This window comes from Fistularia commersonii, chromosome 23 (genome assembly GCF_037954325.1).
Source record: "Fistularia commersonii isolate RoL2024-O1a breed Wild chromosome 23, RoL_Fcom_v1.0, whole genome shotgun sequence".
Lineage (NCBI taxonomy): Eukaryota > Metazoa > Chordata > Actinopteri > Syngnathiformes > Fistulariidae > Fistularia > Fistularia commersonii.
The window spans coordinates 6,177,621-6,294,437 of NC_141306.1; the positions used below are offsets into that span (position 1 = coordinate 6,177,621).

The 116,817-nt window shown below is 43.1% G+C and overlaps 1 protein-coding gene across 1 annotated transcript; it reads right to left on the reverse strand.

The window, feature by feature from the left end:
* Positions 1-353: 353 nt before the first annotated feature.
* grin2ba (glutamate receptor, ionotropic, N-methyl D-aspartate 2B, genome duplicate a) lies at positions 354-114,882 on the reverse strand. Its single transcript, XM_086170805.1, has 17 exons — positions 114,453-114,882; positions 105,255-105,406; positions 104,522-104,624; positions 77,901-78,527; positions 41,629-41,772; positions 41,271-41,541; positions 33,696-33,888; positions 25,706-25,820; positions 22,087-22,295; positions 21,728-21,899; positions 18,457-18,610; positions 17,777-17,902; positions 14,978-15,207; positions 14,715-14,875; positions 13,491-13,678; positions 8,635-8,873; positions 354-4,246 (listed from the first exon to the last, which is right to left on the reverse strand). Exons 3-17 carry the CDS (start codon positions 104,546-104,548, stop codon positions 1,922-1,924), a joined length of 5,181 nt encoding a protein of 1,726 aa, XP_086026931.1. The 5' UTR covers positions 104,549-104,624; positions 105,255-105,406; positions 114,453-114,882; the 3' UTR covers positions 354-1,921.
* Positions 114,883-116,817: the final 1,935 nt, after the last annotated feature.

Consider the following 116,817-nt stretch of genomic DNA (forward strand, 5'->3'; position numbering starts at 1 on the left):
ATCGGTCGCACACGTGTCCAAACCAGGCTCTCCGTTCGCCTCGTTTTTCGATTATTTGTTTTTTTTCGAGCAATGCCGTCTGTGTGATACCAACGAGAGGCCAAAAAGTAGATGCCTGGTGACTGTTCCCATGTAACCTGAATTAAAGTTGAGTAAAGGCTGCCGTGCTGTGAAGTGAGTCACATCAGTCACTCTGTGACACTCGGATGTCCTGAATAAAACAGCGTCAGGTTCATAAAGCGCTGCCCACACTTGACTCCTCATATCATTGTACGAAGTTATAAAACGTCTCCAACGACAACAACGTCTTGTATCGAAACGGTCACCAGCAGCATTCGTAGCCAGTTGTAACTTCTTTTTTTTTTTTTTTTGTTGTTTTTTTGTTTGTTCATTTTTTTTTTTTAAACTCCAGTTTTGGCACATAAACATGAAGAAAACATAAAAACAGCCAGAAAGCGCGCCGGTCCGTCCTGGTGCCGCTGCATGAGGACCGCGTGTGAACTGGAGGACACATCCACCGGAGACCGTTAAGGCACGTCCGTCCTCTCAGTATCTTCAGTTCTCAGCTTCTGACTGAAACGCGTCGTTCACAGTAGCACAAGATCGTATGGACAGACAGCATGTGGTTATTTTCAAGTGTGTGTGTGTGTGTGTGTGTGTGTGTGTGTGTGTGTGTGTGTGTTTGTGTATTTCTGTACTGTCTCCAAAACATTAAACAAGGGTCTGTCAACTCTTAATATGTTAGTAAAATCCCTTCGGAAGTCATTTTCCACCGGGAGGAAATAAATAAAAAGATATGAGCATGGAGTAAACCATTCTTCGTGAAAACCGGCATTTTTGAAAAAAAAAAAAAAAAAAAAAAAAGCAAAAAGGACTCAGTCTTTCTGGCTTCTGGTTGAACTAAGAACAACCTTCCTAATGCCGGTAGGGGCGGTTGGGGATGTGGGGGGGCGGCAGAAGAAGACGAGTTTACCGAACAGCTGTGAAATTTACAGACAGAAAATAAACCCAAAAAAAAAAAAAAAATCAAGAAGCAGTGATATAATCAGCAATAAAATGATTATTCACAATATTATTATTGTTATTATTGTTGTTCCTATACCCTGTTTTTTTTTCTATAAGAATAACTTATTATATCATTCATGATTGTATTTCTCATAGCAAACGAGATCGGCTCTTTTGGCGTCGGGGATGGAGGTGGCCGGGGCGGGACGGGGGGGGGGGGGGGGGGGGAGGTGCAGATAAACGAGGAGAGAGGGGAAAACAACTGAGGACGGAGGGATTCACAGGCCAGGCTGTCTCCTTCCAGGGAGAGATGGAAGGAACGGCACTGGTCGTAACCTGCGCCGTCACTTAAAGGTGACTATGTCTTCTTTCTCCGGTGGCACGGTGAGGGGGGGGCGACGGGGGTCAGTTGGTTCCTCTCTAAGGTTTTCGTTCCCTCGCCGGCACTCGGCGGGGTGTGGGGGCCGTAGGATCTCACCGGGTTCACGCGTTCCCGTATCCAACATAGACGGGGGGGGGGTGTCGCCTCGATGTGATGACGGCCGGCGGCAGGCGTGGAGTTGAGTGCGTCCGTGAGGCTGAAGGCGGGGGAAATGCTGATTGGACGGAAAGGGAGAGTAGCTTTGGCCATTTCTGAGGGAGGGTTAAAATCTCGTGCCTCCCCGGGGTGTCCTGAATTTCTAAGCGAAATTTTCTCGCAAAATAAAGATTTCTCTTTCCGCGTCTCTTAATTTTGCAGTCCGGCTCGGCGTCTTCCTCCTCCGGCTCCCTCGTCCCGGCTCATTATGGGATAGGGTTGCAGTGTGTGGACAGTGTCTTAAAATCATCCCTGATCTCCTAACACTACATACCTCTATTCCCCTCCTCCTTCACCTTTACGCTTCACCCCAACCTCCACCTCCGCTCTCTCTCTCTCTCACACATCAGACTCAATGCTGGAGAGTTTTTCGTATACATGGCCATTGCTTCCATTGAAAGGACGTGGGGGGCCGACCCCAAGCATGGAGCCGTGATGGTTCATTCCACCCAGGCTTAGCTCTTTTGGGAACCGGGGCGCCACATTGGACATCACCCCAGCTGTGGCAGATGCTGGCAGGTATGATGTCGAACTGATCTGGGCCCTGAAGTCACTTCGGCTGTTTTTGGCGACCTGCTGCTGCTGCTGCTGCTGCTGCTGCTGCTGCTGCTGCTGCTTCTTCATGTAATACTGCTTCGCTCCGTGCATCAGACACTGGTCATCGCCGAATGTGGGTATAAAGGGGTTTTGGTTTATCCGGTCTGGGTAAAGAGATTTGGATAAAGAAAATGCTGCGCCGCCTCCTCCTTCCATCAACGACCTGTCCCTGTCCCTCACATCTCTCTCCCCGACGGAGCGGCGATGGAGGCCGTCTCCTCCTCTGAACAGCCCGAAAGGCGATCGGCCTTCGCCCCCGTAAAACAGCGGGTCCCTGTCCCTCTCCCTCTCCCTCTCCGAGCCCCCGTGACGCTCAAATATGTGTGCAAAGGGGCTGGTGCCCTCCATGTAGCGCTCCTTCTCCTTCAAGCTAACACTTCTGGGCGGAGGCAGCATTCCTCCCATACCTCCGCCGCTCATCCCTCCGGCGCCCCCTAAGCCGCCCAACAAGCTTCCCATGCTGCCCAACTCTTCTTTTTGAAGGTCAACAAAGGCATCGTACGAGTGCTGCCGCCTGAGTGGCTTGCCGAATCCTCCGCTCTTCCTCCTCTGCTGGGCCTGAGATTGAGACTGCGGGACTGCGCCCATACCTCCTCCTCCTCCTCCGCCTCCGCCTCCACCTTTCCCTCCCCCCATTTGTTCCAAGAGGTGGTTGTTGTCCTCACTTATATCATAGAGGTTTCCTGTCTTTTTACAGCCTTCGCAGCGCATGCAGGTGGCGGAGCTGGGGCGGCTGCCTCCTCCGCCGCCGGAGGACCCGCAACTTATACCGCCGCCGTACCCTCCGCCCCCTCCGCCGTGTATGGACATCTGCTTGCCTCCTCCTCCTCCTCCCCCGCTGGCCCGACAGTTCCTGCATTCCCAGTCTCCCCCGGCCAGCCCCGATCCGCCGCCGCTCTTTGAATCGGACTTCTTGGGTTTGTTCTTCAGGAAATCGTCCACTGGAACCAGAGAGGTGCAAGTGGGCACTCCTCCATCTCTACTCCCGGGACCTTCTGTCAGGTCCACATGTTCCCACTGGGGGACGCCCTCTTTCGGCCGGAACTGGTCCAAATAAAAATCCCTCACGCTTTCCTTTTCTCTGAAGATATAGGAGTTGCCCTCATTGTTTGCTCCTCCGCTCCCTCCGCGCTTGCGCTCAGAGGGCAAAAGTGGCGGGGAGGCCGCGTGGTGTCCGTGGTAGTGGTGGTGGCTGATGTGGTAGGGTTTCCTCTTATAGCCCAGCTCAATCTCGTCCAGCTCCCGTCTGGATTTAGCGGAAGCCGGCCTCTTTTTCAGACTATCGCGGTACTGTTTGCGCTTCTTGGCATTGCCCTCCAGGTTCCCGTACGTCACCGTGTGCGTGGAGATGTCCGAGACGTCGGAACGTATATTCCCATCCTCGTCTCCTCTGCCTCCACAGTAACCGTGCCCGGGGATGTAGGTGGAACTCGAAGCCCCGCCCTTAAAAGAAAACTTTCCGTACAGATCGGGGAGGCCTCCCTGAAAGCCCTGGCCCGAGGGGGGAGTCTGTCCGGAGAGCAGGTCAAATTTACTCATGTTCCTGTGGGTCAGGGCGGAGCAGGGCTGGGTGGTGAAAATTGGAGCCACGCCTCCACCCAGGCTGTCGCAATCGAACATGCCGCCCTCCAAGGAACTAGCGCTGCCCAAACTATGCGGCCTGTTGGGAGGGGGCCCGCTGAGCCCCAGCGTGGAGCCATGATGGTGCAGGTAGTGGTCCTGGTAAAGATTGCTGTCCTTCATGTGGATGTTGCCGAACGTCCTCTCTACCTCGCTGATGTAGTCGCTGAACATGTTGTCTTCCGGTAAATACGGTGGCTTGCAGTCCGAGTGGCCCGCCAAGCTACGCCGGTGTTCGGAGATGTCGTAAACGGACGACTCGCGGCGGATGAAGTCCAGGGCGCTGTGCGGCGAGCCGTTCACCCCTGACAGAGAGGCCATGTTTTTGGCGGTGCGTAGGAGACGCATGATATTGGAATGGGTGTTGTTCATGGTCGCCGAGGGAGAGTTCAATGCCGAGCTGCTTTTCTCTTCAATTTGGACCCCGTGAATGCAGCTGTAGATGCCCTGTGAGGGAGACACGCAGGCAGAAGTAGAATTAGAGATAGAATTTGCAGATTTAATTCACTCTATCCTATGCAATAGGCAAAAGGGCAGTTTTTCCCTTGCCGCTGTCGTCCGTGGCTTCCTCACGGGGGAATGTTGGGTCTCTATAAAACATTTTAAAACATGTGGTCAGACCTACTTTTTATGTGTCATGAGATTAGTGCACCTTGTGATTTGGTGCAAAATAATATAAAATTCGATCCAACCTGACTAATGTGTCACATCATCAGTCATGTTTTCATGTTACGTGAACAATTTGTTGAGGAGATAAAATAATGAAAAACACCTAACATGTAAAACCATTCATGGATTTAGTTTTTATTGCAAACCTGAAGATTACTCAATAAACAAATTTCTACACTGAGTTTGCAGACTGTTCACTCACTCACCTCACAGCGGACAGATTTCAACCAGCATCTTCATCATTATTTGTTGATATTATTTACAGATTTGATAAAAAAAAAACATATGCGTCTTATTGAACTATCAGATTCTATATAAGATCAATTTGTTTGTGAAAAGGAATACAGATGGTCAGAGGTTACTGCACGGAGATTGACGCTATAAAATAATGTTCCCTTTTGTTTGGTGTTGTTTATTTATTGAACAGTCATCTTTTAGTAATGGTGAATGAACGCAGGTCTGTGAATGATGGGAAATAAGATGATAAATGTGACTTCTGGGGAAATAAAAAAAATACATTATGGTGCTGATTTGAAAAAAGAGAGACATATTTTGTTTTATGCCGCATCTCAAATCGGCCTAAGGTCAAGTGAGCGGATGGTTCTGCTGACGCTGTCGATACCTCAGTGAAGGAATACAGTATATACTGGGTAAAAAGTGATGTACAAAACAACATAACTCACAGTTGGTAGCATGTGCTACATTAGCAGGGGGAAGATGGAGTAAGACAGGGCGAGGGAGTGTGAAGATTCAGGGGACGCTGCGGCTGCAGAGTGGGTGATTGATACCGGCGAGGAGGTTGTTAAACCCCTGAGTCCTACTGGTCAATATCTTTCATCAATGTGATTAGAATTTGGCCGAACAATATCCCCTGGCAGTTATGAAATAGCCCGGTTCAAAACAATACCCGGCAAAGAAAAAAGGCCAGGGCGAGCGGACCGCGGTGTTGCATTATGGTGTCAGAAAGACGAAGTGCTCTATTTGCATCCTGTGATGTACAATACAATATTCAGATAGATGAAGGAGAGCCAATCAGGCATGACGGATGGCGCGGTGGAGGATCGGATCGATTTTCAGCAATGATTTTATTCAGTTTTCTCTGATGTCTGTAAATAAAAGGGCTCCGCGGCCAATGTTCAACGATCACCTGACCCCGACCCTGCTCGCCATAGCTGAGGTCGTCGGGGTCGAAAGGTCAGACGGCTGTCGAAAGCTCCGTCTTTTCCACTGTTGACCTATAAATCCTTCCCACCTCCACCTTTTATTCTCAAATATGACTCATTGACCCTCACTTCTCCTTCCACTCACCGCTCCTTTCCGCTGGTTAATTTGCAAAACGGCTGCAATGCAGCAAGGAGCCATTCATCCCTAAGTCTGGTATTGCAGGTAACGTTCGCTTTTATTTTTACAGAAAAACAAAAGAGGCCCAAAAAGTATTAGAAAACCAGATGTCGATTGTTATTTTGGAGTTGAGACAAACATCGACCTGCCAGGGTTTTCATTGTTAGTTGTTTGTTTGGAGACGTTCTGGAGTGTTTTTCTGATCCCTTTCTGTCATATTTTTCCCTTCCATTAGTCTGCTCGCAGCGATTCCATCACTTCACCTCCATTTTTAATCTCTCGTTGTCGTGGCTGCATTTGAATCCGTCAGCTGTTCCCACTTGCCGCATCTTTTGCACCGTCTCATCCGAGACGGGAGGACACAACTACATCCTGAATATCTTTTACGGTAAGGCGCTGACCTTTTACGTGACTTTTAAGTTCTTTCACAAACACACACCGCTCGTGAGTGCGTGTATGTGCGCTCGCGCTCGGGTCACCACACACACACACAGGAGGCGCATCAAAATCGCAGACCTAACCGAGTGATTGCTGCTTTGTACTCGGCAGCAGATTTGATCTAGTCTACATGTCGGCGTAATTTGATGGTTGGCAAATCGCTGCTGGCTCACAGTAACGCTGGGTGATTATTTGGGCAGGATTTGTGAATAGTAATATCTGCAGCCCGAGGGGTCCCTAAGAATTTTCAATACACCAGGGGATCACGGTAAAATCTATAAGTGATTACAGCGGTGCACGGAGGCAGGAAATCAACGAATAACTAACAAATAGCTGCTCGCTATGTGAAACCGCGAGCGGTGAGGCTACACGCGCCATATCGAAATTTAATACAGCCCCTGTGTGGTGTGAGCACTCAGTGCAAATGAACTCAGCTATGATGTGATGTGAGAGCTGTGGAAAGAGGGGTGATTACACCTCTAATACATTTATTGTTCTAAAGTCATCAGAGGCCTTTTTAATCGATATAATTAATTTGTTTCAGTGTCGCAGGTGGAACCTGGAGGGGCAGGTGGCGGCGGGGGTGGCGGGGCGCTCACAAAGGGACTGAGTCAATCTAAGGAAGTGGAAGCTAACCAACCATGAAGCCATGTGACTCACGCTAACCGTGACAGATGATTCATTTTGTACACTCCCCGAGCTTAAACGTTAATTGCACCAATGACAATAAACTTTATTGGATTACGCTGTGAAATTAAAAAACGTGGAATCAATCTGAGTGGCGGAGGAAAGGGGAGGGGAGAAAAAGGGAAGAATTGACCGAGGCTGGAGAGAATGAGAAGGAGACAATGCGATGCGGAGGATTGTGGAAAGATAATCAACTGTAATTTTCACTGTATCTCTTTCACAATGACTTGGCGCGGCTGATAAAAATGACTGCTCTCTATGAATAGTTCTGCCACATATTTCAGCACACTGGATTGTCTCGCTGTGTGTGTGTGTGTGTGTGTGTGTGTGTGTGTGTCCACGCCGAACATTTATTTGTGTTGTCCCATTACAATCATGACAGAGGTCAATCCCTTTTTTTTTTTTTTTTTAGCCAAGATCGATGGCTGAATGTCTGTCATCACACACACACACGCATACACACACACACACACAGATACACACACACATTAAAACGACATGATGATCAAAAACAACATCAAGCAGCTGGTCTTTGGAAATGAAGAGTCTCTTGACATTTTTGCAGCTGATTTTGCATACACGCACACGCTTGGGTTCTCCATGAGGACGCGAAACTAATGAATGCGATAAGTGACAAAGAAAAACGTGTCCGGGGCCGGCGCGGAAGCGCCCGCGTTGCCGTAACAACATATCAAATTGAGGGAGAGGGAGCCGTTAATTAGCAAAGCGTCCCGGCCCGCAGCCGCTCACCTTTTCAGACAGACAGTGAATTACATCGGAGCTGTGTCAAAACAATTGGAATACAAATCAAATACCTCGGGGTGACTTTGGCTCCCCCAGGATCGAGTAATCTACCCTCTAACCGCTCTGCGGCTGATTTTTGCTGAGTGAAATATTGATTTTGGCTGAACACTTTGTAAATATATACCTCGTGGACACAGGAAAGGTCTGAGCATCAAACGGTCACAGGAAAAGGCTTTTATATCTGCAGGTTGAGCTCTTATTAAATGTGACCAATAAAGATCTCCAAGTCGTGCTAATGGGGTTCTTTGATATTACATAAATACCACTGGATAATATTAGCATAAAGGATAACAGGACGGATCGTCTGACTGACAAACTCAAAGGACTAAGTCCAAAAAGCATGGCAAAAGTTACTCCAGTCTAATCAAGTGAGTTTAAAAATGAGTATTAAACCTCAGCCAAAGAGACAAATGACAATGACTACGGTCTCTGACTGGCAGACGGCTCTCAAATCTTTACAAGTTCAATCAAAAATCCCCTGGACGGCTGAGGGGATTTTAAAAAAAATACAATGATGTCAATGACATATGTCGTGTTCGTCGCGCGAAGTCTTTGCCCTGCTTTGAGATAGCGATCTGCTCGACCGCTCCGTCATCAGATAACACACCTGCAATTAAACAACTTGTCGGTAGCATTGGCCGTCATCTGTTATGACTTTTCTCCGCTATCCTGCCTGGTGTTTCTGCACACCAGGAATTTCGATTCAGCCGCAACTGTTAGCGGACACATCATATCATTTACATAAACTATCACCTCGCGTGACGATTTCGATTTTGACAGTTTTGAACCGCACCGGATGGACGGCCTTTTCTCATGGACAACACAAGAGTTGATATCCTGATTCGGAAAATATGCCGGGGTGTGTTTCCTCCCGACCCCCCCCCGCACAGCCTCACCCTGCTGATAGAGAAGACGAAGCCGGGCCGGCCCGAGCAGACCCCCATGAAGCAGAAGCGCAGCTGCCAGTAGAACCAGTGCTCGCAGATGAAGGTGATCAATGACAGCGCCATGGCGGCGCCGAGCATGTAGAAGACCCCGGCCATATTGTCCACGTCGAGCTGGCTGGACATCACCTCGTTCTTCTCGTGGTGACAGATCCCGGTCAACCACAGGGACTCCAACTCCTCCATCTCACCTGGACGGACAAGAGATGATCACGCGTAAAGAGGATGGAGGTGCAGATATGAAATAGCTCAATATAATAATTGAGTAATAAATGGGGTTTCGAAAAAACGACGACGATCAGTTTTCCTCTCCAAATGAGTAAAAAAAAAAGTGAGTTGATCCTTCGGTAATAACCGAAATGAAACAAAATTTAAAACAATAATACCGTAACACAACATCAAAGATTATCCCTGAACTTGAAAACTACACCACACTGCAGAAGATCTAATTACAAAGTCCATTCCACTTCCTTTATTCAATTTTTATATGCTACTTTTGGTCAGCATCATTACGGCACTTGCAATTTGTTTCCCATGGAAAGTACATTGAATACTGTGGCGACAGGAAGCGCCGCAACTTCTGATGGAGATAAATCTGAGGTGATGATGCAAAGAAGACTCAAAGTCTGCGCTCTCCTCAATTGTTTATCTTCGTAAAGAAAAAAATCAGGAGGAAACATAAGATTTATCCTGGTCGATAATAAAACTGGCCATCTTCTCTGAAAATATCACCGTCATTAGAGACTTGGTGTCGGAGCGGGATCCTGCTCGGAAATTTAAAAGCTAGCTTGAACCGCCAACAGGACGGATTAATGATCTCGTCTGTTCAAGAGAGCAAATAAAAACATCGACAGTTCTCGGCTCATTCTAAGGAATTTAAAGTCTTCACATTAGCGAGACACCATCGTCCTTCCTAACATTTGTGAACCCTACTTTTATTGTTTTGGCCGCTTTCTGACACCTGTCATATATTTCCCGCTTGGTCCGGCACCAGACGACCCAGGGTCCAGCCCACTTGGCTCCCCACATGAGTCTGATTACTTTCTAGGCCAACGGGAGGCGAGCGGAGGGTGAGGCACGCGAAAGTGACATTCAAAAGCTCGGCCAGCAAAGACAGCAGGGTTGAATGGTGTGGCAGTGGAACTGGATGATGTTCCATGCGTACGTACAGATCTACGTACAAATATACATACATATGTTTAAGCGGCGAGTAAAAAGTGAAAGACACAAAAAAGAACACAGAACTCTCTTATCTCAAAGATGTGCGCGCACACAGACACACACACACACACTTCTTGCTTACACACATAGCTACTCTCATTTTCAGAGGGCTGACCCATATTCATATGGACACACTCACACTCACACTCACACACACACACAAACACAGACACACACACACAGTGAAGAAATACACCAGGAGCTATACTGGCACCCCTAACTGGGACGCAGTATATTGGGCCCTGGAGGGCCATTGGTTCAGGATGCTCACAACATGCTGGCCTCTGCCCAAATAGACTAGCTACAACACACACACACACACACACACACACACACACACACACACACACACACACACACACACACACACACACACACAGACACACACACACACATATGTATGAATTTCTTCTGTATGGACAAGAACATGTTCCAGCTTTTGGAGTCCAAATCAAATATCATCAGACATTTCTACATCCAGAATGAATATATTCAACATGTCTTTTTTTTTTTATATATATCCATATATTTGATACACTATCTTATTTGGAAGAGGAGTTACTTGTAAATACTGTGAAGAATGCAGGCGAAACTCATTTTAGGCAGCAAGTCATCTCTGTGTTGTCATGAGGAGCGATGATCTGATGTGATGGATGGAGTATGTTGGGACGTTGACTTGAAAAAAACACAACTTCCTGAAAAATCATAATCTGCCTCTTTTGGTGTGACGGTTCGGCCCACTCAAATGTGTGAACAAAAGGCACATAATTAGCTTTCTGGGAAGATAGTTGGAGCTCTCTTTTTGAAAGTTTGCCCTTCACCATGGTTCGCTCAGGCTGGAGCAAAGACGGACGTGCCTCGGCGGTGAATTAGCTGCCCTGCCTAACCCCGGGACTCATAAACACTTGAGAAAACCGACCGATATATGACATGGCGTTAGCGCGAGTTCGGCGTGAACTACGTCTCCACATCAAGGATCAGCTGCAAGAAAGTATCATTACAATCAACAACTGGGTCTTCCCTTTATGCTAATAGCAGAAACAGTGGATCGTTAATGCAATGAGGGCCTGTGCCTACTAAGGTGCAAAACACAGAGCAAAGAATGTCCAAAGGATAAATCGGAAGGATAAATCTTCACCTAGGAATGTCGGCACAGAGCGTTTGACCAGGACAGTAGACTGAACCATGGAGGAAACATCTCCACGTGCTATTTGGGTCTTGAGGTCAAGAAATATCAGACAGCATGAATTGGACAGAAGTCTACAGAATCACTGAACTCCCACAGTATGATGTTTGAATATGATATTGTGAGAGCAGGGAGCAGGTGGATGAAATCTAGAGAGGTGTAGGTGTGCTCTGGAAAGGAGAGGAGTGAAGGTTAGCAACAGAGAAAGACAAAATGTGAGTAACCAAAGTGGAACCGCAAATTTACAGGGAGTGGAGATAAAGAAGATGGAGGATTTCAAGTGCATACGATGCAACAGCACTGAGAAAAAGACAAGAAGCAGAGCTGGAAGTAGGAGAGATAAAGATGTTGAGGTTCTCTTGGGAAGCGAGCAGGACGGACAGGGGGACAGCACGCGTTTGATGCTCTAGAGATAAAGTAAGACAGAGATTATTTGTACGTGTACAGTGGAGGGAGAGTGAAGATCAGGCTTGAGGAACGCTGAGGTCAGAAGGCAGGAGGCCTAGAGGAAGACCAGAGAGAAGATTTATGAATAGCGTGAAAGGGGATGTGAAGTTAGTTTGTTTTAGAGAAAAGGATACGGAGAGTAGGATTAAAATGTGGAAGATGATTTGCTGTGGTGACCCCCGAAGGGAGCGACCGAGATGAAAAGATGAAGAATTCGAACAAAGTTCGGAGCCAAAAGAAAGAGCGAGAGAGACAAATAAAGAAAAGGTAAAAACGACAACAAAAAAGCAAGAAAGCTGGTCAGAGTCTCCACAAAGTTGTTAAAGCTCTGTGCAAAACCTGGAACCTTTTCAAATCTGAATCTGAGGGCCAAAGAAGAAAAAAAAAAGACCCGCTCTAAACCGGCAGGGACAGCTTGTTGTCGGACTCGCAAAATGTGGGATGTGGCACTTGGTCTTTGTTCCGCGCCTCCTCCGCTGTTGTTGCATGGCTGGCAAAAAAAAAAAAAAAAAAAAGTGAAAACGAGAGCAGCGTTCAACCCAAAGAACATTTCTGAAATGTCAGCAACGAGAAAAGAATTCTCAACGCCTCATTACGTTGGAGTTTTTTAATAAAGAATTCAGTACACCCACTACAAACAATTAAGAAAACAATATGCTCGCCTCAGGAAGAACTGCTGGATCCAGCCTCCAAAGGTCTGGTTCGGTTTAAGAACAAAACCACTTTAGAACAAAACCACCAGGAAAAAAAAAAACAGCGGTTAAAGTTTCAATATCTAGTTTTGTGAAAATAGAAGTCGAACAGGACTTGCCAGATGCAAAGTTCCTTCATGATCAGGAATTTGAATCAACATTTGTCACATGATCGGGATTATGACAAACCCAAGCCTGGAGTTTGATGCAGACAGAAAAGTCTTCCTCCTCGGCTTTTCAATAACCAGAGGGCGTTTGTTCAAACTGTATCAAGTATCAACGTGACGTCTCAATTAAAACATTGTTACGAGGTCTGGGGCAGATTCGGTGAAATGGCGCCGCAACCTTACTGCTGTATTTTTCCGTGAAAGATGCAGATCTCGATGTGTATTGATGTTTATATGCTAGATATAATGGTTGAGGTGATCCTGAGATCATTATCCTGATCATTTGGTGAAGCAGAACAACACTATTTTCATTTGTTTTTTTTTTATTTGTGGCAAAGTGAACCCATTACATTTCCAGCTTTTGAACTTCTACCAAAGCAAATGTGCTTGTTGGTTAAAATGTAAATGTGCTTTTAAGAAGGTACATTTCTATATAAATAAAAAGCAAAATGACATTCTCAGAAAATATTCAGTAAGGCCCATAAGATTATTATCCAAAATCAGTCCGCCCGGAGCAAACTGTGACTGTTGTCTCTCATTACGTTGCCCTCACCTCGCATGTCACTGCAGTTTGTCATGTCTCCCGTTGCAAACATGGCGTACCTTGGCCTCGGACGACCGAGCGCACAAACTGACTCGGGGTTTTTCTCAATCGTGGCTCCTCCTCGTAACTCAGCCGTGGATGTACTGGATTTAGACTTCGTTTTGGCTTCAAGCAAAGATGTTCTCATCCCTGACAGATGGTATGCCGCCGAGACTACCATTAAAGATGCAAATGGCTGCCGGATAAAAGGTAACAATACTTTTTGTGTATCCCGACAAAAGTTTGGGCCAAGAAGTTTATTTCGGGATGAAGTCAGCCACGTCGCCGCACATGGTTCCGTTTTGTATCAATAAAAAGTTTTTGCATAAAATATCAAAAAAATCAAACAAGACCACAGATAAAGAAAAGTTAACCATTATTGGGCAAAGACCGTTGATTTGACTGTCTTCTGTGTTTCCCAGAAGAGATGTCTGAGCAACCCAATACAGGACATCACCGAGCTTACTAGCTTCTTTCAACGAGACAAAGAAGGAAAATGCATTTTGTCGTACCGTCTCCGAAGAGCTGCAGGATGGCCAGGTCCACATGCCTCTTCCAGAGCGACTCCTTCTGGATGGCGATGCCGTATCCTGTAGTGGCAAAGATGTAGCCGCTGCCAATGGTCACCAGTTTGCAACCCTCGTCTCTGCCAGCCATGTAGTTAAGTACGGCAGCGTCGTAAATAAAAGCATCCAGTTTGCTAATGAGAAAAGGGGGAAGAGACAAAGAATAGTCAGAATAAATGTGCACTTAGGAGTGAAATGTGAGACACGGCATTCCAATTCGTCCGGTAAACGGCATTAATCTACTGCTAAGTGATGTAAATGTCACTCCACAGGCTGGAGTTGACATCAGGAATGGGGCAAATACACAGCTGTGAAACAGAAAAGGTAGAGTATAATTAAAGTGGAGTTTTGAATTGCCCAAATTAAAAATCCGCCCCATATTTTCAGTGACATAAGTCGGTGGCATAAAGCTCCAGTATTGTTTGTTTGCATTTTTGATTTTCTGATCTCTATCTCAATTTACTCTCACTATTTGTCCCGAGTCATAATTTCCCTTTTAGTAATACTCATGTTCAGTCATCCTGCATCGAGTGTACTTCCCGCAGCTGGATTGTTTCGATCGTTTCATTCCCTTGGTCTCATCAGATTAGGGCTGTTTGTTTATTCATTTACTTTTTATGATTAAGTGATGCTCGGGCTCCTGCTTTTCTTTGGTGGGAAAATGACATCCAAAGTGTTGGAGCGTACAGAACAAGGCACGGATAATGTGACACACCTTATGAATTGGCTTCTTATATTTCAACAGAATGCTTGCCAAACTCTACTGCACTCATTTTTTTTGTGAGTAAAAAGTGTTCCTTTCCTCCTTGTTGTTGAATTAAGTGGAAAAAGTTCCCCGGGTTTCTCCAACTTGCGGCCATTTTTCCAACTCAAATTCAGTTAGAGACCGAATTAATTCATCTAGCCTTCGTTGATGAAGCTACAGACAGAATTAGAGCACTTTAAAAACATTTCCAAAAGATCTTTTCATTTGCCATAATTCATTTAATTACTTTTTGTAGTAATACTGCATGTGAATTTAGTTATTACAACAGCAAATTCATAAAATTCTGACACATGTTTGAGTTTTCTGTAGTTCTTCTTTTCTTCTTTTATTTGTTTAAGTGGACTAAAATATGTTTTTGCATACTCTGTAATATTTTTATTTTTGACAAAAAAGCAGCTCCTCACCCAGCCTTCAGGCTCTGCAGAGCCTCATTGACGTTTCTCTGGTGGAACTTCGTCATGTACGAGTGCATCTCCGGGTAGTTGTTCCTTATATTTCTCTCTGTGCTCCCGTTTGGGACGGTGCCGAAACGAAACGGAGGCGAGAAGTCGTTCGGACTCTGGAACTAAACGGGGGAAACGAAAAAAAAAAAAAAACAAATCGAGGGAGTGAGCGATTTTTCCTTAAAGCCGATCAGAAAATGAAGACAGCAAAGTAAAACTCTTACCTTTTTGTCCGACAAGCCGGACACCTGGTCCACGTATTCCTCTTGGATCATGAACGCAGCCAGGTTGGCGGTGTAGGAGGCCAGGAAGATGACGGCGAAAAAGGCCCACACCGACACCATGATCTTACTGGTGGTACCTTTGGGGTTCTGCACCGGGACGGAGTTGTTGAAGACCAAACCCCACAACAGCCAGATAGCCTTACCGATGGTGAAGGATGGACCGTGAGGCTCTGGATCAGAGAGACAAAATTAAGGATTGTATTTTTGATTTGTTCGAAGAATAAACTAGATGAATATTTGCTCTGCTCTCTCGCTACAAGCCCATTGTGCCTTTTTAATGAGGCCTCTTGTTGCATCGTCAAGAGCAGTGTGAGCAGGAAAACACTGCCGCGACTTTTTAACTGAAAGTTGCACCTCTCTACTCTATTAACCAGCTGTCTGCACGAAGTTTGGTGATGAGTTAACATTTCCTACATCACAATGAATCGTGAACTTGTGCCATTCCTGGTTTGTGTTAAGCTAAAGAAACTACGACCATACCAAGCTATTGTCATACGGGGACTCCAAAAGTGTAGCAGATAGTCCAAGATGTTTTTTTTTTTTTGCCTTTTGTATCGGCTGTACCGTGACCCGTACTGTGGACCTGCAGGTTACACATCAGAATGAAATGAAAAGAGCAGATTTTATTATTCATACTAAACAGTTCTTTCCTGGACAGACATTGGATCCTTCCAGCCAAGATGGAACGGTAAGCAGATGGACTGTAACATTTTGTGTGGGTTTGTGCGTGTGTGTGTGTGTGTGAGTGTCCATGTAAGACAAAGAGAGAGTGTGTGGGTCTGCCGCTTTGTTGTTTGACTTTATTTTTTTTTCCTTTTTTTGTTTTCCACGGACAAACTGACTGTATTGTGTCAAGTATCTATCTCAAGTGTTGAAGTTTGCCAGAGAGTTGTTTAAATGAATCAAGAGGAGGGGTTGTTACAAATCCATCGATTCGTTACGGTGTCGAATCTTCTGAGTCCAAAGTTCGATCTGCACTTTTCGCAGGACCAAAGTCCCTCGGCTACAGGCAGATAAAACAAGGAGGCGCGCAGAGAACATCACTTTGGAGAGAGCAGGCAACATCTCCTCCACAACATGATAAAGGATGAGAGAAACTGAAAGATAGAAAAATCATCTATATATAGCTACATCAGAAATGGAGCTTTGGGAAAACATTGATTTTTATTATTTCTTTTTTCTCTGGCTGTTGAGATCCAGCCCCCCCTCCAGCTGTCAGAGCTGACTGGATCTTGTGGCGTGTCACATTCGAATGATTTGTCCGGTGCAGAAGAAAAAGCCCCGGAGCTGTGTCGAGATGCGGAGACGCACCTGGAAATTATCAAAAAAAAAAAAAAAAAAGAGTAGCATGTAGACGTAGGGGAGGTGTGTCGGTGACTCAGCGAGGCGAAAAAAACGTTTCTGTGTTTCTGTCAGTCTTTTTGGAAAGAAATACTCAGTCCATACAGAACGATACACAGAGACATCCCAAGATCACAAAGAGTGTGTACCCCGACCCAAGGGTGCCTTCATTCTGGGTTGGATCATCTTTCATAGAACGTTCACTTTACTGGGCATCGCGCTCTTTAACTACTTTGGATCCACATATGCGGAGCTGGAGACCCTTAACAGCGCAGATGAAAGTATTTCCATGTTTTCGTTCCTCTTTAAAAATTAATCCCAACTTTGAGGGCCGGCTGATTTTAAATCTGTTGGCTGGATTTCGATACAAACCTCCGTCATGATAATTTAACGAACTATTATACAGCTTTCGTATTCTGACGGCAGATCCGCCACCGGTACGTTACACCGTAAAACATCCTGAATTATCGATGCGATTCAGAAATTTCAACTCGCATCTCCCGAAACCTTTATCTCCGGCAGCTCACCGACGTAACTTGCGCGATTCCAGACACGTCTTTTGTGTCTGTGCGCTTGTGTTCCCTTAATTACAATGGGAGTATTATTCAGCTTTTTTTTTCCCTAAAATGTTCTTTTTAACGATCTATTGTGAGATAGGATGAGTTAGACCTTTTTATCCTCCTACCCCTGCGGAGAGAGGCTGCAGAGCTGTGATGCAAAGTATTTGCGTATACCAGTTTGTGTGAGCATGAAAGGGGGAAAAAAAGAGATCCCCTCCTTCATTATCATTCATTCTTATTCTTTAACTAACAAATGTTTTAATTGCTCTAATGCTTGCATCCACCTAGAGTTATCCTGTAAGGAAATAACACTAAGCAACTTTTAAACTGTATGCAAGCTTCAAAGATTATTTTTAAATATTTTTTTTAAACTATTCCTTCTTGGTATTGAGCTGCAAAAAACAGGTAAAAATGAAAAGTTTAACCGCTTCCATCTGTAATTGCTGCAGTTCCAAGCAACATCTTGACCTTTTTCGAGCTGTGAGTTGGCTTGCGTAGTGTTTGCAGCCCCAGGTTTCACTCTCCTTCTGCCTTGCAGCTGCTGATTATTAGTATGTGATTTCTTTTTAAGAAACCTTTGCAATTTTGAAAAATATGAGTGTGTATTAGATAGAAAAAACAAAGTTTAATTTCATTCCCGAAATAAACAACCACCTCCAGCAAAGACCTTTCAGTTGGACACGATAAACTTGCTTGTGCATTTGCTCTTGATTCCATCTGTTGTTCCGAGCAGAGGAGTGATGGAGATTAAACTGGGGATGGTTGGCACCGTGTGTCTGCATGTGTGTGTGTGTGTGTGTGTGTGCGCGCGCGCATGCGCCAAACTGAAGTCTCTCACCTTTCCCATCAGCCAGACAGCGGTTGTAGCCCACAGGGCTAAAGTATTCGAATATAAACACAGCAACTGCTGACACCAGCAGCAGCATCACGAACATCATCACCCACACATCCGCGCTGAAGGGCTCTGGAGGGCGAGCGAGGGAAGAGGGAAGCGAGATGAAGGGAGATGAGGGATTGAGGAAGGGAGCGTGGACGAACGGAGATAAGGGAGAGACAAGGGAGGGAAAAGGGGGTTGTGAGAAGGCAGAAAATGGGTAAGAAGCGAGGGACGTCGGGAGAGGAAGGGGAGATGAGGGGCGGGAAAAAAAAGCGAGGGTGGCGGAGAGAAAGTGAGGCGTCGAGCAAGAGAGAGGGAGAGAGCAAGAGCGATATGCAAATGTGGTGCGCCAGATTGAGAAGAGGAAAGAATAAGAGCAATGAAGTAGGAGTGGGAAACAGAGGGCAAAGAGACAGTTAGCCATTTTCATTCCGATGTACTGCCTCATAAAAACTGCATTTAAATTCGCCGTGGCCAGTAAATTACTTAATTAAACTTTGCAAATTGGAAAGGTTAACATCCATCTGTAATGACCTGACAAAGATTCATCGACTGCCATTTGCCTCTGCTGGTGTTTTTACAACATTCCAAACATGTCAGACCCTCGGCGGCGCGTCTGCCTCCGACACGCCGCTGCTCACCTAAAAAGGCCGAGGGGGAGACGGTGCCATTGCTGCGGGAGACCATGACGCTGATGCCCGTCTCAATGAAGGGCACGGAGAAGTCGATGACCTCTGACCTCTCCTCGTTTATCGTCAGGGAGCCGACGGCCATGTGGGCGTTTTTCAACACCACCTACGCAGGAGGTGGAGACAAAGAGAACGTACATTATCCATCCTCATTCAGCGTTAAAGGGAACATCTGTCCTAAAACTCCTGCCTTTTCCTGAGGAGGGGTGCCTTATTTGCTTTAGCAGCAACAAAAATATCAGAAAACAAATTCAGTCAACTTAAGTCAGAATGTTTTGAATGTTTGTTTCTACTAGGCATTCAACACAAGCATAAAAATAATTCCTCATCGGCTGTCTTTTAAATATGAATGTAACGAGATCCTTGATACGAGTTGGTACTTCCTGGTTAGAACAACAGCTGTAGAGACGCAGGCGGACATTTTTTTTGGTTTTCCTCTCATTCAAACGGAAAGATGGCTGTTCTGTTATCGTTCCTCCTGACTATATAAATGGTCAACAGTCTCCACTCGTAGAGCGCTTTCACATCTTGCAGGCTGGATACAGGATTGCAGCAGTCAACCATTCACACACACACACACACACACACATACACACACGCCCCAACGGCCGGGGCTCTGGCGTTAGCAAAGGCGCTAACCGGGCCATCAAGAGCAACGCAGGTTTCAGATTATTGCAACAATTCCAGCAATTGGAAGGTTAAAACTTCTCTCGCGAAATATCCCTTTACGTTAAGGAGGTCGAAAACACTGTAATCCACTGACGACGAGTCCCACGACAACGTGGAAACCTCAAACAAAGCCTCTCCGCTGACATGAACACAACTATCTTCCTCCTTGTTTGCTTTCCTCAAAACATAACGTGATGATAAGAGACTTTTAGTTTCACACGGAAACATTATGGAAAGAGGGGGTGGGAGTTAAAGCTCGGCGGGAGGGGGAACCCAAAGCACAGGGCATGTAGAAGAGGAGGGACCGGACACCCGGGATGCTCGCCAGGAGAGAAAGGGGAAAGATGCAGGAAAGTGGGTTATCGCAGTGGGTCACGGCTGCTTGAAATAGCCGCCCCAATGCCTCCACTTCCTCCACCTGCCATCCTTCCGTTACTATCTTTGCACAGGTTTTACAGGTGGTGCATTTAGTTCCGAGATTCAGAGTCCTACAGCGACTGGGGGAAGTGGGACAATACCGTCCTTCTGAGTTACCGAGGCGCGTGTGACTGCGAGAGGGAAAAGTTCGTGTGTCTGTGCGTGTGCACACGAGTGAGTCATAAAAAGGAAGCGACATTGAAGGAGACGGAAGCACAGTGTTCCCTTCCTGCAAAGTGGACATTTATCGGTGGAGACAATACGACACATCACCCAATTCTCCGCAAGCGTGTGTGGAATCTCAGTTTGTGACCGATTCAAAAGCGCGTATCTGGCCGCTTTTGTCAGGCTCTGCGCCTGTGTGTGTGTGTGTGTGTGTGTGCATGCTGGTGGCTGAATGTGTGAATTTCTTCCCTAGGGAGGGTGTGCATCCATCTAGCGGTGTACTCGCTTCCTTTCCCTCTCTCTCTCTCGCTGCCTCGCTCTCCATTCGCTCCATCTCCCTCCTACGACTTGTTCTCTCTCTGTTATGAAATTGACCCATGTGGGCGTTATTGAGAATGAGTGAGTGAGAATCTGTGTTTGTGTATGCATGTGTCTGCGCCTGTGTGTGTGTGTGTGCCTGTATCTTTAGGCGACTCCGCTAGCAAGGCCCGACTTATGCAATCGAGCATGTTGAGTCTCATATTTTAGATGTGGAGCATCAAAGGGCACAAAGTAGTCAGCGTGTCACGTGACCTGAAATCATGATCTGACATTGAAGTCCAGAACAAGCCGAACGATGAGGTCTTGAAACCTTAAAAACACAGGAAGTCTACCTGTTTAAATGCCACAGGGATTTCAGGGTGTACTCAGGAGTGAGCAGAGGCACGTCTGATATGCGTGCGTGCGTGAGTGTGTGAGTGTGTGTGTGTGTGTGTGCGTGTGTGTCGAGTGCCAGCATCGCAGCAGATATGGGTCCATTGAGAGTGCGCGATATACTGTAGTTTGGGCTGTTTTCCAACTGGAAAGGGAAGAGGCTTGATTTTATAAGAGAGGGGCTCATACAGCAGAACTACTGCAAAATGTGTGTGTGTGTGTGTGTGTGTGTAAGAGTGAGTGGGCAGGCTGGACATTAAGTCTGGCCGTGTCTTACTTTTGTGCATTCAATCATCTTTAAAATCTAGGTGTTTTGTGCATGCGTATGTGTGTGAGCTTGTGTGTGTGTGTGTGTGTGTGTGTGTTTGTGTGTGTGTGAAACAGATGCGTATGAAAATGACCGTTCATCTGTGAAGGTGAAAAGGAGGCAGCACGTTACAGTGCTTTTAGGCAGGTTTCACACAGGCTGACCAAATTGGTGACTTAAATGGTTTTGCATAATGGATTAAATGGGTCAGTTTTAATGTAAACCGAATGGGAAAACTAGCATGGCATCGTCCCGCCTACGTACTTCCTCAAGGTTATTCACACGAAATCCGACGTTGTTTTTTTTTGTCGTTGTGGCAGACGCTGACCGCAAGTCGACCTCGCGAACAAAGAGAATGGAGGAATTGAAACCCCGCCCCAAAGCGAACGGTCGCACCTGACGGTCACGTTCGCACCCTCGGGTGAGAGCGGATCGACTCGTCTGACATAAATCTTGGAACTCTTGGAAAGGAGGAATATCCCAAAAATATAAGTTCATAATTCTAGGTGGGAAAATCTACTTCAAAGTGGAAATGTTCCCTTCAGCTAGCTCCTATGGAAGCTAATTATAGCGCAGCTCATATGGCCTGCGGGGGGGCGGGGGTTGTGTCCATCTCCCTTTTGATGTTTTCTTCACCTTCACCTGTCACACAACGTGCTTCCAGGTCTTCTGGGATGAACTTTATTCGCACCAGTCGCAGAAGCCCTAAATATTATATAACCCCGAAGCCTGTTCCGCCGTCCAACTTTCAGTTCATGTCAATTTATTTTCCTTGCCTGACGTCGGGCCCGGTCTATCTCCCCGCCGCGCAAGGTAGGTGATCTATTATCGCCACTCTCGACATGTGACCGGATGCCGACGCAAAATGTGACACAATCTTTGAATTATTGCACAAGCGTCACAGTCGTTTTCTATTTGAGGGATCAAGACAGGCGAATGTGCGTATTTGTGTGCGACAAAGTTACTCCTCACCTCTCCCACCATGCCATTCCACGTTCCATTGATCTTCTTGCCGTGTTTGCCGTTCGTAACCAGGTACAGGTCGTAAGTGAATTTGACGGACTTGGCGATCTTCTTAAGGATGTCGATGCAGAAACCCTTACAGCAACGCTTGATGTAGATTCCCGTCTCCTTTGTTTGATTACTGTGATTACAGATGGATGGATGGATGGATGGATAGATAGAAACATCATCTAACAGGAGTTTGGAGTTTCAGCAAAAAAATTCCATGTCTCATCGGATAGTATTTCTATATTCATCTACATTATGGTTCATTTACCTTGTTTGTCAAAGTCACTCTCACTGAAACACACAAAGGACGGGAGTCTCACATTGATTTGATCTGTTTCCTGCAGGGGACGGTGTTCCTCATGCACGTCCCGCTGAGAGGATCCACGTCTTCCACGATGACGAACGGAGCCTCCTCCAGTGTCACGATGGACAAGTGGTCGTCCTCCCGGGTCGCCGCTCCGCCATACAGTTCGTAGCGAGGCCACACATGGTACTTCATGGAGAGCGAGCCGTTCTCCCATTTACCCACCTGGGAGACATGCGGTCAGCAGAACACACTCAGCCTGGCCTGAACGGGCCGGAGTTGAGCGGTGAACAGCTGAGTCGTCATCCGTGGGACTGGGAGTTCATACTTCCAATGGTCAATTAAAGACAAGGTATCACACAAATAGGACATAACAATAATAATAATGATACTTATAATACAAGGGTACAAAAGAGGACGTAAATGAAAAAAAAAATCACGCATTCATCACACAAATAGGACATAACAATAATAATAATGATAATTATTTAATGGTATCATTATTTAATGATAATTCATTATTTTAAACACAACCTCAAGACCCACCTCTTCCAAACCACCTACAACACCTACAGCTCTTCCCATTAACTATGTGTATGTTCTATGTTTTCTGTCATCAACTTGTAAAGCGTCTTTGTGTACCTTGAAAAGCGCTATACAAATCGTATGTATTATTATTATTATTACTATTATTATTATTAATTATAATACAAGGGTACAAAAGAGGACATAAATGAAAAAAAAATCACGCATTCATCACACAAATAGGATATAACAATAATAATAATAATGATAATTATAATACAACGGTACAAAAGAGGACGTGAATGAAAAAAAAAAAAAAAATCACACATTCATTCATTCCTCCTATCCAAACACCCTAATACAGACTTGGGAATTTTGCAGCCCAAGGGCCACATCTGACCAGTTTTGCTTTTTTATCCGGCCCGCCAAATAATTTTCGTTGAAAATTTAAATGAGTATTTTCAATCAATATTGAATTTAGAAACTCCTTTTTTTTTTTTTTTGCGCTTTTGTTTAATTTTGTTTGGAGGATTTCATACAAAATAATGTCAATACATTTATATGATCATTCATGATTTTAAAGTTGAAATGAAATGCCAAAAAATGTAAATATTTAAATTGCAATTTTCATTTTGTTCAATTTACATGATACCAAGTTGGCCTGTGCATTAAAAATGAAATAAGAAATGTGGCCCACCAGCTAAAATAATTGCCCACCCCTGCACTAATACATCTGCTCCTAACCGCTCTCCTTCCGATCGCCACTTTCCCAGGATTTACTTCCTCCTTAACATTTTGAATGGGTTGCCTGACTGAATCTACTGTTGTTTTATTCCTGCTTTAGAAATCACTTTCAGACTTTTTGCGATGGTTGGTAATAAATATTGGTGTGTTCAAGCCTTTTCAGCTCAATTGTGTTTCAATTTGGTGATGTTTGTTATTTTTTCTGATTCTGTTCCCTTCTTGTTTGAGCTTATTTTGGGGGGAAATTACTACTTGTATATGTTTCTTCAGGACATTATATACCTAAAAACTCTTGCAGGGACCAATACATTTTTAATTTGCACTGACAAATACCTAAACTTTTCCCATCTGCCTCAAAAGGCTCACCTTCTTTTATCGCAGCAATTGTTTGTGAGGGTAAACGTGGCAGAGCAAAATCCTAGAGGACGGGAATGTGACCCAGTGAACAGAATGAGAGCAAGGATAACCAGAAGGACAAAACTGAGACAGAGAGCAGGATTCAGATCAGGAAGAGAGAGAACAGAGAGAGGAAGAGGAGAGTAGGGAAAGGAAATAAGAACGACTGACCAGCTTAAAGGAATAGGGAGGGAAAGTGGTGTTACCGGGGCGTGAACAGACACGTGGACAAATGCACTGTAAGGTGTGGCAGAAATGAACTTTAATGGAAGAAAACTACATTTAAATGGCGACAGGAAAGCGTGACTGGGATAGGGGGAGGAAGAAGAGGACGGGGGCTCGTTCAGATGCAAAACGCCGGTTTTTCTGCACACAAGTGTCCTACTGTGCATCCGCAAGCCTGAGAGCACTTGTCGAATGAGTCTGCTGAATAAGAGCAATCAATTAGGCCAGTCCTTCCACGCTGGTCATATGATAACCACGTCTAGATCCTCTCCCATTTCCTTCAGAAGTGCCTGCTTTTATTCGGGGAAAGAGTTGGGCGGAAACAGATCAACAGGACGGGGAGCCGCGGCTCGGTTTACACATGGAAATAAATCTACTTGAAGTCACATGGTCTCCTCCAGGTAACACAAACCCGGTCGGACTGGACAAACACAGGCCTTGTGCTCCCGGACCACCTTAATGGACAAAAATAAACAGAAAGGGGGAAGTTCTAGGTTCAAATCTGCCTTGCGGGGAAGAAAACACGGGACCAGACAGTCTTTACACCAGTCCGAATGTGCCAGGAACGAATTGTAGTAAGAGACGGAACTCATTAAGAGACGCGAAAATGTGTTGGGCTGAAAGTCAAGCACAGAATTAAACATGAGCGCGCAAGCAGGAGCATTAGGCAGAGAATGAGACGGGATTGACGAAGGCTGCACAGGGAGAGAGGGATGAAGAGGGGGAGTGATTCACCTTGTTCTCTAATCAGAGGACAGACTATAGATTAGAGAGGCCGAGGAAGGGAAAAAAAAAAAAATAGGAAAAAAAAAAAAAAAAGATAGAAGCCGAGAAATCACAGAACACATGATTGCTGAAGGACAAGGCTCAGCAAATACGCTGAGGTTGTAAAACATGTTTCAGATTTACTTAGGACAGGAAATCAGTAACTACAGACGATTGTTGCCGATCAGTAGAGAGCACATGTCCAATTCAAGGCCGGGACCCCGAGTGAGGGCCCGGCGCCGTATGACGTGTGGCCCCACAGAGCCTGCAAAACATCTAGTTCTTACTATATAATTCAATAGTAAACCCGTGATTATCATGATTATTATTATAATTCTATATTATGATTAATGAAAGGACAATGCATTACATTGTTTTTGCATCCTCTCACTTTTCATACTGAAGATTCCTCAGGACACAATAGTATTTTTTTTAAATGCGAAGAACACAGTTTTTAAAGATATGCCTTTCTCCATGTGACAGAAATCTGCCACAGAGTCAAGGTAGGCTGATGGTTTGTTTGCTTAATATATGCAGGCTACACAAAAAGGGTTGCAAGATCGAATAAAAAGGTTAAAATTAACGACTGCGACAAAGGTTTCACCAGCAACCCTGTGTTGCGGAGAACTGCTCAAAGGCACCTTCGCCTCAGCTGATGGTATCTGAGAAGCTTAAGGCTTAAAAATGCTTAAAAAGTGAAAATCAGAAGACGGCGGAGGAGAAAAGCAGATAAAAAAAAAAAAGACATCATTGAATGGATCAGATATTTTAATTGCTAGACTGACTTGTGAACGTGTGAACAACCACGCTTTAAATTCCCCCAAATCTTACCCAATACGTTACCAATGAAGCCAGAAAATAAGGAAAATTGACACCAAATGAAGGAAACGACAACTTGGTTTTGCATAGTCTCTCTCAATCTCATAAACACACACACACAAACACACAGACAAACACACACACGTCTCCATCGTACTCACCCTGTCCCATTGCCGATCCTTGTTGAGCAGAATGATGACAAGCTTGGGGTGCATCTGATATCCATCCTCGCTGAAGGACAGATTACGACCCTCAAACGTCACATTCATCAGGTACCTGTGCAGGGGAAAACACAGACAGAGACAGTGATGGACTCGTGAATCACTTCCCTTAAAATAAGCCAACAGCTGCTCACAAATTCTGAAACACTGACATCCTTCTTCCATAGATGTCTGAATTTCACAAACACTTCATAGTCAGTTTGGTTTCTTTTTCCCCCCAGGAAACAATCTGTTTTGTCCTGTCTTGATATTTGTTCATCTTCAGGGTGCCGTCCTGCAACGGATGAACAAACGAACTCTAGCCCTGACTAAGTTGTCCTCCAAAAAGGTCCCATGTAGTTTTTACACTTTCAAAGCACACAACACAAAGTCCTCAACGGTCAGGAAAAAGTGATTGGCATTCCGCAAAATGCTTGGCTTGCATCACTTGCAGAATCATGTCAGAGCAAAAAACAGCAGCAGTCCAAGGATTGAGTTCCAGGACATCATTTCCCAGCATGCTCTCCTTACAATCACTTACTAAACATTTGGGATTGATGAGAGATATTGCAGAAAACTTCCCAATATATTTAGTATCAACAATGGCCAACAGTGGTTCTGTTTTCATTATGCTATACTATTCACTCTACTTTTTTCTCCAGACACCATAGAAAAAAGGGTAGAGCAAACCATCAATAATGTGCAATATGTTTACATGATTAGACAGCAATACACAGGTATATTGAATTGTCTGGCAAACATTCATTGTCTACATTTTCACTGGAGCATTGTGCCAACTACTGCCCTGCTCGCCGCGAAACACCCGCTCAGACTTCCTAGCGCAGAAATAATTTCTGCTGAGCAATATGACATATAAGGCTAAAGCTCAGAGACTACTTGAACGCTGATCGAGTAGGAGATGCTAAGCTATTGCTTACGAGTGCTGTGCTTTTTTTGTCCTTAAGAAGACAATCCACCACCTTTTATATCAACCCAGAACCATCAGAACTGTACACGTGATAAAAAAAAAACATCACTGTGCTTAAACCCAAGTATTCTTCCACCAAAAAAAGCCTTATGAAGGTGTGGACTGTCGAAATGTCCTCGCCTCCAGTCAGTGTCCTCACTCGGGAGGTCTTCAACAACAATTTGTTCTCAGACGCAGATGGGAACAAATCAAATCCGCATACAGGACTCCTTCACTCAGTCACCTTTACTCTCTTGCGTTTCTCTCTGATACTGTTTCCATGGAAACAATCTGCCTTAAAACTGCGGATAACATATGTATGTAGAAACGACCTACGAACGAGCGTGTCGTTCACTCAGTCGGCGTGTGAAGGAGCGACTGTGGGACGACGGGTCCGGCAAACATAAACGTGAAACGTCATTTTCATTCCATCCGTCTCTCCATCACTTCATCTATCATTATAATAATTCAGCATCAACTGCGCTGCTGGCTCCCTTGTTCTATTTTCTGTATTAAATATTGATATTCCTAATGGGCGCCGATGAACAGGATCCACCGGCAGCAGAGTGTCTCATGCATCCCACGTGTGTCCAGCCAGCGGCCCCGTCCTGTAGAGCCTTGGCGCCAATACAAAGTGCACAGAATCTTCTGCATAAATCATAAGCCATTTACAAAATGACTTGATGCTGTGTCCCCTTTAATCTTTGCTGAGCAGAGCTATTGTTATGTGCTACAATGTGGAGCTGGTGTGTGTGGCGGGCCTGTGTGTATGTGTGTGTGTGCGCGCGCGCGCACGCGTGCGCAAATGTGCGAGTGCATCCTACGCACCAACAGCAGTGGCGGAGCGAAAAGCAAGCATATGTGTGTTGCCATGGCACCCGCAACCACTGTGACTTCCAAGCCAATCTGCTGCATCACTATGGTAACATTAATCTCTCAGAGGGTGGGAGTGAGACAGACAGCGAGAGAGTGGTGGGATTCATGGAGGAAGAGGAACGGGACAGGATCATACGACTAGTCTGCAAAGCTCTTCTTTCTGTAACTCTAGTGTTTACAGGAAGAACTTGATATGCTCTCTGTCAGATCCTTTGAACTTCCTGTATATGATAATCAGTGAAGTTGGGCACACACACATTTTACCTCACACACTCAGAGAGGGTTTACTCAGCATTCGGAGCCATATTTGTGCAGGGATCTATGAGCTACTTGGTCAAGTTGTTAAGGTCTTAATTCAAAACTGGATGACAAAGGAGGCCTCGCGACTTTCACTGCCATCCTTTTTATGCCAGATACACAAATAAAGCCATAAACACAAAGCTTTATTAGCCCCCGGGTTCTTGACATGAGTGGAATTTTTATGAGAAATTCCATAAAGTGCCCCGGAGTGCACCTCTGTTTGTATATCCTTCTGAGCCGGTCAAACGCGCAGAGAGAACCTAACCACTGTTCAGCTGTTGAATTAAGATTCAAACAGCAGCCGTGTCCACCTGGCGAACAGAAGAAAAGGACACTGACCGCAATCGGGTCACGTCTACAGTAACGGCATCCCGTGTCAGAGGAGTCGTAGTCGGCTTTTCCTCTCCTCCGCTTTAAGCGCGGGGCTCGGAAACAACGCGGCAAACAGAATCACACCCGTCCGTTTTTTGTTGTATCAACCCCGTGGCCTGACACAGATATGTTTCAGAGCATGTTTCTGGTCTGAATAATAGAACAGATGCGTGAAATATTGATAAGTCAGTTTAAATAAATTAACCCGGACATGAATTTATCATGATTACGCTTCTCGGATATGACTCCGGTGTAACCTACGCATCGGATTAGTAGATGAGGAATCTGAACGGCCATCAGAATACGTAACGCAGGGGTCGCGGGAGACACTCATAGCATCGCTGCATGCAGTCATACGGCGTGAAGGAGGAAAAGGCGTGAAGACGCGGGCGTGTGTGTGTGTGTGTGTTTACGCATTTATTTGATGGTCTCCATGTGTTTACCATGACACGAGGGCTGCATGTGTAAACAGCCCTTAGAATTGTACTGATGGGAAGCGAGAGAGAGAGAGAGGCGGAGACAGCTCTGAATACCTGGTTAAAGGGCGAACGGATTTTTGTTGAAGCGACGCTCAAATAAAACTAACAACAAAATGGTTTTTCAGCCAAATATCTTGAAAGAATGACGCAGAATTCGACTGTAGAGAAGTGGTTTTAAAAATATTTAGGGGAAAAGTTGGAGGCACAGAAACAAATGACAGTTTTTTCCGGCAAAAAGGAGGCAGGGATGACAAGGAAGGTGTAATCCTGAGGCTCCTGAGGAAAACATCATGACCCAGTTCCAATCAAGAGCAATCACAAAGAGAAGCCTTTCTAACACCTCCCACCGGCCCAGCCGGTAAACACTCACACACGCACGCCGTGTCTTTATAGACTGTGTCTGACAAACATACAAACACCCAAGTGGACACATTGTCCAGAGAGCTGGCACACACTCATTCATCAACTCAATAGGGTCATCCTGCTGGTTCAGTATTCTGAACACACAGGAAACTGTACAGAAGTACACACACACACATACACACACACTATACATAAACACTCAATTGAAAGCTGCACTGAGGCCACAGAAGTCCACAGAGCTTAAATGCGCTTGACACCTTTCCAAGTTCAGGCTCATTTGGAACCGGCCCACGGCTGCCAAGGTCAGGGCCACTGTTGTCAAACTCATGATTCTTGCTCTGCTGTGAGTTTCTCACCAGTGGTCATTCTTTCTTTCACTCTTTCTTCCTTTCCTTCTTTCTTTCTTTCTCTCCCACACACTTCCTTTGGCTCTTTTGCCTTACTCTCTTCTTCCCCCTCTTCTGCTATCTTCATTTGTCAGGGTATGGCTGTAGACTGTCACAGTTCTGGCTACACTGGACTTAATTTACTTAGTGCTGTGATGTGTCCTTCTCCGGTGGTGTTATATGAGAGGCTACAGGCTGGACAAGGTAACACTTAAATGGGATCAGGGGTAAGTGTGGCTTATCAAGTGAGAAAGGTGACCATGGCCAGCATGGAATTTTTTCATCTTTCATCAATACTTTTAACCTGTAAAGCGGATAAATTACAAACTTTGGCATGGGCTGGAAAAAAAAGCATAGGCAGTTCAGTCTTTGCGATCCGTTGAGGCACCAAAGAAGTCTGGTTCGTTATTAAGACCGATGCAAAAATATAATGGGTTTTAAGTACACAAAAATACATTTTAAAATAGCAAACCAACTTAAAACCGAATCACATTAAAAATAGAAGAACCGGTGAAACAAAATAAGGAGTCAAAAAAAAGTTTGGATGAGAATAAATCATGACAAAAAAAAAAAAAAACAGCAATTTGAATCTCCTACCCCTGGTTGTGCTGGGTTCCAACGTTCACCCCACAGAGAGGTAGAACTTGTTAAGAAGGTGTACACAAAAGTTCTCTTTGTACCAGTAAAAACCATGATAGCGTTGTTGCTACTCAAGTGTTACAGGTCATAATAACGCTGGCTTTGGCTTAAGCCAAGGATTCATCTGTCAACCAAATGTAGCATGCGCAAATACCCATTAAGGGTCTGCAGAAGGATACTAGAGAAGGGGAAAAGAACATCACCACATGACCCATGTTATTACAATGACTTCCTCCCACAGTTCACAACATGCAGGAGCATAATTGAAGACGTAGAAGTAAATGAGAAAATGAATGGTAATATGTCTATATTTGGCCCTGTGATTGACCCGCCCACTGTCAGCAGGGATCAGCCCAAACATCCCCACAACCCTGTTTTGCAGGATAAGCGGTGTAGACAGGGATGGATTTCCAAAAGAAATGTGTCTCCGAAAGAGGCAGACTCATGAAAGTGGTGAATCTTAGCTCTATCTATAACTACAGATTAATAACTTATGAGTTAGGTGGTGTTAGAGAGGCAGGGAGAAAAGCCTGAACAAATTTCTTGCAGCAAAAACTGATCACAAGACATTACAAAATAAATTACGACTCTTGGCTGTTTTCTGGCCGAGGGCGAGAGGCCAGAGAGGAGGCGTGGGACGTGTCGCATGTTTGATCCCTGCAAGATGCTTCCTGGTTTGATACTTTTTTAAACGAAGCACTCAGTCAGAGCCTGACATTACATATGAATGAAAGTCCTGAAAGTACGTCATGTGAGTATTTTCAACACCTGCAGAGTGAAGATGGTGCTTGGAGAATGTTTTTATATATTTATCTTTGGTTGAGGGAGGTGTCAGCAACTGATGTCCTGTTTTGCTTTTTTAATTCTGCATTAGAATGCCGTAAAATGTGCGTAATTATTGGCTAGTTTGTATTTGGGATGATAATCAGAGGTAAAAATGTTCAATTAAATGTTCTTTTAAGAGTGTTTATGCCAAAGTATTGTACAAATACTGCTTTATTTTTTTATATATTGCTTTATTAATATCATTTCTGCTTTTAGTGTTGATAGGGGGCAGGGAGATGTGGGAAATGATCCCTCTGGTTTTATTTGTCTTTTTTATCTTATTTATTGCGCACGCTTCAAAACACCAGGATTAATGAATGAACACTGTACGGCGGCGTTTGGAAATGTTTTGAGTTAATCAAAGAATGACACTGACACTTCTCCTGCCAGATAAGAAAAAAAAAAAAGTCTTCTGATTGATTCGCCTCCCTGCCCATCCATCCTTCAGCCATCAGTGGTTCCACTGAGCCACGGAGAGAGCGAGACACCGGTCCATCCATCCAGCGTACTGAAAGCAGGCGAACCAGGCGGCCAACCATCCATTCAACTTTCAGGATATAGACTGCACGGCTATTGATAATGCCTTGATTGAACACTTGAAGAAAAAAAATTATCACCAAACAAATTTAGTTAAGGCAGCCGGTGGAGGCGAGGGGTCTCGGAAGTGATTGCAACTGATCTAATCAACGACACAGCTAAGCTGATTACGAAGCGGCAGGTCTGGAGTGAAGACAATGACTGGGGAGGAGCGGAGCGCCGGAGTGCGGAGGAAGGAAAAGCTCCGGTGCAGAAGAAAGAAGAGAGAGGAACGGGCGGGACGGCAGGGTCGGAGAAGACCTCGTCGGAGTCAGTGGAGCTGTGGAACACAGCGGCTCAAAGCTCAAAGCGAGGAGATGCGGGAACGGAGGACATTTGCTCAGGGAGCAGTTTTCTCCCAATCAGCGAGCGCTGGCGAAACAACAGAAAGCGGCAAACTCGTCTCTGAGGACTGAAGTTGTGTATAAACGGATGCCGGAAGAGACAACAAAGTCCCGTCCCCTCCCCCGCCTCTGTGGAAGGTACCATCTATTCTGAAGAGTAAGCAGAACCTCGACAGAAGGGACTGCCGCTTTCACCTGCTGGTGTTTCTGTTCGAGTGTGATGCCACTGTGAAATAGTGCTTCTGGTCGGACGTGTTCTTCTATCAGCAGAAAAGTCGACTTCCTGTGAGTCCTTCGGTTTGTCCGCCAGAGCCCGAGAAGTGCATTTCTGTTCTAATTGATTCAAGTGCGGGATATGGCCCAAGATCACTGAGCGCGCCAAGGACACTGGAAAACAAAAGATATCACACCAGCACGCGCATCTTAATTTGACAGCATTTCCAGTGAAATTCATTCGATGATATTTTCATTTCTGAAAATGAAACTCTTCCCTAAAAAGGGTTGCGGGACAAAAAAACCCAACTTATACCGATGTTATTAAGCATTTTTTGCTTAAAAATGAATCCAGGACACCATATCCAAAAATGGTTTGAAGACCATCCTCATTCTGCGGGTGTTCTGAATGACAGGGTCACTAAAAGGCCGACCTGTGTCCTCCGGATCTGTCCCATCACGACTTCTTCAGAGAGAGACGATCCCTGCGGCCGATTCGATTTGACTCTTATGGCTGTAAATACTCAACAACACAAGAAAATCAGTCCAAGGGTTCGGGACACGAGGAGAGACAACAGATAGGTGGCGTGTCGCACAACCAGTTATGGTTGGATGACCGTGTTGGTCCTGCTTCCAAATTCTTAATTCAAACTGGAGTTCCTAAACAGAGAATCCTTGGTTCCTACCGCCCTGGACCAGATTTGACTGGAGTGACGTGCGCAGCGCAGTCATTTACCACATATGGCCTTTATAAAGCATCTGTACATCCGCAAGGTTCACATCTCCGCAACTCTGAACTCCTTCGCCGCTGCAGAGAGAGAAAAGGTCAAGATTTTTTGAGCTTGTTGTCAATCAATAATCCCATTCCGTCTATGAAGGACGTGAACCGCATGACGAAATTCAATCAGCCTTCCGTCCCACTCTGTTTAAAGGGAAACATTTAGCAGCAGTTTCTCACCATCTCCACCTGCTGCCGCAGTCCCGGTAGTCATTTTTGTTTAAATTGTATATATTTTACTGAATGTTGTCATATGATGAGGTTCTTGTACCACGAGCACAAGAAACGCCTGATGTCGCCTTTCTCCAGACAGGCAGTTGAAGAGGACGGTCCTGTTAAAGGGGCAGATGATGAGGGGACGCGTATGCACAGGGTATTATCATGATCATAGCGCGTAGGAGATAAAAGGGCATTGAGTGTGAGTGTGTTTGTGTGTGTGTGTGTGTGTGTATGTGCATGCATGCTTTCATGTGGGCTTGTAATGATGTGACAAGACCTGAACCAGAGTGATTTCTAATCTCGCTGTGATTATTTCACCGTCCATAAATCATTCCCATATTAATTTGGGTACATTAGTGTAATTATAAAGTAATGACTCCAAACAAATGAGACCACTGCTGAGCTCTGTGGCCTCGGCTGTACTACGTCCGCAGTACATGCAGAAGTGCCACCAGTGCCTTACTCTGCTGGACTAGACTCTTGGCTACTCGAGGTAAAGTTTACCACTGCACTCACTACGAGGCGTGACCTTTTTGGATCATTACTTCATTTCACAAAGGTTTATTCTGACCGTCATATTTAGGATCCCTGCTCCCACTTCCCTCTGATCGCACCTGAGCACTTCATTAGGGTTGCCTGAGATGGGGGTCTTCTTGTCAGGAGCTCCGTGACACTCGGACTTGAGCAGGGTATGAGGTCCTCTGTCCATCATCATGGTGGAGGTTGCCATGGTGATAATCGCCACACCGTCCCGAACACGGGCCTCGAGGCCGTAGTCCCACTCGTCATAGGACACCGATAACAAACCTGCACGGATGAAGCGAACGAGAGAGAGAAACAACACTGGGCGTGAGCAAAGTTGCTGCGAAGAAACTCTGGGAAATATGCAGAAATGAGAAGGCCGTACAATGAGAGGTAGAGTAAGTCCCGTGGGGAAAGTGTGGAGACAACAGACAGACAGACAGATGGAGAAAATCATGGCAGGCAGAGACAGCGATAATTCTGTTAGGATACACAGACTACATGTTTTGGAGACAGTCCAAGAGATGGCATACACACTGATGAGTGCATCAATACCTTGCTCTGTTTGTCCATCTGTCGGCCCGAAACGCTGTCTGTTTCCGTTAGACTTTGCATTGTATATAAGCCTGTTTATCTGTCCTTCAGTCCGATCGGATCATGTTCTCTCCGGAAAATCTGTCTGTTTGTGACCTTTCTCTCCGTCTCCGTGCCCACTTTTCCTCCAGTAACCTCCCAACCTTGTTCATCCGCTTTCTACCGCCTGCCAAGATGCCAAGATTTAACCCTCATGAATCTACCGAAGTACATTTGCGCAAATGTTGTGCACAAGGACACCTGTTTTTTTTTCCCCCGTCTATTGAATTCAAATCATGGCGGCACGATGATGCAGTGGTTTGTGCCTCTGTCTCACGACACAAAGGACCCTGGTTCAATTCCGGCCTTTCTGTGTGGAGCCACACATGTTCTTGCATGTTCTCCCTGTGTTTGCATGGGTTTTCCTCTGGGCTCTCAGGTTTCCTCCCACAGTCCAAAACCATGCAGGTTAAGTGGAAAAAATCGGGAAAATTGCCCTGAATGAGTGGGTGAGTGGTTGTTTGTCTATGTATGCGGCCCTGTGATTGACTGGCGACCAGTCCAGGGTATACTCCACCTCCCACCCGATTAGGGCTGACCCCAGCCTGAGTACAGGATAAGCAGAAGAAGATGGATGGATGGATGGATGGATGGATGGATGGATGGATGGATGGATGGATGGATGGATGGATGGATGGGGGAATTCACATTATTAAATGCTTCCACTGTCATTGGTTATGACCACTGTGGCTCTTATTGCCGCAGAAGTGCATGTTAGACCACCACTCAGATGTACTAATTCTTTGAAATAGCCAACATGTTTCACTTCTGCCATGACTTTTATCAGCCAGGAGACAAGCAACACCCCAATGTTCATTATAATAAACAACATTTTTTAGGGGTCATGAATATAATTATCAGGAAGATGAGCCAACAGCTACTCGAGCATCTGTCTAATATCACAGGTGGTAGTTACATGTATTTTCACATTGGGCTTTTCCCATTCAAGACATTTGAACAATGTTCAAGCATAGCATCAACGTGACTCCGAACTGTTAAATGTATGAATGTAATTCTTCTCTCCACTGCAGCACTTCACTTCTCCCCGATGGGAGGCGAATGTCTTGGCTGAAGCAGTCGTCTGCATCCAGCTGCGGGCGGAGAACAGCCTGCTACAAAACATGGATCTGTTGTCATTGCTCTCCCACTTCATGTAAGTGGTTCGTTTGGAGATGCAGAAGAAACGCGAAAAAAAGAAGAAAAAAAATCCAGTGACTGGTCGGGAATGGTTGGTGCCAAATGGCCACTTTAACTTGTCTTCCTGTTCAATTGGTCTTGTCAGCTACAAGTGTCCTCCAGGCTTCTTAAAATGGCCAGTAACTGATCTCTTTGTTTGAGCCCCCATTGGACACATTAGAGTTCAGGGTCACACACTCCGATATGAGCACCCTGCCTTCAAAACGATTTATCTCGCTCTCTCTGTCTGCCGTCTAATCTGTCCCCATCTCCCTCCGTCCATTGGTCGGTCCTACGCTATCTGACAGTGTATGACCACATGTCAGCCACCGTCGCCATGTCAGTGGTCAGAAATAGACAGGCAGCCTGGCAACCTGCTGTCCTCGTGGGGCCTGAGCGCTGACAGCTCCGGCCCTCCAGGACCGCGTCTAATGTCATGGATTTCTCTCAAAGCTGGCCGGCTCGCTCACTCGGCTATACTATTATCTACATTTGAAAGGAAAACCTTCATCTGACCGTATGGCTTTGGCTAATCATGTGTCGTGCGCTGTATTTTGGTGTCTGTGTCTTTCCTGTATCCTCAGGACTGAGAGCTGTGTGTGTGTGTGTGTGTGTGTGTGTGTGTCTGCAGTCCCATGCCTCTCAGGACATGTTTAAATGTCACAACACAGACATGTCAAGTGGCAGTGTTGTAGCTGAGCAGCACGGTGGCAGCTGGAGTGCTTTTTCTTTCTTCTTCTCTGGTCTATAGACTGGCCTCTGCCTCCGTTCAAGAGAGAAAGGTTGTTTTCCTTGTCACAAACACGCACATTCCCACATGTCTAAGAGAGTGCAGACACATACGTAACAGCAGAACTTCTCTTTCACGGGATATTTTTGGAAATAGCTTTTTATTATCAATGATGTCAGACAGGGCCGTTGCATTGACACAGTCTGTGCAGGCATTGAATTTATCTCTAATTGGAGAGGATAAAGACAGAAAGGCCGTCACTGAGACAGATGGAGGGGAGCAGGGGAGGCAGAGAGCTGAGCAGAAGAAATGGAGAGAGAGTGAAAGTCAAACATCAGCAGAGACAAAAAAGAGAAGGACAGAGGCGAGGGGACTGAAGGAAACTGATGGCAGCAGAGGCCGGCAAAAGTCAAGGAGGGGAAAGCATACCGAGGAGCGAGGAAACTACCGAGGGGGGAAAGGGAACGAGGGAGGAGGAGGCGGCTCCCCAGAGCGCCACTTAAAGGAGGGCACCGGTGGAATTACCCGTGAGAATTAGGGGCTCTTCATCACATGTGGTGCAAATTATTAAGTGTGCCTGGTGAGCAAATTCACCCTGCGGGTTAGTTTGCACCTTCTGGTGAACCCAGAGCACCTGGATTAACCTGCAGCACCGCGGCGTCAGGCGCACCCCGCTCACTCCGTACTCCTGGAGACGGCGGTCGTCCACCTTGTCAAGGCTCCCTCCCCTGCGGAGCCTGCAGGGGGGCTGATATTCAGAGCCAGCTTAATTCAAATAAATGAAAAGGGAATGTCTGCAAAAATAACATTTTCCTGTGTCTTCATTCTGTCTCGTCTAGATAAATATAAATCAAGGGATTTCTCTCCAACGAACAATGAATTTTTCCCGTTGAAATTAATGTAAATCCCATTGATCTGTTACTCCAAACAAACAATAACTTTTCTACTTCTAAGACTTGGGAATTTGTTAACATAGTCACTCCTTCAGCCACATCAGCCGCCTTTAGTGCATCTTTGTTTTTTTAGTAAAACACAGATGGTTCACTTAGCCATGTCATAGTGCTCGGTGAGATCAGTTACACGACGAACATCACTCTCGCGTTTTGCTATTATTTCCGTCTTCAGATGTGCTGTAGGCTGTAGACGTATTAAAAATTAAAAGCGTATTAAATTGAGAACCCAACAATGGATGATGTAAACGCTGAGTACTATGCACTACTGGTGCTATGCTACAACAACACGCAGTAGAAAGCCCGCGAGTTAGTTTGTGTGTTCGTGCACCAAGGGGTTGTTCACCGGTCGATTCAAAATTTGTATTTAAATTCTGTTCGTGGGCCGATTTGTTCATGATCAGGGGCAAAGGTTCCACTGTACGTGTATCATTAATAATGATAACAGGTTTTTAGAGTATTGTGATTACAATGTTGAAGCTTTATCCCATTGATAAATAAGCAAAAGAAATGCTTTTAAAAGAATGAAATATGAGATTTATGTGATTAGGACTTTTGTTTCAGGACATCACTGTTAGATCATTTGTACTCCGTAACTTTCAGTATTAGGAACAGAACGGAGCCCATTTAGTCCAATAAAAGATGCTCCACAGTGAACGCAGCCAAAAACCTTTGAACTTGGAATCATAAATACGCCGGGATCTTCTGCCGGCGTTCGGCTCGTAAAACGGCTGCATGCAAGCCAGCCAATGAGCAGAGTTTTCGAACACGCTGCCCAGTTCATATGAACGGGGATTAAGTAAAGTAAACGCTCCAAGACCTTTGTAAATGCTATCATACCAAAATACAACACTTTTTCTCAGGTGTTTGTGGAGTCAAAACAAGTTCCACTATTTTATTCCCATTTTTTCCACATGACAAGTCCATGCAGAAGTCTTAACAGGCTGCCTATTTATATATAATAACAAAGCCCATCCTCTATGTCTTTTTTTGGGGTGCTTACGTCACTCTCAAACAGTTTTAAGTTGTCCCCACCTGATTTTGTTTTCCTTTAGATATACATCCATAACTTATCAAAGTGTGATGTCATCAATAATAACTTGGAGGTAAGGTCAGAGGCCACAGAAAGATGGTTTGGACACTGACAGAGGAGGGACGGTAAATATATTGGTAGACGGATACTGATGTTGGAAGTGCGAGGCAAGAGGGCCGAGAGGAAGACCAGGAGAAGATTTATGGATGGAGCGAAAGAGGACGAGGAATCAGTCGGTGTGCGAGACGGGGATGCAGAGAACAGGGTTGGATGGAGGAAGATGATTTGCTGTGGCCGCCCCTGAAGGGAGAGGGCGAAAGATGAAGAAGAAGATGTTGTTTCTTATAATGTAAAATGATGACAATCTATATTGTGTAAGGTGTCACATCATTCACGTGGGATTATAATCCCGCCCTGGAACTCACACGTCACACGTTTCAATGTAATTTTGTCCCATGTGACTCCTTCCATGATAATTTAATGTTAAGCGAGAGGTGTGTGTGTGTGTGTGTGTGTGTGAGTGTTCATCAGAACAGCCACTCTGTGCCAGTGCCACTTTGTAATCATCCAGGCATACATAAGCTAGTCACGATTATCTCCGTGGCAACGTAAATCAGGAGCAAAGTTGTGTGATTTACATAACTGATACAGAGATATGTCAAACTTTATAGAGTGGAAACCTAATTTGGAGCAGACAAAGTGAAAGAAACTGTCTCTCACCCCCCCTCTCTCTCACACACGTCTAATCACATGCACACTCAACCACAATAGCAGGTACACACACGCACACACAGACACACACACACAGCAATAGCTTGTTTACCATGGTGCTCTCCACATGAGAGGTACTCAATATAGAGATAGACACACAGTCCAGTTGATTACACTTACCCATTATTTTATCATGCAAATTAAAATGCAAACCAATCACACGTTTCACCCACGCGCACGACTCAACACAAAAGCAGACTCATGGCTTCACACATACACACACACACACACACACAAACGCGCACACACACACACGTTAATCATCCTCTGCTGCCAATAAGCGAGGCGAGCTGGACAGTTTGAGTTACGACGCCTGAGTGGCTGCAATGATCTCCAGTTCACTGCGGTGACCATTTTCACAGAAAGTGCAGAGGACAGGCGGCAGCATCGCATCCGCTCTTCGTTGTAAATTAACAGTCTGAACACTTGCAAATAATCAAGGTCATATGTCCGGTGTAAAATATAACCTGCTTTAAAAACAAACCGGAGCATTGTGAAGTTCCATTAGTCTTCACGGTGGCCAAAGCGCTAACAGTAGAAGCGTCGGGTCCCCTGGGAGATGGTATTTCTAAAAGTGAGCGACCACCCCCCAAGAGCTGGAACTCACGTTGAGGTACTCTGACAGATTGCGTGAGCAGGGTGAGCGGTTAATGCATCCCAACCTGAATGGCGCTTTGGTTCTGTATTTCATATCTAAAGGTTAGAATGACCTCCAGTGGAGCCAGCCAAAGGTATTTCGAATCGTGGAAATGTCAGCACAAAACTTTGGCGGGTCTGAACCACGGCAGCACGTTCCCGGCGTCGGTGCGTGGGGACGCAGCCGTTATGTCAACGTTCTTTAACAGAACAGTTGTAACTGCCACGGACTGACAGGAGAGGGCTTTTAAAATTCAACAGAGATGGAGACTGTGTGAGACTAACGCCGCCTGACCGTTGGAAGATGAAAGAGCGCCCTTTTCCCGCTTACAGATAAAATGATGCGTTGACAAGCATTAAAACAGACCTCTCCATTCGGTCCACTAATGAGCTTCGCCTTTTCTCTCATTTGGTCTGGTGTGACTGTGAGCTTAAAGTAGCTAATCTGGGTTTACCTTATCTTCCGCTGTCTCCACTTTCCAGCGTTGGTCTCCTGGGGCCACAGTGGTTAAGCCAGTGGTCCTTAAACGGTCAGTAGTGAAGTTAAAACTAATTCAGGGAGCTATGTCTCCGGTTTCTTTTTTTTTTTTTAGGGCAGACAGCGATTCTTTTCAAACCATTAGATATTTCAGTCATCCTGACGTGCCGGATCAATCTGACGAACCAGTGAGTGTTTTGGGTTCTTGTGTATTTGTCATGGCGCAAACACTGCAAGGTGACACATGAGTGGATCAGGAGATACAGAGGCAACAAAGTTTGGTCAAGGAGTTGCACCGAACACACACTCATCTGATAACTTCGCCTCACCTGATCATTTCTGACACCGACGGCACCATTTTAACTTTTAATATATCTGCTGCTCCATTAGTAGCATTAATATTTTATAACAAAGGGAGATGTGCTTAAATGGATGTGGATGGATGTCAAAATCTGTCTTGTTTTATATTTGCACTCTTCAACTTTTACTTTTTGACAAGTGTAGACTGCCACCAGCTGCAGGTGGTTGAGTTATCTCCATGTGTTGACCCTATAGTATAAGGTCCATCCATCCTGAAAAGGATGGATATTGGGCCTAAACCCATCCATTTCAGGGTACCTTCTCGCCCGTACGAGATTAATCTTTGCGTTGTAGGTCGGCAAATGATCCAGCAAATGAAGGGACTGCCGAAAAAGATTTCATCTGATTGTCGGGTTCTGTCTGGACACAATGAAAAAAACTCGAGTGGTTTCCCGGAGGTGTCCTAGAAAAGGGATTCTTTGCTCCATAAAAACAAAAGAAGCCACATCAACGCACACAAAGGATTGCATGAGTCCAACTCATGCATCAGCGCAGACCGTGATCACGTGACGACACATTGGTCCCACGCTAGCCTTTCTAGCTTTTTCAAAAAGGGCGACCCGTTTATCCTTTGGGAAAAACGGTGAACTGTTTCCACCATGTTGACAGTAAGGACAGCGCAACGACAGACAAAAGACAAATGAAGCAGCCTATTACTGGATGAAGTATTTAGATGAGGATACATACTTTACATATTTACGAGTTATAAACATTCAAGTCACCCTTGACACCTTTTGCATAAACCTAAATAAGACACTCAGTGTTGTCTAATTGTTGTCAATTTAAACAGGTTTGGTATTTGAGCTAAAGCCTCGAGCTCCCACACCGAGATTATGTGAGATAAAATTGGATCAGATCAAAATCCCTTATTCTGTCTCTGGTGTTGAAATGGAAAAATACCTGTGGGGAACTCCGCGGGTACGACGACCGTGTCGCCGGCCACTAGCGAGGGCACGATCCAGGTGTAGCCGTAGCCGGTAATGCCGACAGAATGGGCCACCTCGAAGATGGTGTTGGCCTCCTCTTTTGTGCAGTAAAGAAGGATGACGGGACTCTGGAGCTTCTTCAGCTGGTTCTGGATCTTTGAGTCTCCGTCGTCCACAGACATGTCCAGCAGTAACACCTCCTCCAGCTCCCAACCCACAAAGCTGTTCTCAATGGTGCTTCGGATCTGAATAGAACGGAAAGAGAGGAAATCACCGCTGGGTATTTTGATAAAGGATATTCGAAGATGTCATGCCACCAAATGTGTGGTTACCTTGGTGACAAAGTCCTGGTAGCCCGGGTAGTATGTGGTGACGATGGAGAAGATGTACCAGTCGTATTCCTCCATGATGTTCAGTATGACGGAAGCCTGCTGCTCGATGGAGGGCCCGAACTGAAAGAACATTGAGTTGTCGTCCTGAAAATGAAAATGATACACGTAAATGGTTGTGTAACAATACATATGATAATATCAGCTTCATATAAACACTCACATAGCGATATTATTCTTTCACACACAGGGGTAAGTGTTATAGGCCACTGAAAGCTTGTGAATAAGCCAGACATGAAATTCATTAACCGTCTTAATGACTTAGCAGGGCGAATGTATAGACACTGAAATAAATCCATGAGATGACTTCTACACAGCGATTGGTGTTTACAAGACTGGAACTCACAGGCACACTATTGTGCACACTGTCTAACCCCGAAGAGTACTTTGTCACTGCAGTTCATTATTATTGTTATTGTTTTTACTGCATCCTAGGTCCCGCACTCAGAGTCCTGCATGAACGCATCGGTTATTTCATTTTTCGTGTTTCATAAGTTTCACATCGAAGTTCGAAGTTTGATTCAAATTCCAGCGAAGCTGTTTCTCCGTCTTTGCGAATCTTATGTGAAAAACACATACACACACGTTGAACCGTGATTCTACAAGGAGTGTATTGCAGGGACTCCCAATGAACCTGTGTAAGTAGGATAACCTGGACACCAGGTTGATTAATCAATTTTTTAGGATGAATTTTCATTTTTATGCTATTTCCTTTAACTCCTCTGTCAGCTCCAACTACACCCGGGATGGGAGACGGAGTTATGCATCACGAGATACTGTATCATATGCATGTTCTCTTTAGTTAGAAAAAATTGTTTACACTGTTTCTATTTCAGGTTGCACATCCCTTGAGTTTGGATGAGCAGAACTCACTCTTGGAACTCAAAACTGATAGTTCTTAATGTTATCAGTAATGTTTTAGCAATATTTATCCTAAACACATATATTGAAACTATGATGCATAACTTCAGTGTCGCCCACATGGCACCGAATATAATCTGCTAACAGACAAAACCCGCTGTTTACCACGTGAGCGTCTCGATGTGGGAGAACGCACGCCAGCCGCGTGTTATCGTTTTATTAATCAAAAACTAATGTCCATTAGCTTGGCAATGGAATAGCAGTCTGGACAGCAGTAGAGGAGGAGGAGGCGTGAATCATCAGTCTAGACGAGCCACGGGAGCGTGTTGCCGTCCACGCGGCAACAGCGGTGTGTTCACGTTCTCGGTTGTTTGTTTTCCATGAGGTCGATACGGATGGCCGAGCCTCGTCCTGCATTTGAGGGCAGAATCTGCGAGGGTAAAATCGTCCGTGGTCACAGGCCGCTGAAATCTCCCTGCCGCCGTCTCAGGACTCTCTCTCTGCTCCATTCAACATGAAAGGCTAACCCTCCCTCCCCGGGGGACACGCATGGTTTGATCCGTTATCCTGATACTGCATTAATAATATCAGGCCTGTGCCACTTAGGTGTAACGCTGGGAGGCACACACTGTCACACGCACACACACACACACACTCGCTCACTCACACACCCAACGAGTGTAACGTGCTGCATCCTTGAGCCAGGGGAAGGTGTTGTTATCTGTTGCTGTTTGAAATATAGAGCACGTGCGGCCGACTCTCTGTTCGACGCGTCGGCGCGGGGAAATAATGATGCACAAACAAGGATTGTGTTCATGTTTCCAGAGCCAACTTCGGATTCATTTATTCCTCAACTTTCTATCGTCTCCGTGGCCCTTTTCTTGCTCGCGCCTCATCCATCTTTCTCCATCTCGCTTCTCTCCCGTCCCCATTTATACCAATGGAATTACTTCCAGGGCACAGTTATAATTGAATTTCCAGACTCCTGCTCCACACTTTATCTGCATTCTGTACATAACATCCCACCACTCCGTCTCCCCCGTTTCCTCTCATTTCCTCTCGTCCTCTCTATCTCCATCTCTCCCTCTCTCTCTCCCTCCGTCAATGTTTTTTGGTATTAAGCGGTATTAATACGGCATTCAACTCGTTCAATCGGAGCCAAAAGGTCTAACAAACTTCCATTAGCGTCAGAGAACAAAACAAGTAGGAACAAACAAAATAATTAAAGAAAGAGAGCAGAATCGGGGAAGGCAGGGGGTGAAATAAACTGCGGGAAAAAAAAATGAAGTTGCCGATGGGAGAGGGGGGGGAATGATGAGAAACCTTGAGGCAAATGAAGCTCTGCAAAACACCTCCCTTTACAGCAATAGTAATTAGGATCTGGCCACATTAACACCTCTTGTTGGCACAATGTGATCGATTAGTACGTATTAAAATTCCCAGGGGGGGCAAAGCAGGGCCTGCGAGCCAGTCAGTCAGACGCAAGAGGCCTGCCAACGAGGGTTTTGCGCACACTTCTGAGCCGGCCGCCGTCTCCTCTGCGGACTGGCAGCTGACGTCAGCACAGGCTACTATGCGGAGACAACAATGCATGAGAAAACACACCGCGGGGATAAATGGACAGCGGAGACGGGGAGGGAGGGAGAGATGAAAGAATACGAACAGAGGAAACGGATTAGAGAAAAGAGAGAACTGGGAACTATTGAGGTGAACTAAAGGGAAATGAGGGAATTAAACAAATGAGAATGAAAGATATAGATGTCCGAAATGCAGCGTGTAGCTGAGAGCCTCCGGAGGGACAGACACTGGGGATGAGGAAGTGTATACAGCACGAATAGTGAGGAAGAGGACAGGCTGGCAGCCGACTGTGGTACTGACAGGACAGGAAGCCAGGTGTCAGGCAAACGGAGGGGCGCTCGTGTGTGTGTGTGTGTGTGTGTGTGTGTGTGTGTGTGCATGTCGGGCAGCCAGCCAGCCATTCAGGAAAGAGGAGGCTAAAGCTGGATTGTTCAACCAAAGACGACTGCTGCTGTCAGAGTGTCAGAGTGAGGAAGGAAGAAGAAGAGAGACACATGGGTGTCCTTAGTGGTCACTGATGTGTGTGTGTGTGTGTGTGTGTGTGCGCACGCCTCCCTTGTGTGTAGGTGTGTTACTTTGCTGTAGGGAGCTAGATGATGCATATAGATTTCAATCAGAGTGTTAGTGTTTCAGTGCGTGTGTCTGTTCTTTACATTTATGAGATTTGAAACTCAGGGTCCTGCACCTGTCGCCAAAAATGAGCTCCTGAGACAGAATTCTGGACCCCGCAGCTCCAAAAGCTATTAAAGAATAAGCCATGATGTGTATTTTCAAGGAACTTGGAGATGCACAACAATGGAGGAATTGCTGGTCCAAACAAAATTATGACATAAATTGGCTATCTGCGTGTGTCTGTGCATCTGCGTGTGTGTTTATGTGTGTCCATGCTCGACAAGCCTGCCACAGTTGGCTGCTCTGCCTGGAGTCTCTGCACTAGTTCGCTCACAAACACACACACGCACACACAAACACACTCCTAGAACAGTTTTTATGTTGTTTTTTTTGACCGGAGGGGAGACAGTCTCTATCTCAGGTACTTCAATTACACACGCAGGGACACATCAGTGCTCACCAAAGAGCCAGAAACCACTTTTCAAACTTGCCTCGCACACAAACACACACAGTCAACGATAGTATCACACATGTGCAAGTGCACAAATCTCTGAGTGAGAAATTTGTCATCAGTGTTCTAGCGATGAGAACCATGAGCTTCCAAACAAAACTTCAGTTGACATATCTCACCAAGCCTTTTCAGTTCAAGTAGGAGACATCAGTGTGTGTGTGTGTTTGTGTGTGCGCACACGTGTGTGTGCAGCAGTTGGAGTAAGAGTTTAATATCCCTGAATATGTGCTTTTACCAAAAATCAGGTTGAGTCCCGAGCTCCGCTCCTTGTTCAATATTCCTTCCCTGCATTTATTCCCAGTTCCACTTGAGGGGATTCCATCTCACCTTCTTACTGCCGCTCAAATTCCAGTGGATCACAAACCACCTGAGATGCAAACTGTCGGCTGCCAAGAGTGTGAAATAACAGTTACACATCGTTGTCAAATCTTGTAGCGGCAATTGGACATAGTTTCTGTCCTTGAAATGCTTGTATATTTTTCCACATCATGGGTTTGGGAGGGGTCAGGCTCCCTGCTGTCCTCAGCCCGATGCTACATTAAACAGGCCAAATATTATAAAATGACTAACTTGCAAATTTTCATCTCTGCGGCAACATTTGGAGAAAAACAGGGATTTCAGGGGCTCTTGGTTCAGTTCGGTGTTATGTGAGGATCCTTTTATTTATTTATTTATTTATTTATTTATTTATTTATTTATTTATTTTCAAAAAACACATATTTTTGATGTTTAAAAAAAAACAAACAAGTTTGAAGATATTCAGGTGATTTTTGTATATTTTATCTGTCATCATGTTTGTTTTCTCCGATATTTTTCTTTCTTTTAGAAAACCACTAAATACACGACGTGAGAACACAGGAGGATTTGACAGAGGTGATGTGTTATTACTGTGTAACACACTCTGCATGCTGCAGACAGGAATGATGGTGTCTGTTGCTAGGAGTTTTTTTTTTTGGCAAAACGTATTTCTATCCTCCTGTAACGGCTCCTTTGAACTCAAATGTGTGTTTATATATATCTATGTGTGTGTGTGTGTGTTTATGGAGCGAGATGCTGTGTCTGAGGTAAGGCGAAGCCAGCGAGAAACAGAGTGGGAGAGGAGAAACAAAGAGAGAGGCGATGGAGGGATCAAACCGGTGAGCTGGAGTGGGCGGTGAGGCCGGAGAACGGGAGGAACATCTGGCCTTTGTAGGAATGTAGTGAAAATAAAAGACAGGAGGTGGGACGTACAACCTGTCTCTCACACACACACACACACACACACACGCACTCACACACACAGTTTAGAAAGCGGGCAAGGATCCGCTGCATCGAAATGATGTATTGATGACGAGCCCTCCTCGCTGTCCCCCTTCATTTGTCCCCATACCACTCTATCTCCCGCTTCACACTCACGTGCACACACACACACGCACACACACACTTATCTCTACCTCAATTACCTCCCCTTACTCCCCATCTCTCTCTCCCTTTGCCTCTCTTTTCAGAGTTTTATCATCCCATTCCTTATCATAGACGCCCACTTATCTCTAATCAAACACATACAAGCTTAATTAGCTTGCACATTTGTCAGACCATCACCTAATTAACAGTGACCTTATTTTAAGCACTTTTTGAACCTTAATTTAAACCTTAAAGACTGTCTTCATTATAACCCTTTAGTAATTCTGCCTCGGCCACATTCTGATTGCAATGTGACACGGCGGGGAAGAAAAAGGGAGAGAAAGAAAGAAAATTAATTAGTGTGGGAGAGGATTCGCATCTCGAGACAATCCGACCAAATGCAAGTTAATACCAGTTAACTCTCAAACACACACAGACACACAAACTTTCTCTTTCTCTCTCACACCAAACACACACGCATAGATGCAAGGCTCATTTCTCGGTGGCCCATTTCCGCTCTAAGTTTAGCCGACGACCCACAGAGGAGCCTCTGCAGTCTGATGCTTTTCCTTCTGCTGCTCTTGTTTGTCGTCCCCCCCCGGTTCTTATAGGATGGCGGTTGTGCTTCCCCTCTGTGTCGGTAATCTGTGTGTGTGTGTGTGTAGTTTAAAGTGACTAAAAAAGGTCGAGTATTGCAAAAGGAGTCTACTTTTACATCCACATCTTGCACAATTGAGTGTGCGTGTTTTAAGATACGTCTGTTGGCAGAACAAGCGATGGAATAAAGTGGGAGCAAAATAAGCCCCTTTCTCATCGGATCAATATATGACTTTGTTTACATCCAAAGTTCTGATCATTGAGCAAGCGATATCCATGGATCAATAGTGCGATGAAATAAGAGTTACTTGTTATTTAGTATTTCATAATAACTGGTGACGTCAAGGGGTGTATGCTAACGGACGGCTGGATGTGGGGTAAAAGCAAATGAAAAATACAGAGAAGCGCATGGAAAGCAGAAGTACAAGATCAATCTTCTGGATGTGTGTTGGTGATTTTGTAATTAAAATGATCAGTGGCCGTGTCATGCAGCCGCTGATGGTTCCAGTGAAAATACTGAACGGAAGCCAAGAAAACATCGAATATCATTATCATCTTCTCTTGAAACTCCTCTCGTCCTCAGGTAAGAAAAGAAGCCTCGGGTGTATTTCCGGCGTGAGCTTCAATCGTTTCCCGTCGTTCATCTATTTTATCGTTATTTTTCAAATCGTACTAGACCCCGATTTTATTTACATATCACAAAACAGATCGGGGATATCTTAATGATCTTTTTTGTAACTAACAGATTTTTTTAACTGACAGATTTTATGCATTCGCCGGTACAGAAGTACAAGGGTTTTTAACACATTAATTACCGTGGAGACGGCGTGAAGTTTTAAGCCCGAAGAGAAGGAGCTCACTCATTAAGCTGTCCTGACGTTTTGTTTTTTTTTTTCACGAAAAAAAAATGGAAGACGTCGCTGAGGTTCAGGGGGACGGCGAGACGTCCAGGGACGACTGGGAAAGAGGAGCCAGGAGGCGGGCTTGTGCGGTCAGCCATCTTTCCTCCACCAGCTGCAGGTGGAGATGATTGACTCTAATTCTTTTCTGTCACGTCAAGGAAGATTCTCAGTCGTCCCTGAGATAAATCTCGTCATGGCAACTGGACCGGCTGAATATCTCGAGGATGTTTCACCTCCCCTCGGAGAGGGCGAGAGACGAAGGATCTATTTCAGTTCATTTTGCCGATATAAGATTTATTAGCGAGTCCTTTCCTCTCACCCTCAACCTTTATCCCATCTTCTTCCTCTTTATTTCTTCACCGGTGCAGTCTTTCCCTCTGCTCCTCCTCTTCCTCCTTTGTTTATCTTCCACCTCAAAGTGAACCAGTGGTGGCCCAAAAGAAAAACATCAGCTACCATCCGCCACTATACGCTCGGAGCAAACAGTCAGTCTCACACACACACACACACACACACACACACATCTGACTTGCACTCTGTCTATGACACATATTTATGGAGTCCACCAGGAGCAGAAGGGACAAGGCCGTGTTTACCCTTAAAACTGTCTTCAACTTTGAGACAGGAGTGAAGGGTCTAAACACCCCATCATTTAAGGGGAAAGGGAGAGAGAGAGAGAGAGACGGAGGGGAGGATAGCGGGAGGAAAAGCGTGAGCAAAAGGGAAACCGAGTGGGAGTGAGGCTGATCTACGCTCTCAGTCACTGTCAGTGTGAGACCACCCTCTCTATTGCCGTTGCCCTCCTCCTCCTCCTCCCTTTCCTCCTCCACCTCTTCATTCCCGCTCCATCCGGACTCTCTCTCTCTCTCTCTCTCGCTCTTTTATCGTCTCTTCCCTTTCCTAGTCCTGCATTTTGATGTTTACGTTTGAGCCGTTTAGCCTGTTATTATTCCCACAGCACACTGGAGGTGCAAATAAAGGTCGACCCCGGAGATCCTCTGGTTTCAGGCGAATGAATGAACGGTTTCTTTCTTTGTTTTTAAACTGCTGGGAGAAGCTCGGTCGGAAAAGGCCGATGCGTTTGCCGCTCTCCCGAGTCTGCAGCCTTCTCTCGTCCCCGATCCACACGGACCACCCATCCTTCGTCCTCATGTCTCCCCCACTGGGGAAATTCTCTCATTCCCCGTGCCGAGAATTAAAAATTCAAATCTGCTACATTGGCGTGACTTTGGCAGCCGACCGCCGACAACAGAACATGTTGGAAGATGCGTTAAGACAATGAGCGAGTCTGTGTTCGCCTCTCCTCCTCGTCCTCGCTGACAGTCCAAGCCTCTTTCTGCTTCATTAAGCTGCATCTAAGCACTTAAAAACCTCGCCTTCGCCGCAGCCACCCTTTCACAGCCTCCCGAGACTGTAACCTGCAGAGACGTACGTTACTCCGATGATGTTTGTGCTTGTGCTTACCTGTGTGTGTGTGTGTGTGTGTGTGCGCATGTGTGTGTGTAGTTCACATGCATGTGTCTTTCTGGTTTCTTATTTTGAAAATATACCGGAGTCAGTCGGGCTTTAAAAAAAGAAGACTGTATCTCTTCCTCCTCCTCCTCTGTTTCCAGCCCCATCTGATCCTCTCGTCTTTTTATTTAATTTAGAAAGTGCTTCGATGGATTCACATCATTGGTGACTTTATATTCACAAAGTTCCACTGAACAATGACTGCACTGTAAGACTGAAACAGAAAATAGAATATATACTTTTTATTATAAAGCAGGGAACTCTGGGTGAGAAATTGAGTAAAATTTAGGATTCAGATGATTGACGACGCACGTTTTCAGCAAAGTTTCTATTTGGAAGGAAAATTGTGGCATTTTTAAAGTTTATGTTGGAATCAATATGTCATTCTGTTTACCTCCCATGTTCCGTATGATTTAACAGACAGTTTGATGCTACTTTGTTTACGTGATGCTGTCGGGATCTGACACTTTCCTCAGTCAATAGTGTGTTTCAGTGTCTTTGTGTGTTTATGGTCACTTATGGTATAGAATACTTAATTTAATAACATGTGCAAAGCAATGAATTAAAAGCTAACAAAGTAAAAGGACTCCAGGATAAGCCGATTAGATCTCAGGAGTCACGGGGCAGGTGTGGACGTCACCTTGACACATTTATTTTCTTGATGGAAATATAACAGGACTATCTTGAGGGAAATTCTTCAAACCAGTAACAAATGTTCCCATAATGTAGACAATTTGTTGATAAATTACATGGACTTGGCAATTTACCACTGTTTGCGAGTATTTGTGTGGTAAGTTGATGTTGCACTGTTTTTTTTTCTCTTTAGAGGATGCTAACAAGGTCGGCAGAGGGATTCAATTCTCTTTTTTTCTTCCTTTTTTAATACTAGGATCCCTTTAGAGGGATAGGTGTTATGCCACATAAGCTTCCTCTGCACGGCAAGCCGAGATATAAGAATACAACAAAGAATTTACAACAAGCCCAATAGCTGGGTTCGGTCAAATATGTTTTGAAATTTGGAGAAAAGTGCTAGAATGATTTCACATCTCCCTCCTTCCAGCTCCTATCGATTCCCCTTCATGCTGTTCTTTCTCACGCCGTGGAGACATTCGCCTCAGAGGATCCCAACCAGCCGGTACTTCTAAAAGAGATGTTACCTAACACACACCCAAAAAAAGAGAGAAAAACAGAAACTATAATGGCCGCCTTTTTTCTCTGTAGGAATAATGTGTATAATATTTGTTCACCCACCATGACCGCTAGGTTTTCCCCCCAAATTCAAGAGTTTTCTGTTTTACTTTGACAGGAACTTCCTCTAATGTTTTACTCAAACCGCCAGAGCAGGGAAATACAAAGATAACGCTGAGTGCTCTCATTCTTGGATTTTTATCGTCGACAGATTATTATCCCGCTAACATTTCCTTCAGTACTGTCGTTCTACGTGTCATCCCTCATTCCCAGTGGCCTCTTTAACTCCACGAGTGTCTTTTTTGCCTTGATGGACAACCTGTCAATGACCCCGGCCCGTCATGGGTCTCCAGCGTGATCCCTGCGCTTGAATCACCCACCTGGTTCTAGTTATTCCAAAATAATCTCCAGGCCATCAAAGAAATATTTAATGCTCCATGAGATTAAATAATTCACACAATGGCTGATTGTCTCCACAGCTTTTTTTTTTTTTTTTTTGGGCTTTTTTACCACACCATCTCCAAACAAACCATCTGTACCCTCATCTTCCGGCACCGGACTGTACGCTCCTCTGCGGCCTCGTCTCTGTCTCAGACACTCTGGTGATAAACATCCTTTGGCTTTTTTTATTTTAACCACAATATCTTAATGGCACACGGCGGCCTACTGGAGCCACCAAGCCGTTAAACCAGAAACCGGCACCCTCTGGTCTTGCAATTAGTAGCGTTTCATTCAACCCCCGTGCACCCACTCTCTTTCATCTCTTCCTCGCCTTCTGTTACACTCATCTTCTCACACTCTTTTTTTGCACACTCCCGGTCATGTGCACAACCTCACACTCATTCCTCCCGCTTGCTTTCTCTCTCTTTTTCCCTCGCCCAGGCTCTTCTGTGACTCTCACTTTCCCCTAAAGTCCCGACAGGATGACATGTTTATCGTACGATCGGGAGAAGTTTAGCTCATGTCGTGTGTCGTGTCAACAGGAAGTTGAACCATTATGTCAACTAAGAGGAATAATATGAGGGGGAAAAAACAGGCTTGAAAATGGAAAAAAAAAAAGGGAGTCGCGCTGTGTGGGCCGATGCGGCTTTGGCAGAGATAAAGCTGTGTCACACCAATAAATTCACCTCTGAATCTTTGAACCGGCAGTGAAAAGATTTGCCGAAGCACCGGGACAGCAGGACGGACTAAAGACAGTCACCTTCCTGCAAAATGACCGGCCAAGATTCCAGATATTCAATCTTTTCTTTTTTTTTTTTTTTTTTTTTTTTTTCCCGCGCATCAAAAAAAGAGAGGAGAGTATTTTGTTATTCATGAATTTCCTTCCTACTCGGGGTGCCGTTAAAGTCACCAGATTTAAAACATGCCTGCTTTCAGATTAAGCAGTTTCTATTTTCGTCACCCCACATGTCCTGTCTGGCTCGACTGCAAAAAAAAAAAAAAAAAGGTGGTGGGGAACAAAAAAAAAAAAATCTACTTTGACAGCCTTTTGGAACTTTCAGCTTTGGAATCACCTGTTTTGGTACATTATCAGGAAGTTTTACGTTTCTTTTTTTTTTTTTTGTTTAGTTTTAGTTTTTATTTTCAAAATATTCTCCTCGTACATCTGTAGCTGTTGGCCCTTCTGAGGCAGCCTGTCCTCAGATCCTGGTTTCAGAGACCGCGAGGGCGGCACAGAGTGTCGATGAAACTAATCGGCCATCTGTTTTCCTGAAATACTTATCACTAAAATCAACAACTGGGAACAGTCAGCAGTTTATCACGAGCCCATCCTCAAAATATACATGAAAACACCCACTCGGGTGTGGCGTCTCCTGACACGAATACAAGATGTCTTTAGAGCGAACACCTGAAAAGGGACAGTAAATAAGATAAAGAATAACATTTACTTCACTGACGCGTCCATTAAATCTTTCTAAGTTTGTATGTAATCTACTAAAATTTAAAAGCGTAATTAAGTTTAGCGGAATAAGCCATATACTAAATCACTTAATCCCTTGAATGTGACACTTCACATACCCTTTACGCTACAACTTTTTATTTGGAGTTTTTTTCCTTTCGTTTTTTTCCGTTGCCGGTCATTTACATTTCATTAAACTGAATTATTTGCCGGGGTGATGAAAACGTCATTGTTTGCTTAAAACAGTATCAGCTATTACATCCATCACATTAACATCCATTCAAACTTGATAAAAGTCCTTTATTAGAGGACTTGAATAGGGGAAGAAGGGAATCAATAATTATCCCATACATCTGTAACTTCTTGGCTTTCTTTCCAAGCTTTATGAGACACAAAGGGATGGTTGGAGCCCCAGCTTGCGGTTGAATATCAATCCGGGGGGGGGGGAATATGAGCCGAAGAAAGCGGGCGTTTGGGCAAACGCTTTGACGAATGGGGTTTAATCATCCAGATGTTGATTTAAAATAATCGATGCAAGCAAGCACCAGCAGTTTATTTACATCTGGGCGCAGAGCGAACAGCAGCTGGCTATAAACCCTTCACTGGCCGATTAACCCTTTGGCTATGATTTTGAACCCCCCCTGATGTATGGTTTCCTGCGTCCCATCACCTCTGATTATGGTTCCTACGGTCCTCTCCCATCCCCCTGGCCTTCCTCCACTCTGACTTTCCATGTTAAGGCAGGAAATTGTGATGTCTTGCCATGAAATCCAAAAAAAAAATTTACACATTCATCTGCAGATTCCTGTTGGTTTGACTTGATGGATGCTTAAAACTCCAACTAAATTTCATACATCTAGGTTGGCGGTGTTGGTTGAAATAACAATCACCGGTATGTGAATTCATCTGCAGAATTCCCAAGCCACCAAAAATAATAGTTGATTATGCAGAAAAAATGAAATAGCTATACCAGCAAGCAGAACTGAAAAGGCAACGTTACAACATAGTAACGTTACAACATAGCAAGAGCCCATGAAACGATATAGCGTGTGAATGTTTCTTGGATGATGTGGATTTAGTGCAGTGTAAATGTTCTCCGGCTAAGAGTCTCACATATTTGCTTCTTGATGAAACCTAAAGAAAATGCACGCTTTTTATAAATCGTAAGCTTGCGGATGAAAAAAGAAACCACTCTTGTGGAAAGTCGGTGGCGTTCTCAGACATTCTTACTCTTCACCATGCTATATGCCTGTGGAGGTCGAAATCTTCCTGTCTTGGCAACTGGACTTGAATTTCTTCGCTTGACTACAACCATCCTCACGCCTAGTTTCTGCAGATCAACTCCTCCATTTACACAACAAGCCCAGACCAGCCCATTATATTTGGATACCCCCCGTAGGTCATTAGAACCGAAGAAGCCTCTCAGATGAGGGGTGAAACATCTTCAAGCCAAGACATTCATGTCCAGTTGCCCGGACGAGAAGATATCAACACCACGGTAGATATTTGATAGTAACCAAAGTCTGACCACGTTCAGTGAACGGTGTCATCTCTTCAATGTCAGAAGCGCCGATGGTGACCTTCTTCTGTCCTCACGCTCGAGAAAAAACAAGACGGTGTAAATAAACATATATGGCAGATCATCAATGTGTGGAAAACCTTGGTGATTTAATCTGCATCAGCATTTTCCGCAGGTGGTGTCGGAAGGGACCCGAAGTGCTGATCTAGAGATTTATTCAGACTCAACTATCAGATGTCCAAGTGATTTCTGCGAATACATAAGTGGCTTTGACACGATCAGAACAACATTAATAACTGTCACTTGTGTCAAGCGCTTTGGGAAAACTAAGATGCATTTGATTACAATGTATTTGAAACCTTTTCTGCTGTTGGGAGGCGGGTGTAATTTAACAATGTTTATTGGATATTTTGTTGTTATAAACTGCACACGTTTTCATTTAAAGTTTTACGATGTACATTGTCTCGCTCTGTGTTCGGAGTACAACGACCAGAGGCCATTCACATGCAACGCTCTGCCGGGAAGGTCTTCAGGACTAACAAAATACAAAATACGTGACTGAAAATATGCTGAGACGATAACTCTTTTGTGTCCACACCAGAGTAGAGAATAATACAGTGACAACCTTTATTTTCTAACATCTGAAACCACATACCGAACAATCACACATCCCATTCATCTGTTGCTATAGACGTGAGACCTGCTTATATATATGTAAAGTGAACTCCTGTTATATTTAATCTGTCATTTGCAGCTGCTGGATGCTGTTGGAGAGGACCGGCCTGTGCACTTTGTGATATGAGTTTTACAAAGTGACGTGTGACGTCACGCAGAGCATCTGTGTCTAGCCTGCAGGTGCAGCGTCCGAAAACTGCGTATCTGTTCACAGGCGGTTGACCGTGTCTTCGACTGGCCAGCTGGGACGAGTCGTGTGTGTTCGCAGGACCAATCCTCGGACAAACACCGAATGGACACAAACTAGTATTTGTGTTTTCGCCTTTTTTTTTTTTTTTTTTTTGGGGAACTCTTCATTGATGAATACATTTAGCATGGAAACAAATGAATTCTAGTGTCGAAAATGAATGATCAAGAAAAAAAAAAAAAAAAAAGTCATGGCTGTATCCTGAATCCACCTCTGCAACTTTCTTTTTTGCGATATTAAATTATCACCTGATTAGGATTTTCATCAGACTAAAGAGGCAGGTACTCCATCACTGGAAATTCATTTCCATCAGACCTCCGCCCCGTCCGCCGCGAGATGATGTTCCGCGAAAGCATTGTAAAGCGTGACTTAATGTTTGCTTTTTCTGGCCTGTGCCATTCGGCGGGCGACGGGTCAGTCAACTCCAGGTAAAAAAAACAAGGAGGCAGGGATGCAGTGATAGAAGGGGGAGACAGCGCGGCGCCGGGGGGAGCAGCAGAGAGCGGAGGGACGACTTCAAACTTCGGAGTTTGCTTGACTTGTTTCTCTCTCGTTACACGTTTTTTTTCCTCCAGCTTTGTCACTTCGTATCCGTCTCCCTTCCTCCCATCTGCACAGCCTTGCATATGTGCATCTCTATGTTACCATCAGACTCTGCTTTCTCCTTATTATTTTGTTATTTCCAAGCACCGCCGCCTCCACACCTCTCTTTTCCCACACTAAACATTCTCCACTTGTGTGTCCTCATCTGTCCTCTCCATCCATCTCTGCCTGTGAGCTAATAGACAGCCTTTTCTTTCTCTTTTTTTTTTTTTTTTTGTTTTAATCCAAATGTTATCCGGACCTGTCTGTTCTCATTCTCGCCGCACATCTCTATCTTCTCTTCCTCCTCCTGATTGGATTAGAGGTGTTCGCCACACGGAATTTACCTTACATCTGACGATTCATCATTTGAAAATGAAAATTCAAAGTAAAAATTCTGACATTATCCTCCTTCTCGGCATGGATTAAAATGCACGGCGCCCAGCTGGATTTTATAAAGTACAGTTTAGCGCGTGGACTTTTTTCTTTTTTTTTTTTTGCCTTTCTTTGGTTTGTTGCATGCTCTCTCTCTCTCTTTCGCTCGCTCGCTCACATGATTTTTCCTCTTTGTCTTTTGCCATTTTTTTTCTCTGTCCTACTTTTGAACCCAGTTATTCTATCTCCATCCTCCCTCCAGACCCTCACTCTCCCTCTGTCTCCCTGCCAACACGCCCCTTCGTAGCCCTCGCCCTCCCGTCCTCCTTCCCTCGCCTTTGCCTCGTTCACTCTTTCCCACTACCTCCCCCCTTTTGTCCCGCTTCTTCATTTTCCCCTCTCAATCATTCCCCCTGCAATGTTAATTCAAATTGCCTGGTTTGAGAGGACAGTACAGTTCCAATAATGCCAAAAGCACTTAGGAGAACATAATCAATCTCTCTCTCTGTTTCTTCCCTCCTTCACGTTCTCTGTCTTCTCTCACCCTATTTTATATTCTATCCATATGTGGAACAGGACTCAGACTCTCTCTGCCTGCTTTAATTCTGTCTATCACCGCTCTCTGTTCTAATCAAGCTCTTTTCCGTCTTCCTTTTTAATCCCCTCTCCACGCTCACATGTCGCTTATTTGGTCATGAACCAATGCGCTAAACAATCTGGATGAGCCAAGTCACGGTTTGCACTGGTGGAAGGCTGTTGATAACTTCGCCATGTTTGAAGTTTAGAGTTCTGTTTGCTTGTTTGATTTTTAGAGGATCTGGTGAAGCCCAAATCGTGGGTTCCGACAACCCCCGACACCTTCGCACAAACGGGAGCATCTGCTCTTATCACATCAACAACAACACAATAAGAGAATTAACCATCCAAAACTGGGGGCCGATCACGAGGTGATCTTTTTAATTCCTCTTCCCTCAGCCGCAGGCAATCTTCAATCTTTGTAGGTACTGCTAACAGTTAAGACAATTCATATTTATTTTATTTTATATTTCTTATTCTTCCTCCTTTCTACTATTATCTATTACTGTTATGTTTTTTACGTGAAACTCTGGCACAACAATTTTTTTCGGGATTAATAAAGTTGTTCTCATCTCATCTCATCATCTCTCATCTCAAAGTCCCTGTTCAGTGGTTGGTGAGAGATGTGTTGCGTTCACAAGTACGACTTGAACATACTATGTGAATGTTGATGAACTTCAACATTCTCTTATCTTGTTTTGTTTTACAGTTTCTACATTCTGACACGAAGCAGGAAACTGGTTTCGCACTAAAACTAAGCTATGTGAGTGGAGGTCACGTGTCTTGTGATGTAACTTGTGACGTAGTGGCAGCAGCAGAAACTTTTTTTGTTTTTGTTTATTTGTTCCCCCCCCCCACACACAATTATTCAGCAAATGCCCTGGTTCAACAAAATCACATGATGGGCAGCTTCTGTTCTACCCCTGCGAAAACAAATTAGCAGCAAACACCAGACTGTATTTCATTCGCTTGTGACACCGGCACTGACAATAAAGATGATTTCCCGACAGCCATCTTTATTCCTTCATGCCCCCCCCCCAGTTCTCTACGCCCGAAAACAAGTTTGATTGAGTGCCGCTAAGTGATGGACCAATCGAACGTAAGAGATTTTAACTAAACACCTCCCAAATATTTGATTTCGTCGGAGAATACGTCACAACACAGAGGCTTAAGAAGCTCGAACTTCTGTTTCTTTCGCTGTCTCTTTCTCACTCTCTATCTCTCTCTCTTTCTTCGCTCATTGACTCACTGTGTCGCGGACGTGCACGTCTCCCTTCATGCGTCAGCCGCTGCCCCTTCAGGTTTAGCGGGGAGACAGATGGAGCAAAGAAAGTGAGACGGTGAGACAGAAAAGGGGGGACACGTTCAGCTGGAAAGGGAGCCAGAGAGCAAGGCTGAGCGAGGGAGTGAAATACATCTAATTCACGGAGACAGACTGTGTTTCCGTGGCAACGTGGTTTCCATCGTAACGGCCGTGCTAAGGATGCCATTAGTGGAGAACAAAAACAGAATGCCACTCACCACTTGTATGGCGCTCAGAAACAGTCAGAAACAGATGGAACTGATAAACAGAGCAGTCACCTACAGTGCCTGCATTTAGACAGTCCAGTATATAAGCAAATGCAGATAAGCCAGCCACTGGCGTGCGCGAGCACACACATACACACACACACACACACACACACACACATCCTAACTGTGTTTTCCCTCCCCCAAGGGGAGCTTTGACTCACATTTTGCTGCCAACACATGGAGTAAAAGTCATACAGACGTACACATATCTGGCTCACACCTGTACTCAATTCAGATGGGAAGACTTTCACTACCGATTGGCCGGGCATTGCCCCGCCATTGGGCTTCAGCGACACCGCCTCTGACCCTCCGGTGTCTTTGTGCAGCAGACAAACACTCTGAACTCTCCATGGCAAATTGTAGGTTGATGGTAGTTAATTGATAAATAAGTAAGAAAGTAAGTAAATAAATACCAAGTTACTGATCCTGTGCATAAACAGCCAAACATGGACATGATAAATACATGGTGAAGCAGCCCATAATGATCTGTGTGCTATCAATCACTCAAATATTTGTCCTTGACTCTTTTCCTGCCAGCCTTTCAAACAATTACCAATCATCGCCATGGTGTAAAAATGTCAATATGGAAACGTGGCCACAAAGAACAGAGATGTAGTTTCAGACCAAATAATTTCATCTGTTCTCATTTTCAAGCCACTGACCTTAAAACCACTTTTCATACAAACAGCTAAAAAAAACAGCCTTTTTGACGAAAAACATTTTTACCCACCGACTTGTGAACTATCAACTTCACAGTTTCTACGTTCGTTTTATTAGCATGTACAAACAGCTTGGATGATACCACGGGACGGGATCTGTGTCTCAGCTGCAGCGGATCTCCAGCAGGCATGTTCTCGCTCGCTGCCCCGCTCCAGGCCATCGGCAACAATAACCCAGTTTCCACTGCGGGCCCAGATAGACAAACAGTGCTCGATCAGAACCAACTGCATCTCAAAATATAATGTCAGCGGTTGACTGTAGTTTATGCATCGCAGAGGTTGCACTTTAATCGTGGAAAACGTTTCGTTCGGCTCCAAACCCATGATTGCGGATCTATTTGGAGGAAGATTCCTCAGCCTGTGCTGGTTGTGAAGACATGTGTAACTACAGCTGGAAGAGCAAGGCGGAGGTCTTAATGTTATCTCTCCTCTCACAAAGAGCAGCGTGGTGTTGATACCAGCTTTCAGCTGTGCTCGGGGCGGCCGAGAAGCTTTCTTTCCATACAGACTGACTCTCCTGCAGTTATTCGCCGGCGTATGGTGTCAGAGTGGAACGCTGGAGCGTGACAGCAGCAGAGTGCATGAGTATTCGAGGTGACTCAGCCCCGGTACCTCAGTGCATTCAGTGGGAGCCGGTCAAAAGTGAACAGCTGTAAGTGTTGGGTTTTTTTTTTCTTGCACCTGGCATTAAATTGCCTCCCTTGTGCCCACTTGTGATCGGATCTGTCCTCCCCGTTCTATATGCAAATAAACACCTACAACAGGTTCATTTGCAAAAGAGCGACGTGTGAGTGTTTCTGATCAAGCATACCTATCTGCAGCCGACGAGAGCGAAACATGCAAAAATCGAAAACGCGACACCAGTTTTATTCTCGCTTTGTCCCGGCTTGACCGACACGTCCATGTTTAATGGAAACGGCAACTTGACAAAAATAGATGGCCAAAATAGAAACAATTTTACAAAACAAACTAATGGCGGTAAGATTTACTAGTATGATAAAAACCCATGTTGTGCATTGCTTGAATGTCAACGGCCGAGACCAACTCTGAACAGGATCTGAGTCTTTTGGTATGGACTGTGAACAGGAGCATCTTCATTCCTAAACTGTCCACTGGTGATCAGATCACTCAGGACACGTCTGATACCAGGTGTGAACGCGGCCTTTCACAACCCCTGTAGGGTATAACAGTTCCTTTGGTGCGAGTGTCACTTTTTACTGTTCTACCCTACAGGGGGTGGGTTAAGTCAGTCGGCCTTGAAGTATTGTGTTTTCCCTTCCGACCTTGGATCAAATGCAGTAAGAACCTCCTCTTCGGAGTTAGAAAGCGATGAACGACAAATTCAAGAAGATGACCTTGGTCAGGTGTCAATGCTCATTACAACGAAGGGCCAAATGGATAACGGTGACGTGGGCCTAATCACCCCCTATGATAGCTCCTACAATGTTCTCTGAGCTGCATGTGTGACTCTAGTCAGGAAAAACAAAATGAGCTTTAACGCAGCCCTTTACACGCTGATAAGCAGAACCTATCTGGCTGTTTGTTCTGCCGCCCTGCGCTCACGAGAGCCTGAAAATGGACACAATAGCCCAGAGGGAGAGGCATTTAACAAGTTGTCATTAAATATTCATCTCTTATTTTGACACCGGACTCAGTGGATGTGTAAAAGAGTTACTGAAAATGCCAAAAATAGACGAGCAAAAGCCTGGATCCCTTTTCACTCATTCGTGTGTGTATATAAAGTGTGTACTGTGTGGACTCGCATGATCAAAAATGACTCTTAAACACATTTAATGGCAGAGTAAGTGTAGCAGTAGCAAGAATACTGAGCGGTTGTCTTACTGTGAAGTAAACAAAACAAAAAACGAACTGGTCTCAGAGCAAAATAGAAAATGGTTTGGCAACGTAAGGAATCATAGAAATAACACTAAAATAATCGTACCTACAATTTGATCAGGATAATATGACTAAGATATATTAACGAACGTCGCCCGATAATACATTTAGAGATCCAGTTTTAGATAAAGACTCTGTGCCCAAGTTTGCTAACTTTAAGGAAACCGAATTGGAAATGTTGGCGCCACCGGTGGATCTTTGTGGAATAACCTCCAGGTTTCTGCCTCATTTTGGTGGAACAGTTAGCGCGCTTCATATAGATTTACTCCGTAATCCCCCCAAATACTATTGCTTACAAGACTAGAAAAGATACAGAGCCACTTCACACATCACAGATTCATTTATCTGTAAAGTCCATGACTCAAGGTGTCAGGTCATGAGGACCTGTGGGAGCTCTCTGAGGTCAAAGTCACAAATTTAATCTCTAATCTAATCTGATCTCTATAGACGTTTCTGGTATTGACTGCTGTAACAGAGTTTCACGCCACAAATTTAGTATTTGATTTCACGCGGTGGCAGAAAAAGTACTTTGCGCAGCATGAGCTCCCATCACGCAAAGAACCGCTTTCATTTTACATCTTTTTTTTTTTTTTTTTTTTTGTACAACTGACATCACTTTCTGAGACGAAAGTTCAGCTAAAAAACATTCCAGATCAAATGCCGCAAGAGTCAGATGGCTCTTATCCAGAACAAGGTGAGGATAAAGCAACAGTCCGATGCTTACACTTCTACTTTCCGGTCCCACAAAATGACCTTGGCAGTAATGGGGAGGGGGAGACTGCAGAAATAATATCCTGTGACAGCGTCAATGTCTATGAGATAAATTAAAACTGTTGAACGTGAGAACACAGTTCAAGGCAGATCAAAAATGTTGCTGTGAGTTCATGGATTGACCATTTGCTTGTGTTCCAAGAGCAAATCTTTTTTTTTTTTTTGTATTTATTACCACATCCCATTGTTTGAAAGCTCTCCTCGGCGCCCGGCTGCCCCGTGCCAGCTAACCTCTATTGAGCCTGTTTGACTTTACTGATGCAAATCGGTGTTTGGCAGAAAAAAAACGGGCAGCCGAGGCTCCGGTCCGCCGAGCAGGAGCCCGGCATGCAGTTGATGTGACGGAGAACAAAAACAAATAAACTAATGGAAATAGCACAGGACCCAGTGGGGGGGCGGCGGTGGGTGGCGTGGGGGGGATAAGCCTTTTGATAATGACAATGATGAGTGACGATGGGGGATAAAAATAATGTGAGGGCACGTTGAAAAAGAACAAGATGGCACGTTTATTCTAAGTCATCAAAAATAACTGTCACTGTCTGAGGTGTGATTTGAGTGTCATTCATATGAACATAGAATGTTATTTAATACATGACACTTCCCAATTTTTAAATGCTACAGAAAAAGGAAATAAATCCTAAATTTGCTCACAGAGGCTAATTTCCATTAGCCCAGCCAAGCGTACAAAATTCACTCATGTAGTTTTTGCTTCGTCCTACTGGGAGAGAATCAAATGGCTCGGAGAAAAGAAAAAAAAAAACTTTGTGAAAAGTTTCAAGGTTCTAAATTGATTTCATTTTCACATATTTCTTTTTTCACGCATTGCTTTAAATTGAGAATATCTATCTGGTCAAAAGGACATCGGTAAAACAGAGACTAAAAACAAATCTGACTGAGTCAAGAGGACATTTTACAAAAAGTTAACACATTGCAAGAATCAAATCAAAATAAAGTTTTCAGTGTTGATGTTGCAAAATTAATCAGCAGCTGATGACAAACTTCACGTCTCACCGACCTTTTGCAGTTAACCAATATTTAATTTGGTTTATTGCCAGTTAATGGATTTATAGCGGTTTCCCATCCATTACTATCACACACACAATTTCCGAAGAACTGGCTTTCCTTCCCGTGAGATCCTCCGTAATATCCTGATTCGCTGATTTTGGCATGAAACAGAAGAAGCGGATCTATATATAGAACCTTTGCGTTGCGCCTCATCATTGTTCTCCGGGTACCGGGCAGGTTCTTATCCTCAAAATTTCTCCTGCTCGCTCACATTCAGTCGGTCGCGTTCACCTCCTCATGTGATCCACAGCTGATAGACAAAAGGCTCAGCCGGGTTCATCCCACCATTTTCAACTTCTATAAATTATTTAAAGCTGGATATTGAGCAGCTTCTAGTGTCATATAAGGTCAATGCACTGCTTAGTATGCTGATGATATAACTCTCAAATTACGTATATTTTTGAAATAAAATATGCTGTTGGTTTTGTATGCGATAAGACAGAACCTCATAAAGTTTTGTATTTCAGTTCAAAAATACACTTTTTAAAATGCCGTTCGGCTCAAACGTTCCTCCTTCCACGGAGGATTATAAAACCCAGGGACCTTGGTTGGAAGACATTCACACAGTTGTATAAATCACCGGTATGTAATCTAAATTATGGTTCAGGGGTCTCGGGGGACTGTAAGTCAACAAACTATAATGCATTCAAGAACAGAGCTATGTGTTTTCCTGTAGGCGTCCATAACACCGATAGTACGCGGGGACGGAGCCATCCAAGGTCACACAGCTGTGGGACAGATTAGTCAACACCACAACGGCAGTTTTGTCTCCTATAAAGTTTGCTTGAATCATTTCAAGAAGGGGAGCTTAGAAATATTTTGTAAAGCTCGACATAGAATGAAGTTGCAGATTGCAATTTGAATATGACCACACAGAAATGATTGGAGAGACACAACCGCTCAACGCTGTCATGGTGCCACCCGGGCGCCACAAACAGCCGCCACATGTAAACACAACAGTATCCATCTTTGGGATCGTCCATTCCACTGTCCTGCCTCCGTGGCCTTTTGACTGCAAGGCATGGCAGCTGCGCATCATTCCCGCCAGTTAAGTCCCCGTGTCTCTGTTTGGGGTCACTCTAATGGAGAAGGATGGATTTGAGACCAAGTCGAGGTCTCTTTGAAGCGGCCCCGTTCTGAATTTAAAGGGAAAAGAAAAAAAAAAACCTCTGCACTCCTGCCTCTGGTTTTTTTTTTTTTGTTCGGCTCCAAACCTGAGAGAAAATCTCCACCTGCTCCTCCGTCGCCTGCAGACACTCATATCTGATTCTCTCCATCCCTCTGGGGGAACAGCCCCTCCTTCTGTTCGAGGCAAATATTTAAAATTTTACTCCTCAATTCAGAAACACAGATGTCGCTTTGCTGCATCCGAGTTCCTGTTTACGTGCACAGCTGAGTGGCTTCACTTTAGCTGCTGCCGCAGACATTATTTGCCACCTGCATCTTTACTGCTCAACTTTCAATGTGTGCTCCATCACGCACTAAACGACTGACTAGAATTACGTTTTGCCTTTGCGTGTAAAATGCAGACAGACGCGGGGAGCGAATAGACCAAAGAGGAGGCGGCGTTTGCTGTACTGTAATTTGGGTGAACAAGGGGAGGAGGGGCAGCGTTTACATTAATCACCTCTCCTCATATCACATGATGTTGGAAAGAGAAGGAGAGCAGCTGAGGTAAAAAATAGGGAGGGAGAGAGACTGATGACAGAATGAGGGTGAGAAACGGCATCTTTCTGCGTTACTCGCGCCATTGATGTTTTATATTCCCCCCTATTCTGGTGTTGAGGGTGCGAGTACGGCAGGAACTGGCGTATATATGCAAGGGGATGTGATGCTAAAAGGAGGGAATATCCATTTTGCTGTGTGACCTGAGGCATCTGTGTGGAAGATCTACAGATAAATGGATGAATTCAATCGTCTATTGTTGTGGGGCTGCGTGGCGATGAGTTACCATCGGCTGTGTGAGGAAATATACTCCGATATCAAGCGTTAGTCTGTAAAAACTCACCAGCAAGGTATTGGTAAAGGCTACCCTGTCATACAGTTAAAAATACCACAGCTAGAAGACAGCTACTTTTCCAGCCAGCTGTTTTTTTACATGAAAAACTGAATGTAATTTGAACATTTTAATTAACTCCTTTGTTCTGTTTTGTTTCTTGGCTTCCTAAATTTCAAGGCTTAAGGTAGAGCGGAGAGCTTTTTGGGAACTCTGGAGCAGATATTGCGGACCAACTTTGAAATCTGGAAATTGAAGGAAGCAAACCCACAGCGATCGCTGCAAATGTTCAGCCTGAATAAGGACGAGCGGGGGAAGGTTTAAAGCAGGGGTCTCAGACTCGCGGCCCGCGGCCAAATTGCAGCCACGGAACAATTTTTTGTGGCCCCCTGCCTGAAATCAAATCTTTGTGTTAGTGCGGCCCATGCGTTTTTTCTCACATGCATCTGGGGGGGTTTCTACATTGGGTTTAAAAAAAAAAAATTGAAAATAGAATGACTTTTTTGACGAAAAAAGGTCTAGTGACACTGTTAAAACGATCTTTTCTTATTTCTATAAAAAAAAAAAAAAAACACAAAAATGATAGCAAAAAAAACTGGCAAATTGAAAGGATTGATTTAATAACCAGAATAGCCACCTTGTAAACCATATAACTCCTCTTATACATGTTACCAATCAATTTTCTAATAAATTCTCGTGGCAAATTTTCCCACAGTGACAAGATTTTCTCTCTTACCTCGACAATATTTTTAGGGTGTAATTTCATCAATTCTTTTTTAATATTCATATTTAATATTCACTCATCATGTATTTTTTTGAAGAACAGTTCATTACATATAAAGATTTGTATAATTGACCTGTTTACCTCCTTTACACTAAAACAAAGGAAAAATTTTGGACTTAGTGTTACTTTTAGCTAATGATTTTACTAGTCGGGCCCCTTGACATCAATTCAGGCCGTATGTGGCCTGCGGACCAAAATGAATTTGACACCCCTGGTTTAAAGTGTTCCTCATCTGCACCAAAATACATGGAAAAGACAGTTCATCACACGTAAGCTCAGCTTATAATCTAAATTTTCCAAGCCTTTTGATTTCTAAACTCAGTGTGAAGACACGCCTGAATGCAAAGAAAGGGTAAAACAAGGAGTTTGCATGTTTTCCATACCACCATGGGCTTCTTCCAAAGCCCTAATTCCTTGCCCAGGTGTGAGAATGAAAGAGTGAAGAATTATATGTCTGTATGTCATGTGAATGAGAGAGTGAATGATTGTTTGTCCCTCTATGTGGTCATGTGATCTACCGGAACCGGTGTGGGGCGAAACCCGCCCATCACCCGCTGAAAGCTGTGATAGTTTTAAGTTTTGAGTGCTCTGGAGGAACCCTGCTGTGTTTGGTTTTCATTCAGTTTGTGAATAAAAATGATCTGTGTGAACAAAATCAAAGAAAAGTTCTTGTGTTCTTTGTATGTTGATTTTTTTTTTTTTTTATTGTTTATTTTTGTCTTGCGGCTATTTTTCATATTTTATTTTGTAGTGTTCTTTGTCTTAAGGCTTTAATGACTTTCCGAGTAGGCTCCTCCCCTTTCTCTAATTTAAGACTCCTCGCCTCCTCTCTCCTCCGTCCTCCCGGCTATGACCAGAAAATAAATCTCAGCCTGCCATCAAGAGGAATGCCTGCACTCCTTGAACGCAGCCGGAGGAGACGGGAGCAAGGAGCGGGGAGGTTTGGCTGGAGGGACTGTGAGGAGACAGAAGCACAATCACTGACTTAGCAAAAAAAAAAAAAAAAAAAAAAAAAAAATCACCAAATCAGAAAAATAGGATGCAGCAACAGCACACACACTAGCCTGGGTTTATGATTAACCCTACTTTGGATTTAAAATCATCAAAACTCATGTAATGTGCTTTTGTTTCAAATGTTTAATTTGTTTAATATAGTTAGATGATCAAACTTCCAGCTCCTGTGCTTGGCGTCCTAGAGCAATCAGCCTCAGTGACGTTCTACATCGCTGCTAGTTTTATTGTGAATGCGCCGCGCTAGATTTAGCGGCCGTGGTTGATTGATCGCTAGATGTTTACAGGCTTTAGCGGAGAGATAGCATTGTTGTCTCAATAATAGGGTTCTATTAATGTGATAAATATATCTCATTTTTCTGTTTCTTTTGAATACAACAATGAATCAAATGAAAAAAATAAAATGAAAACCTATGTGGCGACAGACATCGTCAATCAGCTGATGCTCTGACATTACAGTGGATGGATAATGCGAATGTGTCAAAACTAATTCATGTCCCTTCATAAGGATATCAGCGAGACGCAGGGATGTAATTTTCCTAAATTCCTGATCCCTGAGTCCATCCCGGTCAGGTCGTCTCTTTACTTCGGGAAATAGAAATAACACCAGGAGTGGGGAAATATGAGAAAGAACGTGTTTCTGTCTGTTATTGTTTGTGATTAGTTCCCTTCCTGTGCTTCTGGGCGCTGACCTTCCCTGTCCTGATGTGTGTCTGCTAATCGGTTGTCGGCGGCGCCGTCTGTCCCCCCGTGTGTTTCACCAATCAGCTTGTGTGGTGTAATGAGCCGAGTTGTATTTTAGTTTGGTATGAAGTTGTGCTTTCTATCGGATTATCCCTTTTTGCTTCCTGAAATCGCCTTATGTTTCTTTGTGTTGCTGCTTTTTTTTCCCCCCCGTTGTGACTAATTCTGAAGTGCTTTCTTTTTTTGGCTACTGTCTTCAGTTTGACAAATTTTTGCATAAGTTAAAACCAAGTGTTCACTGGATACCTGCCGCCTCACCCTCATTCTCCATGTGTTTGTGTCCGGAGCTGCTCCGTACCTTCGCATCCCAAAATTTAAGTAGCTCCGGCTTCTGACAGTAATTCCGATGGAGCGTCACTATAATGACTATCATTATGAAAAACACTAAACACCAGATGCCAAGCTGGGTTTACACATTTGTAACTCTTACACAGATGACATTATCCATAACGCTTCGAAAAAGGCATCTTTCAAACAAACAGTTTCGGCTTCCTAACGACATTTCGGTTGCGCAGATGTTGTAATTGTGTCTCCGTGAACCACCGACAATGGATTTGAAACGGAGCAATTGAAATGAAGACTTTCTCCTCATGCTCTGGGACATTGTTCTGTGTGCAGGGTCTTTGGGGGTTCTGAAGTTAGTTCTTGGAACAATCCATCAGTCCATCACAGGTCCTCATACACACAAAGATGACTCTTTCATTAACGCTCATAGACCATTTAAAGGCCTAAATTAACCTACTGCATATTTAGGATTGTGGGAGTAAGCTGGCGAATTTGTGGGCAACACATATGAGCAAAAGAAAAACACAACTCCGCACAGTCAGTCACCGGATTGGTACCGGGAGTCTTTTAGCTTTGAACATAACAACTCATTTAATTAGATTTGTTTAATAAAAAATACCACACTACCCATTTAAGAGTTACAGCCATTTCTGCACTCTGCCTTGAGTTCAGTGGCTCAAAATCAATTGGATTTGATGTTAAACTAGCTGTAGTTCATTAGATATCTTATTCGGTTGGTGTTCATGGGGGGAATGTTGCCTGTGAAACACAAACAGGTAGTGGTGCAGGTGACAGAAGCCTTTTCAACACCGACAAAATGAACTCAGAATGTAAACAATAAAATCAACGTGAATGCCAAAGCATACTGCTGTACAAGTCGGAACCAGAGTCGACTTTGACATATCCAAATGTCTCCTTGGCTCTGCAAACTAAATCTCCTCCGACGCGTGAAACCCAGATAAATTTATGACAGAGAAAAGAGAGGAAAAGCGATCTGGAAGGTCCCAAATCAAAGCTGTAACATACCAGGACAATTCAAAAAGACAGAATATAAAAGATATTTGAAAGGCCGTGATGAACTATGTAATACCCAATGGATCATAAGGTCAGCGCTAAAGCTGGGACCTAGACATGGATTTCAGCAGCCCATTATGACTTTTCAAGGGTGAAAAATGTACTGCATTCAGTGTTTTGTAGACAACTGAGTGAAAAAAGTACAATTTAAACTTAATGGTTGAATCAAATAACCACTGATAGCAATCTGAATTATTATCATTCAACATTATAATTGTTATAGAATCTCAGTCAGCAGATATCAACACTTATACTCAAGCAAAAATCATCATCGGTGGCTAATTGTGGTCAACCCCCCCCCCCCCCCCCCCCGCCCCCCGGTATCGGCTAATAACAATATATCAGATTTTTCTTTCCTAGGCATGATTTTGTGGAAATATTCACACAAGAAACCCGCTTCTACTAAATACCTTACAGTGTGTTCGCACAGTGTGCTCATCACTAATTATTTCAAAATGGATGGAGGGCGATGAGTGGCAGTAAAGCTCTTTTACTCTCGCACTTTTAAATCTTAACAATCGCATGGACTGGTATTTTTAAACACTGCAGAATTACAGTGAGCTTGTACCTTAGACAAATGAAACTAATGATCTGCAAAAACAACACGAGGAGAGAGATGTACTTGGTCTTTGACTGGGACAAAACGCAAATAAGAATTAAAACTCGCGCGACTTTGAATTTCACCCGGAGCCGCAAAATATAAGATGTGCCGTAAAGCCTGACATTTATTTACAGTACAAAATGAAGTGAATGCGATAGTGATTTTTTTTTTTTTTTAAATGTTCCTCGTATCAGCTTTGAGCAGCACTTCACAGCGAGTGAGTGACAAAGAAGTGAAGTCTCACTGAATTATATTTTCACAGGAACAGGCTGAGTGTTGTAGGGTTTGAATCTGTGAGCGTTCGCAGGGCTATTTCGCCACCTGTCAACAGAACCCAGACTGGACAAGATGGAGGGGGGGGGGCGTGGGGGGGCAGAGGTGAGTGTCGAGCCTCGGCTGAAAGATGAATCTGCGAGGTCTGTACGGCAATTAATCAGAATCTTTGAAGTGTAATGTGTCCTCACCCAACGGCACTGACTCATCTCATCCAGTGAATAGACAGAGGTACGTTCCCGCTCCATTCGGGATGGAGGCAGGTGGAGATAAGGCTAATAAGGGTCCCGGCTAAGGGTGGAGGGAAGCATCCGCGGGGGGGGGGGGGGGGGGAAGGGAAAAAAGTATCTGTGAAGAGGAGATGAACATGGTGGATCTGCTTGTGGAGCTGGCCAAAGAATGGCGAGGAGGAAGAGAGAAAGGAGAGGATCCAGCCCTCCGTGTCATGGGGGAACATAGATAAAGAAACAGTGGATGGGGCGGCCGCAGATAGGATGGGGGGGGTGGCCCTTTTAATACTGCGATGAAGGAAAAAGAGAAGGAGGGGGTTGTAAGGGCACATCCAGGGGGAGCCGGGAGATGTGAATGGAGGGCTGGGATGGAGGGAAAAATGTGTCTGGTACCGTGGGGATTAAGTGTGATAATGAAGGAAAGGAGGAGGAGAGGGAAAAGAGGAGCCGGGGTGGTGGTGAGGTGACGCCTCAGTCAGAGACAAAGTGGGGAGACGATTCGGTTCGGCCTGTGAAATATTCCACAGTCCCACTGTCACCTGAAGCGAGGGGGGCGAGCAGCGCGGGGACGGGTGGTTACCCCAAACACCCTCCCACAAACACTGTGTGTGTCGGGTAGGGGGTTGTTTGGGGCGATATCCCATATGAAACCAAACGTTTATTACATAGAATGATTAAAATATCCATCTATCCATTTTCTGCACAGCTTATTCCGCTTATTCGGGGTCCCGGGCCCGTTGGAGCCTATCCAAGCTGCACATTTGGCGAGAGGTGGGGTTCACCCAGGACCCGTCACGGACCGAACTGGGCCACATATAGAGATATACAACCGTTCACTTCGTCTGGGTATTTCAGAGTCTGCAATCGACCTAATGCGTGTTTCGAAGTGCTGGGAAACCGGATTAACCCGAAGGAAACCCAGGTGGACGCTGTGAGAACACGAAAAACTCCACACAGAAAGCCTCACTGTCGGAATCAGTGACCACTGTGCCAACATGCCAACCTGATTAAAATATGTCCTTTATAAATATATGATAGTAACCATTGAAAGTAGTGTTTGGACGGTTTCATTTTTTACATTTTGCAATTTAATTTATTTCAAAAGGGACAATGGCAACATTTAAAAGCCACCGACATCAATAGTGTAAAGTAGAGGATAATTTATGAAAGTCATCACTAAAGAGGCAATATGTAAACAAAAGAGTCATCCTGGGTTCTGGGAAAAAAAACCTGACCTACAAACAGCTATCCAACTAATTATTGAATGAGATCATTTTTCTCCATTAAATAGCCATTAAATCAAAGTGAAATTGTGACATCTATTATTTTGTATCCGGAACAATCCCCATATTTAAATTTAGCAAAAGAGAATGCAGTGCAGGAGTCTCTCGACAACAGACCATCAAGCAGAAGATGCACAATCCGAGAGAAAAGCAGAGAATTTGGTCCAGTTGAGGGGAGATGGGTGTAGAAAGTTGCGGAGGGTGTTTTAAAATGGCCACATTTTAAACGGCCGGAGTAAATTGAGACCAACAGGGTTGGAAAATAGGACACGTAAATTTAGGCCTCTATATTTTTCTCTAACCCTCTCTCTCTCTCTAGCTGCTTTTCTGTCGTTCTTCCTCAAGAAAAGGGGGAATACACACAGCGGTCCGTTGCATTTTCTAAACCAGGACAATGAGAAGGCCTGAAGTGCCAGGATGTTTCGTCAGATCCCGTCTGCTCGTCTGTGTGTAAATATATAGGGCCGAGCTGAAGTCTGTCTCTGTTATGGCTGTCGGAGGGAAATTTGGTGATAAAAAAAAAAAAAAAAAGGATGTTGACATATTTGCCAATGTAAGTAAATTCAAGGCCTCTCTGGAGGCCTTTATTTTGCATTTAACACTAATTTCTCTATGGACAACGGGGCTTTGTGAAAGTTTTGGTGGGGAAACAGAATTTCATTTAAATTCTGGAAATAACTTCATTCATGCCATTTATACTTTTAAGAGAATATTTAAACAAAAATAGAAAACGGAATGACATTTTGAAATAAAACACAAGAGTCAACAAATGAGAGGACTGAACAGATGTTGAGAATGAATCACACCTTTCATTTGTATGGCCATTATTGTGTTTATTTAATCCTGCAAACCTGAGTGTAGGATAAGTAGTATAGATAATAAATGAATGTGTTGATTTAATGATTCAGTCCACTGATGTGCCAGAAATGTTCTGACGCACTGCTGACAAGAATGAAATGATTTACTTGTACGGCACCTTGACTACATCAGTTTCCAAAGCCCAGAAAAGAAAGTAGTAGTTCATTTATGCAGTCCAATATGTTGAAATTTCATTGCTACTGGTGGTAATGATTGTTTTCCAAGCTTGTTTGGGCTGCTAGTATTTCGCATGACACAAAAAGAACAAATGAGAAAGTGAAAAATAAATCTCTTGCTCTGTTAAAAGTATTAAAAAACTGCATGAAAAAAGTAAAAATAATGAAAAATACGTCAAATTTTGCGGCATTTTACAGAAGAAAAAAGCTTTTACTGGACAGAAGGAACATCCAGGACAAGAGAGTGGATCCAAAACCTGAGCATGAGGTAAATAAAAAAAATCAGGGGAACAAGAGGAGAGTGAGCCAGGCCAACCGGCCCCAAGTAAGAGACACAAAAACTGAAGAAGGGAGAAACGCTGGCAGAGAAACGGCCACTTTCAATTGCCTGATCATCAAGGAAAGCTTTTCATTTGGACCGTGTTTGCAGGGACACGGTGCGTCTGAGCCGAACAGCACATTAATACAGTCCGGGGCCTCAACAATGGCAGCTATTGTGTTGTAGTGCAGAGACCCACTGGGCTGAATCCTTAAGAGAGTAGTGTGCATGTGCTTTGAAAGGAAAATAATGCTATAAATGTATTTGTCGGGCCAACCTTTAAAAAGGACAAACCCTTTCAGACGTAAACAAGAACATACAGGATGAGAAAATGAGGTATGGACATAATTATTCCCCTGGATTCACCTCTGTGCTGTAATTTAACATTTCAACTGCCTCATTTCACACAAACCCACATGCTAATGTTACTCACACACAGTGCGCATATGCACATACACCCACAGCAATTATCCGTGGACACAAATCAACAGCAATTCAAGACTGTGAGAGCTACTTTCCTCCAAAGAATTAGCACATATGTACACACATGCGTGTACACACACACACACACACACACGCGCACACACACAAATGGCAAAATCACTCGCCTCTTACAAAAGATTCTGCACACCCACAGGAAAATGACCACTTCAGAAACGATGAAAGTCTCTTTTATTTGGGCAAAAGTTAATTGATCGCATCCTGCTGATTTTTTTTGTTTTTTTTTCCCCCTTTCCCCTAGAAGTCTGCCAGTTACACAAAAGATGGCAGGGAACAGATTTAGTTATTGTGTGGGAGCGCCTGTCTTTGTGTCGGAACGTGTGAGTTAGTGCAGGAAACACGATAAAGACTGACGCGGGAGTCGAGAGTGATGTTTGAGGAGCAGGTGCATCTGCGCTGTCTCCCCTTAGCTACGCGGCGACGTTCAAAATTCACCCATTAATTCCTTTTGTGTTTTATGGCGCATTCATGAAAACACACTTGTGGAAGCATACATGTGTCGCCTCATCCGCCTGCATGTATTAGTATGTGTGTGAAAGCTTTTCATATGACATTATCCGCTCCCTCAGGTCATCACTGTCGGCTGCTTTGGCTTTTTCTCATTAATTGCAGACAATCTCGCATTTGAATCCTATGACGGAGAGGCTGCTATCTTTCTCCTAATCTGCAGCGCCGGCGGCCCCTGCTCATGGATTAGTTCTTTGTTTGTATTATGCGATGGCCCCGGGGTGATCGGCGACAACCACAGCTATTTGTACCACTACAAAGCTATACCTTCTAGAACAAGCCGAGGAAAACGGCCCGCCATGTCTCAATACTACGAGCATTAGCCAAAGCCTTAGATCACACTGATTATTGGAGTCCAACAGACGGAGCAGAGGGACGACACGCAGAGTTGTACTTGAAACCACTACAAACAAAAGACTGGCAGCGGCAGCTCTTCTCACGAGCTAACAATTCACACGAAAGAAACACAAAAACCCTTAAACTGTCGGAGGATTCCCCTCTCCCTGCTCCATGTCCCCCTCCTTTCTTGGACGTGAGACTCCTTTGTCACTCCTCCTCTATTTCGGGAAGGCGCAACTCCTTTTCATACTTTCATGAAGATTGTCCACTTAGGTCAGCGGAGGATGCACTCGGCCTTTTCCTCTGTTGTTGACTTTTCTTCCCCTCAGTCGTGCGATACACCCACCGTGCGTGCTCACCTCCGAAATCTCCCTCAACTAGCTTATTCGCTGATATCGATGCCGACAGCCTTTCCCATCATCCATCTCTCTACACTCCCCATTTCCTATAACTCACTTCTTCGTTCCCTCTAAATACGGCATCAGTCTGGCCTCCTTTTGTATCCCTCAACTTTTCTCCCATGGTCGCTGGAGATGCAGCGCCGGATCATGACCATGACTGATCAGATGTGACGGATGCAGACAGCGTCAGTCTATTGTTCATCCACAGGTGACTGCACGGGGGCCGCTGTGAACTTTTAAATGTCCTTTATCGCAGTAAAAGAAGAAATTCAGACATCATTTCAAGAGGACCTTCACTGATTCATTGTTATGTTTTTATATTCTACAAAGCGAGGGACCGCAGCGGTCAGTGAGCGCTGTCCTGTCAAATACTTGGTTATAACACTTCACCCTTTCTTAAGCCGGTATTAAATGACCAGTGTACCTGGGTGTAGGGTCAGTGGTGTTTCTCAGAACCGTAGGATTGGTTTATTTGGTAAGGCCAAAACATCCAATCACTGCATTAATTGCTCATTAATTGATAAAGGGAAAACCCTGGCGCTGTGGTCATATAATGCATCCGCAAAATAGCAGTTTCATTTTGGTCAACCTTGGCAAAATGAAAATCCACTGCGCCTTCTGCATTCTGCGATATGACAGATCATCACAATGTGCCCTCCATCTCGGGAGTGAGACTAAATTAGATTCCATAAACTCTGTTCTTTTGTTTTGTTTTTTGCAGATGTGTAATATGAAGCGACAGATGTAATTTCAGAGTGAGCTCAGATTTTTTAGAACAGCAGCAAAATCCTTTGTGAAAACAACTTTTTTAACCTGACCTTTTAGTCCCAGTGTTTAGAATAGTTCAGGGGAGAGACTTAATTTGTTTTTCCACTTGATAAATGTTCAGTCACTTGTCTAAGTTGTGAACACTCTCAGGTTGTCCACCTTCACCTCAGTTGTGTCCTCATAGTTTCCGCCGTCGTATTAATGGGTATAACGCTAAAGTCCGGTGTCATTTTCCCACCATGCATTTAGTCCCTCTCCATTATTTCCACATGACTTTGTGTCATTCAAACAGCTGGGCAACCATTGGACATTATCATTCAGATGTTAACATCTTGTTATTTAGAGCTACACACATGTTCCCCTCGCTCGAAAATTAATGTTTATTTAAGAGCTGTTCGCTTGCTGTGACTATAAATTTAGAGCACATAAATGGCTGCTGATCCAGTATTGAAGGCCAGTTGAACACATTCCCAACCCGCTGAAAAGCATGGGCTCGAAGAGACTCTGACCAGAGAAAAACGATATCGGGGACTTTTTTCTGTCAACCTTTTCCTCCTTTCTCTCGGTCCTCCCCTGTGGACTCGGCCTCTGACCTTTGACCTTATCTGCCCGGTACCTCTTGATGCACCCCATTACAACCCCAGCTGATCGGCACCTGACTCCGAAACCCCCTCCGACCCGCATTCATTCATGTTGTTTTTTTCCCTGCCCAATCTCACTCTCACATTCTCAGTTCTTCCATATCCCCCACGTCTTCTCCCCTCCTCTCGGTTGATCTTTCCTTGCGATATTTGCCCCGCTGCATTGTCTCAGCCCACTAGGCAGACACAAATCCGTTTTGAGGCTGAGCCTCGGTGCAGCCCGGTCCCAACTCTCCTGGGTCCTGGTTCAGCGAGGAGGAGGCTCTCAGGAGAGGAAGGTTCTGGCTCACGGCCGGGGGAAATCCATTTAAACGTCTGCCAGAAAGAACTGCTCTTTCCTGCTGTCTGGTGCACTTAGGGCATGCGTGCTTAATTAAGACTGCTTCTACATTCACACACACACACACACTAACACACACACACACACACAAATGCATTCTTTTACGACACCCTGCTGTTTACCCCTCCACCCCCACTCCCGCCACCAGTGCAGTAAAACACAATCATAAATTTTCATATGTGATGTACCCATCACTTTAAAAGATTTATCTGTTTTTAGGCCACGCAGTCAGGGGGTTGGAAAGGTTACCGTGACCACGGTGCAGGGGGGGAAGGCAGAGCAGAGATTTTAGAAAGTGCAGGGTGTGTGTGAGAGTTTGTACTTTAAAACGGTTTTTCGCAGCACTACAGCGCGGCATGCTCGGATGATCACGGTTTTAAATGGAAGTGGACGCTTCCATGCCACATCTCTCCTCATTTCTCTAATGAGAAGTAACAGAGAGAAGAGCTTCAGTTTGGCCGCCGGCCTCCGAGTGTCACTGCAAGTCGGGTTCCTGTTGGTGCAACGACCTGTTGACACCCAAAGGTCAGTCGACATACTGGAGGAAAGTGATGTGGCAGCAGGGACATCTGAAATAAGACCAGTCGGGGCGTGGGGACGGGATTCAAACGGTGAGAGGCCACACGGGGCCCGATCGATGTTTACGGACATTTTAACATCATTTTGATAAAGACAGATTTGCGCGTAAAACAAAATGAATGAGAAGGTTTAGTGGACCGGGATGGAAGCCACGGCTCCAGGCAGACCCAGATAAAGCAGCAGCAGATTGCTTTATCCCATCAGGCTGAGACTAGTAAACAGGCGGTGATCTAACTCTGTGTTCTGGTCCAGTCTCCAGCTGATCCTGTCACTGGCACCGTCGCTGTTGGCAGTTTGTCTTTCAAGGCAGACACCTGCTTAGTCAGCTTACCCAGCCGGTTTGTCTGCGCCCAGAGGTGACGTGAAGCGATATCACACCAGGACACACAATTTGGACATGTCCCCTTTCACCCCTTGAGCCAACTACATAATTATAGAACAATGTTTTAAAACTGGTTGCACGTTTTGTCACTTTAAGACGGACGTGTGTCTCGGGATGTCGGTGCCATCCTGACTTCCTTGCCCGAAACTACACAGACATTTGTAATCAATTTTGAAACGCATAACTTAACACTGTGCAGCCAAACTATTCCACGCATTTCAGATCAACCGGGACTTATTGGAGGTCCTATTAGTCAGAACATGTCCTTGTCTGATGAGTCATATGGTATTTGCCTTGTGATGATATATTACAAACTGAGTTGTTGTTTAAAATGAATCACAAGAGAATGTGTTTGGAAAAACTGCCTCAGCTCTTATTGATCCAGGCCCCACGATTTCATTCCAACTATCCTGACGGATTCTTTCAGCCATAGGTCATATTCTGTAAACCCATTAACATCTTCAAGACTGCAAAAATAAACTAAAAAATAAAACAAAAAGTCTTTATCGGGGAGTGCTGCTTCTGGAGACCCCACACATGGTCAGAATGCTTGGTCAACTGAACAGACTTCCTGGGACAACAGTGCAATATCGGCCATTCCTGTTAATCCTTTAACGTAATTAACCACCATTTATGCCCGATGACGGCAAATTCCTCTCTAAAAGTGGTGCTTAAATTCCTGTGTGGAAAGACAGGGTGAGCACTTTCAAATATTGGTTTCAAATGAAAAAAATATCCCCATCGGTGTTTCCAACACAGCGTTTCACAGGCATGACAGATCATTGTTGAGCCATAGAGGAGAACACACCGTCTGCGCACCTTCACAGCAATTATTCTCTCTAGCCTGCTGTCCAATAAAGAGAGGGCTTGGAACATCGAACAGTGGTGTGTTAATTTTGATTCATTCAAAGGCAAGACTTCTCATCTGGTGCCAGTGTTAAGCAGTCGCGCCACGAAACATTCATTCACTGCTGACCAATACTTTCCATTCGAGGTTTCAAATTCAAGCCTCATGTCTGGACCATCCAACGCAAAATACTTCTCTGAAGTACTTATTTTTACATTATCCATTATTTTCCTACCTTGGCTGCCATGATCATGGAGGAGCCCCCACGGACTCCGAGTATGGGGATGTGGGTCTGGGCCGAAATGAAGTCCAGGATCTGAGCGATGGCCTCCTGGTCGGTGTCGTCGCCAAACACGACACCCTGCAGCCAGTGCTCCGTCATTAGGTCGCAGATGCTTTTGATAATGCTTTTGGGGTCTGTCTCATTCATGGTCAGCACCTCCACGTTGGGCGCCATGTGGAGGAAGTCCTCTTTTTCCCGGGCTCCTGCCAGTGCCACCTCGCTGGAGTTCCCCACCAGCACCACAGCGATGCTGAGACCTCGCAGGATGTTGGGCAGGGGGATGTGGTGAGGAGGAGACTGAGGAATGGGTATGTAGTGACCTCCTCCCTTCTCTCGCCGCGAATGGCAAGCTAAGGGCAGGTGAAGAAGGCATAGCAGCAGGAGAAGTTGGGACAGGCAGCGGGAGCAACTGGTGCGCCGTTGTAGCGATGGACGTGAAGGCAGATGCAGGGCCCGGACCGGCCCTCGTCGCTCCCGGGCGGCTGATGAGGTGGCGGGGGAGGCTCCGGCTCGGCCGTGACGGGGGGAGGGACTGAGGCAGCCACATAAAGGCATGGTGGAGCAGAGGGAGAGTAATACCTGGGGAGAGGGAGGGAGAACTTGGTGAGGTCAGATAACAATTCAACAGAAGAAGGTTGACATCAGCAAAGCGCGCAACATTTGTGAAATACGTGCATTGTATCTATTAGTGAATTCAATGTAACCCCGAAGAAATGGGTTGCTGGAAAAAAAAAAAGCAATTGGGATGAGAGAAGAGGTCACTTTTAAAGTCATAAATCTTGTATTAACAAAAAGACAAACACACATGTATGTAGTATGATGACATATGGCTGACAAGAAACTTCACACCAATCTATAATTCATGCGGGACGTTCTTAAGCATCATTACGGCATATATTATGGAGGACGTAAACACTGCGTCCCGATGAGACGTTATTGTCGTCATTCAGGAAGATAGGAGAGAGGAAGCGAGGAGGAACGGGAGGAAGGAAAGGCTCTCCTCTATTTCCCCAAGCGTCAACACACTCACACTTTCAGCTAAAACAAAATCATTCACAATTGTATGTTTGCAATGAATATTGTTTACACGAAAACTAAACTTGAGAATACCACCGGGGTTTGTTTTTTTTCATATCCTGACAAACAGGAGAAATGATTGCAATTTTATTGATCGCCGAAGAAAATGAATCTGTGTAAACTGCAAAACAAACGCCACAATAAACTTCATAAAGATCCTGACTAATAGATCACCCTTGTAACCCCCCTGACCCCCCCCCCCCCAAAAAAAATTCTGTTATTTTCTTTCCAACTGACACGCTAAAGCAACCCTGCAGGATAACCCCACAAATAGAAGTAGTTTCATGAAAATAACTACCTTACCATTTCTATTCCAAAAATAAAGCTACATTCAATTATTAGTACCTGTAATTGGTACATGTATTTTCAGCTTGAGCCAGAAGCAGGTGTACTGAGCTCCCAGGAAAAAAAAAAAAAAAACAGACACTGAGTGTGGAAAAGTACATATCGAAAGGAAAGAAACGGCAGGTGGCATTAAAGAAGGCCTTTCTCTCAGTGTCAGCAACAAGATGAAATGCTGAATTTACATAAAAACTGATATTAAGTCAATCATGACAGAAATGCCTACCCTTCATAAACCAGCCTTTTGGCTTATAGCACTCACTTCATTTCTTTTGACCACTACTTCCTGACTCCCCGCAAGTGAATCTTGTCTTTATCTCTCTATTGTCAATGTTTATATCGATCTCTGTCCTTTTTGTTTTCAAGAATGGCAATCCATTGGGGGAAAAAAAGAGGAAAGTCAGAAACAAAATGCTAACGCATAATCTGCGAGTGAGATCACAATTGGATTCAAATCATTTCATTTTATAAAGCAACTCCAAGCCAGAGTAGGAGAATGTGGTTTGTAATTAAATCATCAAACAACAGCGAAGCGTTTGGGTCACTGCTGTTTGTCGGCCTTTAGTAGAAACTTCATGGTTTTATCCATTAGCTGGAGCACAAAACAAACAAAAAAAAATCTCGCAATGTGCACCAAGTGATGATTCCACGCTGCATGTGGAAATGAGTGTGCGGCGAGATTTCTGATGCACGTTCCTTCAGTAAGTGATTATGACTGTGTACGTCCCCTGAGATGGGGAGCGGTGTGGGTGTACAGTGGACGGGAAACAATCCCGTCCATGTTCGCCATGGGCTTTGTGACAAGATGTGCATGGCAAGGTGGGGGGGGGGGGGGGGTAGCTTCACATGAAGGGGTGCATTTTATATTTGTTGCATTTCACAAATGGGCGTTTCATCAAGATGGAGGGAACAAAGACGAAACAGGAAAATAAACAGTAACCACGTCATGCAGCTGACAGGAAAAGAGGCAACGGGGAAGCAGCAAAGGCAAGGAAGAGATTGAGAGAGGGATGAAGGGACATATGCGGAGATGACAGACCAGCTACTTTAGGGAAAACTAATTGCTGGTGGTTCGTCAGCTCTTATTACAGGTCCCGGTGTTAATAGTCAGTTGCGCAGCACTCTCCGGGAAGGATGGAAGGTGGGAGGGAAGGAATTAGGGAGGGATGATAAGAGACATGGGTAGACAAGGGGGAGAGGGGACCGGGAGGAAATAAGGGACGGACGGAGTGTAAATCAAGGAGGACTTTCGGTGAGACACGGGAGAGGTGAAAGCAGAGAGCGCGGCAGGAGGAGAAAGGAGCGACAAAGGACGAGAGAGAGGGACAGGAGCAACGGATGGACCGGCGAGAGAGAAGGAGAGAGGATGCCCTCTTAGGATCTGGACTTCTCTGGTAGCACTTTGTTTCCATGGCAACAATTAAAAGAGATCTACATGCACACACATACAGAAAGCGCGGAGATACACACAAGCGCGCACACATATATTGAAGTGGGCATTGATCTTGCATGTGCCATGAAACATCCCAGCATAACTGCTGTGATGTGTGTGTTGAATACACCCATCTCAGTGGGTGTATTCAACACACACTCTGTGAGGAATGTGCTCAGATTAGCATAAAATCCTTTAATACACTTTAAGTGATCTCTCTCACACACACACACACACACACTTTTTTGCACAAACACACAAAGTAAACTTGCTTTTTATCTCCTAGTGTCTCTGAATACACACACACACTCACAGACAGACACACATACATATACACACACACACACACACACACACACACACTCCTCTTACCCACCATTTGTTCTATTAGCCACACCAGCGCACACAGCATTCAGATCAGTTACACACGGGTGAATTGCGGATAGCCTTTACTTTACTAGGCCAAGACACCCCCGCCCCACGTCAAACACTCATGCACGCTTTTGTGTGTATGAACATGCAGAAATGCTCTCCGCAAAAAGTGTGTGCGCTTGGGTGTATTTAACTAAGAAATATATTTAAGTAGCAATCTACAGTCTTCCGAGTCTATAAAATCCTCTGAAAGGAGAGGATGTATATTTTTATGAAGAATTAAAACTGAAAAATCTTTACACATGTCAGAGAGAAGATATAGCTTGAGATAAGATTTGCTAAGCTGTCGGTGAGCATGGAGAAGCCTGGGTTGGAGGCCATCACTGAAAAAGCGTGAAAAAACATGGGACCATATCTCCGACCACGGAGCAGGAATGTACCAGGTAAGACACGGCGGACATCTTGTAGGGACAGCTGGGAGCTGTGAGATGATGTGTTGGGTTGTGACACGTACATGTTGTGCCAAGGAAGAGATGTCATTTGTGTCATCCTAAATTTATAAAAGGACAACAGTGCCAGGCAATCATGGTCCGCCGTGGACCGTCAAACAAATGTCAGATATGGCTTCGGAGAAAGGATCCCAGGTGAATCGGGTCACGTGCCTGATCATCCTGCAGTTGAAGCCTCAACTGAGTGCGTGGAAGAGAAAACAACCCCTAATACGGCTTTTCATGACCGATGATGTGAGCCAAATAACGTCTGTTGCTTTTCTCCTGGAATAATGACATTTAGCCCGGCGTTCCCGACGACGCAAATCATTATAATCTGCGCCTCATTTGATAATTGACTTCTTAAAAGCTCATCTCTTGAGAGAAGAGACACGAAATATACCGAAGCAAAGAAAGAAAAGGATGTCTCATTTTTGGTCAAATGTACTGTACTGTACCTGTAGTTTCATCAGATATTTACACGCAATACATATATATGGAAAGAGAGAGTGAATACTTTCTTGAACAACTGCTACTCCAATAAAAGCTGCATTTTCATCCAGTTACTGTTGAATCTTTTTCAATCATAAACATACAATCAAGTATATAAAAATAATTACAATTCATTGGGTTAAATCTACATGCTGCATGTTCTTATATGTTCTATTGCTGCCTTTTTCTCTTGTCTTTCAACTTTTCAACCCCTTGACCTGACTTGACACACAATTCCCTGACTGATAACATACATCCATTGATTTGGTCTATTTGTGAATTTTAACCATTTTCAAGCGGAAGGTGATATCACCTTTAAGTTTTCTTTTCTTGAGCATGTGGAGCAGAATGTGAGCAGTGTCTCGGCTGCAAAGGTTTTCCACCCCCAAGAAAAACAAGCTGCCAGAAGCATCCGTCTGCGATGATGCACGCCAACCCTGCAGGACACAAGCTTCTAACTTCTATACTATAGCAACAGGTTCTCTGTCTGTGGTGACCTAGTTTTCTCGGATAATCGCTAACACCACTCCCCCGCAACAAGACAACAAAAATACTAATTGCCAGAAAATGCCTTCATTAGTGATATGAAGCAAAACACTGTAAATAAACACAAAGAATCGTCCAATTCTTGGAATATATGTAATGCAGATTTCCTCTGGAGAAGTAAACAGGACTGAGGTCAAAAATGGGTTGTTTTATCAAATTATATCTATTCAGTGTGTCTTTTGGAATATTCAAATAGTTAGTAATTTCCAGATGCTGCCAAAGTAAAAAAATTAGAAATAATAGCATAAATATTAAAAAAAAAAAAAGAAAAGTGATATCTTAATGTGTCTGTGTGTGGTTCTGAAATTCTGACTCAAAAATGCTAAACTGCTGAAATTGATCCAAACTGAACTCAGATGTTCTTTTTAATTACCGGTAATCAAATCTTCATACCATGATTTTATGATTCAGTTACAAATGCACAGACTTTTTGAAAATGAGTGCATTTGTAAGTAAAAAAAAATGGTTGTGTCAGAGCTTTTTTTTTTTTTCCATTTTAAGCCTTTTCATCCAGGTTAAACTATCATTATCAATGAAGATCAGCTATATTTTTCGGATTGAGGAGACCCTTTTACAGTTGAATATTCTTAACACACTACTAAACAATGGTGACTAAAACTTAATGTGAATGAAGGTTAAACATTATTAGCCTTAATAAAATGTAGTAGTCTCTTTCAGCTCTGACCAGGAGATAAAGCCGCTTCAGTCTGTTGTTATGGTGGGACTGTTACAGCTTCTGTTGCTGTACAACTGTAACAAGTCACGAGTTGGTTTGAGACAAACAATGTTCAAGGAATGAACAGACTGACACCAGCCAAACAAGGATGGCTACGTGGACAATAAACCAAGTAATGGTCATTAATGAATGTCAAGGCCAAAACAGATCCAATTATCGGGGAGGAAAGTCGACTAAGCCTGAATGACAGCTGCCTGCTTTGCCCTTTGCCCTTTCAATGTATTTATGTTAGCCAAACAAATCACACTATTACAACTAACCAGGAATTCACCTGGGAGTTTTTGCTTGTGTCAGTTCAGCCAGTTTGTTAGAGCAGGACTCCCAAACCTCTCCAGTACCATCCTCCCAAATAAAGCTGACAAATGATGGCTCCCAATCAACTCTTGCTGAATTGTAATGTATTGGTTTGCTGATTCTGAGCCATCTGCCAGTTGGCTGGCTTAACTGGTGAACAGGCAGGCAGGTCTGAGTTTGATATGCATCCGAAGCATTATTTTTAACAACGTTTTCCGCTCCCATCGTAATAAACCCACGTGGGAGATGAGGACAGTATCCGTGCTTTGGCATGATGGATGCGCCCGTTTGATGGATTGGGTTTGAAAGGTTACGAACAGCACTGGCTGTGCCTCCATGTCCCTAATGTGTTTTTAGAATTGTCATCTTTTTTGTTATTTTTTTTTTTGTTCAGACCGTGGGGAGAGGGGGAGGGATGAAAACTTTGTACTAATTTCTAATACAAGATTATTCTGGTTTGATATTGATTCAAATGAAAGACAGCACAGGGAAATATTAACAACGTTTCTCAGTCTGCAGTGACGTTTTGAGAAGGCGAACCTCTGGGGAGGTGACTGGGCAACTGACTGGGTCACTGCACTGCATAATGATGAGCAGGATGATGGAAATGCTGCCAACGCTACGATACATGTGTATGTGAAGGAAATGTTGGACTGACATGTGAACTCAGTCACACTGCTCTGATTATTAGTCATTTGGTGTGTGATTAGGTGTTTAGCCTAATGTCTGTTTGGTGTCCTGAAGCAGCCCCCTCGCCTACTGAGACACCGGGAACATCTGCGCTCTCCTCGCTTCCCTCTCTTCCCTTCATCTGAACCCGCTCCTTCTCTACGTCTTTTTGTATCATTTATCATCATGTCCTGGAAGATGCTTCCTCTCAATTCTATCACTTCTCTCTCCTTTGCACTCAGTGCACAGCGTCAGGTTTCTGAGGTGTGTTTACATGAAAACCGGTGAAAGGGGGGTTGAATGGCAATTTTTCCCACATTTATCGCCTGATTTCGATATTTGGTAAGATGGTGCAAAATGGCAGTGAAAGACAATCGCTCATGTCTGTGTGACTTTAAACCGTCTATCTTAACCAGAGTGTCAAGCAAGCCATCATTGGCTGACATTTTATGGGAAATAAGAATGCACTGATGGGAGATGCATACAGTGCATTGGGAGCAGAAGCAGAAATGGCATCAAACTCACTTCCAATCAAGGTTTCTCACAGGTATCATTTCTTCGTAAGTGCAGGATTCAATTATGAGCAACGAACATATGTAGGGACAACATTTCAACTCCGGCTTTCAGTCTCCTGCAGGTAGAGCTCAAGCAGGTTCATTTTCAAAAAGAGACTGTTTTTGACTGCTTTGATCCGAGGTTGTTGATGTATTTGGCTCCCCATTGTGCTTAAAGGCTAAACCCTCAGGCAGCATCTTAGCCTGACCCAGGGCAGGCGCTGAAGGATGATGAAAGAAAAGATTACCTGGACAACTTCTCTTGACCACACAGTACTGAAACGGTGGTCTGCTGAATGTGCAAGTACAACCTGCGGTTCCTTGCAGGTGGGAGGAAGGGATCAGACTACCCTGGGTCCAACCTAAAAGTGTATCCTTCAGGGGGCCTTGTGAGTCATTTGCATGGCTCTTTCTGTCTGCGTAGCTCTGAAGCCTCTGGCAGAGGCTCCAAAACCACTTCGAGACTGGTTCTGAACAGAGATCGGAGTTTTCAGGCTTACAAGTAAATGGTTACGTACGACTGTGGTCATTGGTTTTGAATCAAACAGATGTTTGTCATAAATGCTGTAATTTTGACAAAGCAATTTTGACAGCTTTCACTTCCTGTCGATGTGATTTTGTAGTGTTTTGGCACCTTTTTGACAAACCAATCAAAGGTCAGCTCTCGTGCCCTCTAAGAGGCAGGTGCAACCGTGTGCTTGTGTGTGGTCACATTGGTGGCAGAGGAGCAGTTTGCCCACAGAAAGAAAACACAAAGAAATCCAAAAAACTCGCAAATATGTGCAGGCAATTCAGGTTGTATACGACATGTACTGTATATTTGATCCTTTTCACTTTCTTAAAAGAAATATTATTCATTCTTCACGGAGCAGCTATAATCATGCCTGTAAGCCCAAATAAGCAAAATTGCTTTATGTCAGGCATTTACAAATCAAACCCCATTTTAGATCACAAGAAAAGTTGTGGTGACTTTTCTTATTGAGTGAAAAGATGCTGGTTGGAAAAGAAAGGTGCCTGGGATGAAAATTAGCAAGGACATTTGCAATTGCCATTTTGCAAACTGGGCCAGTATACAACAACCGCAGCAGCTTGTAATGTTTTTATTTATTTATCTATTCATTTATTTTTAATCTTTGTATCTTTGACTTAACTTAAAAAGCAGAAATTGATCTGCATCTGTGGCTCAAATTCAAAGTCTCTAGATCACATTTTGGATGCAATGAGGAACAAGCCTTTATCTTAATTATGAGACTGTGCGAAATCACCATCCTTAATGAATTACTGAAATTATGAGCATCGTAAAAATCTTGCTGGCCTCCAGCCAGCATTCTGTGTCGCTGTAAACAAACGGTGGGGCAAAACCCATAAATGCTGAAGTAAAGCTGAGTTTTAAAGTCTTTACAGCTATTCAGACTCTTCTATATATAGAGGACTTCCAGCTGCTAAAATAGTCCTCCTGTGGTGAAGAAAATTCAATTTTATACATTTCTTTCCAGAATCAAATTGACCTTTAATCCCTGCGCGAAAAACCCTCTTAAAGATAATGTAGCATTTCTTGGTAAAAGTATCTGCCTCAAGATTTTAGTCTGATAAGGTTGCACAGGATTGAATTCTAAGTGCACTTTAAATTTAAAGTGCACTCGGAATTTAGTCCTTTGTGAACTTTCCTTACATCTCTTCACACTGTTCATCCCTGCCGGAGCTACAGTTTGAAGTTTGCGCTCCGGTCCTAAAAACTATCCGATGGAAACAGGAACTGTATTCATATGGTCAAAGTTGAACCCATTAGCAACAGCTGGTCCTCACTGTAATTGCAGGTATTTCAAAGTTTGAACGTACTGTCACTATCTTCTGACCAGGCTGGGTATGGGCAACACATGCGCTTTTAGTCACAACAAACGATAAAAAGTTTCGCCCCCAACTAGGTGAGTTCTGGAACTACTCAGTGACATAGTTTTAGTGCTGAACGCCTGGCCTTTATATAGTTCAAGGAAGTGACTTGGGATAGTTTGTGGACAAAAGGGTAACAAAAGCCCAAAACTCAACTGGTCAATTCACTGACTGTAAACTAAAGCATGTTGAATCTTTTGACTGGATCGTATTTTTGCATATCAAGTCTACCTTGTAGACACTTAAAGACTCTTGACTGACAAATGTGTTTTGACAACGCTCTGGAAGATAAGCCGATGGTCGCGGGGATCTTTCCCAGCGACACGATTCTATTTACACCTACTCCACAGAGCAGAAGAGACGCTTAATCTTCTCCATGATTTGTAGCCTCAGCATTGAAATCCCTGTCTTGCAACAGTTCTTTTTTTCTTTGCTTTTATTTATTTTGTCTTGCTGTCTTTCCACCTCATTCTATGTCCCTACCTTCTCTCTCCACAGCTGCCTTGCGTGACCATTCGTCCCTCGGTCCACATGTCACTCTTTACGTGCACGGGGCTGTTCGTGGGGAGACATTCTGCAGACTACATTGTCTTTTAAAAGGTAAGATTGAGGAAAGAAAGAGTCCTGTACATGGAGTGACCCTCGTGCCAATAACAGCGCTGTAATCACTTTAAATGTGTTTTATTGTCAGCTTTTCACAGATTAGAGCCACAATAATCTATCCTCCTCCATCCATCTCATTCTAAGCTGTTATTTTTGGCACCAGGATTCTGCCTTTTTGGATTAGTAGGTTTGCAAGTGTGTGTGTGTGTGTGTGTGTGTGTTTTCCTTCGTATGTTGAGTGTATTTACTGTACTTGTGTGTGCTGAATATCAGGTAGTACAGCAAGGTATCTAAACATTTCTGTTGTGATTTCAAGTGTCTTTTTTGAAAAAAATGTTCTCTTAAACATAGATAGTTCTGATAGAATACGGCTGCAAGCTCAAAACGCACCCCTTCAAGTGAAAATCAGCATCTCATGGGTACGAGTCTACACATCAAAAGCCATGCAGAACATGGACTAATCCACTTTCTTGGTGAGCGTGTATGTGTGTTGGTGTGTGTGTGTGTGTGCGCACCATGTCTGCCAGTGCTGCACTCATATCACTTGCCCTGCAAGAACGAAAAAGTCTGCTTCCATGAAAACTGTATTGTAAATACAAACATGACATTAGAGTCCTATAAATAGGGGCTTTAACTCCGGCAAAAGACTAATTACTTGGTTAGTGAGAAAAATAATTATAATATTTGGTAAGTTTTTTTTCAACAGCAGCCACCAACAAAAATGTGATTAAATCTCTTACTTTTGCTCCTTTACTGATCTAATCATGCCGACACATTGTAGAGAGCTCTCTCTCCACTCTCCCCTCAGGCTGAATATTGACTGATGAGTTCAATTTTCACCTATCAATTTTGTTGCTAATTTTACACATCTCAATTAATCCCAGGTATTCTTGCATTGGATCTGCTATGATTAGATGCTGCAGGGGATGGATTTGACTGTCTAAAGTGCTGATGGTGCCTTTTTCACAGGTTTTCCATAAGTGTCCATTATAAACAAAGACAGGACATGGGCCTGTACTGCCAATCTTCTAAGGTTGCTATTTTTTCACATGATCATCACTATTTTCTTGCAGACGTAGATGTATCTCAGCTGTCTGTCTTGCAGGCTGGCCTACTGAGCGTCTCTCTGCTGTGGGATGATGATGAGAGTCCCCAGAGGGATAATGACATGTAAGAGTGTCTCTCTGACGGATGTCAACCGCATTAAATCCCACCCAATGCTCAGGCTGAGAGTGATGCACACCTCGAAGAAAAACAGCAACACTATAGACTTGACATGGACAGGCAAGAGGGACTGGCAACGGCTGCTTTGATACACAAAGAGACACTTAATCAGAGTGGCCAGCTGACCAGCAGCTATCCAGCGGATGAATTCCAATCATAGTGAATGGAGAAAGTGATCTCCACAGTGCTAAAACAGCTATTCAAATACCAGTGTGAGAGGATGTGTGCTGCAGACATGCTTGGTTGAGCACGCACACACCTCGATGCTATTCGTAATTTCAACTGGGCCAGAAGTCTGACGCAATCTCACAGCTTGAAGTGGTAAAATTTCACTGATGAACCAAAATCACCGAGAGAAATGAAAGTTTGGAGAAACATAAAATACAGGAAGAAACTGACGGAACAGAAGGTGAAATTCTGACATTATTATCCTCAAATAGATGGAACCCAAGGGGATTCTTTTACATTCATTGATCATTTTAGTTAGTTAATATTTACTGAGGGTTTATATTTAACAAACAAAAAAAAAAAGCTGGTATCTCATTTCTCATTCCCCTGGGTGACTCTGGCTCAGTGTGGAGAGCTGGTGAAATAAAAAGCAGACATATACTCTAAAACAAGTCTCCACTTGAACAAACTTTCCAAATGATGCAGCGGCTGAAATTGTTTACATATGAATATTCATCCATGCAAATGAAACCAAATGATGGCCCCGACTATGGGGAGCATGTTTAAACGATGATCTGACTCTAGCTCATGTCAGGAGCCCTCCAGGGCCACTCGCCATGACAACCCAAAGGACTCTGCAGCACCGCAGCCAACAGGGGGAATCGCTCCAGTACCTTCCATTTTCGACCCATTATCATTCATGAGTTTGTTTGCGCAGAGCTGTTAGGCTGAATTCTGGTTTGTCTTTCCTCCGTCCGCCCTGCGGATGAGAGCACCAGCACACTATTGCAACTCATCTGACACATTCTGTTCGTTCACGTTAGCTCGAATGAGGCCTCTCTCATCTTTGAAAGTCCCTAGGATGGGTCAGTTATACTACCGTGACATGCCAAAGATCATAAATTTGAGAAAGAGCTCCTCAAAGAAGACGTGATATTCCTGAGAGAAGCTTTCAGGACGCCCAGTGTGCATTAAAATATTCATATATTTAGGATTTATTTATTTGGTTTGACAGTAGAATAATGCCGTTGTTGCTGCTCTGTGAAAATGAAAAAGCGAAACTGTTTCCTCCCCTGTCCGGCCTGTTCTCTCTGCTGCCTCTATCACCGTGAATAGCATAAAAAAGTCATCACCCATCCAACATGACTGGGAGACAAAGGCCTCCCCTTTCTACAGTCATAATACTCCCCGCCCTGCCCGCGCTGCTGTGACAGAGTCATCCTACCCAAGATATTTCAGGTGTTTTGATAATTAAAGGGGCATGTGGGCAACATGGCCCCCACTGTGTTTCAGCCTTCGTAATGGTTAGATGTTATATAATGGTGTTGACCCCAGTGGTGTTGACCCTCCATACTGAGTTATTATATTTATACAACCGCTAAGCTGCTCAACTATTTCACAACATTGTGAGCCTTCAGCAACCGCGCACGGCCCGAGCACGGTCCAGACACTCGGTTTCTGCTGTAAAAACTGAACAGGGGAAGCAGGAGAGCAGCCAGAGCAAGACGGCGACGGGGAGAAGAAGTGAGCTCTGTATATTTTATTCAGTGGAAGCAGAGTACAATTCATAACTCTGCCTGACTGTTTCACAGTTTTAATTAAAAAGTTGCGTTATAGTGCCAGTGGTAACGTCGTGATTTATGAAGGCCTGATCACAGGCTCGCATCAACCAGAGAGATTGAGCCCGCAGTCAAGGAGTGGACAGGGTGCCGGAGCTCATGTGGACAGGAAGTGTCTCACAGTGAGGTGGAATGTGAACAACACAGTGTGAGTGTGAAACGACCATACGCTGAACATTGCAACAACACGATTGGCTGGCTGAAGGTAGTGTAATCAAAAGCCAAGTGCTTGAAAAGTTTCATCATTTCTGTGTGTCAACAAGAAATACACATCTGATTGGCAAATTTTTCAGATGTATTTTAGGTTCTTGTTATATTTTGATGACCAAAAGGGAACCAAATTATATTATTGTCACCTTTTCACATGGCATTTCATGGTGGGTGCACGAATAACATTTCAGCATCATTGTAGAACATACAATTAAAGGTCAGAAAGATAGATCCGTGTGATGGCAAGTAAACTGCAATAAATAAAAGTAATAGCAGCTGGATTAAGTTGTTCTGTAGATTAAAAAAAACTTGTATTATATTATAACTTTTATTTTATTGGTATTCACTGGAAAAAGCCTCCGGACTTAAACCTTCAACACACACCCCAATTGTCACTTTTAACACCTTTCTTGCTTTAAAAGCCCATAAATAAAACCCCTTAAACATATATATACATATATATATATACACACACACATATATATATAAAGCATATCTTACTGTGAGCCATACAGCTCTTTGTTATATACAGGAATAAAATGTGAAACACAAATATTCCAAAGCAAGCAGCCACCCCCACTGAGAGGTGACAACTCCAGTGGAACATCCACAACCAAATTCACAACAAATTTACTGATAACCTGCTAGCAGATTATTTTCTTTTTATTGTAATTTCTCACCCAACAGCATAGAGATCTTCCTGTTGTATTTCCTTTAAATGTCTGCGATAATTCTGCATCACTCTGAAGAACTGAAGTAGCTTTAACTGTGTGTTAGCTGTTTGTTGCTGAGCTTTTTCTCAGGATAAGTTCTTATCTTCATTTCTAATGGCCTCCTTTAAATCTGTTCTCTCAGAATTAAGTAGGAATTCTGATGGCTTATTTGACCAGATCCTTTTGGATAGATGAGATATTGAAGACATGACTGAAATTATCAACCCATGTAATGGGTTAAACCCATTTTAGTCACTTTGGTGGAGGGATTTGATTGTGGCCTCAAAAATGAAAAGACCAACATCACAGTGTATTGAGAGGCAAATGGTGATTCAGTAAAAAGGTTGTTTTTGCTGAGCGTCCGTCACAGCGGCAGCATCACTTCACCCTCGGGTCATAAAAGTGAGCATCCTCCCAAATAGACCTTTGGACTTCGATGCGCTGTCCTTATGTCGATCCAGGGGTTTGGCAATTCTACCTCTTAATGCAAAATAACTATTATTACTATTATCATTACTATTAATATATTCAATTACATTGTCAGCGGATGACACATGGTAAACTCTGCCTTTTCAGCCCAGCTTGTGTCAGCATTTGTCAGGTGATACAATCTGTCTGATGGTACTTTTAACTTATAATCCTTACATTAAAAAATATCTCTAGCTTTAAAATAAATTGTGAATTCGTGCATAAATGTAAATGAAATTAAGCTGTGCAGAAAGACAACAATCTTGAGTGAATAAAACTCCTTCCCCAGAAACATCAACAATCCTTTCAAACAGAGACGAACCTGACTTGTGGATTAATGACACATTACAAAGTTTTACTAGTCACTCATCTCAACAGTTCTGATCTATGACTTTTTGTGTGGACTTGGATGATGGCCACTGAGAGTAACAGGACTTGTATGCTCGCTCCCCTGTCTTACGGAGACGTATGCTGCCATAGGTTCTTTTGAAAACTCTTTAAATAAAACCAAAATAAGTTGCCCTTCTCAATTCAGGTGTAGGATTCAGTTTCTATGAACTCTGTGCACAGACGAGAGTTTGCATATCTGAAATTGGTTCCTGTCACAGCTTTGAAAACCAGACAAACGACAGGTATCATCCAAGAAATCATGGTCAGAGAGGCCTTGTATTTAAGGTTTTCGAAGAGGAAAACAATATTTTAATCTTGGTGCTTAAAGGCTGAGTCACTATGGCATGTAAACACTACGTAGGCTGCTGGAATGCGATCAGGGCAGACTGCCAGCAGCACAGCTAGTTTGGCATTCTATAATGGGCTGACTGTTTTTTGACTAGCCTCAATTACTCCCTGACAGGTTCGGTTAAGGCTTATCAGTGTGAAGAAGTAAATCTATTGATGACAGAACATGGATTCTACTACCTGAGACCTCTGGAGTCTTAAAGAAACAGAAAACTCTATTTGTGACTCCTTTAATGCTGTTTAAAATGGTGTCACTCAGTGTAAGAAACACTAACTCCAATAGATAATTTTCCCATCCCTGTTTCTAGTATTTTGTTTTTTTAAGGATGGAAGCACCAACACATTTTTTTTCCCATTGTAGGGAAAAAAATACATAACACTGAGTCCATAAATGAGTCTGTTCAATATTAACAAAAGCTTTGCAAGTCACAGATGCAGATTTGGGATGTGTAAAATCGCCATTAGATTGACATCTAATTTGTCACAGATTGCACACTAGCCACTCAGAAGATAATCTTATCAACAATCAACCACATTGATATGATGAGAATTTATTGTTGGAAATAGAGGTATATATTTTCTTCCAACATATAAGATAGTCAAAACTGACAATTACTGTTCATCACTAATAAATAGCAGTTCTGGGAGACCTTGGGGCCAGAGATTAATCCCTAAAACAGTCTCGTTTGTCACATGTGGTGAAAGGGATTTCATGTACCACTTCTAAACACTGAGTTATATCAATAACACTATTGTGTAAGAGGATATAGGTGTCAATAGACAGGCACGCATGCACACACAGGCACACACACACACCCGCACACACACACCTCATGGGAACACCAGCTACCACATACTGACTTTATGCTAAGTACCAGTTTAACTCCACTGTCTGCACTGGACTGATGACTAGTAGTGTATTGTATCAATGACTTTGTCTGGCCCACTTTCTTGAACCATGTCCCAGATATCAGATGATCCCTCGGTTGATTGTGCCTGATAAGAGGTGCAAGGTTTGAGACCTTGGACTGCAGCATGAAATAATTCCACGGTGGTCAAAGACATCTGATATTTTCTGCTGCTGGTTTGAACAGCATGTTGCATATTTCACTTGCATAAGACTGGAAGCTTAAGGGTGGAAAAAAATAATTATGATATAGCCCTAATCACCCTAACCACAGGTTTGATCCAGTGAAAATAAAAACAATATGCAAGCAGTGCAAAAAAACAAGCCATCACACCTGTTGTTTAGTAAATAATTGGCATAGTTGTGCCACAGTCCATATCAGCAGTAACTGATGTAACTGATCAGCAATGCTGAATGGCCTTATTATAGCTCATATGTTTTTCATAATTGATCCATTCATAGACGTATTCAATGCAGTGAACAAACAACAACCAGAAAACAGCTTTCTGATGGGCTGGTGCATTTTAAGTTGCCGGAAAATTGTAAAAACTTTTTGCTTTTCTTTGTTTGTCAGGGTGTTTTCTTGTACTGTGTACCTATTGATGTTTTGCATGAATTACAACAAGGCATTGAAAGACAGTTTGTGGTTAAGTAAGACGGCTAGTGTGCAATGCCTTCAGTATAATTTTTATTATTTTTGGTTAGTTTCCTCTCTAATTGACACCAGTTTAATGACACACTTTCACAATGAAAGGTCAAGACACAGTTAGTTGCAAACAGTTTGGGAAGAGGTGACCTCTCCAGGTAATGTTATCTCAGGCCAAGTGCCTCTCACCACATTAACCAAGCAGCCTTTTACAACGTCTTTAAATTACTGTCAAAGAAACAAATTAGGAAGGATGTCATCTCACAGACGATGCGGCACAGTTGTTAAAAATCATGCTCCGCTGTGCAACACAATCCATGAGGGAAGGATTCGCTGAGCAATAAAGATGATTGGATGTGAGGAAGCAGAAAAAAACCTTCATGGTTAATATACAGCTACTGGAGGACTGCCAAACAAAACCCTTTAAAAAAGGACGGTTTATAAAAAAATGGTTAAATGATTTCAGTTTACTATATAAATCATTGTATTTGTTATTGACAGAGAGGTTAGCATACAAAAAAATGTGTCACTCAAAGTGAAACGTCACTGTGGGAAGACCTCCAGCCACTGCAGCAGCTGATGGGCCAGGAAATGGTGAGAATGCAGAAGCGGGCGACTGGAGAGGAATTCATCTTCTTGAGATCTGGTCACAGAGCATAGCTGCCGTCTTGCTTGTCTTCACAGGCTGAGAAGGTAGCTTTAACTCGAGTGTAGTAAATGTGCAAATGGAAAAACTAAACATTTACACAGTTTGATAGTCATGTGTAAGGACGATTCATGCTATTTCTTTTACACCATAATACCTTGAAGATCAAGAGGTAAGTAAAGAGCAGACCAGAACCTTGTCATGGTCTATCTTGGGGCTGTGTTCACACATGTTGCGCCCTGCAAATGTTTTCTGACGCCGCGATGATTCACCACTAACAACCACTAGAGGCTTTTTGGAGGAAGCAGGTTGCATATAATCAGAGATAAAGTTTGCTCCGGCCCTCGGGGAAAATCTGTCTGCTAAAATGCTTCCCAGGTGTTTTATATCTCATGCAAAACTGACTCATGTTTTTGACCAGGTGTCAGGAGGAGGGATGTGTACTGCAGTGAACATATAGCTATTTATAAAGGGATTCATTTCCCTGCTTTCTCAGCTGAACTTTTTCATGTGACTGCAGGTGTTTAGCAAAATATGTTGAAGTTTTCCCCAGAACTAAAGCCGACTTTAATGAAATGAGAAATAGTGGGTAAGACAAACAGCACTCTGCAATGTTGGAGCCTGTTGTTTCATGGGTAACAATAGGTCCTGACTGTCCTGCCTTTTAAAACTTGGAAAGCTGACCATAGATTAAGCTGCGAAAGGAGAGTGTAATATATGTTGAGAATGGGGACAAAAGTTGACATACAAGATGGGACCTAGTGCATCAACTGCGATGAGGCATGAGAGGAAGCATTTGTCACTGATCGTTCAATTCATTCTGCAATATGGTACCATATTGTGCTGTGGGATGAGGTCACCACACTGACATGAACAGTGAGGACCAACAAAATTGAAAACATCACCCCAGATAAGGAGACCAAGGCGTCCAAGGACATCGGCACTGTGAAGTTGAGAAATCGATGAGCACGTGACTGCGGGACTAATCAAGCACCGGCTGATATCACAATATGTAAGATTCATCCCCACAGACCTGAACAGTAGATATACTGCATCAAGCCTTTCATTGCATTTCGACAGGTTCTGTTATGTTATGGTACGTCTGCGTATTGCTTTTGTGTTAAAAATGCAGTTTTAGAATAACAATTAACTATTTCATACTGAATTTATTTTCATAATATGTCTTGTGAATTTGGGGTTAAGTATTGCTTCATGCCAGCCAAATATATTTTAACAGCTTTTCCCATTATAGATAGTTTGTTAAAACAGCCTTGGGCGGAGAAGCTCTACAAGCAAAAGCCAGGGATGAGGCAGAATGAGGCTTTAGTTGAATCACTGTCACAATCATTTCATGTCATTTTTTTGAGACTTGTGTTCCTGTTACTGCTGAGAAAAAGCTCCACAGCCTATTTGAGCATTCATAGGCCATATATTAAATGTCATCAAGGCATGGCAAATTATGACAGTAACTATCTGACTTGGATCGAGTGTGAAAGGCACTTGAATTTATTTGTTGAGGTTCTTTTGTTTTGATTAAAAAATTTGGACATTAATGTCAATCGCAAAGTGCCATCAGAGCAAAGTTCTGAGATCAAGATGCGGACTGATAAACATCACAATTAGCCCCTGATGATTGACTCTTGAGCTATCTTGGATATTTCAACATAAATAAGACAGAAAAGAGACCGCGTGAAAAAACGAAAGAAATGTATTTTGCTACATGCCGTTGTACATGCAGCACTGCCTTTCATGCTGTTCGGTCAAAATACACAGCATATCGGTGAAGATGTCCTACATTTTACCAATCACTGATGAGCAGAGGGCAGCCTCTTATCAGCACCCAGGGTTCAGTGTCTTGCTCTACAATACTTGCTCAGGATCTGAACCAGGAACCTTTGGTTCCAAGACAACTACTCCAACCACCTGAGCCACAACCCAAAATTATGACCATGGGAAAGAACTTCCTGTTGTGCGTCCAAGATGTATCATCTGACCATGACATCCTGATTTCAGGATGTCTGAGAGGGAAGAACAAGAGAACAAGGTTGGGCAAACCACTATGGCAATCTTTGTAATTAGTGACATTTCTGCATAATATCCAAGTTATTGTACTGTGCTGATTCCACTATGTACTATTTCAGTATCTCTACTCATCTTAAGCTCAACAGTTATACAGAAATCACCATCACTGAAGACACACTTTCACTGTCCAGTATCCTTCTACAATTATTCCATCATGCAATGTGTAGGGTTATAAAGTCCAGAAACAGATTAATGAAATAACATGATGATTGAAAGTCTGTTGTTTGATAGCATCGGCGGTGTGTGCGTGTGTGTAATTCCGCCAGAGAAAATGGATCCTAAGTGATTTACAGTGGCACAGAAGCCCTGGTGAGTGCACTGAACACATTGTTAAGAGTTTGCCATGCAAAGGTCTTTTCATGGTTGGGTCAGTCTGTACATGAGTGATTTTGCATCTCACAACACACACACACACGCGCACACGCGCACACACACACACACACACACACACACACACACACACACACACACACACACACACACACACACACACACACACTCCTTGAGTTATAGTAAGATATAGATCTAGAGCTTGGAGGTGTTGGTAATGAAACTCTGTGCATGCCAACTGCTGTAAAACCTCCCAGAAGAGACGAAACAAGATGAATCGCATTGACCTGAGACACTAAAAATAAAAACATTAGAAGGGATTGAGTGTAGAAAGAGAATATTGGTAATTGTGTACGTATTGGCTGTGAAAGGATAATAATAGTAATAATAATAAACATTTTTGCAAACTGAACCAAGCCTGATGGAATTAACTTTGTTCTGACAGTAACATTATGTCCAATTAAGCCAGTCCCAAAATAGACAGATTTTGATTAATACCTGTGTTCAAGACTGAACTTGTGTTTGTGTGTTAAAGAGAACCTGATACAGAGACCTGGTGAAGACAGAGAGCATTGTAGAGTGAAGGAAAAAAAGGATGAGAAAGATGGGAGTGCGGTACGAGCATAAATGGATGAGAAATGGGAGGAACGCAAAGAGAGAAAGGGAACGATTGCAGGAGTGAGAAGTAAGAACTCACACTGCATTGAAGCTCAGAGTGCCTCACTTTCTTTATGCCTGCATTTCTTTTCAAAAGCTCACTGCAGTGTTCTGGTCTTGCTACACAGTGTGTGTGTGTGTGTGTGCACGCCCGCATGTGTTTGTTTGCTTCCATCTGGGTTGCCCCATTCTTTGTCATTCTCACTGATTGATTTTTCTTTTTAGTCGACCGTAGTCCATAAACACACTACCTCTCGCTCTCTCCCTCACTCTCTCACACACACACACACACACACACACACACACACACACGCACGCACGCGTACACACGCACACTTGCAGTAAAGTGACCTCACAAGTCCCCTCAATATTAGTTAATAAACCCAAACCCCTGGCTCCTACCTCCTCCTTAACTCTTTCCTCTCCTGTGCACAATGAAAAAGTTGTCGGCCAGCAGCTGTGTTTTTTGCAAACTAATGTTTCAATAACGTTGGACTTTTCAGTTCTATCCAACCAAGGATCCCATCCGAAGGAGAAAAATGAAGAATGCATTTATTTTTCAGAATTTTTTGTGACAACTTTAATTCCCATTTTTATTAGCATGCCAAGTGGCTAATATAATAAACATCAACCAAGGGTGCACTGAGGCAAGAGGAGGGTGCCAGGACATTCAACTTGAACACTATCAATCCACAACATGGCACGAAAGAAAATTTGAAAAAAGAAAAAAAAAAAAAACACAAATCTTGTCACTGCAAAAAATGAATATGCAACCACTATCAATATGATCGAAATTTCCCCCCAGTATAAGAATGGCTGTGCAGCTCTGCAGCTCTGATAATGATTTATAGTTTATAATACAAGCCAGGACAGATCGTATCGTCTGCTGAGTGCTCCGTAGTAATGCGGCCTGTATGTGTCCTCGGGACCTTCTAGCCCAGGACATTTTCAGGCTGATTGCATCTATACCCTCCACTGACGAATACAATACTGTCAGCTGCATGTTTAACGGACTATAACAGTGACCTATGAGCTAGCTAGTCTCCTCTCATTCCAGTACCATTACAAAACAAAACCGGCCATGATTTTGCACCATCAATTTAGTTTCTAGATAGGACTTTCGTGAAAGTCCAAGCACAGAGCCATCATGTAAACAATTTGAAACTTAAATCTCACACACAGTGTGTGTGTGTGAACATGAACATCTCATGTTCTGACATGACATTATCTAGCAAGGCACTGAACCTTCTGCTACCTCTGACCACTGACATTCCTGCTAAAGCAGAATGAAGAAAGGCCATCCAGCCAGGAGACGTTTTGTTAAACTACCGGTTTCATTGAGCAGTCTAACCCAATATTTAAAAAAGTTTATTAGATATTAGAAAATACAATGTATTTGGAGGTCCTAAATGATGGTTTAAGAATCATTCAGGTAACTGATCTGTCTGAGCAGCAGGACCAAGGGCAACAGTCAGCATCAAAAAGAAGCACATCATCTAGTCAGGCATTGCAAAATACGATACAATGTGAAAAACCTTGCATCCATCCCTTCTTCCAGTATTGTATTTTGCAAACTGGTGTATTCACATCTGTTAAGTTTTGTCAGATAACTTCCAGAACTATCTGGGGCATCAATGGATGAATAAATATACTTTGTGTGAAGTGTAATTTATCGTTTGACCAGCCTTTCCATCCGCAAGGAAATGACATTGCACAGTAGCATAAAGAATCCATAAATATAAAATCTCATACACAAAGACATTTTGTCTGGAGTTTCTACAACTGAACTGTCGGATACTAAATCACTATTGGTAATTCTGAACTCTGGATGCAGGTTTTTCAGAAATCAATGTGAGATGCAAACCAGAACACGAGCTGCATCCTCAGCATAGACTGAATTTAATTGGCCTTTGACAGGCCAATTATATTTATGCTCCTAACAATAGTTGATATTACAATCTTGTCTACATTCTACTCTCTCTTCCTTTTGTCTGCTGACTGGGAGAGGCATTGCATCATCATCCCATTCTATATGTGACAGACTGAAATAAACAACCAATTTGGTTCCTACGTGTTCCCTCTCTTCCGCCATTGCTATCTGCAGTGTGATGGCCACATAGCACAGATTTTGACAGTTTGCGGATGAAGTCCCTCAGGGAGCCACTACGTCTATTGAGAATCCTCCCGCTAAATACCTGGCAAGCATGATTCCTTCACAAGACCCAATCAATATATTCTGATCTAATCTATTGGCATATACCCAGAGGATAAGAGCCTGCATGCCAAGAAGTCAGGGCAACAGAGTTTGCCTTGCTGTGGCCACTGATGTGAGGAGAGCATTAGCTGTGATATTTTCAGCAGCAGCAGGGCCAGTGGACTCTGCCTCACATTCCACTGATCTGCACTTCTACTCGCAGGAGAGCAACTCAAGGGTCACTGCTCATGCTTGACCACTTCATTCTCGCCACATCACAAACAGACTTTCGGAGATGTTTTTATTTTTTTCCTTTCAGCGCAGCCAATGATTCACCGCTGTGCAATCGCATACACGGGTGGGTAGCATCCACCTCTTGGAACACTGTAGCAGGGATAGGAGCAGATATTTTGTGGGGTAGAAAAAAAAAAAAGGAATTTATGGTACAGCCCTCACAGTTGACAGGAAAAAGGTCATTTGGTGGGGCAGAGATTAATAAACGGTACTGCACAAGACATTTATCAAATTATTATAAAATCCAATCATTATATAAGTGTGACATTGATCGGGTAGACGTGCCACTACAAAAACAAGCCCTTAAATTAATGATGACAAACCGCATTGTGCAGAGTTATATCATGAGACTCTGTACCACCCTGGAAATACTAAGGAGCCAATAAGACAAGTATGAGTGTTGAGATTTTGGGTTTTCCAGAGAATTCCAGCATTTTCTGAATTTCACTGATGAGGCCTGCAAGCTTATTTGTCAACTTCTAGCCACGAACACCCTCTGCAAATAACGACTGTGTGTGTTTATCATGGAACTGCACATCTGAACCGTCTGATGCTCTGGATTCTTAGTTGTCCAGACAGGAGCCCAGGTTTTTCTTATTGATTGTGGCCTTGCGTAAGATGTTGACCAATAAAGTACTCGCCAAAACAAATTCCTTCAACACATCTAGTCGGCTAAGCATTGCAGCAACTTCTTCAGACAAATTCTTAAATACCTAGTTATATACAAGGTTGTGTGCACAGATGGACAGTTGTTTAATAGCGAATTACACCATAATGTAATAATTAGCAGGATAAGTTAAGTGCTTGCTCATAAGTATAAACATGCAAATCAAGCAGATGACAAGTAGACACCCTCTTTGCCTAAACTAATAGAACTACTGTTTGTTTATTCTACAATACGGACTAAAAAGTAATATCAGCCTCCGCTGAGAAGGGGTGGGTGAGGGGCGGGGATTATTAGGAAGATAATTACATTCCTTAAATAGGTATCCAAACAATTTATCAAATATAGCCTGCACATTACTTTCATCAGCAATTTATCATTTAATGAGTTTTTTGATAAATCAATTCGTAGTTGTTGACAGAGTAGAATACGTTTGTTTTCCCGTGCCCAGATTACCATCTTAAAAATGTCTTATTCTGTTTCACCGAACAGTCAATAAACAAAAAGAAATGGAGATTTCTGTCACGGAGGAGAGAAATAACAAGAGCTTCGGTGACTGAAATCAGACAATTCAGGTTGGGATGTTATTCCTCTTGAATGATTCAGGAAGAGGTAATTGGTTAAGAATCGTAGTAAAACTAAAATTAACCCATTATCTTCCTATTATGATCAATCAAGACAATTATTGGTTTATTGGAAACACCACCCAACAACCAGCAGTTCTAACTATGTTTTGGCTTAGAGAAGCTAAAAATACTGAACTCATGTGGAGATGACAGATTGCGTGAAAAGAGAAAAATCTGAGGGAGGCTGGCTATAGGAGGCTTTGGGGAGAAAAGGTTGATATTACAAAGCAAACAGTTACAGTTCTCAGTTTAAGTTGGATGATGAATTGACACAATTTGATCAGACTGGGATCAAACCCAATCAACAGGGAATACGCACATTATCGAACAGTTCACAATTACCAGCTCCATCAATGAGCTGCTGGTGCGAAAGAGCACAAAGACCCCGTATATACATTATCCAAGGGAGCAAGTCGAAAAAAAACAGAAAGGCAGCAACGCAACTTAAAACCGGAAAACACTGATAATTACGGACACAAAGTGACACAGAGTCAATCCAGTAAAAAATGATTGTCGATTACATTTCCGTTATTTGAAATGCAACCTAACAGTCAAGCACAAGACCCATCCAACAACTGGTGCTTCGGCACCCAAAATCCTCCCCACAGAAGCATTTTAAGGCCGGGAAAGAGCAGAACAGATGCCCCGTCCCCAAATGGGGAAAATGCAACACTCAGCTAATGGTTGGTTCTGCAGGCCCTTTTCTGGGTGACTTATGTTACTGCTCATGAGTGAAGCTCTATTGATTTGCTGTTTGCAGCCCAATCAATGCCACTACACAGCCCTCCCTGGCTTTCAGGCCGAGCTAATACTCGCGATATTACTGTCCTAATTCAATTAATATGAACTGATAGCGTTACGCTGTGATAAATATCCACAAGAGACTTACACTCGCTGCCTTGATTGTACTGCTGCATCTTACAAGTTCATTCAATTACAAGATAATTGAACATCAGTGCCTAAAAGTTTCTTTGAGAAGGACAGTTGTTAAATTAATGAGATATGCACACATTGCTGTGTAATTTTCATACAGTGACAAAACAGAAAAGACAGCAATGCAGCCACTTCTGGAGTCTTTTTCTTGCCGCGAAAATGCACAGCAGCATTCACTCCATTGTGAACTAAAAATCCCCAGAAATAACAAAACACTTCCTCTCCTTGTTTCTTTCCTCCTGTCTTTTCCCTCATCAAAGCCCTCCCAATTCCCAGGCTCTTGAATTTTCTCTAATTTAGGACAACAGTTGAAGAGGATTAAAAGTGGGGGGAAAAAAAACTGTCTTTGCCTGCCTTCAATAAAAGAAGGAACAAATGAAGTATGATGTCAATTATTAAATCTTCTTCTTGATGTCAATTATTAAATATTGCACCAAAATAAACACGAGAGCAAACCAGCATATTCAGCACAAGTGTGTGACATCAGACTGAAGACAATCAACGATTATACATTACATCTTTTCATTTATCTCGCTCCTTTCTTTGCTGAAATCTCTGCCATTCTACCCTGGCTTTGGAATTCACAAAGAAGCCTCTCCGAATGGGTTAGTAATTTCATTTCATGATTAATTCCAGGCAGCGATAGAGTGTAATGGTTCATCCTTTTAAGGGTTCATACACAAGGGTTTCGGCTAAAGGTTTTAAAAACCTTACAAGATATAATGATTTTAATATGGCCTAAATGTAGCTGTCAATTCAGACAGTGTACAGTCCAAACAGTTTAATTTAAAAGCAGGACACTTGCCTGACTTGAAAACCAGACTAATCTCCTTAATGAAAACTAATTTTTTTCAACAAAAGTGAGGTGGTGTTGTTAATGGGATTCAACAGCACTGCTAATTCATCTATATGGTAATGATGTAAGGCAATAGTACGCAATGTGCAGCATCAGCATTAGCTTTGGCAGCTGTGTGATTTTCAGCTAATGACAAAGACTGAGCCACTTTATTACCAGGCAGCACTGTCGCTCCGCTGCTGGCGAATGCAGCACTGAAGGTAGTACAAGTAACAGTGTAATGGCAGCATTTGCAATGTGCTCACATAGCGGACGCGCACTCTATACTTCCCCACCTCTCGGCCACCCCCAATTCCTGCAAAAGGCAATTCATCTACCCAGAAAACAGAACACAACAAAACTCCTGCTCTTCTGCACTGGGGCTCGGGATGTGACACATCATGGTAGACTAATAGTTCGCGGCAGATACGGTAGAGAAAGGAGGTGGCGAGAGAGGGAAAAAGCAGAAAAAAGGGCGGAGGCCTTTTTTGCAAAGAATTTGAGTACATATTTGGAAGAACTTAGCACAAATGTGTGAGAAAACAGTCAAATACACTGATATGATGACGGCATCCCGTAAGCAAATATTTTGGCTCTGGTACGGAAGAGCGACCATCTTCCTCTTTCATATCACATTAAATACATCAAATGGTAAAAACTCTCAAACATACCCACATGCACAGACACACACACTCAAGCATGCACTATCATATCCCCAACCTCAACAAATCCTCACTTAACTAATCCTTTAATTGCATCATCAGCAGCTGTGGAGTCGTGCAAACAAAACTGATAGTCGATAAGGGCCGGGTCCGGGTGAGCGTCCACGCGGTGACATGAGCAATTGATCAAAGTGCACGATGTGCTTAAAACCTTGGCTTAAACTATTTGTCTGCTGACTCCACCTTGAACCGTTATCCTGACCCACACACAATCCTGGCATAAGATACAACACAAGAATGGCTCAGGAAGTTTTGGACCATTCATCACTGAGCTGTAGGAGAGACACACACCGCAGACGCACAAACATTTGGGTGAGATAAGATGCGTTGTTCTCTACAAGAACATTGGGAGAAAAATCACCTCAAGTTGCAGAGACACCAAAGGAATCTATATTGTCTTACCTTGTGTTTTGCCAGCCAAGTTCTCATCCCCACATCTCAGAAGAAGCATGATGGTGCAGCCTGGGTCTCCTCTCTCCCTCTCATAGCCTCAGACTGAGGGTTGCTGGACAACCAAACAAAGAGACACAGTAATCACATTCTCATTTGAGTTCTCCTCATCACAACATTGAAACAGCACAACATTCAAAAGTGTTTGGTGACATTTAATTCCCTGCCGACAAAAAGGAGCATGAGCCCAATAAAAAAAATAGAAAATGCGCACAGGCTATATTAACTGTAGAAAGCTTTTCTGCTGTCCAGATTCAGAGATCTCATTATAGATACAGTGTATGGTTTCTCACGATTTCACAATAAATCAAAATTTTAAGAGAGCGTTTCAGTGGGGATGCTGAACTAATCTGTCAGTTAATTAATAGATATGTGACATTAATTAACTCGGACAAGAATAATAAACTTGTTATGGAGTAAACTAACCATTTATCATTTTCAGGTGTCATTACAGCAGCAGGTTTGTTTGTACCAACTAGACACAGTTAATCACATACATGTACTTTAGTCTTCATGATTAATTGAATTACAGCTCTTTACCAGGACTCGTCATTAGGTGCCTGAGCTCATTGTGATAAATACAAATATTCGTGGATGGAGAGATCAGATGAGAAAGAATAACATTTATCTTATCCGCATAATTTTTCCTGCAACTTGTAATGAAGGAGGGTGTTTGGCAACTTACTGCAGTTTTAGGTAAAATCCTCAATGGGTCATGAGAGTAAAAGCAGTAGTTTCGAGGTAATTGTACTCCACAGGAGCAGCTTCACTTCTGCTTTTTTGCCTTGCCGCTCCAAAAGGATGCTTGGTGTTACTTGTTTCTTGACATCAGCCAGTCTGTTATTGCAGAAGAAAGAGAGGACGGAGGGTTACGGGCAGGTCATGATCAGTTTGATCCTGCTAAAAGCCTGCTGTGCTTTGACACAGATGCTTCTGTCTGATCTACTGGTATAAAGATAAACAAATTAGCTCAAGTGTGGGTATATGAAAAGGCGTAGCTCAGCGTGGCTATTGGAATACTATTTTTTTAAATGGCAAAAGTCCAAATCCACAGTTGAGGGTAGTTTTTTCTACAAATATATATATATATATATATATATATATCTGTCCTTAATCCTTTTTAAATACATCTCACAACTTCCTTTAGAAATGTAGATTTGTTAGTGTATGTGTGTGTGTGTGTGTGTGTGTGTGTTTACACAGTTTTGCAGGGTATAAAACATCCCAATCTGATAAATTATACATTTCCTCCAAATGCATTGTAGTATTAAATTGTCTCTTCCTTCATCCCAAACAACTGCAGTACATACAAGATCTGAAGAATAATAAATGGCTTCTATGGAGTGTGATTATACACGGGTGGCAAATTAAAGGAAAAACCCACATAAAGTATCTTAGTAAGGTTTTGGGCCACCACAAGCTGCAGGATTAGCCTCTATGTGCCTTGGCATTGATTCTAAAATCTTCAGAACTCTGGGGGGGCTTAACACCATTCTTCCAAAAAACATATTCCCTAGTGATTTTATAAACTGCTGTTTAAATCATCAGTCTAATATCTCCCATGGGAGTATCAGATAAAGGTGATCACAATGAACAGCCTTGTATTGATTAACAGCGACCCTTCAGTCTAAGGACAAGCCTTGGTGGATACAAAGCAAAATGCCCCTGTTAGCTTAACAGAACCACCTGATCCCTGGCTATGAGGGTCAGACTTTAGAGATTATTGATGATCATCTAACTAGCCCGTTTACTCAAGATCTTGTCAAGCCATTGATTTCCAAAACTAGAAACATCTGATGTCCCCAGTGTATTGTTCAGGTTACAATGCCACGTCAAGCATCCTCCATAAATCCAAATGTCCAATTTCTCTATCTTTAGACTTGATATTTTGGTTTTGAAATCAATATTAATGGATATTAATAGATACAACACTGGATGTACTGTCGCATAATGAGAGCTTCGCTAACTTCTCAATTTGTTTTTATCTACACGGTTTTCCTTTAATTTGTCAAATAATGTTATATCATGAAGGTACACAAACACAGACACACAGAGGCTCACACGTACACAAACCATGAGCCTTTAGTTGTACTAAATCTAAGCGGAGTGAAGGCAAAACTTTAGGAAAATAAATGATTAATTGAAATATGTCCATGAATAATAAACAAATGTCTGCAGGGTAACAGATTGTACTTTTCATATTTAATAGATTGATGGGCCTCACACAAACTCACACAACGTGTACACGGACAGCATTGTGTAATCGCAGACAAAAAGTCACATCACATGCACATGCGTCTCTTTACGTCGGCATATGAAACACAAGGACGAGCGTTGACTCGATTACAACATCAAAGAAACTGTTGGTTTGGAATTCTCTTAGCTCTTCCTTAGCTTACACTAATCCCACGATGGGGCATAAACGTAGCGTTTCAGCACACTCTGTGTACTCCTATTTTTTTATTTATTTTTTTCTCACGGACTGTGCGTGCGTCAACACAAGTCCCCCTAATCAGCTCGGATGAATTATTAAATACCCTTTTTATATCAGATCATGACCCATATTTTTTTGTGGTTGAAGGGAATTTGCTCCAAATAAAATTGAGATTTACCCTTTAAGTTGTTTCCTCATCACACATAGGCACCCCTTTCGAGATCTCATTGCTAATTAAGGCACACACAGAAGAATGTTACAAGCTTTTTGATGAGACTTCACCCGCTGATCAATTCCTTTCCGAAGAAATAACCTGTACACTTGTACCACTTTGGATTTCCATTCGTGTGTTTTCAGTTTATGTGTCACGCACACAGAATCACAGCTTGGTTTTTTTAAAAAAAAACGCAGAATTCTTGTCTTTTCTCCATTAACTTTTGTCATCACAAAGTGCTGTCCACGACTCCTTCACCTCCAATGGATGGCAAATGTTGTGGGCAAAAATAAAACAAAAAATTGTGCTTGTTGAGAACATTTTGCTCATGCATATTAACAAAAACATAAATCAAAAGAATCACTGTAAAAGCCCATTGTCTGTGAGGTATTTAGCTTTGCTAACCAAGACTGCCCCTGATGATCTCCAATGATGCCGTTCCAGTGGCATTCAGATAATCTTTACGGCCCCTTTCCACAAAGCCTAATGAACTTCCTTAGAATAAACATGCCCTATCCTTGAATACCTCTTTCAGGATCAATCCATATGCCACTGCAAACTACAACTCAGAGGCTTATCTGGATTTTTCTCCATCTGTAGTGCTGCGTGTGTGAGTGTGTGTGTGTATACATATATATATATATGGGGGCGTTTGATCACTTTGTATATACATGTATATATATATATATATATATATATATATATACATACATACATGTGTGTATATATATATATATATATATATACACACACACAGAATTCACCATCATTAAAGGTAGCTCAGATAGAGGTGAGGAATCTCAACATGAAACCTGTTGCTGGCTAATCTGCTGGCAAACTAATGCAATCACTGAAACCGACAGGACAAAAACATCACCGCAATTCTAAAAGTACAAATATCCAGCTAACTCTCACGCACCAAGCCAATGGGAAATGAGGCATTAAAAATATAGAGGAAATGAAAGTAGACAGAAGCTGCATATACCTCTGTACCTATTAAACAAGGCACAAAACAGGCATTACTTGAAAATATAATTTCTGTCTTGGTGGTTTCACTGAAGGCAGATGAGGTGATCAATCTCAGATACAAGTCCAATTGTTGTGTCATGGAGCACATGGGGACAGACAGAAAGACAATCACTAGAAGAGGAGATTAGATCATGAATCTCGAAAGCTCCTGCTGTCTCCTCTCTGCCTGTTGAACAGTGATGACTGTAAAATGACATTTCTTGAGCTCCATTAGACCTTTGCCTTCTTTTTCACATAAACTTCCAAAGTGTAGCAGTTATGGCTTCTAAAGGCCATCAGGAAGCCTGTTATATGAGATTGTCAACAAACACAACTGGTTTATTTTCAATAAAAGTTGACATCTCGGTGTTAATAAACACACATCAATCTAGAAACTGATGTGCACACACAGTGTGAGATGCCAGCTGAAGGACACCCAGCACAGTACCTTTTAAGTTTAATGACACTATTTAACTTGGTGGCTGCGGTTTTACCACTTTTTAACAACTCAGTCAACAAAACGTCTTTCTACAAGTGGAGATACCAGACGATATCCTAATATGTGCCCCCTCATATAAGACAATCATTCACCCCAAGGAAGGGTAATTAGGGACACAATCAATCCTTCACCCCCAAGTCTCATATCTGATCTCCTTAAGAATATATGACATTCTTATACATTGGGATAGAGGACCATATTACAGAGCAGTATTAGAGTGAAAATCCAATGGAGAAAAAGAGATTACCTCATGCAATTTCTGAACTAATGCAGACTACGCTATAAGAAGTGAGAATTATGGTGACTATTCTCCCTGCCCCCAGCCTCCACTCCAATATATGACAAATGTAAAACTAGCTGGTTAGTGATGGTCTCATATAATGTCCAAAAGATTAAAATACTGAATTTTAACAGTGGTCTAGTGTACAATTCCTTCCATCTTTCTGCACATTAGGGTGTGCACAGTGTGGTTTTATTTGGGCAGAGCAAAAGCAAGATTAAAAGATAAATAAATAAATAAAATCAGATTAAAGTTTCACTGAGGAAAAAAAAAATCACTTCTTTCATGAAATTAATCAACCCTAATTTTGCTGAATTTTAATCAGTGCACTGAAAATCATGATACGTCTTTCAGCTGTTACCAGCTTCTCAAAGTAAGACAAGGATTAGAAGTGGAAGTCGGACACAAACAGCAAATACATTGAAAATGCAATTTTTGATGTTTGAAGAAACAAGAGACTGTGCTGAACACAGGGAAAGAATTTCTTTTAAGCTGCCCCAAACATTTGGCCAAATGAGCAGTTTATTTGAGTGCGACTTTTAGAAGTTGCCTGAAAATCCGGCTCAAATTAAACATAGTGAATTGAAGCTTTGTTGATCACTTTGTCACTTTGAAGGCATATGCTGAAGAACAATATTTCTGGTCTCAGTCAAATGTGTTGTCACTCCTTTTATAAACCCTTTCTCTTAAAGTGTGTGGATGTTGGAGAATTTCAAGGCACATTTAATTTAAGAGGATTTGTAGTGTTTCTCCGGTAATTTTCAATCAAAAGAGTCTATAAAATGTTACGTTGAACATGCCATAAGGCAAGGGCTTCAAGCTGAAATGTTTTTAAGTGCATCTTAGTAAGACTATTTCAACCCGGACATGATGTCATCTTACAAACATGAATGGCCTTTGAATGGAGGTTTTACAGTGAAACTGTTTAAAAGTGCATAAGGTCAAGAAAATGTAAAACTGTCATTAAAATCACAAAATGAAATTTCTTAGTAAAGCACTCACTAAAATAAAAATGAAACAAGCCCTGTCTCATAATCATAAATATTCCAATAAACTTATTAGCATCAGTTTTCCATGTTTCAGCATGTGTTAGCATATATCCTTCATCATTAGCTTCTATGTCAACCACATAGCAATAAACAAAGACATTCTAGAAACTACTAAAACAACTTAGGCATTTTATAATAGGCGTCAGTCACATATTAGCAACAGAACATTATGCATCCCCCACACAAACCTTGAATTGATGACCTACATTTTGGTATCTTTTGGTCAAATGTAAGTAAACTCATACAATGTGTTTTCATCTGCTTATCTATGCTGTTCTAACAGCCCCTGCTAGAACTTGTAATCTCAACTCTTAAATCTGCGTCTCGGCAGCGCCTACCAACGATCACAAGCGGGGATGCTAACACAACACATCCTTTAGGGGGAGGATTGTAAAGAGGTGTGATGAATATTTGATATCGAGTCGACAACCATGTCACAATATGCCATATGCTAAAGAGTGACTTGAATATGAAAATACATACTGGCAGGTTTTAGAGCTAAACCATACAGAATATCGGTCTAAAGCAATTCTGAATCAAGCAAAAGACTTTCAAACCAAGAATGCACAGTTCGATCATGGAGTCAAAAAAAACTTTTTTTTTTTCCTTTTTTTATCCATTGTTACCATGTTATTTAACTGCTTAGCGGGTATATCTGTGGAGTCATCTTCACAAAATCGTGTTTTTCATCTCTGATGAGCTGTTGGAAAATAATATAATTTTCCAATTTAATCAAATTAATCATTGATATCATTTACTGATAATGAAATCCTGTCTTTTTGATTCTATTAGCGATGTGTTCACAGCTGTTAGCCAACTCCTAGCATCATTACTCTACAATTCACTTGCTTTCATCTGTAGATAACATTCTAGCCATTTTTAAATTTAAGGTAGTGTATTTCCGCATATATGATATATGTGATATATAAAGAATATGATGTATTAGCCACAATATCTTAATAGAGTTTAGAAAAAATCCTCACACCAAGAAATATGTTCCAAAAAGAAAAGATTTATTTTACATACAACACAAAACACTTATTCTCGCATGCATGATGTTTCAAGCAAAAAGTAGGCTCTTTTCAGATGCTTATCGGAAAAATATGCATTATGTATACATATTACTGATAAGCACAAGAGCCTCCTTTTTTTCATGAAACATCGTGTATGCGAGAAAAAGTGTTTTGTGTTGTATGTAAAATAAATCTTTTCTTTTGGAGCATACTTTTTTGGTGTGTGGATTTTTTCCGGACTCTACGAAGTCATTTTTTTTTTGATCCAGCACCCATCCCTCACTGGGCAGCGGATGTGCTTGGTTTTCTTCTCTAACTCTTAGCCACAATACCTTCCATCTATTGGTTTAGCATAAACTTCAACTAGTCTTACAGAAAGGAGGGCTCTGGACTCTGCATGTTCTCACCATGTCTGCATGGGTTTGTTACAGGTTCTCCTGTTTCCTCCCACAAGCCAAAAATCTGCAGTTGGTTCATTAGGGACCCTGAACTACCCAGAGGTGTGAATGAGGGAGTGATGATTGTATGTCTCCATATGACGCGTGACTGAGAGAGTGAATGGTCGTCTCTCTGTATGTGGCCTGTGATCAACATGTGATCGACTGGCAACCGGTCCAGGTTGAAACCCAGGATAAGGATAAGCAGCATAGATAAAGGGTGAATGACTATATTTTGGGGGGTTGAGGAGGCTTTCTCCATTTCCAAATAAAATGAAGACACTCAATAGCAACCTGAATCATGGAATTTTTCTTTAAAAGCTGGAAACTAATAATTACCACCATAAACTACAATGTCCAAGCAATAACATAAAAACGACTTTTAGGAGCAAAAAATATTTTTGACTTTTTTAATCTTAACCTAGTGATCACAAAGCATGATGGTCAGGAATCCACTGTAAAAGGTGGTTTACAAAACCATAAAATGACTAATGTTGCAGCTTTGTTAGTGAAATACCTGCATTTTATAAGACTTTACAACAGGACGAAGGCAGCGCGAATCACACCATCCCTAACCCTGTCTCACCCGGCAGATTCCACTCAAGCTGTCATTGTAATCTCCAATGAAGCACGAGACTCTGGGAACACATGGTCCATCAATGCCCTCAAACCTACAATTTGGTAAAGAGTCAGCTTAAGCAGCATTCCTAGTAAAAAATTATATATATTTTTTTTTAATATATATATATTTTATACATACATATATATCAAAGTTATTTTAACAGACTATAGTTCTTTTCAAAATGAGTCTGATACAATTGATGGTTAATGTATAAAATTGTCTGTAAAAAATATTACATTGTTGTCATCAATAGAATTATCTTTATATTCTCTCTCCTAGAGTGGGAGGGACATCATATGAGCTCACATTTGCATGCAAAACACACTCATTATAAACTTCATTCTGTGGTTTTTCAATTATTAATGAGATATCGAAAACCTCCTGAGAGATCAGGTCTGCATGTGTGGTGATGCAAGATCACAGCGTTTGACTCATTTAAATATTTAGATATTCCAATGTGGTCAATCCTGTACACTGACAAAAGAATTTCCCCTATGGGGATCAATATAGTTTATCTTATCTTTCTGAATTTTTATCTTTCATTTATTTCAATAGTCGATTCAACTGATATCTAGTATATGTTGTTTGCATTGTCAGACTCAATAGATTTGAATTAGATTATCTAATGTTTCTGCATTGTGTGTGGTTGTGTGTGTGAAAACAGCCAGAGCCTCTGGATACCATACAATTTACAGTGCATGGATCAGTATATGATTGTCACAAGGGTTTTCTAAAAGCAATGCTATGATGCAATTATGTCATGCAATCCAAAAATAAAAATTTGGCTTTGTTTCTGTCATACGTTACTTGACCATGTATACTGCAATATGTAGCATTCTATCAATATAGATATATCGCAACATATTTCATAGCCATTATAGATATGCCTTAATAAAAAAATAAAAATATCCCTGTCCGGATGCGGTGCTATTATCTTTTATTCACATTACTTAGATATGACATTCCGATGTTTTAAAGAGAACAAAGACGTTTGTCCCTTTTGTTGTTCTCAGCAAATGTCCTGAAGATTTTAATGTACTATCTGGAATAAAAGTGGCAATATTAACAAAAATGATTTTGTGCGAATTCCTTTGATTTTTAGAGTTGCATTAAAAAAAATCCAACCTTGACTGGTATAGTAATTTAGCAAGATTTTTCCCTTTTTCCTTCCTCAGTCATTACTATTGTTACGATTGTAAAGTTTCATTGTAAAACACATTGCTTCACAGCGTGACATGCTATATTTTTGCGATCATCACAGTAAAATGAGGGCAGCAAGCCATGTGTCAGACAGATATGTATCCCTGACGTCCATTTTGCACCCTGGCAGCTGGAACAGCATTGACAGAGAACCCCTGTTTAAGTGCTCATCTTTAGAAAGACGCCAGGGGTCAAATATGTGCAGCAGAACTGGTAATGATCCCAGGTTGTGAGAGCAGGTCCCAGGTGTGTTTTACAGGTACAGAGCCATAACGGAAACTGAGCACCATGCTCTCACAGACACACACGCACACACACACACAGACAGTGTGGATCCGTACTATTGTCAGCTAGATAATGGGAGAGTTAAAGAGTGTAACGGAATCAGGCACCAATGAATGTGTGTGTGTTTTAATGTCAGTGTGGGAAAAAGGGTGGCATTTTACCACGCACTCAGACGGTGTATTTTCCACAGTTTTTCTCCCAGTGTGAAACGCTCGGTTTTTATTTTTTAAATAACAGCAGGTAAGGAGGATTGCAGTGAGAAAAGGGCGATTCAGTAATTCTCTTAATGTAGATCACTTTATTGATTTACGCATATATTCTTCTCACACTATCACGAACACAAACACCTCTGCACTAAATAATCAGAGCAGACAATTCCATGTGCGGAAGGGGCCTGTCCATGGAGAGGAAAACAGAGAAAAAACACGAGATGCCAATTTTTCCAGTGTCTGAAATATTATCAATCAAGAAACTAGCATGTAATTTTGTCTGAGTTGAAATTGAAATGCATCATGAAGACAATAAAAGGCTCATTGAGGGGAAAACTATAAAAGACAAATAGTGATGACGTGAGAGGGGAAACTACTGGTGAACTATAATGTATCAATATTAATATAAATTATACTAAATGTTAATGCGATAATCCATCACTCTTACGTGCAGCCAGCCACACACACACACACACACACACACACACACACACACACACACACACACACACACACACACACACACACATTTGAAAAGTAGGTTAGTGACAGAAAATGTATGTATAGAGATCTACATTAATTAATCATCTATACATGCAATAGCAATTAGCAGGTGCAAAGTGTGGTACTCACCTATTTAAGCTTTAATATTGAGAAATTATAGATTTACTCAGTTTTTGTTGGCTGGAAAAAATGTAATAATCGTTGCTATTGCATCAGCTAACATACAAAAATGCTGCTTGAGTCTTTAATCCGCGTCAGAGAAATCCCATTAAGATTCAATAGTTGAAAAGGAATATTGAAAGCAGCTTCAATCCATTAAAAAAAAATCTTAAAAAAAAAAAAAGTCCGACTTTAGGGACAGTTTTTGATCATTGAATTTTTTCTTTTCATCTGAAATCAAATCCAGGATTTAAAGGGTAATTCCACAGGAGAACAGCTATATCCAAGATGTCTTTATAAGGGTTGCTCAAAAGTCCCACTTCCCATTATCTTCACATATTGAGCAGAAGAGGCAATATATTTCCTTGAGGAAAAAGTGGAAATATAAAAAAAAAAAAAATTAGGTGGACAAGGTAATGAGGTGCGTGGTTTGCTTCACTTTGCTATGCACCCGTCTAATATCGTGACTATGAAAGTTAACACACATTCGAACACATGCACACTTTGCAGACAGCTGTCAAGCCCCCAACCTTTTATTCTAAGAATTGAAAAAGATTTAAAATCATCTACTCCTAAAATGATAATGGTCAAGTTAATGAATTGCAAAATTACATCACCATCAACATGTCAAACAGTTCATCTGTGATGCAAGTCAATGACGTGTGATTGGAAGGACGTGAAATTTGGCACACAGCATATGAAGCACAACACAAAGCAACAAATAAGTGAATCCACTGATCGATCAAGAGGAGATGAGGTGGTGGATGTGATGATGGAAAATGCATGGAAAGAGATGATTATAGAAATATTAAATTGAAGCAAAGTGACCCAAAAAGTGTACATAATGGTGGAGGGAAAAAGGGGAGAAAAAAAATCCTCTGGATGATAAAGCCATTTTTGCTAGTCCATTCTCTTTGAGTGCTTGTGTGTGTCTGTCTGCGGGAATGAGAGTGAGTTAATAGATAGAAGGTGGAGAGAGAGCGACAGAGAGGAAAAGAGGGCAGAGGAGTGTATAAACATAGATGACACCCTGACAGAACACATAAGTCCTCGCATAGAATACACGCTGCAAAATAAGAGTGCACGTTCACAGAGGAAGTTTGACCTTCCCCTATAATATAAACCAAGCCTCCCTCTAATAAATTGGTGTGCAGGTTGTCTGCAGAGCAGACGTTGACATGGAATGTCTCCAATGGTGCATGACAGCCAACAAAATGACACGTGAAGATGAGGGTGTTTGACACGGGAAAATTTCACACTTTAATGGGAGTTGTTCAGCAACACGGAAACAGTAAGATGGTCACAGTGTGGTTCCATGGTGATCATGGGAGACGGTGTTTGCTTGATGAGTCACTGTGGTTGAAGGGACCAAAAAGAGGAATCCAGTCAGGAGAGAGATTATAGTATAAAGGAGGAGAGTGACGTGAAGATGACATGGCATGAGGCAGGAATCAGCTGAGAGTCGGATGGGAGGGGAGCCGTGGTCACACCAAGCCAAACTGTAGGGTGGAGAGTGTGTCTGAGGATGTGTGTGTGTGTGTGTGTGTGGGTATAGATGTGTGTGATGTAAATGGGTGCTTAATAAACGTGCAACCCAAACAAAACACCATGCATACATGAAGAGGGAAACAAGACTATTGACAGACACTAGATAGACCTACCTATTGCCAGAAATAAGTACTGCCCAAAAAAGATGCATAGGATGGCAGGAGGAAAAAAAGAGAATGGGTAACGTAGGAAAGGGTAAAAAAGTGAAAAAAGGCATAAATAGAAACCACAAGCAGGCAATTTAAATGTCTCTTAAAAGTTTGTTAATTTGTCGTTAATTCACTCATGGATTCAAAAAGTAGCCAAAGTTAGGAGTGGAGAGCAGTGTAGAGGGGGGAGGAGGAGGAGGAGGAGGAGAAGAAGAAGCGATGAGGGAGGAGGGAGCGTGGGCTGCACAGGGATAGAGAAGGCTGGAAGTGATAGCGACTGATAGAAGAGAAAATGAATGAAGGGGTAAAGGGGAGTAAAAAAAAAATCCCCTCTATCTGCTTTTCTTCCGTCTGTCTGCCTCTCTCTCCCTCCTCGTCTGGCTCATAAATAGAGGAAATTGTTGACCAGGTAAATGGCAAAATAGATGAGAAGACAGAGGACCGAAAGAGCGAGCAAATGAAAAGGTAAAGCACCTCCCAGCAGTGCAATGAGGAAAAAGAAGAATAAAAAACGAAATAAAAAAGCAAATACTCCAGTGGCCTCCGTTGTCTCCAGTCTCTATGTGGAAGGGGGGATTGGCTAGTGCCAGTTGTTCCCCTTCCCCAGCTGCCTTGTGCTGTCTTCTTCTTCTCCTCCC

Coding starts and splice junctions, on each gene's coding strand:
- grin2ba (XM_086170805.1), bottom strand. CDS start 104,548: ATGAGAACTTGGCTGGCAAAACACAAG. Junction 41,773..77,900: donor CCATGATCATGGCAGCCAAG/GTAGGAAAATAA, acceptor TTTCATTTTCAG/GACGACAACTCAATGTTCTT. Junction 22,296..25,705: donor AGGATCGGCAATGGGACAGG/GTGAGTACGATG, acceptor CATGTCTCCCAG/GTGGGTAAATGGGAGAACGG.